This window comes from Pantherophis guttatus, chromosome 8 (genome assembly GCF_059756535.1).
Source record: "Pantherophis guttatus breed Tessera chromosome 8, ASM5975653v1, whole genome shotgun sequence".
In the NCBI taxonomy this organism is placed as follows: domain Eukaryota; kingdom Metazoa; phylum Chordata; class Lepidosauria; order Squamata; family Colubridae; genus Pantherophis; species Pantherophis guttatus.
This window is the reverse complement of record NC_142070.1, coordinates 37,464,421-37,608,599: the sequence shown is the minus strand read 5'-3', so window position 1 is coordinate 37,608,599 and position 144,179 is coordinate 37,464,421. Positions and strand designations below refer to the sequence as shown.

The following is a 144,179-nucleotide window of genomic DNA, read 5'->3' as shown; positions in this document are numbered from 1 at the left end:
CTATATTGCAACTGAAAAGTGTTGAATCAACCCTTTTTGTATAATATTGAAAAATAAATTACTGAGGAGTTTAAAATTGTAACTTAAAATAAATAGATAGGAATATTGGATTTAACAATAGATGGAAGATTATTTAAAAATAATAGTAGGACATACTATGGGAAGGAAGTTAACCACCAGATTGTAAGATCAGAAGCGAATAGTCAAACAAGGAGATCCGAACTTATCAGTAGCCTCAAATTGCAATGAACAAGGACATACATTCAATTTTACAGCTATCAAGATTGTTGGATGAGCAGGTACAAATAAAGCCAGGGTGTTCAGTTCCCCTTCCCCACACAGGCAAACACACAACCAGGCATGCCTGCTAAGATTTTATTAAGCAATCAGACCAGAAATCCTTGCAGATAAGAATTTTGGCAGTAAATTGCGAAATGCCTGCCAAGTCAGTTTTCACTCACAGTAAGCAAGAGAGAGTTTATCCTCAGTCCGATTCAGTAGCAAAAAGTAATCCATGAAGCAAGAGTTAGCCAAGGTCCAATCCAAATATGCACAAGCCAGATTTCAGGTAACGCGATGTGACTCTCAGGTTTTTAACTTTCACTGTCAGAAAGCCTGAAGAGCAATCACACCCACTGTTATTCTTTGTGGGGTGTGGCTCAGTGACTCAGCTCAATCTCTGGCCCTCCCATGCCTCTTTCATTGCTGTGCACGCTTCTCCCTCCGACGCTGCCTGGGATCAAGCCAGCATTCATCATCCTCGCTCCCTCTCTGTTGTTGTTCTGATATGCTTTTTTCCTGGCATATCTCAGGCTGTTCCTCTTGGCCTTTGGATGGAATCTGAGGCATTACCAGAGAGGAGGGTCCTGGAGAGGGAGGCCTTATCAGTTCCTCGCCATCACCTTCTGAGTCCTCTTCCTCTGTTAGGACAGAGAGTCGGGGTCACAACACAGGGAATGATTGAAGCCTGGGAAAAGGGCACCTGGTCAGTCAACAGGAGTGCTGATTTACCACCAGATTATCTGGTATTTAGGAGCCGACTTGGCAGCACAAAGAAACAACAGCCAATGACTTAATAGCCAGCCATCAACACCTCAATCAGCCAATACGAAGCCACACTCAACCAGGCACTATGTACAGAAATGTGACACATAGAACAGCCCGAAGCATACATTCTGGTAGAGAGAAATTCCCCTGAAGATGAAGATGAATGAAGCACAAGTCCAAAAACTGCAACATTATCCTAAAACGTGTATATTTGCTTTCATTAATGGGTTGTTATTTCTGATGCTGTTCAATGGATGACTGGGTGCAATGGTTTAGTCTGCAATATATAGATTATTACCTTTAGTATATATCTATGAGTTATTACAATAAAATTATTAAATTTCTGATCATGTTTAATGGTTATTTTGACCAGATAATTTTCACTTTGGAAATATTTAATTAGTTTGAAATATATATCTTAATATTTTGTTATATAAATAAGGGTTTATTGTTTTGGGTAATGTTTAATAATGCTTCCTATACAGTATACATTCAATGTATTTTTCTATTGGGATAGGTGTATCAGTTTTTCTGTTTAATATAATCCTTAATAAAAAAAAAATAGTGATGGCAACAAGTGGATCAGAATAGAATAGCAACAAATCCACATTGCAACAAGATTCACTGTATCAGTGAGATGAATGGAATAAAAATGTAATAAATAAAATAAATAAATAATGGAAGCTCAAAACACAAAATACAATTCTAATACTTTCTGAGAATAGAATATATTAATACTATTATGATAATTATGCTCTCTCCACATTTTCCAATCTTGTTCAGCTTCTTTGACTAGTTTTATTCTCTGGCTGGTGTTGACTTTGATGATGTCTAGCCACTAGGCATTTTGGCTACCTCATTTCCTTTTAACATTAACCATTCCAAGCATACCTACCTTTTCCAGTGAGTTTGATTACATGACATGGCCAAAATAAGTAAGTTATAATTTTATGGAGGTTTTGTAATTTTTAACACTTATTTTACAATATGTAAATATTCCTATAAGAAATAGTAGGAAAATTGAAAGAGTTTCAATGATAAAATGATAATACTTTTTCTGCACTTTCTAAACACTATGCATAATTTGTATTTTTGTATCATTCTTATCTTCACTGTTTTCCTACATTAAAACACTGGCATAAGCTTACCTTACAGAGAAGTTACTGCACCCTCTTGATCATTTTTGGTGAACATTTTTTGTACCTTTCTCATTTTACAATATTATTTTTTTAAAATGAGGTGTTCAGGGATGTGCAGGATATTCCAAATAGGGTTACATCATAATTTTACTTTAACATTGCCTATGCTTAGGTTCCCATTTTATTTTAATGGAGCAAGTCACTAGGTTACAGGAACAATTTGTATTGAGAAGAAAAAATGTCTACAATGAGGCCTGATTGCATAGTTGACATGGTTGCTACCTGCAAGTACTGTAGGATGCAAGGATGTATTCAGACATCTCTATTGCCAGCTCAACTTTGGAACTGAACAAAACGCCTGTATTATTACAATGAGAAAGAAATTAATGAAGTGATCACAGTGCTGCAGCTGACAAGAGAGTAGTCACCACAGGAAATTAAATTAAATTGAATTAAATCTATGCAGATACTGTGGGGCTTTCTGGCTTCATCAAATTGTATTTGTGACTATAAAATGTAATTTTAAATCAGGCTCTGTGCTAAAGCTCATTAATGATGAAACTGTGATATTCTTCAGTTTAACAGTTTATATTATTAATAATTATCTTTTCAAGACTCTATTTTCCATAATTAATTTAATTAAGTTATGATTTCATTATCAGTTAAGATAATAATCAGTGATTATCCATGTATATCCATGAAATATCAAGGTATTTAGAACTATGTTTGTTCTTTATTAGAAGAAGCAATTTGATAACTATGCCTATACGCTTTTCTTATTGCTATTCCAAGACAATGTACTCTCACTGTCCAACAATGGAGTGGAATAAAAATAAGAAAAAATAAATATTCACAATCTATCTGCTTGTATATATGTGCTTGAGCGCTGGCTACACTCCCTATGGCGTTTAGTTTATATGTTACATGCTTTTATCATAACATATGTTATTTTAAATTTTATTTATGCAAATATTAGCCTTTAATTATTGCCTTATCATTTAAAAAACAAAATCTATTTCATTATCTACATTTCAGAAATGAGATGAGAGGAACTGAATTTATTATAGAATCTGCTAGATGTGATATGTCATAAGGTCAATGACTCCCACCCTGTATGCTATTAGTAACTGCAGTTCATATTCATTTTAAAGAAAACCACAAATAAAACATAAAAATTTATGTTTTATCTACGTAGATAAAAAAATTTATCTACGAATCGGTAATGCTATGTTCAAAGCCTGAGAGAAATTTCATCTCGACCATCTCGACACGCCTTGTTTATCAATGAAGAGAAGAGCCTCTTTACCAATTGATACAAAGATCATGAATAAAAGTCTGAAAAAGAATCTGCTTAACAATCTGAAACACCTGGGCTTCTAAAATGATTCAATTATTTCTGTAACTTTTTCTTTTTTCTATAAACTTGTTAAATAAAAACTTTAAGTAAATCTTGCTTTCTAGTGATGTAGGTTGCCAAGAGTCTAACAGAATCTTTCATAGTATTAAAATCTGTTAGTTGAGAATGCTTTAACTGTCTAGTTATTGTCAAGAATTCAACAAGCTTTCTAGAACCATAGGTTGCCCAATCATTTCGTTTTTTTACAAATGTCCACCATTTAAAGCACTTACTTGAAATGTTAATATTAAACTATTGGTTCAACAATTCTATTCTGTGTCCATCTTCCATAGTTAATTACTTGGCTCATCTCTCCACTCATATTTCTCATATGGTTACCGATCCAGACTGAATACATATCCTGGTTTCAAATCTTCTTTCCTAATCCTGGAATACATTCATCTGTTTTCATACACCTGTCCTGCCACTACCTCCCACCTCAGATGAGAGATACAGTATGTAGAAATTGAGGTGGAATGCACTTGAACTTTCAGTGCCGAAGGAACAATCTTTCTCAATCTTCACCCAAAAGCTGGATGGAAATTACTTATACAAGCTTACAAGAAATTCAAACATAGAAATCCATAACCTAAGAATTTAAGCAACCAGCAGATTCAAGAACAAGTCCTATGCATAGAAGCAATATCCAACCATTTTTTGCATTTATTTCTTCTTCTAGTTCCACATAACATATTGCTTGATCTCTTTATTTAAATGTTCTGGCTGGTTGCCGTCTGCCCTTTGTTTTTGCAATGATCATATTTGTTATTATAATTTTTTTGCTGACTGCATGAGAACTAACTTGTTCATTATTCATCTTTCAAAATAATTCCTCTGCCTTCCCCCATCCTAGCAAAACTCTACTATTGTTCCTTCCCACTCTCTGTGGAAATTTATGATAATCAATGTGCACTCCACCTTCCTTTGCTAAAGAGCCAGTGGAGAGAGAAAAAATTAAGCTTCACCAGAGAGAAAAGTGCAGGCAGAAGGAATTTACAACATGCCAATGAAACCTTTGCAGGGTCCACTTGTTTCTTGGGAAATCAGTGGACAGCCTGAAATTCCGGTAGAAAATGTAAGGTTTCAGGTAACCAGGTAGGGTTTGCGAGAATTCAAGTATGTAGAGTGGTGAAATTCAGCTGGCTCTATCCAGATCACGCGATCTGATAGTGCCGGCGGCAGGATGCTCCATCCACCCGCCCGAATGTCATCATGTCCCATTTTTGATCCTCTGCACATGTGCAGAAGGCTCAGCGCATGCATGGAAGAGGCGTGCGAACTGGTAGCAAAGGTAAGTGAATACCAGTCCTGGCAGTGGTCATAACTTAAAAGGTCAGATGCAGACGAATGAATGGAGTTAAAAGCAGTGATAGATACATTTTACAGCTGACACTAACTGAATTACATAGTAACAGACTAGGGTTTATTAAACTTCATATTAAAAAAATTATGTACAGTGAGAGAGAGAAAGAAAGCGATTTCTGCTTTTATACCCAGAGACATTTGAGTGTACATATAAATAATTTGACAGTTGTCTCATATTTCTATGGTCACAAATTAGACAGTTTTCTTCTTACATTGCAATACTTGTTAAAGTATATTCTAAAAGCTGCAATCTTCCTGTTTTTATATTGGCAAAATTCCAGCTAAAATGCTGTTACCATAAAGAAACATATGTTGATTCAATAAACCTAACCTCTTCTTTGTTTGTGTGAAGAAAACTTGATATCTACAAATGTCAGCTTCAGAAATTTTGGAAGACATGTATTCTTCAGATTGAAAAACTGTCTTGGAGATGGCCAGAAAGATACTACCAAAATGACTCATTGGCAAAGCATAAGCTATAATGTGTTAGATAAAACCAAAATCCTGGATGACTTTTCAGGTCAAATAAATGTACCCACACTTAAATAAAAAGCCTTAGTTTTGTTCTGCTTTAGAGGGAAACAGGATTCCCCGTTCCAAAAATTGTTACCCTATGACTATATAACATTGCTGCATTCAGTCACCAATAGGTTTAAGCCTCAAATCCTCAACATTATTTTTGTATCACCTTAAATGCAGGGGTAAAATCCAGCAGGTTCTAACAGGTTCTGGAGAACCAGTAGCAGAAATTTTGAGTAGTTCGGAGAACCAGCAAATACCACTTCTGGCTGTCCCCAGAGTGGGGTGGGAATGGAGTTTTTGCAATATCCTTCCCCCAAGAATGGGGAGGGAATGGGCATCAACCTTAGTTGGCAATGGAAAAGTAAAAAGAGGATGAGGATAAAGTGAGTGCGCCCACAAAGGGCAATAACTCACTACACTGTTTTATAGTTTGTGCTGCTTACTGTAAATGTTCTTGTAACATTTCTTCCTGTTACTGGGACCTGAAGCTAATAGAACTCCATGATATCACTGGGGATATGGCTAGGTACTGGTTCCAAATATGGATTGTCCAAAACACTCCATGTGAGGGAGCCTTTTGTGAATTTAGGGCTGACCAAAATGATATCAATGATAGTGAAATTTTGTAGACAGCTTTGTTTAGGATAACAACCTACCTTAGGATAACAACAATTTTGGAGAGGTGTTATTATAGAGATCTGTCTGTCTGCTGTGATAAATTTGTACAGGGTTTTGGCAGCTCAATAACTTAGATTTTCTAAAATCTTGAGTTCTCATTAGTAAATGGTGACTAAGGTGCTATTTGTGATATTAATTGGATTCCTTTTGATTTGTGATCTATGAGGAATATATAGTTTGGATCCCTTTTCATCCTGGCTGTTGCAAATGGAATAAGGGGCCACCTAGATGTAAATTGTTAATCTCTCCTATATGAGAAGATTTGCGAAAACTGTAAAGGAGGTAGTAATGTGCTCCTTTGAATGAGATTCTTTACATCATTTGGTCCTAACAATTAGTACAAATTAACTATACAGCACTCTAAAAGGAACAGATTATTTTGCTTATTATCAGCTTCAGGCCTGTATATGAGATTAAGGCAGCTTTGGTTATTGTTGTAGATTATTTCTATCCAGCCTGGATGGAAGTAGTGAACCTCTGCTAGTGCTTATAAAGCTCATGTTACCTGTTGACACTATTGACCATGATATCTTACAGTACTATGGGAGTTGGTGATAGGAGGTACTGTCTTACAATGATTTTATTCCTTCTTCAGTGAATAGTTCTAATCTATTGCAGAATGAGAAGTTGGCCTAAGTGTCCCCTGATTTACATCATGTTATAGGAGTTGGTTCTCTTTCCTTCTGTTTTTTAATACATATATGAAACTTTTGGGGGAATGTCATATGCCATTTGATATGTAGTTTCATTAATATTCTGATGATAGCCAATGATATAGAGTAGCAGCAATCTCCTCTTCATGGATTACTGCCTTGTTGTGGCGAAGGGGCTTGCGTAGTTCAATGAAGCTATGAGCTATGCCGTGCAGGCCACCCAAGACGAACAGGTCATAGCAGAGAGTTCTGACAAAACATCAATGCCTTTTAGATTACAAACCATTTTGTATGCAGGAAGATTCTTGTTATATTAATTGTATGCAATTAGATATACTGGGAATACTTTTCAATTGAATATCAGATAAACACGAAGAAATAAGTCAATAAATAATAAAGTAGCCTAGATTTTTTTCTCAGAGTTACCAAGTCTGGATTACAAATTCAAGACGATTATTATTTATTTATTTATTTATTTATTTTATTTTATGCAATTTATATGCCGCCCTATCTCCGAGGACTCAGGGCGACTCACAACAGTGAAATGCATAATTCTTATTAAAATGATATAGAGTTAAAACCCAGTTTAAAACAGTTTAAAATTCATTTAAACCCCCCCCCATCAGCCCAGGCTACGGAACAACCAGGTCTTCAACTCACGGCGGAACGAGTGAAGGTCAGGGGCCATCCGGAGCTCCAACGGAAGTTGGTTCCAGAGAGTGGGTGCGCCCACAGAGAAAGCTCTCCCCTGGGGTTGCCAGCTGACACTGTCTGGCCGACGGCACCCTGAGGAGGCCCTGTCTGTGGGAACGCACCGGGCGATTGGGGATTGTTGCTGGCTGCAGGGGGTCCGACAGGTATCCCGGGCCTAGGCCATGAAGGGCTTTATAGGTGATAAACAGCACCTTGAACCTTACCCGAAGGGCAACAGGTAACCAATGCAAGCCACGCAGGAGGGGTGTAACATGGGAGTGTTGGGACGCGCGGACGCATTTTGCACCAGCTGAAGCCTTTGAGTGGTCTTCAAGGGCAGCCCTAGGTAGACAGCGTTGCAGTAGTCAGGACGGGAGGTGACCAGCACATGAGTAACAGTGCGCAGGGCATCTTGGTCCAAGTAAGGGTGCAACTGTCGCATAAGGCGAACCTGGGCAAATGTCCCCCTGGTCACGGTTGTCACATGGTCTATATATTAGATAGCACCAAAGAACGAATCAGAGTAAAATTTGCCATTAACAATTTGTTCCCACTATTCAACGTTTTTATATATTTTTCCCATATTTGTTTGGCATGGAAAAAGATAATTTCTTTTTTTTTTAATTTTGCTCATCATTGTCAATTGTTTTGACAAGTTTCTGTCCACTATCTGAGACTCAGTGTTTATACTAGATGCTCCACATAGATTAAAGTGTTTTTATTAGATGCAGCCTTAATCTTTTGTAAACAAGTTTATCAATGGAGTAAGGGCTGCTTGCGGTCAAGTAGGAGCAGACAATCGTTTGATTATTGTCTAATACATCACACAACTTTTACTCACCCCAGATTAGGAGAGAGTTTAAATATATTTGCAGAATGGAAATTTGAAACAATGGCAGCAGTTTTCATTAGGGTACTGTATATACTGTATAAGCTGAAAAATCTGGCCAACACAAGATCAAAATTCTTTGAGCCCAGTTCTTGAAATCTTAATTTCAAAGTGTTCCCAGAAATGTTCTGGGTGTGATGTAAAACAGTTTCACACACACATTCACACATATATATTTGTGTGTATATATATTTGAATCTATCTATCTATCTATCTATCTATCTATCTATCTATCTATCTATCTATCTATCTATCATCTACAGTATTGTAGAGAAAGTATCAGAATATAAGGATAAATATATGAATATTAAACATAGCTTAATGATTCTGATTATAATAGTAATGATATATAGCTACATCTTTAGATCAAACAATACAATGCTTGCCAGTAGAGCTACTATTTAAAAATTAAATGGCATGAGCGCCCTCTACTGTTACATTACTTACTTAACATGCTCAAGAAAGCCAGGAATGACAATAAAAAAAACAGTTAAAAGGCTTCGTGTTTCTGCATGAATATATTGATGAGTACAGTGTTGTGCTTATTTCAGATACTCATGTAATTTAATATGGACAAATCAAAGGTTCTTTAAAAAGAATCAATGTGACCTTTATAGAAATTGTAAAAAAGGAGAAGACAGAGAAAGAGACAGAGAGAGCAATTATATTTTAGCAGAATTGTACCCTTAAGCTGTCATTCACGCATAATTTTAGCAGTAAGGTCTCATTTCAAGGCCAAGATGAGAGTAGCCTCACAGCATGGAAGAATCTATATTAAAACCATATATTATTAATAGCAACTCATCCAATATTTCATTTTTTAAATAAATTAGAACAAAATATAGATTTCTACTTCATTAACTGAGTAACATATGTTTTATTCATTTCCCATAAAGCCAGACTTCACCAAATAAAATAATTAAAATACAGCAATGAATTATTACTAGTAAATTAGGGTAAATTTCTTTTAGGTTACCGTACATTCAATGTACAAGAGTTGATTTTATTATCTGTCCACTTTCTTGCAACTGGGTCTGTTTTATCTAATCTGAATATTGTTCTTACGTGTATTTAGGTTGGAAAGTACTTCACCTCAGAAATATGCTATTTAGTTTTTGATTTTTAAAGAAATTGAAAGCACAAATGATAGTATTAATTGAATTCAAAGCTCCACATACTTAACAATATTTTTTTTTTAAAAAAAAAAAACCAAATAGGATAAGAAGGTCAGCAAAAGTTGAAGCACTTCTGTTGAAAAATGCAACTCTACAAATAACAGCTTCCACATGGTTCCAGGTTTCTTTCTGCTCTTGGAAGGGCTTTTTCCCCAGAACATTTCTAGCTCACAAGTATTTTTAAGTCTCCTTGCAATCACTTGTAATTTTTAGACCTTGCCCAGATTTTAATAATATTCAGTAAAGTCCATATATTCCCAAACCATTATTTTTCCATCATTGTCTCCAAAAGCTGATCTGACTGCTAACAATTCCTTCTTTAAAATGTTATAGTTTCATTCCAGACCAGTCAAAACCCTTGAGAAAAATGTACAACGCTAAAATCAGTATATCCCCTCCTTCCCACTCCGCCTCTTGTAAGAGAACGGCCCTGATAGCCATATTCGAAGCATCAGTCTGGACAATATATCTTTTGAACATTGAAGGAGAGTTTAACATGCAAAACATTGTTCCAACTCATCAAATGCTTTATGCTGCCTATCTGTCAAAGCAAATTTGTCTCCTTTTTTGAAGGAGTTAGGGCTGTTAGGGTTCAGCCTCATCCATGAAGTTTGGGATAAATGTTCTGTAAAAGTTAGCTAGCTTAAGAAAAGCTGTGTGAGACTTCTGCCATTCAAGTGCTGCTTGCACTTTATGGGATCCATTTGGTCACCATCTGTGGAAATACAGTAATCCAAGAAAGCTGGCTATTTCAGGTCGAAAGCACACTTTTCCAATTTCACAAAAAGGTGATTTTTCTCTTAGTATATGGAAGACCTTCACACATAATGGTCATGTAGTGTTTCATCTTTAGTGTACATCAGGTAATGTATCACTAATTTGTCGATTACATCAGAAAAAATCTGGTTCATAAACCTAGAAAACATCTCCACAATTAAGCAATCTAAATGGCATGACAATATATTCAAACTTGCTATACCAGATGTCAAAGACAGTTAAACATTCATGACCCTCTTTGACCCTAATGAGATTGTAAGCATTGCAAAAGTGCAACTTGGGAAAAATGTGCATATTTTGCAATCTAGGCAAAAAAAAACCGATATAAGGGGCAGTGGATATTGGTTTCTCACTGAGATAGCATTAACGTCTTTGTAGTCATGGACTGTCCTCAAGGGAAACTTCTTTTTAGGGTTTGTAAAGGTAGATGCTGAAGCTGTTGATTTTGATGATCTAATAAAGCCTTTTTGCAGGTTAGAATACAAATACGGTTTCAAAGTTGATAGCGCCTTAACTAACATGGAATATTGTCTCTTAGCATGTATTTTAGGCCCTGGGACCTAAAGTGAATTGACAAGATTAATGTAGGCACAGTCACAGTCTCCTTTCTCCAAATCTGTTATAAAATTGTGAAGTTTCAGCCACTCCAATCCCAAGACCATGTGAAAGTGAAGATGCTTGTGATATACAGGATTACAATGGGCTGCTGTTATTCACATGAGGTCATGGCATGCGTAATTGGGCCTATTATCAAAGTTTTCCCATCTATTGTTTCTACTTGCGTTGGGGTGGTCAGGATGACTGTGAGGGTCTGTAGGGCTTTGACTATTGCAAAGTTATAAAATTAGCTGTTGCCCCAGAATGCATTAACACTACAAATCTTCTTCCTGACTCTGGGGTAGGGTCAAGGCAACAGAAATTTTCAACAATGTACCTTGATTAAGATGGTGTGGGGCCCTCTTTAATGTTTGAATAGCTCCTCCTGTGAGCTCTTGTGAGAGGGGCTGGTGTCATTTCCTGATTCTGAACTCTACATTCTCTCTCACTCCCTGCCTGGGGGTTCTTTTTCCTCTTCTGGGGGATCAGGTTGGGCTGGTTTTCACCATATGCCCAGATTCTCCACTCCAACAGAGTGCCAAGTCTCCACCTCTGTCTTTCTTCTAGGGTGGTGATTTCCTTGTCACCCCTATTTGTTTGGGTTCTTCTCTCTCTGCTTGGTACCTGTCATCAGGTACCTGTCTTGGGCATCCAAGTGGTTGCGAATCTCTTCTAAACATGAGTCAATGATAATACAAAGTTGGTAAGTTTGGTCCAAAGCCTATGAAACTCCTTGCCTCCTTGGTCATTCATATGTGGTTAGTTTGAATTCTACTATATACAGTCAGACCTGAGCTGATGGATCCAGTGAGTCACTGTAACCTTTCTTATTGGATCTCTGAAGTTACCTCTGAAATTGACCATGAAGTTCTGATAGTTATCCATAATCAGTTCATTGTTTTTAATTATCAGAATTGATCACTGAATTGCTGCAGCTGTCAGTACCTTCAGTACAAAGGAAATCCATGATCGGTTGGTTGAGAATTCTGCTGCTTGAGTTCTCATAAACAACTTAAATTGTGTTATGAAGGCTTTCATCCTTTCTGATTCTCTTCCAAATTTTTCTTATGAATTGCCATGAATTCTCTGTAACATGGGTTGTACTACTGAAGCTGCTGTGGGTGCCAGGGCCAAGGGGATTGCTGGCTGCACCAAATTCTGCAACTGTTGTACAGTTAATGCATTCTTTCTGTTAAATTGTGTACTTCATGTCAGCATCCACTATTGCTTGGTCAGCCATTGTTCCTGCTTGTGTGTTAGATCCTATGGCAGTTCTTTCCATTGCACTCTGGTTAAAATTTTGGTGACTTGAGAAGATTAATATCAGGTATTTAAAAAACCAGGTATACACATGAATGTTCAGATTAACAGATGTATTGATAAAAGCCAATTCACTAACTTCTCAACTAATGATCAGCACATAGTTAGAGTTAGATAAGAGGCAATTACATTCAAGATTGGTTGGACTTCATTCTTTTGTAGCTATGTAAGAATTCTAAACTGAGACTTCAATTCCTGATTCTGGCAGGACTGACTCTTTCTCCTACAGTATTGCATATTTTTTTAAAACAAAACAAGACAAAAATGATTCAAGAATGGAATGAGTGATATTTGAGAAACAGTATGTTTGATCATACTTGGAAGTTAGCCTTATACAGCATAAACTCTTATTTGCATACCATCTTTGCTGAGGCACAATCATTATGTTGCAAAATGGGTTGGAACAATGCTATTTATCATTTAATAATTAAGCATACAAGCCTAATTACTTCAGAACAGAGGCATACATTTCCTGTAGCCAGTGTTTGTTACTTAAATGCTACATGCATTTAAGTGCAGCAGTAAAAATATAAAGTAGAGTTTGTCAGAGTATGAATGTTCGTAGACTGGAATTAGTCGTTCGTAGATTGGCAACAAGTCAGCCAATGGGGACTGTTTGGAAACTGAAACGTAGTATTTGTTTATATGGGGCCATAAGAGACAGTTTAGAGTCTGGGAGTGGCTTAGACTTGCTGAATTATTTGGCCTCTGTAAATTTGCAGCCTATGTATCTCTCTATTCTGTAATGACTTGCTTCTATGAATATTGCTTCTGTGTTCCTGATTTTGTATGCTGATTTCTGCTGTATGGTATTGTATATAAAGAAGTTTCTTATATGTAAACTGAATCCTGCTGAATTGTCTGACTGTGTGTGCTGCAACAAACTCTGACAGAGTTGGCCCACATAATTTGTTGCGCCCATGGTATGGGATCAGCAATTGATGAATGCAGAGGTGAAATACAGCAGGTTCTGACAGGTTCTGGAGAACCGGTAGCGGAAATTTTGAGTAGTTTGGAGAACCAGAAAATGCCACCTCTGGCTGGCCCAAGAGTGGGGTGGGAATGGAGATTTTGCAGTATCCTTCCCCTGCCACACCACCAAGCCACACCATGCCCACCCAGCCACGCCCACAGAACCGGTAGTAAAAAAATTTGGATTTCACCACTGGATGAATGCTAGTATTAGTAGTAAATAGAAATATTTAGCTACCCAAAGTACTTATTGAAATCAGCTCACATAAATTTTTGTACCATTAATTTTTATAATAAAAAAGATAAAGTGCTGCACTGGTTTTACTAAGTTTTAACTAAATAGCACTTGAATACAAACTTATTGCAACCTATCAAACATGCAGTCTCTTATTCATCACATGACAAGCCAATGCCTGACTCAGAAGATAGTTTAATGCCCATCACTTTTCTGGGAAATAAAAAACATGGCTTGAGAGAGGTGCAAGATATATAATATTCTATAGATAAGGAAAAGAAAAGTTAGCAATCACCAATATATGTTCTGTCATTTGAACAGTATCAGACCCAGCCAGCATGGCCAATGGTGACTGATAAAATATCTTTAAGTTCAGCAAAATCTAGATACATTGCTATGTGATAATAGCCCAGTTTTAACACCTGCAGTAAGGTCATAGATCCGTGATGGCGAACCTATGGCATGCATGCCAGAGGCGGCACGCAGAGCCCTCTCTGGGGACACCTGTGCCGTCAACAGCTGCTCTTCTGGTTTCCAGCATGCATGTGGTTTCTGGCACTCATTTCCGGTCAGCTGGTCTTCGGAAAACAGCCTGAAAACGGCACGAAACACGCCCAAAAAACAGGCCATTTTTAAGGCCAAAAACTGCCCTAAAAACATCCTGAAAACTTCCCCCAAAATGGCCAAAAAACAGGCATGTGCACGCTGTCCAGCTGGACTTTGGGTTTCCGGCACTCTGGTGCACACACATGCACGTGCGTTCCAGTTTGGGCACTTGTTGCCGAAAAGGTTCACCATCACAGCCATAGATACTCAAAAAAGTAAAACACCTATTGATTGTTACTTTTCCTAGCCCTTTATATTGTTACCCCTTTCTCTTTCTCTTTCTATTTCTCTAACTCTCTTTCTCTTTTCCCTATCTTTGGATTTATTCCTCCTGATGTAGATTCAAACCAATAGACCTTTTTCATCAGCATGTGTTAATCAACCAACCACCAGGGGGAAGTAGACAATGGATAGAAGGCTTAAACTTCATGCATCTACCTAATACTCTGCCTGTTCTTTGTTTAAAATGTTGCTAAATTTAGGTCACTTTCTTCTGCATTCTTCCCAGGCACACTTGCATGCAAGACATGATGGTTGACTGTTCTCTGGAGATACTTTTTTTGCCCATTCTTATATTTCATGAAAATAAATCTCTTTTCTGTTATAGTAATAAAACTTGCTTCATTAATCCTTAGCTAACATAGATTTCCAGTCCCAGGAACACACATATACAGAACACATAAATGTCTAACAGGGTTGTAGGTTTTGAAATGAAGTGCAAAGAAGAGAAAAGGCAAGTCTCATCAACAACTAAAAGAAAGATTTAAAAAGAAAGTGGGACGCATTCAGGGTGGGATTCAGTCTATTCGGACCGGTTTGGGCGAACTAGTAGGTCCAATGATCAGCTGATAGCAAACCGGTTTGCTCTGACGATCAGGTGGGCTCGCCCACGCGTCCCTGCGCTATACTGACCTATATTTCCTTTGTTGGAAGCCCAGCTGATAGGCATGGCAGAGTGGATTGCCGCGCCTCAGCTGTTTTACTCACCGGGGCTGCAGCAGAAGCTAAGGTTTAGAGCTGTGCGCTCAGCGAACCAGTTGTTACACCGGTTGAATCCCACCACTGGAAGCTTTCAATATGAAGTCTAAAATTTCACCCAGTAGAAAAGCTAGAAAGACTATAATTCTCCCTCTGGTCATTCATGATAAAAACAAAGAAAGAATCATCTTTATGCTGTACAAAGGGAGTCCAATAGAAACATAGCAAGACAGGAGAACTTGGGATATTGCAAGGGAGAGAAAACAGCTGGGATTAGCTGCCTGGTGAAAGCGAGTCTGTTACTGTATTCCCATTATTCTCAACTTAAATTCCCACACTTAGGAATGTTCAAGGAACACTTCACCAACACCTATTTGGATGAGTCTTCTCTCTTTGGTCTCCTTCCTGCCACTGGCCCTTCATCAGTCTTAATGAGCCAACAACTGTTGATGAGTATTCACAAGTCTAACACAGCTGTTTTCAGCCTAATTGGCTCCATATGTCTTTGGCAGTTTTTCCTTCTGTTCTACCTGTTGTCTGAACTTTAAAAATATTTCATTTGTCCACTGAAGGCTAAATTCTCCCTCTCTGCAATATACATACCTGCAGGCCAAGTTTCAGAAGGCCAAGACTGCAAATTCTTTCAGTGCCTCAGGGAAGATGAGCTATCTTTGTTGGCTCAATGTTTGACATTTTTGTCCACCCCAAGTATTATATTTTTGAAGAACTAGGTGCTAGACATACAGCTGTGATAAAGAAAGTATACGTTGTTCAAAATCATAAAGCACTTTATTCACTATCTTCTCGTTTCTCTAGAATATTTTATTTTTATAAGACTGAATACTTTCTTTGATCTGCTTCCTTCCCAAGCTCCTCCTCCTTATGTAAGCTAATTTTTTTCTAATCTATCCTATTTAGTTGCCACCCAACAATTTATGATAGCTGGTGAAATTCAGAAGCATTAAATGTGGTAGTTTGGACATATCAGTCACATGGCACCATGCCAATTTCCTTATTGATAGCTCTGGAAATCACATCCTGTGGATTGGAAAGTGTACGAATCAGCTCCACTTGGCTGAAGAACATGGGAAATTATCTAGTTAAATTGACTCAACCATATATAAGAGAAACAACAGGGTCTTCTGTCAATCCACTAACCACCTCCAGAGTGATAGATACTCCCTGTTGGGACCACAGGCCCACTGTAGAACCAGGTCTTTAGGCCTTACAGAAGGTCAGAATGGTCAGAGCAGATCTCACCTCAGGGGCTATGATGTTCCACAGGACAGGAGCCATGGCAGAGAAGTTTCTTCTCTTGGTCCTGCCCACTGGAATTCCTTGGCTGATGGAGTCCATAGCATGCCCTCCATGCTGGCACAAGTAGGTGGATCAACACCATTGGGGTGAGATGTTTATGCTTCAACAGTGTATTTTCAGGGAAAGGAGGGCCTTAATTTTTTTCTGATACAACAAATATCTTGTCTATTTTGATCTCCCTCAGGACCCCATTGATATTAATCAAAGCTTTACACAATAAAGTGGGAATATGGTTAAGTCTTAAGAAACCAGAATCAGTCACAGAAGTGTCAACACAGTGCAAACATAATGAGAATCTAAACCAGTGTTGGTCTAAATTCAAATACCAGGGATCTAGGATAGTGGCTAGGTCAGTCCAAGTCCAGGTCAAGACCCCAGTTACAAGTAATTCAAGCCATCTGGAAATAATTCCTTCTGAAGAATATGACCTCAAACCAGAGTAGTTTTTAGCATGGGACACGTATATTCACCTTATCCTGGGATTTGCCTTCATTCAGACTAGTTTTTACCCCCCCAAAAATACCCTATTTCTTAGTCAAATATTTATTTAGTGGGCTGATTTTTCTCTCAGTTGGTGTGGCCCTAGGGTGCAGAATAATATAAAAGGTAGCTAAGGACTTTTAATTGGCTTTATTTCTTGAATTAAGTTGTTCTGAGATATCTAATTATGTGATGTTGTAGAGGAAAACATATATGAAGTTGATCAAAGGTAAAATAGACAAAATAAGCAGAAATAAATAAAATGACATTTCAACTTTGAGCAAGGGAAGAATGAAAAAAATCAATATAGACATGCCTTTATTTTATATTGTACAAGGCAGAGCATAAGAAACTCTGGCTAGTTTGCAAGATTCTGTTATTACACCCTAAAACAATAAAGTGGGATTCTAGTAATCCTTGTGATTGTTTCTTGCTTCATGTCATGTAACCAAAGAAGGATAGTACATGCACTTTTTAAGACAATAAATATTTATTTGCTTGTTTATTCCGGGTTGGTGGTGAGTGAAATTCTATTAATCTACTGAGAACATAATAATTACCTTATCAAGAATGACTAATTTGGTTGTCCTTGAGAAGAATGCTTTGGCTTTGTTTGCAGATAGTGAGGATTCTCAAAAATGGTTGCCATCATGTAGACATAGCCAGTTACAAAAAACTTCCTAACCTAAAATGTAATTGGTGAGCTTTATTCATTCAATAATTCTAGTCATTTCTGATTTCCCTCCTCTCCCCCTTTTTCTCAGGATGGCTTCCATTGTCCATCCATCTTATCTCTGCCACCATTTCCAATGTGCAAATAGATATCAATCCAAAATTCTGGGTTTCATCTACCCAATATTTTTACTGTTTGAGAATGCCAATGGGTGTCTATGAGTGTACCGCAGATATAATGCTAGATATATTTTGGGGCCTGAGGCAGAGCTACTCATGGTACATGTCAGATCAAGGTGAATAAAGTTCAAAGGCAATCAAGTTATTCTGCCATATATAGTAAAATATACCATCTCTTATATTTCTTCCAATAAATATGATGGATAAATATACCAAATATTGAGTACAGTTAATATTCTCCCATATTTTTATTTGCTGTTATCTGCTTCATTTTTCTCCTAGTAGGTTTTCAGAAACATTCCTATATATAAGTATGAAAGTAGCGTCTGGTGCCTTGGTGATTAAAATCCAGGTATCTGTAGCACTTGAACATTTTCTTGAAGAACAGCTAGATATTTCCCAATCTGTACCTAAAAATACTGTCATCTGATTTATTTATTTTTTTTAGTAAGTTGAAATGACTTTCTTTGTGGGATATGCCAGGCAATAGAACTGAGTTTGCAGGTGATAACAGTCCAAAACATCTTTTCCTGCATGACCATCCTCTTTGAATATATATTTTTCTTTCTTCTACTAAAGAAATATTGTTTTGCTTATGAAAAGACAAGGATGATAAAAGTGTGAGTTATTTCTATGAAGGACATTAGATCCAAGAAGAGCAAAGGAAACAGTAATAGTCATTCTGTAGGAGATGAGGTGGTAACATAATCAAATTGACTTCAAAGTGTTTTCTCTTTTACAGTAAGTATTTCTTTCATTCAGATTCTGAAAGAGTCTAATCTTTAAAGTTCTGCTGCAGTCTTATATTTATGCCAGATGCCAAATAAAAGAAAAGAGACTTGCAAGAATTAATGACCTGTGATATCTCTTTGTTTTCCACAGCAAAGTCATCCAAAACATTTTCAGTCAAGGCTCCTTGTAATGATTATATTTGATCTCCTGCTTTCATTGCAGCCTTGGGAAAACACCACAACTAAGAAACAGAGGGAGAAGATTGGGCATTTCATACTGATATGGAAGGAGCAGTCAGTGGTTTTTTTTGGATTTTCTTTTGTATTTTTCTCTTACCATTTTTCAGAAATACTCCTTTATGTTTTGCCTTTGCGGTTGGATGTTGGATCCAAAGAAAAAATAGCAACATGAATTTATTAGTCATTTATTCTCTTGTTCTTAAGGGAAAGGGGCCTGTAGCATAGCTTTAATTCACAAAATTATATTCTGTTTTCCTGTAGTTATATGACCGGATATAGTATTAAGGCAATTTAAGCCATCAATTTTAAAAAAATCTACCCCCATCCACCCATCCATATATGTAATATACTGCTCAAAAAAATAAAGGGAACACAAGCAGAAGACATCCGAGATCTGAATGAATGAAATAGCCTTATTAAATACTGTTAGATTGGTGCAGGGGAAAGAATATGCGAGCAGTGAGTGGTCCGTTCAGCACTTTATTAGAGAGAATCAGAACAGCCGACTGTGCTGCCGGGCTCGCCTTATAAAGGGAGTCGGCAGGCAAGCCGGCCAATGACAGATCTTTAAATCTCCCACCGGTGGGCTAGCCAATCTGGCGGGGATGCCCATATAAGGACATAACACCCCTCCCCTCCTAGTTCTTAGTCTGTCTCTTCATTGGTCACATACGTGACGTAGTCATGCAGGTAGGCGGGGCGCCTCCCCATCCTATCTGACCTGTGCATATCACTTCTTGCCTCGCTGTCGTCCTGTGCAGATGAGGCTCTTGTCTCTTCCGGTTCCCGCCTTGGAACCATCCAGAACTCGGCCGTCGAGCATGCGGGCTACGGCCCAATACCTCCAGCTGGGTTTTTGGGACTCCCCAGCGGCCCCAGGGAACGATGCCTCGGCCGCTGCAATTCGCTGCTGATCAGGACTGGACGCCAGGAACCCGGTAAGTCAATGGTTCTTTTCCCTTCTCTCTGTGGCTGGGTTTCGGCGCTGGAGGCATTTGCTGTCGTCCGGGTCCTTGGTCTTGGTTGTCGCTGCAGCCGTCACGATTTTCGTTGGGGGTCCTCGCGTTCCGGTGGTGGTAGTTGGCCTGCTCCGCCGGTGTGGAGCGGCCCGACCTTGCTGGGGTGTCGGAGGTCTCCTTCATCTGGGTGTTGTAGGCCTACCTTGTCTGGGTGTGGTAGGTCTACCTGGACTATATGTTGTAGGCCCACCTCGTTGGGGTGGCGCAGGCCTACCTCATCTGGTTGTGGTGTAGGCCTACCTCGTCAGACTGGTTTTTGCCGTTTCCACCGCTTTCTCTCCACCTCTTCCGGAGCTGTTCGACATGGCGTTTGACGATCTGCCCGTCTCCCAGCTCCACTTGGTACGACCTCAGGCCCATTGTTCTGCTGATCACTCCCTTCAGAGACTCACGGAAGTTGAGACCGTAGACCGGGTCTCCCTCAGTGAAGGTGCGCGGCGGCCTGGTTGCATTCGCTGGTTCTTGGAGGTTGTACTGGGGTTGTAGCTGGACCAATGGTGTTCTCAGCTTCCTCCCCATGAGTAATTTGGCCGGACTTCTGTGTGTGGTGGCGTGTGGGGTGATATGCTGCGTGAAGAGGAATTTATCGATCCTCTCCTGCCAATCCCCGGTGCCCATCTTGGTGAGGGCTTCCTTGGTGAGCCTCACCATCCTCTCAGCTTGCCCATTTCCCGCCAGCCTGTATGGAGCAATGAGGGCATGGCGGATGCCCAGCTCGGCCAGGAACGATTCATCAGCTTGGCAGTGCGCTGTGGCCCGTTGTCCAACACCAGGACGTCCGGAATGCCGTGGGTGGCAAAGAGTCTGCGCAGGGCCCGGACGGTTGCCCCGGTGGTGATGTTGGGCATTTGGATGACCTCCAGCCATTAAGAGAATGCATCCATCACGATGAGGAGGTATTTGCCTGCCTTAGGCCCCGCAAAGTCGATGTGAACGCGGGACCAGGGGGCACTAGGCATCTCCCATTCTGTGGGTTGGGCTTGTGCTGGTGCTGGTCTGACCTCCTGGCATGGGGCACATCTGGAGACCCATTGTTCAATGTCCTTGTCCAGGGTTGGCCACAGACGTAGCTTCTGGCCAGCACCTTCATCTTCACGATGCCCGGGTGCCCATTGTGAAGGCTCTCCAGGGTCCTCTTCTGCAGGGGTCGTGGTATCACTATTCTGTCGCCCCAGAGTAGGCAGCTCTTCATAGTTGAGAGTTCTTGCTACTTTCTTAGGAAAGGGCTGAACTCTTCGCCCACTTTTTCTGTTGGCCAACCTCTCAGGACCCAGGACATGACTTGCCTGAGGGTCTTTTTCTTCTTCATGTGGGCTGCCACGTCCGTGGAAGATACTGGGCACTGCAGGTCTCTGTCGATGTGGAAAAGGCCGAAGGTGGGTGCAGGGTCTTCCACCGGTTCCTGCGTTGGGCACCACTGAGGGCATCCGCGTTACTGATGGTTTTACTGGGTCTGTGTGTGAGAGTGTACAAGTACCCAGTGAGGAAGATGGCCCAGTGCGTCATCCTGGATGACATGTATGTCGGTTTTTGTTTGTCGTCTGCGAAGAGTCCGAGGAGGGGCTTATGGTCAGTGATGATTTCAAATGCCCTCCCGCAGAGGTATTTGTGGAAGCGCTTGATGCCAGCCATGATGACCAAGGCTTCCTTATCCAGCTGGCTGTAGTTGCGCTCAGCTGCCGCCAGAGTCTTAGAGAAGAAGGCGATGGGGGCTTCCATGTTGTTGGGCAATCTGTGGCTGAAGACAGCCCTGACTCCATATGGAGACGCATCTCAGGTCAATACCAGCGGAAGCCTCTCGTGATACTGTATCAGCACGCTGTCCGAGGATAGGAACCCCTTGATGCTTTTGAACGTGGTTTCCTCAGCTCTACCCCACTTCCAAGGGGCCGCTTTCCCCAGAAGGCGATGGAGTGGCTCAGCAACCGTGGCTTTCTGTTTAAGGAAAACGCTATAGAAATTTAGCAATCCTAAGAAAGCCTGAAGCTCTGGTTTGTTTTTGGGGGCCGGAGCTTCATGAATCGCCTTGACCTTAGATTTGGTAGGGTGTATGCCAATGATATCTATTAAGTAGCCCAGGAACTCAACCTCCTGGATCCCAATGATGTACTTGTCTCTCCTCACATGCAGACCCTTTACTTGGAACCGCTTCAGGGTGAGCCTAAGCCGTTCCAAGAGTTGAGATCTGGAGGTGCCGGAGATTAGTACATCATCAAAGTATGGCACCAACCCTGGAATGCCTTGGAGAAGGCGCTCCATCATTGCTTGAAAAATGCCAGGGGCTGTGCTGACTCCAAATTGGAGGCAGTTGCATTTGAATGCGCCCCGGTGGGTGACAATAATCTGAGCCTCCACAGTCCAGTTTTGCAAATATGGTCCCACTCCCGAGTGAATGCAACAGATGTTGCACCACTGGGACTGGGTATGTGCTCTGCTGTAATGCCCGGTTAATGGCGCATTTATAATCGGCGCAAATGCGCACAGATCCATCATGCTTCATTGGGATCACAATGGAGGTCTCCCATGCAGCATGATCGATTGGTTCCAATATGCCTTGGGCAATCAGTTTATCCAACTGAGCGTCTACCTTAGGCTGAAGTGCAAATGGAACCCTGCGAGGCTTGAGCCGAATTGGGGTGATTGAGGTATCTAAATTGAAAGAGATGGGTTTCCCCAAGAATTTACCTAAGCTGCCATCGAAGACATCCTTGAACTCTTTGAGGAGCTTGTCAAGTTCATCCTGCTGAATCTGATGGATTCCTCTGATTGAGAGCCCTAGAGGCTCGAACCACTCCACTCCAAGCAGGGTCAGGCGGCTGTCCTTGACGATGGTGATGGGCAGGTCGCCCTTGAAGCCATGGTAGCTGACACTCAGTGAAGCTCTCTCCAGGACCCCGATGGGGTTTCCACTGAAATCAACGAGCCTTGCGTGAAGTGGCTGCAGTTGGCTCTTTGAAATTTGCGGTTTCAGCTTTTTGAGATGCTGCCAGCCCATAATGGAGTAGATTGAGCCCGAATCTACTTCCATGGCACATGGAGTCCCTTCCAAGTGCACCGTCACGATAAACTTTGTGGCATTGTGGTCATCGGTGTGGGCAATGGTGGTTTGGTGGACCGCTCTGCTTCACGGGTACCCATCTCCCTCACGCCTTGGTTCATAGGACCATCTGGATGTCCTCTGGTGATCGCGGTTTTCCGGCTTGGCTTTCTCCTGGACTGGTTCTGGAGCTCTGCAGGCTTCAACGATGTGGCCTTTTCGTTGGCAACGGCGGCAGGTCGCATGTCTCCACCGGCATCTGGCTCTCACGTGATCTCCGTTGCAGCTGGCACAGCTCTCCCCTTGGTCGCCATTTTGTGTGGTTTCGCGTCTTGGTGTTCTGGAGACGTTATGGAGCACCATTTCCTCGTCTGACTCGGATCCCGCGGTGGATTCCTCGGATGAGATCTGGGGAGTTTTCTTGATTCTGTGGACTGCCTTGGCTCTCCACATCGCTGCCGCTGCCACCTCTGATGTTACTGCAGCTGTAACCTCTTCAATCACGTCTTTAAGCGAGACCTTTCTCCTGATCAGCAACTTTCTCTGCAGGGAGATGTCCCGCATCCCAAAGACGATGCGATCTCGGATGGCGTTGTCCACGTGATCGAACTCGCAGTTTGCAGCCAACTTCCGCAGTGCTGCCACAACATCCTTTATGGATTTGCCCTCCTGTTGATTCCGTTGGCTGAAGGTGAACCTGTTCGCCATCGGTGTGCCAATTGGGGCATAGTGTTCCTGGAGAACGTCTTGGAGGTCGCTCCACACCATGGTCTCAATGTCCTGGGGTGCCACGAGGTAAATGACCATCTCCAGGACTGCCGATCTGCAATGTGCCAGGAACAAGGTTCGTTTGCGGTTGTCCTCCAGGTCTTCATAGCCATTGCCAGTCAGGAATTGGCGGAACCTAATCATATAAGCTTTCCACTTCTGATCAGGGTTGAATGGTGCCAGTGAGATTTGTGGCGCTGCCATGGTTCTCATGCTATCAGCTCTAAGTGACTCCAGCTCAGTGACTTGCTCTGTTGAGTCAGGCTGGGTGGCGTTGTGCCACGAGGTTCTTCGCTGTGGTTCTTGAAATCCTTCATCGCCAGTGTTAGATTGGCGCAAGGGAAAGAATACACGAGCAGTGAGTGGTCCGTTCAGCACTTTATTAGAGAGAATCAGAACAGCCGACTGTGCTGCCGGGCTCGCCTTATAAAGGGAGTCGGCAGGCAAGCTGGCCAATGACAGATCTTCAAATCTCCCGCCGGTGGGCTAGCCAATCCGGTGGGGATGCCCATATAAGGACATAACAAATACTTGGTTCATTACATACAGTAGTTTTGTGGTCCCTTTAGTTGTTTGAGCAGTGTATAAACTACTGTATATAAAGAACAAAGTATTTTATAAGGCTATTTCATTCATTCAGATCTCGGATGTCTTCTGCTTGTGTTCGCTTTATTTTTTTTGAGCAGTATATATAGAGTAGAGTATATAGAGTAAACTTGATTTCGTTGATGGCCGCATCAGGGTTATGTTTGACCTCGGGGGGCTGAGGTCGGTGTGGCCAGAGAGAGTATGGCCAGCTCCTCTATCAGCAAAAACAGACTCCTGAGTTCCATTTTTGGCTGCGTGCGGCCCTCCTGAGCTCTGTTTTTGCTGGCAGAGGCACTGCGGGCCAGTCCTTCACTGTTTCCTGGGCAGCCCCAGATCTAAGCACCCCATAGGCCGATCTGGCCCACGGGCCTTGAGTTTGATATCCCTAGTATAGAGGGACTTCCAACAAGTGCTGGAAATGCAATCAAATTCCAGGTGTATTTTATCATATGGCTTATAAGTATTTTAAACTATATTAGATAAATATAATGATGATAACATGGAAAATATTTAAAATACAATATTAAGGAAATCTGAAGCCTTTATTCTAGATATTATAGACAAATTTATTGAAAAACAGTTTGGGATGTTGTTTCTCTACATGGTAACTCTAAAGTGTGAAGATTGTTTATGCTAAGGATTGGAAGGAAAAGGGGATGCCGATGGATGAAGAGTGGACTTTAAAATGATTGAATTGGCAGAGATGGCGAAATTAACTACATTGATTAGGGACAATAGATTAGACAAGTTTATAAAAGACCGGAAGCTATGTGTGGACTTTCTGTATGTTAAATACAACACAATACAAATACAACAAATGGTTAAATGGTTAATAGAGAGATTTGAAGATTAGTTTTATCATTGGGTTAATATAGTAGTTATATCATATTAGATAAATATAATAATGACAATGCAGAAAATATTTAAAATACAATATTAAGGTAACCTAAAGCGTGCCCAATGGTAAAACTAATTACACAGCTTCAGGTTTCCTTAATATTGTATTTTTGATATTTTCTGCATTGCCACTGTTATATTTATCTAATATAATTTAGCATACTTACAAGACATAAAATACATCTGGAATTTGATTGCATTTCCAGCATTTGTTGGAAGTCCCTCTATACAATCCAGAATCAAATACATCATTTTATAAAGATTTTCTTTCAAACTGTAATTCAAAATAAATTTTAAACCATTGGTCCATATGTTCTCCCTTTGTTCTAACATTATAACCTTTTTTGCCCATTTTACCATACAGTGTTTAACATATTCATCCTCCAGATTTATGTTAAGTAACATTTTATAAAGTTTAGCAATCAGGTGGTCATCTCCAGAACATAAATTCATATTCAGTTCAGATTTGTCTCCTGCAAAAACAAATAGTGGTGTTTTTATAAAGTTTAAATCTTTTAAGAATTCTCTAATAATAAATGGACCATCAATTTAGAGGCAACCGTTTTTGATAACTTAAACAACAGGGGTTCTTTTAACATAAGATATTCTTTGCTGTTCCACATATTTCATTGGCAGAAAGAATTTTCTTTCACTAACAAGATTTATAGACCTACTCAGTGAAAGATATAAAAAAAATAACTTTAATTCTTGAACCAGTTATAAATTTATTATTGCATGCTAGCTAAATAATAGAAGATAGTGGTGATGGGAGGGAAGTTCCATAAATGTTTTTGCTTCTAAAACCTCGTTGAAAACTCTTTGACCGGAACTTGCTACATCAGTTCTTAGGATGTACAGTATTGACTCCATATTTTCTTACTTAGTGGTAGTTTCCTTTTATCACTTCCCTGTGGATAGAAAATCTTACTTCAAGAGCCTTTTCAACTGCCACTCTTGGGAGATCCATCACTTGTAAGAGCCGCAGTGGTGCAGTGGTTAGAGTGCAGTACTACAGGCTACTTCTGCTGATCACCCGCTGCCAGCAGTCAAATCTCACCAGGCTCAAGGTTGACTCGCTTTCCATCCTTCTGAGGTGGGTAAAATGAGGACCCAGATTGTTGGGGGCAATATGCTGACCCTATAAACTGCTTAAAGAGGGCTGTAAAAGCACTGTAAAGAGATATATAAGTCTAAGTGCTATTGCTATTGTAACTTTTTGCTTTCATGAACAAAGTTTGGGTCTTTACTAGATCAGAACCCTCCTTGCTTAAAACAGTAGAATCTTTCTGCTTCTAAAGGCTGATGGAACATTATCACCTCTTAAGGAACACCATATATGCTTGTAAAGGTAGAATACCGCAATGAAATAAATTTCTTAATTTTGCTGTACAATCTGTAAGAAAGAATAATAAATTATAAAATTTGCTGATTCATATTTGTTCAACAATTTTACAAGAAAATAAAACGGAAGCTATGAACTAGAAGTCAATGGAAACCTCCCCACTATTTTAACAACACTGTCCTGTGATATTGAATTGTGTGGTCATTGTCCCATGAAAACAGTGCTTATCAGGTGTGCCATATTTTAATTTTGTTCCAGAATGTATTTTTATAAATGCCCATGTTCTTTTGACTTATATATAAATAATCGGAAAGCTAACAGGAAGATAACAGAAAAGGGCAAAACTCTCTTTTTAATATTAAAAGAATAAAAAAATAAAATAAAATAAAACTGTGCTCTAATTATGGAAGGGAGTTATACGTATTGATTAAATATTTAGACAATTCTGCCTTACAGAACTTCAGAATATGAAACTATTTTTAAAATGTTTAAATATTTAATTATTACTTATATTCCCCCAGCCCAAATAAATCCTACTATTAAAGAAGTATCACTTTATATTTAGAATTTTCTGAGATCAATTCTATACAGGAGTCTAAGGAGGAATGTTATGCTCCAAACTGGAATGTTATTTTTAAGTTTCTTTGGACAATGAAAGGCAGGAAATGCTTATCACATTCACAGATAACAAAATCCTGAACAGGATAGCTAAGATTAAAGGAAACAGTAAATGACATAAATTTTAACAAAAATAAAATTTAACAAAATATCAAAATAACAAAAACATTGGGCCAACACAGATAAGAGGATTAGGTTGTCATCTCTGTTATCCAGTTTTCAGAGGTGGAATCCTCAATACCCAAACAGAAGCCATATGTAAGTCTAAGTGCTATTGCTATTATAAAAAGAGGAGCTTGATAAGTATAACTACTTATGTGGTGGCAGAGTTGCTGAATACATTTAAGTAGACGTTTAGCCATTTAAGTAAACTATTAATTTCATGTGCATTCCTGTTTGTATAGCCCTGTGGTGGAATTCAATTTTTTTTACTACTGGTTCTGTGAGCGTAGTTTGGTGGACATGGTGTCGCTTGGTGGGTGTGACAGGGGAAGGATACAGCAAAATCTCCATTCCCATCCCAGAATGCAAAATTCCCATTCCCTTTCCACTCCAGGGCGAAGGATATTACAAAATCTCCATTCTCATCCCACTCTCAGCCAGCCAAAGGTGGTATTTGCCGGTTCACCAAACTACTCAAAATTTCCATTACTGGTTCTCCAGAACCTGTCAGAACCTGCTGAATAGCACCCTGGTATAGCCCCTTCCAAATACAGTATGAGAAGATGGATGAAGAATTATATTGAAGTTAATGCTATTTATTCTTATTGATATGGAATTGACTAAGTTAAAGATATAACTCGGGTTAATTTGGCTGAAGCTTTTTTTCCTCAGTTCCTAAATAAAAATCTAGACTTTACAATCTTGCATCTTTATTATTATACATGTGAAAAAGCCAAATGCTTCACAAATATTTCTTTTACTAGTATTTGCATTTATTTAGATATTTAATTTGCTGATGTTTCCTGATTTTATTTATTTATTTAGAATAGAATAGAATTTTTTATTGGCCAAGTGTAATTGGACACACAAGGAATTTGTCTTGCTGCATATGCTCTCCGTGTACATAAAAGAAAAGATACGTTCATCAAGAATCATAAGGTACAACACTTAATGATAAGTCATAGGGTACAAATAAGCAATCAGAAAACAATAGTTGAAGTTGAAAGAGATGGGTGATGGGAACGATAGGAAGATTAATAGTAGTGCGGCAGTGATGGGTTGCCCTCGGTTCGCACCGGTTCTATAAAACCGGTAGTAAAACCAGCGGGAGGCTCCTCTAACTGACCCCAATGTCATCAAAACGCTTCTGCGCGAGTGAAGCAAGTGCGCGTGGTCCCGCTGCAAACCGGTAGTAAAGGTAAGTAGAACCCACCCCTGTAGTGCAGATTTAGTAAATAGATTGACAGTGTTGAGGGGATTATTTGTTCAGCAGAGTGATGGTGTTCGGAAAAAAACTATTCTTGTGTCTAGTTGGTCTGGAGTGCAGTGCTCTATAGTGTCATTGTGAGGGTAAGAATTGAAACAGTCTATGTCCAGGATGTGAGGGGTCTGTAAATATTTTCATAGCCCTCTTTTTGACTCTTTCAGTATATGGGTCCTCAATGGAAGGCAGGTTGGTATCAATTGTTTTTTCTGCAGTTCTAATTACCTTCTGAAGTCTATGTCTGTTTTGTTGGGTTGCAGAACCAAACCAGACAGTTATAGAGGTGCAGATGACAGACTCAATAATTCCTCTGTAGAACTGTATCAGCAGCTCCTTGGGCAGTTTGAGCTTTCAATTTAGCTTGCACTTTTAAAGTTGGAAGTTTCTTCAGGAACTAGGAGCTGCAAGTGTCAACTACATTGACAAGAAAATGATGAACCTGGTGTCACACTAGTAGAGGTCTTGACCTTTCATACTTTTGTCATGATATGCAAGTCACAAAATTTGGGTCATGATGTTACTATACTTTGGTCAATTGTTCCATGGATGCCTATGCCACTGATTGAATACAATTTGAAGTTTTTCTACAAAAGATACCTTGTCCAAATTATATTTTCTTCCAACTAATTTTGTCCCAAGGCAACTACAAAATATGTCATTAATAATTCACAAACACACAGACAACAAATGACAAGTTGAAAAAGTGAAATCCTAGGCTTTAATGGTATAAAAGAACACCAGAGGGAGCTCTTTGCCTGCTGTTGAGTTGCCGAGCATGAAACCCTGTGCATAAATATCTGCAAAGAAGTTGAAAACCAACTAAACATTATTTCTATCTAGCTTACAATTGCTGATTTGACTGTGCTTTTCTAAATAAAAAGGCTCCTTCCAGACAAAAGCAACCAGAGAATTTTGCAGGAGTAGAATAATTGTTCTCATTCTATTGCTGTTCTACTTGTTTAAAAAAAGTCCCAATAAACTGGAAGGAAGAAGGAAACTGCAATGGAAAGAAACAACAATTTTCAAGTGGGGAATTATAACGGTGAATCATTTCACCGTTCAACTGGCCCACCATTCAACTGGCCCAGAAGATACTGGGCCAGTTCTGCCTGTTATCACCTCCTGTGGTGTATGTTGTGGCTGCTGACTGTAGTCCTAACATTTATTTGTTAGACTATGATGCCAATTCTCTCTCCCCTTCAATTCAAGTTAGGGTTCCTTTGAAAATTTATTCTGCAGCAGCGTTTTTTATTTCATAAGGTTATTATTCTTATTCTTGTAAAGATAAACCAATCCAGTATATTTTCCATTTTTTGTTTTTGTTCTTATATGCCGTCTAAACTTTATACACACACACACCAATTATAATTGTAAAAATACTTGTAGTTCCTAAAATGATGGGGATGTGTGTACACCCACACAATAATATTGTTCACTGACTTCAATACACAATGATCAACAACCCATCTGGAAATTTCTACATGATTTCCTGATACTCTTCCGTATCTATGTTTGGTTAAAGTTCAGTCTTTTAACTCATTTGTAGTCTCTGCTTTCAGTTGAGCTCAACTTCATAAATCATAAAGTAGTAAGACAGACAATATATGAACCAGCCCAAGGAGAATTTTTAGTCAGATTAATTTGATGGAGAGTTCACATATCCTTAAATCTTTCTCCTTGAAATAAACATACAGCTTTCTTACCAGCTGCTTTGGAGCAGTAGTAGCCACACCAGAGTTGGGGGGAACAACATTACTGACCTCATGCCTTCCCTTCCCTACTAAAGGAGCAATCAAGACTGCTCTTTACCTGCTATCTCCCCATGGAGCATGGTGGAAATTCCCGCCATTCATTAAAGCTAGCTCTGTCCTTTGCGGTCAAGTGACAATCAAAAGAGCAGGTGCATTCTTAAAACATTTATTTATTCCACTCTCCCACTGAGTGGCACTGTGGGAAAGAGGGAGTGCTCAAATGCCACCAGCAGCTGTTCTTTGGCATCACACCTGCTGTTGGGCCACCCACTTGAAGGCACAGCAGCCAAAGCACCATCCATCGTCTCTCTCATGCAGATCCTAGTCCTTGCAGTGGCCTCCCAACACTCATTTCACCTTCTGAGGAGAAGAGTGTGGGAGAATATGCTATGAAGCCACCGAAGAAGCTTTTGAAGACTGCCTGGTGTCTTCTTCTCTATTGCCCTTATCTGGAGAAACCAAACTGCAGCACCTCATAAGAAAGAAGACAGTCTTTACTACGAAAGGTTCTTTCCCCAGATTTTAGAGGCAACTACAGCCATCGCCTTCTGATTTTTTCTTTTTTTTTTAAATAAATGAGGCTGGGAGCTGTGAATAACTGGAGACCCCTCCACCAAAGACAGAATGCATCACTTTCACTCCCTCCCTTAAGCACTGATCCTGGTCTGCAGGGAAAAAAAATTGACCCACAGAAGAGTGTACAGTATGCACGGAATGGATGATGGGAACTGAAATCCTACACATCTGGAAGCAGCAGTTTAGGTAAAACTTGTAGTGTTGTTCGAGAAAGCAACTTCGGCCAAACTTTTTATTCTCGAGCGGGTCCTGTGAGATTATTTAAAGCCATCCACCCCTTTCCAACGGAGAGGAAATAGTTAAAATTAAATCCGCGTCGCCCCTTCCCAGACATGCTTGCCTAATAATCCCTTTCGGATTTATTGTTGATTGCGGCCATTCAATGTGGATTTACCCCCCCCCCCCATCCTTTCTTTTTCTCTCTGCGCAAAGCTGACATCTAAGCAGGGACGCGGACAGACTCCCCAGCTTCCCGGCCCCGCTTCTGCCAAAAAACAAAACAAAACAAAAAAAAATCCCTAGCAGACCAGATTTCCCCGTCTCCTCCTCGTGCCCCCCTCCCCCCCACGACTGCCAATTTAACTGATTGACACCCTGTAGAGCCATTGGGGCTCAGGTCAAAAAAAGGGGAGAGCTTCTCGAAGGCAGGAGATGAAGAGGCGGAGACTCCATTTACTCCGACTCAATGAAAAGAAAGGTGGGCGGGGTGGGAGATGACAGACCAATTGGAGGCGGAGATGCAGATAGCGCGGACCCGCAGGGGGAGGGGGGGGAGTCGCCTCTGAAAGTAAAGAGGGAAGAGCTCAATGAGTACCGTACAAAGTTTCTGCCTGGCTCACTGCTGTGCGGTGTGTGCGGGCAGGAGGCTTCCCCCCCCCCAGCGCGCCTCCTTTCTTTTCTTCCCGCGGAATCAAGCAGCTCATCTGAGGGTCCGAGGGGGCTCGCAACGCCGAAGCGGGAGGCTGCATTTAATGCCCTCCAAGGCAAACCTTCGGGATTACAAAAGTGGGCAACTGATTTTAACAGAGTGAAGGACCGGTTGCTTTCCTTCCCTCCCCGCTTCAGGCTTCCTTTCTGTCTGGCTCTCTCGCCATCCTCGTTGGGATCCCTGCCCTGCCCGTCACTTTCTTTCATTCTTGTTCCTTTTCTTTTCTTTTTTTATACTCTTCCCTTTCCTCCCCCCCTCCCGGAGAGAAAACGCTGAGCTCAGCGAATTTGCAAAAGCGGCTCTCGCTTGTCAAGAGCCCAGCCTGGACCCGAGCTGGAGCTGCCGAAGGACGTACTGAGGAGCGGCTCGCTTTAGCTGAGGCGAGAACTTTTGTTTTTAACAATGCCCGGCAGCAGCCTGGACTTGCGCGTACGTCCCCAAAGTCTTCGACCGGCGGCGGCAACTCAAGCTTCGGCCGGACGGAGAAAGAGAAAAGTAAGCTACGGAGCAGCAGCAGCAGCAGCAGCCCGTAAGTGAAGGAGGGACTGCTGGCACTTCTCTCCTTTGGAAAGCGGATTCAGTTGCCCGCCAGCAAAGCCGGGAGACAGGAGGGAACTCGGCTCAAATAGTCTCCCACTCACCGGGCGTTTTGTGGAAGGGGAACCGGCTACCCGGTCCTTTGCGCCGACCTCTGGAGGGAGGGAGGGGGGGCTGCGGAGTGTTGTCGGGCATGCAAACGCTCCCCGCCCGCACAAGTAGCTTGAGGAGGGGACCCGGGATCAGCCTGCCTCTCCTTAGGAGGCAGCGGTGGCGACTCCTGGACCCTCCACCGACCCTCCGCATTGTGCTGGCCTTCGTACGCAGCGGAGAGAGAGAGAGAGAGGGCGAGAGATGCCCGCGGTGGCTGAGGCGTTGACAGCCCTTCACTTCCACCTGAGCGCTCCTGGTAATGTGGATTGACGCTGCTGGCCCGACGCTCGCTGGACTTTCCGCCTTGCTGGGTTGGTTTGTCTTGGTTTGCGGGCCGACCTGGATTGTGGCTGTTAGACGGATTTGCTTCACTTTCCCACCTTGTCCCTCGTCTGCATCATGGGCTGCTGGGAGGTGGGCAGCGCCTCTTCTACTTTGCTTCCCTGCCTTGTGGTCTTCCTGATGCTGCCGCTTCGTGCCTCTACTGAGCCCAGGCAGCTTTTCAAGGTGTTGGAAGAGCAGCCGCCGGGCACCTGGATAGGTACCATTGCCACCCGTCCAGGCTTCACCTATCGCTTAAGTGAGCACCATGCTCTTTTCTCCATCAATGCTACATCCGGAGATCTGCACACACTTGCCACTATTGACCGGGAGAGCCTAACTAATGATGTGATGGATCTTGTGGTGCTTTCCAGCCAGCCGACATACCCGAGTGAAGTGCGCATCATGGTGCTTGACCTCAACGACAATGCACCTGTCTTCCCAGATCCTTCTATTGTGGTGACTTTCAAGGAGGACACAGGTAGCGGCCGACAGCTTATCTTGGACACGGCTACTGATGCAGACAGTGGGACCAATGGGGTGGACCACAGCTCTTACCGCATTGTGGATGGCAATGAAGAGGGCCGATTCCGACTTAATATCACTCTTAATCCTAGTGGAGAAGGGGCCTTCCTGCACTTGGTCTCTCGTGGTGGGCTGGATAGGGAAGCTACTTCTGCCTATCAGCTGCTGGTGCAGGTAGATGACAAAGGGGAACCTCAGAGACATGGATTCCTACAAGTCAATGTCACTGTTCAGGATATCAATGACAACCCACCTGTTTTTAGCCAGACTCTCTACCAAGCTCGAGTGCCTGAGGATGCACCAGTTGGGGCCAGTGTTCTTCAGGTGACGGCAGCAGATGCTGATGAGGGCACCAATGCTGACATCCAGTATCGTCTGGAAAGGGCAGAGAGTACTGGAGGAGATGGAAGTGGGATGCTTCCTTTTGAGGTGGACCCTGAAAGTGGGGTCATCCGTATCCGGGAGGTTCTGGACTATGAATCTCAACGGCAATACTCACTAACAGTTCAGGCTATTGACCGTGGAGTACCAGCTTTGAATGGCCGTGCTGAAGCATTAATCCACCTGCTTGATGTGAATGATAATGAGCCAAGGGTCAAATTTCGCTACTTCCCAGCCACCTCCCGTTTTGCCTCTGTAGATGAGAATGCAGCACCTGGCACAGTTGTGGCATTGCTGACCGTGAGTGATGCTGATTCACCAGCAGCCAATGGGAATATTTCTGTATCCATCTTGGGTGGGAATGAACAGCGCCATTTCGAGGTCCAGAGCAGCAAAGTACCCAATCTCAGTCTTATCAAAGTGGCAGCTGCTCTTGACCGAGAACGCATTCCTACCTATAATCTCACCGTGGCTGTGACTGACAACTTTGGGAGTTCTCCTCCATCACCTGATTCAATCCCTTCTTCTCTGAGTCCAGATGGGGCCTCTCCTGCCCCAGTGAGCCGCTCTTCTGTGGCCAGCCTTGTCATCTTTGTGAATGATATCAATGATCACCCACCTGTTTTTGGGCAGTCAGTATATCAAGTCAATATTAGTGAGGAAGTACCACCAGGCAGCTATGTACAGGGCTTAAGTGCTACAGATCATGATTCTGGTCTTAATGCCAACCTGAAGTACAGCATAGTTTCTGGAAATGAGTTGGGTTGGTTTTGTATTAGTGAACACAGTGGCCTAGTTACTACTAAGAGCGCTGATACTGTCATGGCTACATCTCTGCTGGGTATTGCTGGTCAAGGCATGGCAGCATCTGGTGGGCTGGACCGGGAAATAGCTTCACAAGTGGTGCTGAACATTAGTGCCCGTGATCAGGGTGTGCAACCTAAAATTTCCTTTGCAAAACTGGTAGTGAATATCCTGGATGTTAATGATGAAAAGCCCCAATTTAGTAAGCCAGATGGGTATCATGTTTCAATAGCAGAGAATACACCTCCAGGAACTGAGTTGCTAGTCCTCACTGCTGTGGATGGTGACTTGGGTGACAATGGGACTGTGAAATTCATCTTGCAAGAGAGCGAAATTGGCGGAAATTCAGGTGGTTTTCCAATAATTAGTTGGGGAGCCTTTCGCTTGGATCCTGTTACAGGTAGACTTAGCACAATCTCACAATTAGACAGGGAAGAACAAGAACACTACTCACTGCATGTCCTGGCCACTGATCTGGGCAATCCTGCTCTTTCTTCAGTGGCTCTGGTCAATGTGAGCTTGCTTGATGTGAATGATAACAGCCCCTTATTCTACCCTATCCAGTATTTTGCTCATATCCAAGAAAACGAACCTGCAGGCAGCTACGTTGTCACTGTGTCTGCTAGTGATCCAGATCTTGGACTCAATGGCAGAGTTAGGTATAGTATCTCAGCAGGAGATACTTCCAGGTTTCAAATTCATAGTCAGACAGGGGTCATCACCACGAAAACCACCCTAGACAGAGAGGAAAAAACTGCTTACCAATTACAAGTCGTAGCCAGTGATGGTGGCAATTTGCAATCACAGAATCAGGCCATAGTAACAGTCACTGTTTTGGACACTCAGGATAATCCCCCAGTATTCACCCAGGAAATCTACAGCTTTGTGGTGTTTGAAAATGTTGCCCTAGGTTATCATGTTGGCAGTGTTTCTGCCCACACTATGGATCTCAACATCAATATCACATATCTGATCACTACAGGTGACCAAAAGGGTATGTTTGAAATTAACAAAATGACTGGCTTGATCACCACTGCTAGTATTATTGACAGGGAAGAGCAAACATTTTACCAGCTGAAAGTAGTAGCCAGTGGTGGAACAATAACTGGAGATGCTCTGGTCAATATAACTGTTAGAGATTTAAATGACAATTCACCCCACTTTCTTCATGCAGTGGAAAGTGTGAACGTGGTTGAAAATTGGAATACGGGGCATACCATTTTCCAAGCCAAAGCTGTTGACCCTGATGAAGGTGCAAATGGCATGGTTGCTTACAGCCTAAAGCAAAATCCTAAAAATCTGTTTAGTATTGATGAACAAAGTGGTGCTATCAGTTTGATAGGGCTTCTTGATGTAAATGATGGGTCTTATCAAGTGGAGATAATGGCCTCTGACTTGGGAGTTCCAGAACGTTCCTCCAGTTTCATTTTAACTGTCTCTGTTCATGATGTAAATGATAACCCACCAGTATTTGACCAACTTTCTTATGAAGTCGTTATTTCGGAAACGGAGCCTGTGAATTCCAGATTTTTTAGCGTGCATGCTTCTGACAAGGATTCAGGTACAAATGGTGAAATAGCTTATAACATAATTGAAGGAAATACAGGAGATGCCTTTGGCGTATTTCCAGATGGCCAGCTGTACATAAAAAGTGAACTAGACCGTGAAGTTCAGGACAGATATACACTACTGGTTGAGGCTTCTGACAGAGCAGTAGAACCACTCAGTGCCACGGTAAATGTTACTGTTATTCTGCAAGATGTAAATGACAATAGACCACTGTTTAACAGCACCAATTATGTTTTTTATTATGAAGAGGAACAGAAAGGTGAATCCTTTGTAGGTAAAATAAGTGCTGTTGACAAAGATTGTGGATCTAATGGGGAAGTCAGATATTTGTTTGCACACATGCAGCCTGATTTTGAACTGAATGCTCTAAGTGGGGAAATAACAAGTACTCATCAGTTGGACAGAGAATCTCTGATGAGACAAAGGGGAGCTGCTGTATTTACACTTACAGTTATTGCAGTAGATCAAGGGTTGCCAAAGCCTTTAAAAGATCAGGCAATAGTGCAGGTGTACTTGAAGGATATAAATGATAATGCGCCAAAGTTTTTGAAAGAACTGTACCAAGCAACAATATCAGAATTAGCCCCAAACCTAACACAAGTTTTAAGAGTTTCTGCTTCAGATGTCGATGAAGGTAATAATGGACTAATTCACTATTCTATAATTGAAGGAAATGAAGAAAACCAGTTTGTGATAGACACTGGCACTGGCCAGGTGACTTTAATTGGGAAATTGGACCACGAAGCTACTGCATTTTACTCACTTACTATCCAAGCAGTGGATTCTGGGACAGATCCCCTTAGCTCCCTTTCTATGCTGAACATCAATGTGTTGGATGAAAATGACAATAGTCCTTCATTCCCTAAAACTATTTTATTTGTTGATATCTTGGAAAACATGAGAATTGGTGAACTTGTAACTTCAGCCACTGCTACAGACTCAGATTCAGGTGACAATGCTGACCTTAATTATAGTATTACAGGAACAAATAATCATGGAACATTTAGCATCAGTCCTAATACTGCCAGTATTTTCCTTTCTAAAAAGTTGGATTTTGAAACACAGTCATTGTATAAACTAAACATAACAGCAAAAGACAAAGGGAGGCCTCCTCGGTCTTCTACCATGTCAGTTGTAATATATGTCAGGGATTATAATGACAACCCCCCCGTGTTTCCAGCTGGAGACATATTTAAGTCTATTGTTGAAAACATTCCTGTTGGGACCTCGGTCATTTCTGTAGTGGCTCACGATCCGGATGCAGATATTAATGGGCAGTTGGCATATACAATCATCCAGCAGATGCCAAGGGGAAACCATTTCCATATAGATGAAGTCAAAGGAACAATATATACAAGTGCTGAAATAGACCGTGAATTTGCTAATCTCTTTGAATTAACAGTCAAAGCCATGGATCAGGCTGTGCCTATTGAATCTAGAAGGTTTGCTTTGAAGAATGTGACAGTTCTTATAACTGACCAAAATGACAATGTTCCAACTTTTGTATCCCCAAATGCTCTGGCTGTAGAACCTTCTGTTGTAATAGGTACAGTCCTAACTACAATTGTGGCTGCCGATCCTGACGAAGGAGCAAATGGAGAGGTTGAGTATGAAATAATTAATGGGGTCACAGACATATTTATTCTGGATCGCTACAGCGGAGAACTGAGAGTGTCATCAGCTTTAGTGCCATCCCAGCTTATGTACAGCTTTATCATTTCAGCCACAGACCTTGGCCCTGAGAGAAGAAAATCAACCACTGAGATGACTGTAATTCTACAAGGACTTGATGGCCCTATTTTCACTCAACCAAAATATATTACTATTTTAAAAGAAGGTGAACCTATTGGGACAAATGTGATATCCATTGAAGCAGCTAGTCCTGGAGGCCCAGAAACTCTAGTGGAATATTTCATTGTATCAGTGCATTGTGAGGACAAAAAGTTTGGCCGCCTCTTTACTATTGGCCGCCACACTGGAGTGATTCAGACTGCTGCTGTTTTGGACAGGGAGCAAGGAGCACGCCTGTATCTGGTGGATGTTTATGCCATTGAAAGATCTGCAGCTTCGCCTCGGACCCAGAAAGCTGAGGTAAAGTTTTTTTTGCTTATTTCATTATTTTTCTTTCCTGTCCTTGTCCTCTCTCTCTCTCCATATAGCTTTTAATCTCTAAAATACAACACTGATGTTTGTTTTTTCTTATCATCTTAAACTGTCACTGTGTGCAGTATTTATTAGTACTAATTCTCTCTGAATTCATTGTGACTTCTGAATAAACACTTTCAATCTTGGAAGTGTTACTTTCTTTAGAATTAACAAGGTATTGTCACACTTTAGAAATAATTTGTGTGATGGCATATGAACAAAGATTTTTCTGCATAATTAGTACTTGGCCTAAATATTTTGCTAGATTTGAACTGAAGAGTAGGGTTTGAATATTTTTGTATTTGACTGATTAATTAAAGTAATTTTTTTAATTCTCTCTCTATTGGCCTGTAATATGCATTACCTGTTTTATACCTGATATTTCTAAGTGTAGGCAGAGTGCAATTAGAGGAAAGAAATTTTGTTTTAGGGTTGATTTCAGCTTAAATTGTTATATTTTTCTTGCTGTATCACATTGTGACTTTTTCTTCTTAATCATTATACAATAATACAGTGTTGGATGATACCCAGGGAAACTTAGCTGGTTCTTCCAAATGAGTTTCCCTTCACCATTCTTTCCAGTTTCTATTTCTCTAGCCTTGCCAATATTCAGCTTTATAAAAACATACAAAGAGGATGAGAGTTACAGAAGCCAAATGGTGAATATCAGAATGATTTTTTTTATTACAGTGGTTCAGGCTACATGGATTCCAAAACATTACAAGGACATTAATATTATTGTTGTTGTTTCAAAATGTTGTATTAAGTTCCTAATGGGCAATTTGTATCATGGATATATTTGTTTACATAACTTTCCTAAGCTAGAGCCTGTTTTGTCTGTTGGGGACATAAAGAAAATACAATGCCAGCTAAGGTGGGGACTTTCTTTTTCCGTTTGACATTGTGTGAGTCCTCGTTCCTGCATAGTATTCTGACTTGTGTTTTTGCTCACAAAAACTTGGAACACTCAGTCAGCAGGGGATGCCGGAAGTGGAGAGTGACTCATTGGCTTATGTTATGGTGTAAGAACTTGAGTTCTGAACTCAAACAGAATCGGACAGTATAAAAATTGCAGCCAAGGAATAATAGCTTAAGCATATAGTCTCACTTAATTAAGCGATCACGTGGAATTCACCTCCTCATAAACATAGTTTATTTTGGATTGTAAAAATGCTGTATTTTAAATTGAAGTAAGCATGGTATATACTTGTTATTATATGCAGTGATTTGATACCAGTTATAACATTATTCTTGATTAAGTATTTGAAGCTGCAGAATTCTGAGATCTTGGTATACGTTGCTTGATGAACCCATATAACAGAATTATTTACTCTTTGGTAGTCCCTGGACTTCATTTTTTCTTTGCCTAGTATGTGCTTGGTTTTTTTTTCTCCAGATGTGTCAATGAAGTCACTAGAAATCAAGTCTGATTCTAAGGAGATTTTACATAGTTCATGCTGAATTAGAGCAACTTAATTTGTCCTTAAAGGTTTATTTATTTATTTATTTTATCAGGACAAAAAATTTGCAAGTCTAACCATATACTTTTGTGCATCATTTTATAAGTTCATTAAAAATCAATGCATTTTTAACTGAATAGTAATTTAACTATTGTTATTGGAAGAAATCTTATCATCTTTTATATATTCAAGGAATACTACTGTATAATATTATAAAAAAGGATGACACCAACTGGTTTCTTTATCCTCAAGTTCAGTCCAAGGCAGCTAAAGCAAAATAAACTTTAAATTTCATAAAACTATATGGAATTATTCATTTGTTTTGCTATTTGAATCCTAATGAAATTATATATGATTGTATAGCAAATAGTTCATTAAGTGAGGCATCAGAATTATTTGAGTAATGAAATTCCTATGAAAACAGCACATTTTATATTATAACAGTAAAAACACAGTTTTATATGAAAAATGAATTTATTGTATATGCCCAAATCTAGTATTTGTTGTTAGTGCTAGACTATGCTTACATTATATTGGCAGTGATGCTTTTTTAGAACAAAGTCCTATTGACTTGCATAAGCTTGCATAGCATAGAATTCCAAACCCTAATAATATATTAAATGGATCAAGGTGCAACTTTAGAACTGACATATAACAAGAGGAAGCTCATGTAAGTTTTTATTTCATTCTTTATTTTCTGACTGTTTCTAATATAGCAATAGCAATTGCACTTAGACTTATATATCCCTTCACAGCTCTCTCTAAGTGGTTTTATAGAGTCAGCATATTGTCTCCAACAATCTGGGACCTCATTTTACCTATTTTGGGAGGATGGAAAGCTTAGCCCAGAATCAAACTCCCGGAATGAGCAGTGACTTAGCCTGTGATCCTGCATTCTAACTACTGTACCACCATGGCTCTTATATTCCTAAATGTGCTGATACTATAAAATTTGGACAAACTATTACAAAGGAATGCCATTTTCCCAATCTCATGTCTAAAGACTTGTCATCTCCCCTATTTCCTGTCTCCATTTGCAGGACTTATATACTTAATAATTGTTTCATTGTCATTGATTTCAATTGATACTCTTTTTAGCAACAAAAGGTCTTTATGGCGCTTGATCTTCTGTCAGTAATAAAACTTGCAGTTCTGAACTCCAAAAGGTAACAGCCTGATCTTTGTTTGATTTTTCATGTTTTGAAATTAGGGTACAATTTAGAAAGATATTTAACTTTCAAAAAACTGGTCCCAGTATTATGATAAAAGAGAAACTGTCTGATACCAATTTTAGGTAAATGGCAGTATCAGCAACTTTATTTAACATCTTTACAGTAAGGTGGTAAAGTATGAAAAAAGAAAAGAAAAGAAAAGACCCACTCATTGTTGCTGCTGGAGCCACTGGTTCCTGGATTACATAAGGAACACTGCTGATGCACCTATACTTAATGAGAAAAGAATGTTTCACAACAGATTATAAACTAGGAAAGAGCTATAAAGACCCATATCGGTCTTTGATTGGGAAATATTTGATCCAGAATTTTTTAAGATGTCCCATGGCAATTTTAGAATCTCTGTTAGGATTAGAGTTTCATGCATGGTTTGGTTCCCAAGAACTATGTGCTTTAGGGTAAAGGGTCAAATAATAATTATTTTAAAAAGATTCTTTTAAGGATTTAGGATTATTTCCTTAAAATTCACTTTTTAAAAGTAGGGCAACCATATGGTAACAGGATTGGCTTGAAAGATTCTGCAACAGAAGAGTTTATGTTTTCTGATCAAACAGGTAGAGTAACATGTATGCAAGATTTTTTCTTGTGCATTTTCCATCCCAAATCCATTTAGAATAATTCTTCTGCAATTTTATCTAGGCAGGCATTTATTAACTGGAATTGATTGCTGTACTTTCTTTATTTTAACAAGATACATTTTTGATGATGTTTTAAACAAACACTTGGCCATAATGTTAAATTGTAGAAACATTTTGGTTAAACTCAACTGAAGAAAACTAATCTCATTTAGGAATTTCAAATGTTATCTTTAGCTGCTTACACAAACTGTTAGGTTTGTTTAGCAGGGTGTATTGGAGCATCCTTTTTTTTCACACAATTGAATGTTTTGTTAATTCCTCACGTATTTTTATTGTAATTATTAGACAAAGATAAATATAGAGCAATTACTTAAGTGATATGTGCTTTCATTGATTTTGAAATATAAGTATCAGCATACATCTGCAACTCTATGCACTAATTGAAAGAAGATGATTCCAAAGAAGAGTCACCGCCTCCCTCCCTCCCTCCCTCCCTTTCTCTCGTTCCCTCTCTCCCCCTTCTCCATCTCCCTCCCTCCATCCCTCCCTCCCTCCCTCCCTCCCCCTCTGCCCAGGTCTTTTCTATTTGGAATAGAAAATGAATACTGCATTTAGAGAGGTCATGGAATCTATTCACGAGCAACTGAATAAAATGTAATTGTGTAAAACTGAATATACTATGTAGAGTCTATGTAGAGTATATCTGTGTATACTATGTATACATATACTATGTAGAGTATATACTATGTAGAATATACTATGTAGAGTATATCTGGGCTGCAAAAATTTGGATGATCACCATACTTATTGTGGTAATTTTTGCATCTTGTCTTTGTGGTAACTTTAGTCTTGAGATATGTCCCTGTAAAGGCATGTGTAACTTAGTTGTATACAACTTATTGGTCTAACTTTACAGTGTGTAAGATTAAAAATTTATTATGATGTTCTAGGAGGTTCGTTAAAATGATTGAATTTTCAAAAGTACTCTGCAATGATTAAGATAGATGTTTTTCTTGGAGTTTTCATATAACAATTTAGATACCCCGTTGATTTGTCTGTTTCTCCATTTTATTTTCTCCACTGGTGTTTCTGTAATCCATCATGAAGCCTCATGCTGTGTGAATGAGAAAAGAAATATTTCCACCACAGGTGGACCAGATTGCCTTCACTTCTCAATTGTTTATTGGCTTCCTCCTTTTGGCTTATATCTGGATTGGTTTCTACTGGGTCCTAGACATAAGTCTTTCCTTGCAAGGTCAACAAAAAGCATTTGATTGCTAGTAGCATTACTTAGTGCCGATACTTTAGAACTTCTTAAAATTAACTTCAATAAGGGGAAAGAAAGTAATATACAAAAGACTGGCATATTTGAGGAATTTTATTAGCAGTGCAATAAGATACAAGCATGATTCCTTTACTTATTTCAATGGGATTTAATCCTACATAATATAGGCTCCGTTCACCTGTAAATTGAAACGTGTTCATTTTTTCATGAAATTGTCAGATTCTCCTTAACTGAATTACAGTTTGAATGTAGCAGGATAAGACTTTTTTCTCAGATTATGAAGCCTTGGGTCTAGGTATCTTCATCAATCCATAGTTCAAAGTGAAAACTTCATATTTCTGATTAGTGAGAAGCAACAAATTAACTCATTTGCATACTTTCTGGGTGACTTAGTTTCTCTCTCAGTTTTTCCTTTTATACTGCTGAGATGCCTGAAATCCAATAATAGCAATATGCTAGTCATAGGAAAGATATTACTAGACATCGTTATTCTGGACTATCATATTTAGAAAACTGGTTTACTTTCTCCAATTATATGATAAAAGCTATGAAAATTAATCCATACAATAAGATAGAGGTCAGGTGAAAGTATTTTTTTTTTAAACTGGAGAGTTTTGATTGAAATTTTTGATAGTTTTATATGGTTCTTAAAGATATTTTGTCAAACATGAGAATGTTTGGTATGTTACTGAGATTTTCAAAACTTCCTTTGTTTGACATTTCCATTATCTTAGTTCAGGGGTGGGCAAATGTGGCCCTTTTACAACCTGTGGACTTCAACTCCCAGAATTCCTGAGACAGGAATTCTGGGAGTTGAAGTCCACAGGTTGTAAAAGGGCCACATTTGCCCATCCCTGAACTAAGACAGCTTGGCTGTCTCAGGAATTCTGGGAGTTGAAGTCCACAGGTTGTAAAAAGGGCCACATTTGCCAGGTACCTAAGGTTTTCTGATCTGGGCTGCAAAATCAAATATTCCACTAGATGGCAGCAAAGTGGTACAGAACCTCCAAAGTCTGCCCCCCATCTAGTTTTGTTTTGTATTTTTAAAAGCATAGATATGTTAGTTCTAGTCCATCTTTCATCCCTAGATGGCAAAAAAAAAGAGGCTAAGGATGATAACATTAATAAAATAGGATCATTTTAAATTAGATTGGAAATCCATATATACTTTCTTTTTCTTTCACCCCGGTCCCGTGTGTGTGTGTGTGTGTGTGTGTTTGTATGTGTAATGTGATTGAAGTCTGCACAAATATGTTAGTGTGTTTAAATAAATTTCTAAGCAGATGAATGGCAGTTTATAGGAGTGAAGAGGCAAGATAATTAAAGGTTGTTACTTATAGCAGGAAAATAGGTTATATCAACTAAAGTTCAACAGAAAAATAATGTAAATTTTCAATAACATGTTTTATGGGGAAAAAAGAGCATTTTGAAATGTCAGACGTCTTTTTTCAATTACAGACTGTTTTCATTTTTGTAAAAAGGTTGGGAAAAATAACTATACAATTGTGTGTGAAATGTAGTTTGGCACAAGTTCCTTTATCTGTCAAAGAAATAAAAGTTTCAGTTACCAACTCATAATGCATAATTAAATATAATTAAACAAGAGTCAATAATACTAAGCTATTTTAATCATATCCTTGACCAGGATAATTATAGTAATAAATTGTCTAATGAATTTATTGTAAAAAATAATGCAAAATGTACAGTTTGTGGAGAAAAGAGAATGAAAGAAATATGTGTGTTTGCCAAAATACTTGGCCTCAAAAAAAAAAAAAAACATGAACAAGGAATAGTAACTGATAAATATGCATTACTATTATTGTTACTGTTACTATTAGTATTATTTTTCTCTGATCAGTTCTTTGCATATGTCTACATAATATGTATGCAGTAGAAAAACTATAGAATAATAAAAAAGCAATTACAAAATAAATAAGGATAAACACATTCCAGAAACCATTGTTCTGCTGTGACTTTAACAAGGGGTACAACAATCCTGCTTTAACAAACAAGGCAGGGCAAACATTGTTTACTTGAAATTAAGACTCCATGAAAAATATATATAATTAAGGTTGAATTTGTAGCAAAGTAATATTAATGTCTCTTGCATTATAATTAAATAAGAGACAATATGATAGAAAACAGATCACCACCTCCAATGCTAAGTCTCGGGAGCTTTTTATGGAAATAAAAATAGTGAATTGCTGCAACCTAACACTTTGCTTGGAAATAAGCTCAACTCTTTAAAATGAAACAAAATGTAATTTGAATTTGGAACCATATAGGAGGACTAGAGAGAACATCTCATCCATTTGTTTACAATTAAATGGATGCAAAATTATGGTCTTTTACATTAATATTCTTAAGATATTTTCAAATTCACTTATTTGTTTGGAAAGATAGTTATCCATTTAGCTTTCCTCTCTTATGTTTATATTTTGTAAAGAGTTCATATAGTGGTGCTACAAATAAAGAGCAACTCGTGAAAACTCAATTCTTTGTTTTCAAACATCTGAGCTAATATGAACCCACTAGATACTATGGTATATTTCTCATAATAGGAATTTCCTCATCAGAAAGAGCTATCACCATTATAAATCCATGTTCAACTTTGGTTTGTATAAGAAATAACTCATAAAGTTTTTTTATATTAATTTTATTTAATAACTAAATGCCATTATTGTACAAACAGCGAACATGTATTGTCTCTACCTTTTAAAGTTTAAGTTTTAAAATTAAATCTTAACCTTGCAATATCTTCATACTAATCTTGAAACTAATCATGAAAATATAAATAAAATGACACTTCAAGTGTCTTATTAAAATCCAATGAAAATAAATACTTTGTCTTGATTACTTATGAACACCCATACTTCAAATCTCATGTACCACATTTCTATATATTATTTGACTTTTAAAATTTTCTTTTCTTTTACTGAAATCTGATATACACAAGAGCATTTTTCTAAAGCATTTCATGGAGATTCCAATATTTGGGTAAGAAAAAAATTGAACTGTTAATTTCTGAGCATGACAAATATTGTTGACTACAGTTCAATTTACCCATGTTTCTTTGAAAATAAAACCCTGTTTTATATTTTTTTGAACACCAAAATAAGCGCTTGGCCTTATTTTCAGGGAGGTCTTATTATTTTGGGGCGCGTGGAGGAAACCAGAAGAAATGGCGGAGACTGGCCTTATTTTCAGGGTGACCTTATTTTAATGCATGCACTCAAAAGCCCAATTGGGCTTATTATCAGGGGATGTCTTATTTTAGGGGAAACAGGGTATATATATTTGTAAAGCTGTTAGAAAATGCATATTACCTATTTTTGTCTTGAAATTGTATATTGCTGATATTACTTCTAGCTTTTATAAAAATATAAGGAATCAGAAAATTGAACTATTTTGGGAGATAGTGAATGCATTCATACTATTGCAATCCATAAGAAAAAGTTAATTGGAGAAGAGTGTATTTGACAGATTGTATTAATTGGAACCCTTCATGTTGATTTTTGTAGATTTGATTTATGTATGAAATATATCAAAAAGCAAATATTTTTCCTTTCTAATTTTTAACATTTTCTTAATTTTTTTTAGTAATCATAGAGCTTTGGGTAAAAATCCTTCATTAAAATATGAGCAAAAGCATGTTGCAATGTGCAATCAATTTGGAAAGAAGGATTTTCGATTGTGGAAGCACCTCCTTCCGTCATCCAAAATTAATTTGTCTTCCTGAAAATACTTGGAAGCTTGTTTTGCCAGTTGAACCACTGGATTTTTCTTACTTCAGTTTAAGGATTACATACCATTTTATCAAAATCAGCAGATAAATTTATGAGAAAACCTTTATCTATCTATAGCATTTGGATTTATCATACATTCATATATATGTACAGGGCTCACAGATTTCTTATATTAAAAATGATCATGTTTTTGGAAATCTAAAACATACTGTATAAGACACACACATACACACACACACTCACACACACACACACACACACACACAGTATATATACTATATACCCAGAATACAGTATATATACTATATCTGGCTATATATACTATATACCCAGAACAATCTTTACTGTGTATATGAACAACACTTGAGAACCTGATCACTCTTAATAGATCTATCATGTAATAATTTCATTTTTATGATCTTTGGCTTAAAATATTCATTATTGAGTCCACCGATTGTTCAGCCAAGTATTAAAAAACTTTGGCTGTTCAGTTCTTTCTTTCCGCTTAAAGAAAGAACTTGGAGAAGATTGACTGATGTTCTGTTTGGTTTGAATGTTGCCACATAGCTCGGGGAATAGTGATGGTTTTAATTTACATTTTTTAGTTGGATCATGAGTGGTTTTACATACTTCAGAGTCATTGTGGGATGCCTTGTATATTACCTATCATTGGTTTCCAGTTGAAGGATCTGATGCTTTATTGAAAAATTAATAACTTTTTTAAAAAAAATAGCATCTAGTAATAGCAAGAACAATAACATAAAACCTTACATTTTCTGTATTCACTGGAGATAAGAAGTGGAGAGAATGTGCAAACTTGTGGCGTGCTACAGATGTTTTAAAACAACATTAACAAATTCCATAATAATATTTCTGCTCCAGTCTCTACTATTGGCATGGACAGTCTTTTGGTGGATGACCAAGAGTGATAGGGATGAGAAACATGCAGCAGATAAATGAATAATACCATTTTGGTGGGGTGATGGGGAAAGGAAGAAAAAAAAAACATTTGTTTTGAAAAACTAAGCTAAATCTACTTTTAGAGTTTATAAGGCTTGGAATTGGTATTACCCACTTTACATTGACAAAGACCATAAGTAGCTCATGGATGTTTTAATAAATAATGTAATTGTACTTGTAAGACTGTACAGTACAATATGCAGTAAATATAAATGAAATGGAACTAGCATTGAATGTTAGCATAAATATATTTTGTTCAGAACCATATGCAATGGGAACTCTGCAGAGCACCAAAATCTCTTGGACATTGGTACAGCTTCTAAGTTGTGCAATCTATTCATCTGCTGTTTCCAAGTCAAAGAGCATCACAGACTGAAAGAGATTCACATGTGTTGCCTGCAATGTAATGCTTTCTATTGGCTGCTCTGAGTGACCTCAAATCATATTGTCTAGGATTTTGATGCAGATTTACAAGGTTAACATAAAATAAGTTTCTACAGAAGACTGTAATCAGTACTAGATCAGTGGTTCTTAACCTTTTTTAAAATATGTGGCACAGAACTGAATATACTTTAGTACTGGTTCAATGACTCACCAGAAAATTATTAACCATATGTGCATATTTTAAATGTGTAAGACATAGTTCAAGGGGAAGCTACACAGTTTTAAGTTATACATTTCAGCCATAGAAAAGAAGATAAAAATCTTGTGGCACATTAGAAACAAGTCCCTGGCACAACTGTATGCTGCAACATGCCTGTTGAGAAGCACTGGATGGATAAGATTCTGACAGTGGAGGTACCTTAAAAGGGCACATCCTGATGATCCAAGGAAATCAAGGCTGTTTATAGCAGGAGAAAACATCCCTCAGATAATCAAACCCAAATTGGAGATGGTCCATTTAGTTAAGAAATATGCATTCATTTACAGTTGAAGCTCAATTTTTTTTTTAGTTTCTAACATTATTTAACAAATTAATTTTTATTATGTCTAATTTAAAGGGAAAACTAAGCAGCTTAGCTTTCCCCTATTAAAATTAGTGGAGCCAAAGAGCACTTCACTTTCATTGCTCTTCTATTGTGTTTTATAGCACTGGAGATCATGAAATGGGTAATTTAGTTAATAGATTGGGTTGTTAAATCTTCATTCTCTCCACCCCTCTTTCATTATCTCCTCCTTCCCCATCGCAGACTATAGAATATTACGAACAAAAAATGATTATAGTTTATTTACATGCATATGATCTAATAGTTGTTAATATCTATAAACAGATGATGTGAATTTGTAACAATATTTAACCTTCTGCAAAATGTATGTAAAGAAATGTTCTTAAAAGGTCATTAGATTTTGGAGTACTATTCTCTTATTTGGCATTAACACTCAAACTCAAGATGCTGATTAGTAATGGTTTAAAATAAAATCGTTTGAAGTTCTGTGGACCGCTTCTTCCATCATTTATAATGTTTCTCTGGTCACAAAGAAGAAACCCTTATTCAAACCTCTTTACAAACTTTTTTTAGGGAAACTTTTGGAAAGTTAAAAGGCTGTTGGGTATAGATGGGTTTCAATTGTCTGAATTTTCAAACTACTACAGAAGTTGATTTCTCTTTCTTTTTAATTGTCTTCTTTTTATCTTTTTCATTTTAAATCAGAAAGCACTTGACTAACATTGCTCTTTTTGGGTAACAAAAGTGTTGGAAAATCTTTAGACATTTTATTGCTGCACTTTTTCACAATAGAAAATAGCAAATAAAGGCCCTTTCCACTTGATTAGATAGTAAGGCGAACATCGTCTGAGTGAAGAAATACCTTAACATTCCCTGATTTTCCTCTCTTTTATATTATTGTCTCTCTCTATTTAATTTGACAAAATAAGAAAACTGTGCCTAATCAGCCACAATGCAGTCATTCAGAAAGAACTTAACTTTGCAGGAATTGATGCATTTTTATATTGCCTAATGACTTGAGGGAATGATTGCAACATGTGAAAAGTAAGGTTGGGGGAGAGAAAAAGAAAAATTATAGCCATCTTTTGGTTCACAGGATCAAGAGATGCAGGTCATTGACTTGATTTTCATGGGAAGACTGACTCTGGCTTGCTCGCAGACTTGGTGACTAAACAACCTGATATTGACAGTCCCGGTTTGGGTGGGTGATGTGCAGCATTATGCAGTGGTTCGTTGAAGCAAAGTAAGGCAAGACTTAAAAGAAAGATTTGAATGGAGAACAATAGTTCTAGTGTCCAAAATTGGACTTCTGTTTTCTTAGTGAAAATGTTATTTAGCATACTGACAAAAGAAATATTAATCATTAAAATGAGATATCCCAGTTAATTAACTGAATTGAAAAAGAGAAATGATGAATAAGCTGAAATCTATCCAATTTTTTAAAAAAGTTGTTTTTTAAAAAAGACATGGAACAACAAATATATATGTGTGTGTGTGTGTATGCTTATGCTTATGCATGTGCATGTGCATATGTTCTTTTATAAAGCAGTTTTTATAAAATATTTCTTGCAGTATTTGTTGGTTACCCAATTTTTTAGTCCAAGATAGTCACATTAATTCATTCATGAACAAATCTGATTTCCTTCACATACATTCCTCACTTTAATGTTTCTAAATATAATTAATTTTCACACTCACAAATATAAACTTTATGAATTAACCTTTATTCTTATTTATAGTTATGAATTCTTATCCATCAGCATTTGGTGTCAGTTTGGACATTCCTTATTTTTGATCAAATAAATCAATCTGCCTACTATATATGAAAAATGACTGTGTCAAAAACACCTCAGTATTTCACTTTTCATACTTCATATCTCAGTATAAAGAACTAAGCCAGTATTTGTATTTCTGTCTATTGTGTTCAAATAGTTATGGAACTTCCCAGGATAAAAGAGACTACTAAATCATTTTCTATCAACAAAAATCAAATCTTATTTTTCTTGTATTTGCTGCCAGAATTAATGTCCTATTCATATATCATTGATAATACCAGACATGCAAATAGTTCTAAGTATATGTTATTTGACTACAGTAGTGTACAGAAGCCAGACACTGTTCTTCTATTCTAAAATAACTGTTGCAAGAAAATATTGAAAAATTAGAATTGGTTTGAGAAGTTGTCTGTTTATTTGATATACACAATAGCATATTACAAAACACCAGTTAAGTAATTCTGATCTTTTTTACTTAATGAATATCTTTTTTTCCCCAGCAGTCAGTTATAACTCAGTGTTCTACAATCTCTATATATACCTATGACAAATGTAAAAGATAAGACTTGGAGATTTTGGTAATTTCTGAAAGGAATCAGTGAACCTTCAAGTGATCTTGCTAATTAAAAAATAATATTGAGAAAATGTAAACAATGCTGTAACCTATAATAATAATAATAATAATAATAATAATTTTATTTCTATACCGCCCTTCTCCCGAAGGACTCAGGGCGGTGTACAGCCTATTTAAAAACACAGACAAAACAATGATATAAAATTTAAAATAATTAAATAAGTGGCTCAAATTTAAAACCCCAATAAATTTAAATACCCCAATTTAAAACTATTGTGTTGATAGTTTGATAGAGTAAGAGATTAACAACTTTATACTTACAATTGCTATAAAAAATTGGAAATCACCTCTTTACAATCCTTTTTCTTTTTCTTTTTTTGATTTCAGCACTGGTATTTGATATTCTCTTCCTTTTCATTCTAAATATTATTTCTTGTTAATTTTTGTTCAAAACTCTTATTAAAAATTATTTATAAAGTGATCCTGATAATCAAACACAGTGATAATGAAGGTTAAGTTACTTTATGTAAAAATTCCTAGATCAAACATATTTCAGAGGAAACATTTATGTAACAGTAGAATGAAACAAAAATGCAGAGCTATTCATTATTTTTGGTACATTCGAAGATATTTGTATTATTACAGTTCTTCATTTGGAGAAACAGAGGTTTGTCTTTACAGAGAAAATACTTCCTGAAAACCTGTTATTATTATTTTTTAAATACTTCTAGCAGAGCATACTTTAGCTAAAGATAAATCTAGCATGGCCTGACGTTCTTAAGTAGTTATATGTGTACAGCTGTGTATCCTGATTGACACAGTAATTCCATAAAATGAGTGTTCCTGCTGATTTAACTGTGTGTATGTGGGTGTCGGCAGTATATCTACAGCACTTTCTTCCAGGGGACACAAAAATGTTGCTGATGAAAGCTGCTTTGTCACTGTAACTCTCTTTGAATTTTTCAAAGGCCAAGGTGACAGCTGCCTTATTGCTTACAGGGACATCAAGGGTGGTCTTATTTTTGCACAAGCTAATAATTTGTCTTAAGAAAAATTTGTCTTAAGCAAAGTGGTGTCTGACATTATTTACTTCAACCACATTCTCCTGCAGATAAAGAATTATTGAATGTGTTAACAATTCCTTATAAACTTTTTAATGATAAATTATTTATATGGGTAAAGGTGACAAATTATTTATATTGTACACCTCTCAGAAACTCTTTCTGAGGGAGACAACTGTTAAGAAATAGGAAATATAAATGAATGTATGAAAAATGAATGAATGAATGAATGAATGAATGAATAAAATTTATTTGGACTTCATGAGTTGAATTATATTTAAATGTCTTAATTGTACTGTCAGATATAATCCTTAATTCACATGAAATTTAGTTACATTGAAATAATAAATTTTAATACATTTTTACAATTGGAATGACTATTTTGGTATAATACAATATCAGTTAAATTATATTTCAAGATAATAATGAAATTATTTCTTAATACGAATTTAAGAGAAAAATTGAATAAAAAGTCATTGTTCTATTGATATTATTTTTTATCTATATCCAATACATCATTAAGATAATATACTCCTGTCATTATTGTTAGAGATTATGAACTATCTTATTGGTGCTATCTTTTCATTTTGGTCATAGAATCCTTCCTGCCTGCTTTAGCCCCTTCCTCTTTTCCTTCTCTAAAAACAAAAACTAAACTTATTTTTCAGTTGATTATATTTCTGTGGTGAACAACTTGCCTTTTTGTGTAATTGTTTTTTATAGTTGTTGCTGCTGTTCACTGATCATTTTTTTATTATATTCTTAATTCATTTGAACTGAGGTATTTTCAAATAATGTGAGTGATATCTCCAGTTGTCAAGTTACATATCCTCTTTTGTCAAATTGTAACAGCCTTGTATGAGTAATGACCTTAGCAAGATTTGAAATATTGACCTCAAGATGAAAAGCCTTAAATCCATTACAAACTTTACAACACTCACATCTTCCTACATTTTTTCTTCAAAAAAGGAAAATGTGCTTAACATTGTAAAAATATGAAATTTTAGTTCTATACATGTCTCCTCAGAATTAAAACACACTTTGTGAAGCTTATTCCCAGAGTATGTACTTATTCCAGTTGGAATTTAGTACAAATAAGTTTAACACATATATGTAAATTAAGCTATATAATATAAATAGTGTCAATATCATGAAGAAATTAATTTATTAAGTTAACAGTAATTAGTAACAGAGTTAATCATTTGGAGATGAAATTTCTATGCACAATGGGATAATTGATCTGGATTATCATTTTAAAATAGGCTGAATAAATAAAACTATGATTTTGAGGATACAATATAAAAGGGAAAAATTAACAATCTGTGACTTTAAAAATATGTAGCCTTTTAGTGGTAGATTCTCCTACACTCTAATGGTAAACTATAATCAGGAAGTTTAGAGACTCCTAGAAAGAGTGGTAGCTTCTTCTCCCACAGCAAGAGCACACAGATCTCTGACCACAAGCATAAAGGCTACTCGGCAATTTCCTATTCCCCCGGGCTATGGATGTTTGTTCAGTGCAGTACTATGTTCTGACAGTGACATTTTTCCAAGTAGCTAATCAGTAGACTGTCAAAATCCATGTCACCATTGTTCCCTTAAGATTTGATTGGCCTCAACCCTGCCAGCCTTTTCGAAAACTCTTAGATACGGTTATGTTCCCAGACATGGAGATTGGAGTGTTAGTGGAACCTATAGTATACAATGTTGTTTAGATTGATTTGGTCTCTTGGCTGTTGCATATGTGTTGCTGTGTTTTATACTATGGTTTGTATTATTTTTTTACTTGCTACAGTATATCACAGAAGTGTAATAAAAGTGTATAACAGTGTAAATGTGCTGTCCCTCAAAATAACACAACACACAGCCATTAAAGTCTAAACTGCTGCCAACAAAAGTGAGTACAAGCTGTATACTGATTACTTTACATTGTAGCAAAGTGTCATTTCTTCAATGTTATCACATGAAAAGATATACTTAAATATTTACAAAATGTTAGGGGGTGAACTCACTTCTGTGATATACTGTAAGCTCCTCAGAGTCACTCTGTGGACTTATACAATATAACTGATAAGTATGCAAAGCATTGCATTAGTGGTTAGCTTAACACCTAAATGTTAATGACAGTGTAAAATCCATGACCATCCTGGCACTATCACAGTGCAAAAGAATGTAAATTAAAAATGGGCCACTTTAAAAAAATATCCTTCAAATCAGGCTCAACTTCTGGTAACTTAGTCAATCTTTCATATAGCTTTCTTAGTTTCCATATAGTTTTTTAGCTTTTCTGTTCAAATACAAATTTTTGTCACAACTCCAGAATGTTTGAAGAAACATTCAGAGATGAAATATTGTTAGTGTAACAAGCACAGTATGAACCTATTCTGTTTTGAAAAGAAAAATAATTACATACAATACATCTCCCAGGCACAGACCTGAATTAATAATGCATAATAATAAGGACAAGGAAGAAGATACTAAAGAATTTCTACTGAATATTATGATATTGGAGGACTGTTGGATTAACAAATGGCTTTTCATGCCTTATTCCCAGATTTTTTTTCTACTTTCCTGTCTATTTTTATATCCTTAAGGTCTATCAGGCCTTCCATCCAGGGATGAAATTCAGCAGGTTCTGGCAGGTTCTGGAGAACCGGTAGCGGAAATTTTGAGTAGTTCAGAGAATCAGCAAATACCACCTCTGGCTGGCCCCAGAGTGGGGTGGGAATGGAGATTTTGCAGTATCCTTCCACTGGAATGGGATGGGAATGGAGATTTTACAGTACCCTTCCACACCCACTAAGCCACGCCCACCAAGCGACACCATGCCCACAGAACTGGTAGTAAAAAAAATTGAATTCCACCACTGTTTCTATCCAAGTGCTAGTCATACCCAAGCCTGCTTGAATTATAATGAAGATCAGTCTGGCGCCTTATATAACACAGATTACAGAGGTAAAGCCATTTTTAAGTGGTTTTATGGAGCTCTATAAGCAAACATTGTTGGTAATATTTGATATTGATAGCAAATCAGTAAAATAAATTATGTCATAACCTCAAAGCACAGAAAATAATTCTGATAGCTGCTGCAGAGTCTTCCAAAAACTGGATTAGAATTATAGCACCATTGGTTATATTGATTAATGTTGATGGACAGAATGAAGTGCAACCATCTGAAGAAAGCTGGTGTTCTGTATGCTACAAATTATACAAAATATATTAAAAAATAATCTAAACTCCAAAACTAATCATTACTCATTCTTCAGTAAGTCGGTACCATTTATGTCTTCATTTTTTGTTTCAGACTAAACTGTTCATTCTGAAAAGCATGAAAATACTTTTACATTTGAATGTTTTATTCATGTTTACTCTTTAAGGGAAACGTAATGATTTGCCATAATAATCTTCATGCTTTTGCTTATGATGCAGGTGTGGCTTGGATTAGAAGAATGACAAAGTAATTTAGGCAATAGGAGAAAAACATGAAAGTAAACATATTAGGAAATTGTATATATCCATCTGTGAAATTTCCTTGAATAGACTTGTGAAAAAAAAAGATATATAACATCCTTGTTTTTAATAGATTTAGTTTTCCTTTAGATTCCTTGTCTTTGCAGTTAAATGTTTTTCATAAATAGCCAGTAAAAATAACAAAAAACTCAAAAAGCAAGGAAAACTATGAAAAATGTTTAATTTCAGTTGTGTAATGCTGAGCTGATGTAAAACTACTTATTGCTTCTTACAGAAATAATTTCTGAAATGGAATCTCCTAAATAGCTTCTGTGAAGAAATCCCACATCCAGGTTTTGTATATGTTGTTTACTATAACAAATGATAGATTTCCTTCCTTCCATTGAGCATTAGATGCTTTATGAGTAAACGTATTACAAAGACAGGGTGTGCATATGCATGAAATTACTATAATATTTTTAAAGGTCAATTAAAATTGGAGACTAAGATTAGCCTTAATCCTGTTTTCTCCTTAGGGAAAAAAATTCTTTCGTTCAGTTGTAAAACAATATCTTGCCTTCCTTAAAATCCCCATCTCTAACCAGAAGTGCTATAACAAATATAGCTTGTAGCTCTTAACAGCAACCCGAATATGCTTTCTCATATTTCTCAATAATAATAAACTAAACTTAATCTTTTGGATACAGATTGTTTTTTTTTAATCTTCTCACAGTTGGAGGAACATCATTGTCAGTAATCTTGAAATAAATCATCATAAATTGGCAACAAAAATACGACCCAGAGGAATCAATACAAGAAACAATCTAGATCTACAGATGATTATAGAACACAACTTTGAGGCTGGGTCTTATACAGGTAACCTTCGAGTTACAAATGGAATGGACCTTGCCCATTCCATTTGTAACACAAGGATTCGTGGCAGTGAATCTCGTACCTTGAACATGATCATTCCCTCCTTTCACCTATGCATTTGCTAATCAAATGCATGGCTCATTAAGTGCACATGAGGTATTTCAGGGTGGAAAAGGCCAGGGTGGGGTGGGGGCTAGTGATGGAACAGGCCACCTGCTTAAGACCACCCAAGGCCTCCCCAATCCACTGAAATATCTCATGCTCCCCACAATTGCTTTCTCCACCACCCAACCTGCCCTGCCAGGTAACTTACCATGTGAAGATCTAGCAAACTGTCTCTTCCCCAGCCTCTTAGCTGCATGCACGTCTCTGATGCTCCATTTAGACTTCCTCAGGCCTTGCCCGGAAGTTTGCCGTCCAAAACAGATCTCCAATTAGGCCTGCATAGGCATCACCCAGCACATTGCAGGTCAAAATGGGGGCAGAGGGACAGGCCTGCCCCTCCAAACCTCAATTTTGGCTGGCAAAGTGCAAGATGAATGTTGCAGAGCCTTTGCGGTTGTTCGTAAGGGCAAACAACTGCCATGGTGTTGCAAGATTCGTAGGTTCAGGACTTGTTCATAAACACTAGGGGGCGCTAATCACGTAACTTCGAATGTTCACAAAGGGAACACTCATAAATTGGGGATTACCTGTACTGCATTATGTATATGTGTGTATATATGTGTGTGTATATATACTTTTATTCAATTGTTGTACACCACCCAAAGTTACTTTTTGTGAAATAGGCAGGCATACAGATTTGATAAATAAATAAATAGTTAATTGACTGATGATGTCATGCTTCTAGGAATTCCCTATTATTTTGTATTTAACTTGGTCTGGGATGCTGTTTCCAAGTTGAAACTATACAGTGGTTAAGTATGTGTTGTTCAATTAAGACGTTTCGTGACTGAGCATGTCTTCTCACTACTACTTGGTGTTCATGATGTCCTCTGCTAGTTTTCTCCTTTTTGGAAGATGTTATATAAGCAGTCTGTTTCCTATTTCTGGTGTTCTGGGCTGCTGCAGTGTGTTTGTTTTTAATGAGTACATTTGTACATAGAAATAAACCACACATTCATTTGTGATCATTTAAATAAGGTATTTAGAAGCTCCTCTTGTTGGATCTAGAGCTAGGGTTATTATTTGGGTGGTGGAACAATTGGTTGATCTGAATGGTTTTACAATAGACTTGTGTTTCTACTTTGCCATTATTGTGATAAGGATATCCAGGATAGGCAGTGTGTTGTTTTTTCTTCCTGTCCTTGTGGATATTGTTAGTTGTGTTATGTGTTTTTCTCTAGTAGTTCCTTTTTTATTTATATGCTTCTGGGCTTTAGCCTGAGCAGTTTGGTTTGAAGTTTAGTTTCCTTTTTTCCAGGTTGTCTTAGGGATGTAGTCTTGATGGTGGTTGTCAGCATAGATGAACATTAGCTGAATCAAATTTCACCAGTTATTATTTTATTGTAGATTTAATGCCAAAACTGCACTTTTATGTATTCTACCATCAACTTGAACTCAAGCAGATTACAATAAGATCTAATTAGAAGTTGCTACATTGCTAAAGGCAGGAATCAAGGAATCCAGACCCAATTCAACTATTGATTATAATCTTTTATGTCTGTATAGCATAGCACTGAGATATATCAGACAATACTTACCAGAATCAAATTTACACATAGTGTGAGAATGGGTCTATTGCAGGTCTATCATCTTCATAAGATAGAAGGGCTGTGAACCAGGCAATTGGCCTTCTTGTGAACAGCTCAGTTTTTATGGAATTTGCTGTTCTAGAGGTATAGATAAGACCAATGATCTTGCCTGCCAGCAAGAAGTGGTGGGACTCAAAGCAATGCACACAATTTGGATAGGAGGTTACTTGTTTTTCTTACATTAATTTAGTGACATCTATGAAGATTTTGTATTCCAGTAGAGACAGCCAGTATTGAGCTGTGCTATAAATACAAGAAAAAAGTTAGCATTTTTCTGTTTGGTTTGATGATCACAGACTTTCAGAATTTTCACATTGTGCAAATTATATAGTTTAAACAGTAGAAATCCAGAACAGTGAGTGCTGAAGAATTGTTTGCTTTATAGCAGACTGGTGTCTGAAAGAACTGAAAGTTGCTTATCCAAACTCCAAAATATTTGGGATTTTAGAATAAAAGAAATTTAAATCTCATATAGTAAACAACTTCTTATGTCTTTGCTTCATCTTTAATTTTGATGGCTAGGTCATAATACTGTTTAATGGTATGCATTGTGTGATCGGGTTGTCAACTTCACAGTTTCTTATATTGTTTTTTCTAATTTGATCCACAAATGTTACTAGTATTCAGACTACAGATTCTAGATTCAGACATTGGGATTTAGGGAATAGTGTCTTTATGAAATCAGAAACACTGTGCCTTAAATCACATTAAATGATGAATGGAGAGAGAAAAGTATATTGGCAAAAATTGGTTTCTTGCTGTTTAATAAATGAATCGAGATAGTTATCTATTCAGTGACTGAACAGAAAACAGAAAATTTAAACTGTTTTAAAACAAAATGCATTAAACATTAATCCAAAGAAATCAATTTGATTGCTTTTCATTTGTTATTCATTTTTGGATTATGTATTATGACACCTCTTTTTGAATGTTTTAATTATTGTGCAACGGTTACAACTGTATTTTCAAAAATAATAAATAATTTAACTATACCTTAAACTTTTTTTAAGGCTGAAACAGAAAGTTATAATAGCAATTGACATTCATACTAGAAATGCAAAACAAATCCGTCTGGTTCTTCTTTTCAAGCCAAAAAATTTGGATGCCAAAAGTAGAACATGTTACGATATAAGTGGATGTGCTATTTAGAGTTAGCTAGAGAGTCTAACAAAACGACTGGAATCTTAATTAAATTCAAACAAAGTTGCAGAGTGAATAAGTATTTCATAAAGTTATATTGAAGTGTGCATTGTGGGGTGTGTTATATGCACATTTTATATACTAAGAAAAAATAGTACAGAATATATGGTAGGGAGAATTGAAATCGATAATAATTATAGAAATATTTTTATTTGTTTCATTTGTCTATTTGCCTAATTTGCAGGAAAATGGTCTGATTAATGTTACTGACTGATTTGCATATTCCTAATTTGGACAGTTCCTGATTTTTGTAAGAAAGGCTAGCATCCTCTTTATCAAATTATAATTATAATAGGATTTCTAATTAGGTATTCATAGAATTACATTGTGATTTTTTAAAAAAACATTTAAAAAATAGTGTGAAATTCTTACAATAAAATTTACTCTGCGTTTAGTACTCTGCTTTTTTGCCATCCCATCCTAGAATGACATGCATTTGTGATGAATGTAAATACGTAATAAGGATAAAACTACAATAATACAAATGTATAATTGTTATTTGGTTTGTTTGGCTGTTAATCTTGGGTCATTGTTTATTTTCATAGTTTTTTTCCAATGTTCTAGGATTAGTTTATGGTCTCCATAGCATAGGCCAAATAGATTACAGATGTGTTTGCAGAAGGCCGATCATATGCCAAAAGGAAAACTTTAGGAATGTTGAGCAGGCACTATATGAATAAAAAGTTATTTGAACTCGCAGAGTTCTATTTCTCTAAGCCAGATAGCCATACATAGAAGGGGTTTTTTTTAGTGTTAAAATAATACTTTATATGTTGAACTGCTTTTCAAATAGAACAATATCTTACAACTTAAGTTTATGGCTAAGTTCCTTTCTACCTTTCAATTTCTAGATAATAGTTTTTATGTTGTCTTAGCCTCTTCATAATATTTCAAATGTGATTACAGAAGATGACTGAATTAGTATAAGGGATTTGTTTTATAATTAAAATGATAATTCTCTCCTTTATAACTAGTCTTCATTCTAGTAGTTACAACTAAAACTTTCAGCTCTCCAGGTAACGCCCTGCATTTGGTAGCTAACTAGAGAAATTGACTTGTCACTGCATAACTTCATGAACTTATTCTATAGTCCAAAATAAAGAAGTCATATACATTGAAAAGATCTGTCACTCCAGGACACAAATGTATATAAGTATTTGAATATATGTGTGTATTGATATTACCCCAGTTTAAATCCTAAGCATCTTCCTCCTGTCCTTTTGAGTCAACAGTCTTTTAAACATTAAATGTTTAGCTTTGACATTTGTGGGGATCTGTTCAGTGTTTAAACAACACTTCTTTCTGGCATTTGGTTCCTATGTCAGCCATTTCAAGCCTTACATTTATTTACATTTTTAATTTTTAAATGCATGTAGCTGTAATAAGCAACTTGGTGTCTTTTGGTTATTTTGGATTCAATAGCTCTAGGAACTACAGGAAGGCCTTGCTTGTCAGTAATACGTGGGACCCAGAATTCTGTTGCTAAAATAAGATAAGCTAAGGAGGACATCAAATGACTGCACCAATCTATGAAGGCAGCCCCAGCAGTCCCAATTGCCACTGTTTGGCAGATCTTGCATGGTTGCAGCATCCCATGGGCACCGGATTGCCATTTCAACGTTCTGTCCCCATTAATTTTGCTTGTTGGAAACCAGCAGTGAATGTCATAAATATTGATCATGTGACTGCAGAATGCTGCAACTTTGTAATTATGAGCCAGTTGCCAAGCACCTGAATATCAGTCATAACTGTGGGGATGCTGTGTTGACCATAAATACAAGTATTCATCAAAGCCACATCTGTGCCACACCATCATAATTTCAAATATTTGCTGAACAAGCTAATATTAAGAGAGTTCTACCTACATTAATAATGGGAGATGTTTCTATGAATCATATATCAAAAGATATAGATAGCACATATCTTTGATGTACAATATTTGTGTACAGTTTTATATTATTTATGTTATTACAGTATTTATTTATTGATAACTTGCTGATATATATATCACCAAACGATCAATAAATAAATACAGTAAAAACAAAATAGATCTAGTCTAAACAAATTAATGTCAGTGATATTGCTGGTTTATCTTCTGCTCTAAAGAAAATATCCAGAGCTCTTTTGTTACACAGATTAAATGTAAATGATTAAATAATACTGTTTTGAAATTAACCACTAAGTGAGAAATTGACTCACTAGGAAGCCTCTTCAGTCTGAATATTATTTATTGTGATATACATCTGAAATCAGTTATAAACATTGCTGCTCTCATGCATTTCTTCCTTTGTGCTAAGAACTGTATGTAGAATATTGCTAATCAATATGGTGAAAAGGAATAAAATATTTTAATAGAAGAGGCTATACTGTATGTAGCTCGAGGTTGAATTATGAAGTCCTCGGTGCTCTCTAAGTGCTCTTTGCTTGCAAATGAAAGTGTTTTTATTCTTTCATTAGAATAGTGTGTAAATGTGTTTGATCTCTATTTGTCTGTTAATGACTGATTTGTCTAAATGTCGAACTTTTAGAGATGCACTCTGCTGGTCTTCTGACTGTCCCAAATAGTGCCTGTTACAGTTCTTAGACTAAATGTTGTAGATGACTCCTGTTTTTTTTCCCCTTGGACTTGTGGATCTTTTTGTATCCTTAAGATATTTTGTAGCCGTTTACTTGGTTTGTGTGCTACAGCAATGTCATAGCATTGTAGATGTAGACTAGTGTTACTTTTTTCATACTTGTAGCAGTTGTACTAGTTATCAGGCACTTTTTTTTTTTATTGAAAAAGTTTTTCAAATACAGATTTTTCCCCATTTTTTCCCCCTCCACCCTAATCCCCCCTCCCCTCCCCTCCCCCCATGGCTTCTCCAAAATAAATTCCAAATTAACATCAAATTATATAATACTTTACCATCCTTTTACACCACCCCCCACATGCTAACCATTTCTTTCTAACATTATTATTATATCCCCCCTATACTATACTATACATTTCAAAGCAACCTTCAGCTATAAAACTATATAATAAATCCTAATTTGGTATTTATTCAACTCATAATCTACCCATTTCCTCCACCCCCAAACATATACCTCTTAATTCAAATCTTTTGCATATATTTATATCTAAACATAACATCCCTTTTCCTAAACTGAACAATCAATAACCTATCTCCACCCATTTTCCTACAGGTCTAACATACATAATATTTTTAATATCTTTGTTCTTCTGCCCACACCACACCACTAAAAGATATTTCCATATATAAATAAAATCCTCAAATGACTTTAAATTTGTAATCCATATAATATCTTCTGTAATGTCTTTCAACTGGATTATTAATTCCATCACCCATGTTAGGGTAATATCAAGTTCAGCTTCCAACAGTATATTCAGTATCTTCAATTACCATCTGCCCCCATCAATAATAAATATTTTCATATATAAAAAACCACCCGAGTGACTTTATATTTATATTCCATGTAGTATCTTCTGTAGTGTCTTTTATCTAGATTGTTAATTCCAACCACCACATTGGGGTAACAACCAGATCTTCTGCATGCCCCAATCCTATAGATCTCTTGCCACATAACTCAACATATACGTAATCCATTTTTCAAAGAGTCCAAAATAGAAAGTTCCAATCCACTCAATCAGAGGCCATCTTCCACATCCCAAAAGCACCAGCATTGCAGAGTTCTGTTATTCTTCTCAAAATAGTATAAGTCAATAATTTGCCTCAGTTATATTTTCATGTATCAGCCTTCTATAAATCCTGCTTATTATATTTAGTCGTCTCTTAAGTAACTGGCATTAGACTGTTGTTTAGTTTAAATTTTTTTAGTTTTATAGGACCTGCTTCTTTTCTTGGCTTTTTGTGGTTTAGATCTCCATCCTAGTTGCCTTTCTAGAACTTGCATATCAGCTGATTGATTTCCATGCTGGTCTATAACTTGATAAGACATCACATTAAAATCCAAAGCCACTCTGCTGGTCTTCTGACTGTCCCAAATAGTGCCTGTTACAGTTCTTAGACTAAATGTTGTAGATGACTCCTGTTTTTTCCCCCTTGGACTTGTGGATCTTTTGGTATCCTTATGATATTTTGTAGGCATTTACTTGGTTTGTGTGCTACAGCAATGTCATAGCGTTGTAGATGTAGACCAGTGTTACTTTTTTCATACTTGTAGCAGTTGTACTAGTCATCAGGCACTTTTTGATAAATTGTGTGGGTATCCATTTTGCTGGAAGATGTTGTGTAGGCAGACTTTTTCCTTTTTTTGGTGTCCTGGGTTGCTGCAGTGTGTTTGTACATATAGAGATAAACGACATTTACATACTATTCGAAAAAGACAATTAAAAAGCTAAGAAGGAAACAAAAAGAACAGGACATATTTTGGCCAGCAACCAATACCCAGATAAGTAGGAATTAATATATTAAGTAGAAAACAATACCTTAATGAAGAAACAATCAAGTAGAAAACCACACTCTCACCAACACTGATAGGGCAAGCTACTATATATAAAGCTACTGTATATAAAACTACTGTATATAAACCCTAAAGTCACTGATGATATTACTTAGTTGGATGATATTACTTAGTTGGCAGCAAGCAACAAGCAAATTCACCAAGGACTCCACTGAAAATGTATGTCTTGTCCAAAAATATGTCCTATGTCAACTATTGAAAATTAAGCAATCTATTACATAGTATTAAGTGTGTGTGTATGATTATTCTAAAACAAATATTATATAACCAAATATTAATCTAATTACTAAAACATGCTATTTCTAATCACATTTTTTTGCAGAGCTGAACTGAATTACGAATTCTAAAACTGTATTGATTACAGCAAGATGCACAGTAGTGTAGAAAAGCAACCTACGTCTTAATATACCTTATATAAAAGCTACTAAATACAGATCAGGTACCAAGCTAGCAAAGGCTGCTAAAATATTCATGTAACACATAATGTATTCTACAGGGAGGCAGGTGTATCGTTTGCAACTATTGAGTAAACAAATAATGTTGATAGCTTCTGGATATATATTGAGAATCAGATTACTGAGCTTTAAGTACATGGGTCCATTTTTAGGCTTCAAGTACAACCTATCATTCAATGGTACTTAGTTAAATGTGATACGTAAGGCTGCTTTTTCCATCTCAGTCTGACCCCAGACTCATGTTGAATTTCAAATTTAGAACATTGTGACTGGAAAGATGTCATCATTTAACCATTTGTATAATTCTTGATTAGATATTGAAATTATAGACATAACATTTTATTTTATCGTAATTACATGGAAATTTTATAAAATTGATTATGTGCCATGAAATTGGGGTCAAATCTTAGCATAATTTATAAAATATGAATATTGCAAATGTTGCTTTTAAAAATGTCCTAATTCTGACAAACAACTCTTTTAAACCGTATTTAAAAGAGGATTTTAAAGTATTTTACTTTAAAATACTTTACTATTTTAGGATACTAAAGTATTTTAGTATCCACATGTAGGTTATTCCTCGACTTACACCCACAGTTTAGCCCTAATTTCTGTTGCTAAGCAAGACAGTTGCACCCCACTTTATGACTTTTATTGCCACAGTTGTTACGTAAATCACTGCAGTTGTGAAGTAAATCATGCAGTTGTTATGTACATCTGGTTTTCCCCAGGGATTTTACTTATTGGAAGGATCTGTGAAGAATTATAAATGGTGATCGCATGTTGCCAGCACCTAAATTTTGATCATGTGACCATGGCAATGCTGCATGGTCAAAAGTAGGAAAACCAGTCATAAGTCACTTTTTTCAGTGGTGTGTATGTAACTTTGAAAAGTCAGTAAACAAATGGTTGTAAGTCAAGGATGACCTGTACAAAGTCCACCATTTATTATCTATGATTTATAATTAGACAATCTTAGGTGAAAAGAGAATATAAATCTCAGACAAAAAAAAGAGAATTCTGTGCAAAGCAATATGAGAACAGATTAAAGAAAAGAATATTTTAAAGAAAAATATCAATTCTTTGTTTAATTATTTTGATTCCAAATTGTGATTAAGAAAATCATTGTTAGCCAGGTTTAAATAAAAAAAAAACATATGTATGATGCCTGTTTGCCTAAAAAACATATTCTGCCATACAATAATGAAACTTGAACTCATAGTGACTGATCAGAACATGGTTCTGTGAATCTCAGTAGACAGTTCTAATAGAACGGTCAAACCTAATGTATTATTGTGGGTTAAAAAAAAAGCAAATTCTGTAATTAAAAGAATCATTAACAGATTTAAAAATAAAACTACTACTAATAATACATATAATAACCTAATCATCAATAACGTGGTAAGACCATATTTGAAATGTTCTGTATAGCTTTAGTCATTACATCTTAAAAACAATACTAGCTCTAGAAGAGGAGTAAAAAAAGGCGGTGGGGGGTAGGTTACTAGATAATTCCCTAGGGCATCTTGATAGATTAAATCATGAATATATGTAAAATAGCATATTCAGGGATTCTTAACATCCAGTGCAAGAGTCAGGTGAGCGCACAAACGCACAAGGCTACTTTTATGTGCAAAACTATCTCCTCTCTCCCTGCTGTCAGTGCCACTGATCCGGAAAGATTGGGGACCGCTGGCATGTGTAACATGAACAAAGATAAGTTGTCTTATCTCACTATATCCAATTTCAAAATTTCACTAAAACCAAGTTCAGGGAGATTCAAGGTGATGGAAGACAATAGTTCTTTATATGCAGTGCACAGCTATAGTGCATTAATCTATTAATTTGTTCCAGTAATTGTAACAGCAGCCAGGTTGGGTGTTTTGAAAAGGAGATTATACAGTTTCATGGACGATCAGGTTATCTGTGGTTCTCCATTCTAATGGATCTTTACTTCCTTCTTATTTGCATGCTTTTAATGTGTTTGCTGGGAAATGACCATATTGCCTTCCAAATCAAATTTGTGGACTTCCCAAATACATCCAGTGGCTCCTGAATTAGATAGGTTTATTGATTGATCTAACACGACTCATATTTTTAGCATAAATGAACCTAAATCTCATTTACAATGAAGTTATAATTAAACTGTAATAATTTGGGCAATTCATCTCCAGTTTAGTAAGTTTTATTTTATTTGCTTTATTATTTACCATTTCCTTTGTACTCAATTTTAGCCATCCAAAGTCACCTTGCAAGTAGACAATCATATAAATGATCAAATAAATAACTGAAGAACTAAATAGGAGCTGTGTTGGAACAGTGATTGGAATGCAGTATTGCAGGGTAACTCTTCCCATGATCCTGACCAGTTCAAGGTTGACTCAGCCTTCTATCTGTCCAAGCTCGGTAAAATGCCCCAGATTGTTGGGGCAATATGTTCACATTGTAAACTACTCAGAGAATGTTATAAAGCACTATGAAACGGTATATAAGTCTAAGTGCTATTGCTGTTGTACTTAGAGCAACCAATCACAGTTTATATTTTATCATGCATGAATCAGTACTCTCTAACTAATCAATTACAATTTGCACACTTTACTGTTTCAGCTACTAACCTATCCTATCCTAACATATTACTATAATTACATTGTGTGCCAATATTCACTTTTGAATGTCTTTTCCAGGCATGCTATGGTCCATGGGTTATCAATCTGTTTATCACCATAATTCTGCCTTTAGTGCAACTTGATTATAACTATGACTATCACTAAGTGTTGAATCTTATGATTACTGATCTCCTCCCACTCATGACTATAACCATGTTGCTTGTATTCTTACTATTTATATTGTTCTGTTTGTTTCCTAGATTACTTATTAGTAACCTATGACTATCACTGTGTTGTATATTTTGATTCTTGTATTCCCTTTTATGTACACTGAGAGCATATGCACCAAAGACAAATTCCTTGTGTGTCCAATCATACTTGGCCAATAAAGAATTCTATTCTATTCTATTCAGTATTAGGTACTTTAAATACTTAATGAAATTTGTACTTGGGAAGTAGTATGAAAAAAATCATGTGACTACAAGAAACAAAATATTATTAACAGAAAAATGTATTTCCTCTCTTGCCTATCCATTTGAAAATGGTGTTAGGTTGTTAAGGTTTCCATTTGGAATGGGATTTAGCATAAAGTGAGTTGCATTCTTTCTTCCCTGCTGTGGAAATTTTCCATATGTAGAATAAAGTTTGAATGATTTTAGTCTTAGGGATGAAAAGTCTGCTGAATGTTCATCTTTTTTGATAGGCTTTGTTTAAGCCTACTGCCTGCTTCTAACTGCTGTACTTACTTTTAATCTACCACAATAGCGACTAATACCCCAATATCCCGGAAATGGGATTAAAATGGGTTTGAACTAAAAACAAAATTGTATTTTTCTGGGAAACTTTTGTTATTACTTGTAAGAAATTAGATATAATAATTTGTGTTTTTCTCCCTATATTTCTTTTTTTCTGTATCTCTTTTGGTATTACCTGGTTTATATAATTATATAAAGTGAATTATATAACTATAGATTTTTATATAATAGTTGAATTATAATTATATATTTTTAATTAATGATTGTCTTATTTTTCTTACTGGATTGCTGTATGCTGTGAGACTCACTCTTTGTGAGCTGGGCGGCTAGGTACATTTGATTAATAAATAACTATTCTAAATTCTGAGGCAATATACCAACAGATTATTGGTTAGTTACAAAAATCCTACGTAGTTCTTTAAAAAGATGTTTGATATTCTAATATATGGAAACAAAAATTAATGACCACAAATGTCTAATTTGCATTTACACAGATTACTGCAAATTACACTTTTTGAAATCAAACTACCATGTTTTTCCAAAAAGACGACCCACCTTGAAAAGAAGCCCTATCACGTTTTTGAGCACATGCAATCAAATTAAGCCCCACCCACAAAATTAGCCCTAATTAAGACCTCAGGGGTGCAGAGGGTGGGACGAGGCACACAGGTAAAAAATGAGCTAGGGTGGGGATGGGGGTGGTGGAGCGGCCCTACTTACCAGGTCTCGCTCACCCCGACACCTGCCTTGCCTTCTTTTGTGGCCTCTTCTTCTGCGGCCGCTTGCTGTCACTCGCACGCATCACCCGGATCCAGAGCTCTTATCGGCTACAGATGCCAGGCATCTGAAGGCGAAACAGAGGCCGGGGCGATGAGTGCAAGTGGCGGCAAGTGGCCGCAGAAGAAGTGAGCCAGCAGCAGGCTTCTGCTGGGCAGGGCCGTCGGTGCCACCACTGCGAGATGAGTCAATAATTAGAACCCTCTGAAAAGAAGGCCTAGCCTTTTTTGGGGGGTCAAAAGAAAATAAGACCCGGCCTTCTTTTTGGAGAAACACGGTAAAAAAAATATTAGTTCAGGAGTCCCATGTTAGCACCAGTCAAATGCATTCTTTAATTGTTTTAAGTAACTTATTGTTGAAGGTTCAGATTTGAAATGATAATATTAAATAAGAAATATCTATCTCCAGATGGAAGGGCTTTGGTAAAGAGTTGAGATATGGAAATTTTATACTTAATTAAATAGTATTATTTAGAGTTCTGTTTGGACAATTTTTTTATACCTGGCTTGGAAAAGATTTTGCGTATGCTTATAGTAAAGAGTTATGGAATGAAGAATTTTATGTCTGTTAATTAAGAGGAAGTAAAAAGCCAGTAAAACTGTCTGTACTTGTGATACGTCTGATAAGTTTTTTCTTTTTTTCTTCCCTCTTTTTTCTTTCTTTCTAACATATCCTTTCTGTTTTTCTTTTTAGTTTGTATTATATTTTACTGTTGTAGTTAAAACTGAAATAAAATTACTTTAAAAAAAAGAGAATATGGAAAAATATTCGTAAGTAATAAGATAAAAGATATTCATAGATAAGGTGGTTCTTACAGCTGTAAATAAAATTAGTCCAGATAAATTAAATGAAGGAAAATGATTATTCATGCCTGTAGTTGTGGACTGAGGGGAGAAGTCCACAATGAATAGTGGTATATATTCAATTTTTTTTCAGTTTAATACAATTATATAGATTTTACTGTTAAAAAGGTTAGGAAACAGAAACTTCCCATTTAGTTTGCAAGTTATAAGACATATATTTTAACAGCCTGGAGAAGTGAGAGATTGAACTGGCCATGATGAATAATATGCAGTCTGTTGTTACAGGCATCTATAACCAGGTAAATCCTTAGAGGGTCACGATGAATCAGAAGATGTACAGAAGTGACTGTAACCCAATAACTTTATTTGTAATAAAACTCAGGAGGAACATTTGGCAGAATTCCTGCGTAAACACAATTCCTCTCATCTTGATGTTAAATAGCTATGGAGCTTTTTGTCTGAGGCTTTGTCTTGGAGTGTGTTTTCCAGCAAAGAACAATGTGGCCACTAGGGAGAAAAAAAAGAACCCACTCCAGAACGGAGTGAAGTCTAACATTAAGAAAGGAAGAAAGAATCAATCACAAGCAGGCCTGTAGGTGCAAATGTAAACCAGATTGAGTGGTGATGTTATAATGATTAAATTTTAGATGCACTCAAAGCTTTCCTCAGTTCCTTTTCACAACTGTTTTTCCATAAAGCTCAATCTCTATTTTGGATTAGTTTACCTATGGTTAGTTTGTTTATACATGGTCTTTTACATGTATAAACATCTCTTTTTTCCTTCCAAGTCCAATAGCCATGCAGGTTCCCCGTTGCTGCTAGGTGCTTGCAAATGAAGTAAATACTTTTGACGAAAGTTTGTATCTTCGGGGTTTAGTCTGTTAACATATTGCAGATGGGCTAAGTGTTTTCAATTTGAATGCAAACTGTGCTTAAGCTGACCTTGTGTTGTTTTCTTCTTTTTTTCCCCCTCATAAAGATTTGTTAAACAAATCAGATTTCATTTCTTGCAGCTCATATAAAGTATTCATGAATTTATAAAACAAGCAAATTTAAATTTTTTGAAAGACATCTTGGTTAGATTTAAATTCTATCAATCAAATATTTATTACTGCTATAGAGCAGCATGTAAGTCCTACAATGCTAAAGGGGAAACTATATATATAAACAGGGGTTACAGCTATCCTGATATTAGAGAGAGTCTTCCGATTCTCCTTTTAGCAGATTCAAGATATTCCAAGAAGAGGAAAAAACTGGCAAAATATTTAGTAAACATACCTCCTAACTAATATGAATGGTATTGTGGCCTAGTGGTGAAGACTCTCATGGCTAATCGGAAAATTGAGAGTTCAAACCTAGGTAATGGTAAATGTTTTTCTCCTACGGTGCAAAGAAAAAACATCAGCTGTGAACACTGTTTGGCATCAGGAAGAGCATCTGGCCAGTAAACTTTCAGTTCCATCCAGTCGCCATGACTCTAGCCCGTATTAAGGGATTACAGAGTCATAAAAAGGGAGTTTTTTACTTCCTAATTAATATGCTGTGGACAACAATACATGGTCCTGAAAAGTCATGGCTATATTGCAGAGCCATAAGTGCATAGAAAGTAAGAACATGTTTGGCATAACACTTGAGGAGAAGTTTCTGAGAGGAGACAAAGAGAAAATGATAATGATTTAGTGAAAATGATTAGCAAGAACCTTGGTGGCGCAGCAGACTAAAGTGCTGTTAAGTAGCACCAGTTGCCTGCAATTACTGCAAGTTCAAATCTCACCAGGCTCAAGGTTGACTCAGCCTTCCATCCTTTCAAGGTAGGTAAAATGAGGACCCGGATTGTGGGGGCAATAAGCTGACTTTGTATAAAAAAGAACACCGCTTAGGGGGCTGAAAGCCCTACTTAGCAGGTATATACAAAAGTATGAAGGCTATTGCTTAACGCATTGTAAGCCGCCCTGAGTCTCCGGAGAAGGGCGGCATATAAATCGAACCAATAAATAAATAAATAAACAATAAATAAGAAATTAATGTGTGGGATACAAGGAATTAAAGTTTAAGATTTTCAATATGTTGCTATTGCTGGTAGATATTAATGGATTTTTTTTTACTAAATTCAAATGATGAAACTTTAAAGATGTGTTTATTGATAAGAGATAAGATATGGGAAGAATTTTTATAAGTCAAATATCTTCTCTATAGTTGAGTCCAGGAGAGAGAAAGTTAGATTAGTATTCCCAAATGGGTTTAGAATAAAAATATTTTTTTTTCCAGTTTATCTTCTTTGACTGTTGATGTTTAAATTGTGTGATTTCACACATCCAAACACGTTATAAAATATTTTAAAAATATTTATAAGATACAGTGTCCTAAGAGTGAATGAGAGACACATTCAAGATTGTACAGCTTAACATAATGTTCCAGCTGTATTAAAAAGAATAAATTGGAAAACATAAGTACTACAAGCAGAAGAACAAATTGTATAGCATAGAGTTTTCTTCTGTTCAACTATTTCTTGCTCTCAAATTGCAATCCATAAATAATTATGAAACATTCTGAGTGAGATATTTTATAAGCTTCTTTATTTTTTCCTGGTAAAAGGTTAAAGTAATGGAGGAGAGACAATGAGAATACCCTTGACTGTTTTAATTGCCTTAGAACATCTGTACTTGTAAGTCTTGTTGTTCATAATTAAATGTTTATATATTAAATTGCCTGCCAAAATATAAAAGTAGAAAAAAATCTACAGAAGAAAAAGCAAGGATATATTTTATTTGTATTAATCTTTGCTATAATTATTATGAAAAATGAAAGTAATCACAGGCAATATTCAGTTCTCTAGCAGTTTGAAATATAGGATTGTCAACATGATTGCCAATGTCCGATGACAGATATGGCACAAGAAGAAGAGTCGCTGTAATGAAACTACTTCTTGTCTTTTCTAGAGACTAGAAGACTATTGAAAAGTATTCTGTGGTGTATAAAATATACAGTATATGTCTGTGCAGGTGTGCATGTATACTTGTGTCTGTGATACATATAAATATATTCAAGGTGAAGGTTTAAGGTGCTGGTGTTAGCCTATAAAGCCCTTCATGGCTTAGGCCCAGGTTATTTGTCGGACCACCTGCAACCAGCGTCAACTTCCCATCGCCCGGTGTGCTCTCACAGAGAGGGCCTACTCAGGGTGCTGTCGGCTAGACAATGTCGGCTGGCGACTCCCAGGGGTAGAGCCTTCTCTGTGAGCGCCCCCAGCCTTTGGAATCAACTTCCCTTGGGGCTCTGGTTGGCCCCTGACCTTCGCACCTTCCACCATGAATTGAAAACCTGGCTATGTCCCCCGACCTGGACTGATGGGGTAGTATATTTTAATTTTTTTTTTAAAAAACTTTCTTGATTTTTATGTATATTCATTTTTTTTTAACAGTCGCTTGGTCGACTGTCTTTGTGAGCCGCCCTGAGTCCTTGGAGATAGGGCGGCATACAAATTTTATTAAATAAATAAATAAATAAATAAATAAATAAATAAATAAATAAATAAATAAATAAATAAAGATTATATAGAGATAAATAGAAATATAGACATACAATAGATATAGTATATCTTATTCCTTTTAACCTATGTCATTGAAAGCATCTAATGTTACTTTCTTCCATCCGCCTACCTCCACGAATTCTCAAATGATTTATTAGAAGAGCCTCTACTATTACTAAGACTAATGGAACCACAAATAGTTTCCTGCTTATTTTAGGTGCACACAAATATTCATAAATTTGAACTGATTTTTTTAAAATATTTGCATTTGATCACTGTTAAAAATATATTGGCTTACTGTCAGATTACTATTATTTTAATATTGTATTGTAGTATGATGCAGTTTAGAAGAAAGAATATATGAATCTAAAGGTAGAGCAGTTCACATTTTCCAGCTGACCTTAGAAACAGTGGGATGAAGTTGAAGGAGGAGCATGGAAATTTCAACCCTGGAAGTTACTTCTGTAGCTTTGGACCGGATACTAACTCTCAACCCAATCTACCTTACAGGACTGTTGCTGTGAAGAAAAATGAAAGAAAATAAAACAAATACATGCTACTGTGATTCCTAAGAGAAAAATATGATATATATTTAACAAAAAGTTAAGGGTTTTTAAAAAGAAAATATCAGCAAATGAACTATTAATTTTCTCTTCATTGTTTGAAGATAGAAAACGTTGAATTCATTTTTAAATTATATTTTTATTCTCAGTTTGACTGATTTTAATGTAAAGGAGGAATCTTAATCTACATTTATATAATAAATTCAAATAAAAAAACATTTCTTAGCACTAAAGTGGTAAAATTAATTTGTGCATATATGTGATATTTTTTCTGCTGAGTTATATTTATATTACATAATCCATTTAAGTTTTGTAGGAATAGTTAAAAGAAAATGTTATCAGTTCTAAATCATATATTTTTGAAAAGCAGTCATCTTCAAGACAGCTGAAACAGTAGAAATCAGTTTCCTCACTAGAAAAAATATTTCACTATAATTTAGGTTTTAGACAAACTACAATTGTTTTGCTGAGACAAATAGTTTTCTGAAAAAAGTTTCCTAAATTATATAAACCAGAAAAGTAAGTATTTTGATTACATATCACTTTTAATTTATTAAAAAGTTTGAACATATTTATATGTTAAATATGCACTTTAAAATGGTTCCATATAGTTTCAATATCATGATAAGTACATTAAAAACATGTATCGGTTTACATTTATGGATGTGTGCTACATCTAGGCTTGTTCCTGAAAAGCAAAACTTCTGCAGAATGCATCCATGGTATAAATTCAATAAAGATTTTCTAATGACTTTTTTTTATATCATTCTTTGAAATGGTTGTAGAACTGAGATATGGTTTGTAATTTGCAGTTTATTCTTCCAAATACAAAATTACTCATGACTCTTTCTCATTGTTTTCCTCTATTTAGAAAATGTATAGCCCAGCTGGGTAGAATTAGTTTTCAAACTTTCTTACCATTACTATGTGTACTATTAATAATTTATCACTTTATATAGTAACTTGAAAACAGAAATACCTGAAAGGGCAGGAATTATGCCAAACATGTCCTTCACTCACATAATTAATTTCTCAGCATTTTTATTCAACAATAATCTTGGTTTTCTTTCAAAGGTTGACACTGATAAAATTTGTTACTGATCTACTAAGATCTTTGGAAAAATCATTAGTGCCTATTACATTTCACTGCTAGGATGTCTATTTTATAAAATAAATTTGCTCTGAGAATGAATGGTATGGAAAGCAAAAGAAGAACTAAGCAGGTTCATTGTTATACTACGTCTCTAGGATGATTAAGTAATGATTAAGATTGAAGAATTGGGTGAGAATCTTTTTAAAAAATGTTTAAGTTAATACAAATATTTCTTTATGTAAGATTAATTGTTCTATTACTCCATTTTTCCCACCTTAATTAAAGATTTATTAGTACTGTTTTGGATTGCTCTACTTTATCTGTTTTTATATAATCTCCTGTCATGATATTTTTGGTAAAGCCTATAAATTATGAATATATCAATATTTTTTTTAAAAAGCCACCCTTTTTTGAAATAAGAAACTTATGTTTTTTAAAAATATCAAAGATTTAAATAGACTATTTGGTTTCAAAAGCCTATTGTGAAGAATTAAAATGGAAATAGACTTTAGGACTATAAATGGACATATTTCAGAAATAATGTGAAAATTACAAATTAAATGAGTACTTTCTTGAAACTAAATTTCTTGTGTACCTCATCTACATCATTAATACAAATTATGTGATGTATTTGCTCAAATGCAAAAAAATATATTTTGAAAACATTGAAGTCTGGGAGCTGAAAGTCATCTAGAATTAGAGTTTCTACAGACAGGGAAACAAATTGCACAATCTGCTCAGAAATGCAGCATATTAAGAAAAGAGAAATTAGTATTAGTGGGTATTTAAATAATACCACAGATAAATTGCATTAACTTTTTCTATGTTGTTAGAAGTTACAGTGTTAATTTAATACAGTATGCTAAATATTAATTAGCCATTGATTCAGCAGTGTGAGAAATCAATGCTTAAATCATGCTTAAACATCTGGCGTACATGCATATTAGGTGTGCAGAAGTATGGTAAAGGTAAAGTTAAGTGATTTTTACTAAGCATTCTGATAGGAAAGAACCAAGATATGTGTAGAAGCGAAAAAATAAATTGAAAAGAAGAAGAAGAAAATAAATTTCAGATAAATAAGATAGATTCAGTAGAATAAATTTTATTCGTTATATTTATTTTGATATTTTATATTTATATTTATATTTTATTGAATTTCTATACCGCCCTACTCCCGAAGGACTCAGGGCGGTGAACAGCCATGAAATAAAACACATACATATACAAAATTTAAAATCGAATAAAATGAATTAAATAAATTTGGCTGAATTGATACCCATAATTTAAAATACCCATATTTTAAAATACAGTAAAAATTTAAAATTTACACTTAAAAGGGAGAAGATTTAGGCGAGGCCAGCTTGATGAAATAAAAGAGTCTTCAGCTCGCGGCGGAAGGTGCGCAGATCCGGAATCCTCCGTATCTCTGGGGGGAGCTCATTCCAGATTGTTGGTGCCCCCACAGAGAAGGCTCTCCCCCTAGGAGCCGACAGCCGACATTGTTTGGCCGACGGCACCTGGAGGAGCCCCTCTCTGTGGGAGCGTACTGGTCAGTGGGAGGCTATTGATGGTAGTAGGCGGTCCCGTAAGTAACCAGGTCCTAAGCCATGGAGCACTTTAAAGGTGGTAACCAGAACCTTGAAGCGCACCCGGAAGACCACCGGGAGCCAGTGCAGCTCGTGCAGGAGAGGTGTTACATGGGAGCTCCACGCTGCTCCCATAACCACCCGCGCGGCCGCACTCTGCACCAGTTGGAGCCGCCGGGTGCACCTCAAGGGGAGCCCCATGTAGAGAGCGTTACAATAGTCCAGACGAGAGGTGACGAGGGCATGAGTGACTGTGCATAACGAGTCCCGATCTAGAAAGGGACGCAACTGGCGAATCAGGCGAACCTGATGAAAAATCCTCCCGGTCACGGCCGTCAAGTGCTCTTCTAAAGACAGCCATGAATCCAGGAGGACGCCCAAGTTACGAGCCCTTTCCGTGGGGGCCAATGATTCGCCCCCAATAGCCAGGGATGGCGCCAGCTGACTATATCAGGACGTCGGAAACCACAGCCACTCGGTCTTGGATGGGTTGAGCCTGAGCCCGTTTCTCCCCATCCAGATCCGTACGGCCTCCAGGCACTGGGACATCACTTTAAGGGCATCGTTGGGGTGGTCTGGGGTGGACATGTACAGCTGGGTGTCGTCAGTGTACAGATGGTACTTCACCCCAAAACCACGGATGATCTCGCCCAGCGGCTTTACATAAATGTTGAACAAAAGGGGCGAGAGAACCGATCCCTGCGGCACCCCACATATAAGGGGCCTCGGGGTCGATCTCTGCCCCCCTGTCAACACAGACTGTGACCGGTCAGAGAGGAAGGAGGAGAACCACCATAAAACTGTGCCTCCCACCCCCAACCCTTCCAGCCGGTGCAGCATGATACCATGGTCGATGGTATCAAAAGCCGCTGAGAGGTCTAACAGGACCAGGACAGAGGAACAACCCCTGTCCCGAGCCCTCCAGAGATCATCAACCAACGCGACCAATGCCGTTTCCGTGCTGTACCCAGGCCTGAAGCCCGACTGGAACGGATCTAGATATTATGGACCTTTTGGGGAGAAATTCAGCTAAAACCAAATGCCAATTAAATTAACATAGTAAGAGTCATTGTGTCAGTTTGCCTCTTTGTTATAACAATGTAGTTTATACTTTTGTGCCATTTATGCAAACTTGGTTCATTTATTTAATGATGTCATTGGTATTTTTAAAAAAGTTAGATTAATTTATATCAGCTGCACAACTACACAAGAAATAAGCATTCACACAATTATGTAAAATGCAAATGGTCAAATATCAATAATTGGGCATAGAGTTTAAGATTAAAATTTGAGGAATGAGATTCCTAAGAGGAATGAGAGTCTTTATCAACCCCCATTCCTAGGAAATGGTTGTGAAATAGCTTAATAGAATTATTATATAACAGTCAGCCATGTTCAGATATGAGTGAAAGGAAGGAAGGAAGGAAGGAAACCTGTATTGCTTTTGCGTTCACTGATTGGACAGAAACTATTCCGAGTTTTAATTTTAGTCAATATTGTCCCAATCTAACCAGCATCTCTTCTCAAAATTGAACTGGGAAAATCTTGGATTATGGCTCTATTATCTTTGTTGCTCCTTCCACTATACCGTTTTAGACATGTCCATTCCCCCAGTGTTTTCCCCCATGGTCTAATCTTTATAATCCTATATATTTTTACTATTCAATACCACATTCAGCAAGAGTTCCATTGTTTTCATCTGTGCTCTTAATTTTTTAAAAAAGGCCTTCGAGAATCTCTATGCTGCAGAAAAGGCAGCAGGTTGTCTGGAAAGGTTGGCAAATAATTCAAACAATTATGAAGGCATATTAATTTCAAGGGGAGCTAAACATAGCCGTATGAGGGGCTGTCACTTTGGGAAGGAAAAAGAACTTATTCAGTTCCTGCTTTTCAAGCCACATGAGAAACACACAACTCTACTCTTTGTTATATCACTACACACTCAGTGGGCTTTCAAAGGCATTTCACTGTCAAGAGTATTGCTAACTACTTATCCACACTTGTGGCTGTTCTTGCGGTTCTTGGCCGATTGCCCAGTTTGCCTGTCATTCAGAGGGCTTCCCCACTCATCCCCCTCTGCACTGCTCCATTCTTCTTGATAACAGATATGCTCAAGCTGCAGGAACACATGCTTCTGGCTGCTTGTGATGCATAGTGATTCATAGAAGGAATCGTCTTAGTTTCTGAAATAAAAGGGATGCCTGGCCCATGCCTGAGACTTAGACAAGGGAAACTTGTCTTTATTGCTGCCTCATGTTAAACTGACATGGTGCTTAAGTTTACTATTGGTTTTGCGTTTTCCTCCTCTGCTTGCCATGTAAACCCTTGTACAAACTGATTTGGCAGAATACTTTACACTTATTAAAGAGTTCGCTTCATCATGGAAGTCCAACTTTGGGCATTCAAATCAGGAATTATACACTGGGGTAGAAAGATTTGGCTCACTTTTTGGATCTAATTTTTGTTCCATTAGAAATAAAATAATTCATTACAAACAAAATTCTATCCGACCATATACCCAAACTGAAAAGTATGGTAGGAATAAGTGATGCAAATAGTAGTATGATCATCTTTTTATGCAGATTTGCAAAAGAAAATATTGTTGTCCTACTAATAAATTGGTTTCCCTTGCCACAAACAAATGCTTTTTCTGTATAACTTATTTTTTAATTCACGGAGATACAAAGCTCTATGGCTTTTCTTAAAAACAGCACTTACATTTTCTCACCCTGAATAGTTTAGTGCTTCTTCCACAAATGTAATTAACTCTTTTCAATAATTTTTATCACTATTTTTTTTAACAACTATACTGGATTGAAAAACTTGGTCTTGCCTTAAAATAAAGGTTGCATTGCCCATATTTGACATTTTGGTGTGAGAATATTTTTATAACTTTATACATTATATACATTAATCATTTTAAATCAGAGTAGACTTTACCCACAGATGCATGATGAAATATTCAGGAAACAGTGAAAAAAATAATCCAGATCCAAGGCCATTGAATTCTAAATATTATCTTTGAAAATAAGGTGCTATATTTTTAAAAATAAAAGAATAGATTTCTTGTACTTTTAACTTCATTGAGATTGAGTGATTTCAAAGAATACATAAAGAATGAGTTTAATAATCCATGCCTTACAGGTAGTCTTTAACTAATGATCACAATTGAGGCCAAAATTTCTGTTGTTAAGTGAGACATTTCTTAACTAAGTTTTGCCCCATTTTATGACTTTTCTTTTCACTTAACATCTTAAGAGTTGTTAAATGAATCATTGCAGTTGATAAATTCGTAACCTGGTTGATAAGTGAATCTGGTTTCCCCATTAACTTTGCTTGTCAGGAGTTTGTTAAAGGGATCACATGACCTTGGGACACAGCAACTGTCATAAGTATGGACCCGTTGCCAACCATCTGAATATTGATCACGACAATGGGAGTGCTTCAAAGCTCACAACTGTGAAAAATGCTCATAAATCACTTTTTTCAGTGCCATTGTCATTTTGAACGGTCACTAAATGAACTGTTGTAAATTGAGGACTACCTGTAGATTTGAGTCAATGTAGGTAAGCCTCAATTTATCACCACAATCAGCACCAACGGGCCACACTCTTTAGGGATTGCAAATATCATATAGTCAGACCATGTATAATTGACACTGGAATTTATCATAGATTTTAGTTGTTATTTATTATTTTATAGTAGAATTTTTAAGTGTATATATACTGAATGCTTTTATTTGTTCTGGTCTAAGACTGTAATAATAAATTGTATTGTATTGCATTGGCTGAATGAGACTTTGGGCATTTTTTTTTTATCTTAGCCCAGCATATTCTATACTGGTATCTGAAATTGTCTTCTGTTCCTCCCTAGGCATACTCTTAGTTTCTTGAAGGCCTCTTGTCATTCTGTGCAAAGGACCTTTGCTAGAAACTGTCAGACTGCCATGGAGGGTTAGGCCTTCAAGTGGAAGACAAAATTTGCCCCCATTTAACTAGACAGCTGTCTTTTTTTTCTCCCAACAGAATACCAGTAGTATGCAAATAAACAAACAAATAAATGTAAGACATCTGGTGACCTCTTTCTACTTAAGTCACAACCCATCTGTAAGTCTCTGATGAGGCACATGCATAAGACCGCTGTGGTTAGAAGAAAGAATTATCAAATAGAGTTTTGCCTTGTGAGTGCAAACTATATTTACCACATTTAAGCTAGTTCAGCATATTTGTGGCTTTTTTCCTTGGTTTCACAAGACAGTTGAAAATATTGTTGAGAAGGAGTATTGTTTCTATTTCATAAGTGGAGGATGTCATTGTTTTGCTTAGCACATAGCAAACTATGGAACTGTTGACATTAAAAGATGGAAAAGAAGGACCAAATTTGGGTTTGATTGATTGAGAGAGAGAGAGAGAGGAGAGAATTTTTCAGGACTGAATTTTAAAACACTGGTAAACAAAAGGAATCTCATTTTAGTTATTTGTTTTTCCTGTGGTGCTGGGCAGATGGTGAAGTGAAATAACAATTGGGATACGTCTTCTTAGCAGATCAAGCCAGAACCTTTCTCAGGTTTTTCAATTCCTGAAGGTTTTTTGGGGGGAGGGGTGGGATTAAGAGGATGTGGGAGGAGTAAAAGAAAAACTCTGATATATGAATGGTTTCATTTTCTCTGAATCCAACCCCTTTGTGTGCATTAATCAATACTTATGATTAGTAATTTATTGCACTATCAGTGCCTTATTTATCCCATTGTTGTAGGATAGTAGGAAATTAATCTTCTATGTTATGAAAAAAGCTGAAATTTTATGGCTATATAAATAAAAATATACCATATGTTTGTGTTTTGTGACGGACCACTAAGTAAGTAACTTTGTAGACTAGAACTTAGCTTGACTATTAAGCACTGTCCTAATATAGCTTTGGTTGGCTTAGTTACATTGCTGCACACAAGATTCTTCAAGGATAATGAACAATTTGGGAAGAACAAAGGGTCAACACATTTGGATTAGGTAATTAGAAAGTCTGTAAGGAGTAGATTTTCTTCCATTGGAATAAATTATCAGCTTGACAGTTTGAAAGTGCTAGTTTATAAGTGACAGATCAGATGATAAACGATGGGCCCTTTGGCTTTCTAGCTGAAGAAGCAGAGGTCAGAGCTGTAAAACGATCAAGTGGTACTTTAACTAGACAACTGATCTAATAATAAAAGGCTGCAGAAAACGATTGACAAGAGAAAAGTTAAGCTAAAGCCCTAGTGCTTAAATTTCATGAAAAAGCATAAGAAGGCTGAAAGCAAAAAAAAAAAAAAAAAAAGGCTTGTGCAGCATCTGATCTTGTGAATATGAATTCATAATGTCAAGTTCAGGAAAATCTGAAGAAAAACCATTCCTGGTATTACTCACTGGACAAGAACAAAGAAACTCCTTTAAATTAACAGGAAAGTTGTCTAAGCATATATGATATTGAAGCTTTGGCAAAGGTCTGTTTCAAGTTAATGCTTATTTCATAATTTTTCATAATGATGCCATCTTTTTACTTACCAAGCTTTTTTTCCTTCTTCCAAGCTACATTGTTGAGCAATGGTTGTTATTGACTGACACCAGGACACCTAGGTTCAAGTTTGCTTTCAACCATGGAAGCAGTGAGTTTGGGCCAGTTTTTTAAATCTATCTATCTATCTATCTATCTATCTATCTATCTATCTATCTATCTATCTATCTATCTATCATCTTACATACATACATACCTACAGTACAGTGGTGGGATGCAGCCAGTTCGCATCACTTCGGGAGAACCGGTTATTAACTTTCTGACCAGTTTGGCAAACTGGTTGTTGGAAGAAATCATTAGGGAAGAGAACCGGTTGTTAAATTACTTGAATCCCATCACTGCTATAGTACCTACCTACCTACCCACCTACCTATATCTATTATCTATAAAATTTGTATGCCATATGGGTCCCAATGACTCTGTCGCTCACTGCAACTAAAACAAGAAGAATACAATTTATAATAAATGAAAAATAAAGTTATTGTGAATGACACACTAGGCAGGAACAAAGTTAAGAAGTTACACTTTCTTTGACAAAGACCTGAGTGAACAATTAGGTCTTCAAATCTCTGTTAGATCTTCAAATCTCTACTAAACAACAGCAAGATGAGGGCCATCTGGACATCACAGGAAACTTTTTTTCAGAGGGCCTCTACAGAGAGACTATATGTCTGGCATTCGGATAGATGGTTGAAGGAACCCGAACACACCAACACTACAAAATTGAATCAATTGGCCAGATATATGAGAGACAATCCATCAGGTAACAAGGCCCTGTGATATAGTTTTGTTTTTGTGGTGATCATCTGAAGAATTGTTATGTCAGTTTTATTTTCTGAAATAGAGATTTAGTTTAATTAAAGCTTTACATTTTGATAGAAAATAAAATATCAAATAAACTAACCTTTGCCCATCTGTCCATCCATCCATCCATCTTTTAACTTAATCATGCTACCCAGGAATTATTAAGTTAAATGCCTAATGAAAAAATGTTTTTAAAAAACATAATTACCCAAGATGTTTTTTTGTTTCCCTTTCAAATGAATTGTTAGGCCTCTGTGTGTAAATGAGATTTCCAGTGCTACTACATATTACAAAGTTCACTGTATTTTCAAGTTATATAACATTGTCATCAGTTACAGTATTTATGTTTATCCTTTTGAAATCATTCTCAGTTGTAATTATCCAGGCTTTATTTCAGTTAATTCTTGGCATACTTATGAATTTTTGCGTAAAATAACTCCTATGCGTTGGCTACAAATGTTTTAGACTAAAAGGGATATAGTGAAATTGGATCTGGTTAAAATATCAGTGACTACCTGAAATATCAGTTATGCATGATAGTATAGTATGAATAAATAAATTGGAGAGTACTACCTTAAGACACAATTTGTTGTAATTTAATAGGCTTTTTTACTCTTTGTTATTTTAAAGGACAAAACTTGATTGATAATAAAGACTTTGCTTTATGGCCTGCTGCGTATTATCTGTATCTATAATTGGGAACTTGGGACAATCAACAATTATAACCTAACATATCCATGCCTTGTTAATATTAGACTAAAATATAGAAAGGAATGTCTATGGAGATTTTCAATCATCCAGGTCATGGTTGTCCCAAAGGTGCTTTTTCAAGAGGCAACTGGACTTTCTGGTTTTTCTTTGAAGACGTTTCGCTTCTCATCCAAGAAACACTGAAGAAGCTTCTTCAGAGCTGAAGCTTCTTGGATGAAAAACAAAACATCTTCAAAGAAAAACCAGAAATCCAGTTATTCTTTGAAAAAGCACCTTTAGGACTATAGAAAGGAACGTATGTTACTTTGAATTCCCTGGAGCAAAGGTGAAATCAAAATTAGTAATAAATAAAAACATTGCACATTTAGGAATGTATGGTATATTTCCTCTTGGATTTACTAATTCATATTAACTGAATTAACTATTCAGGTTTGATTTAATTTGAAATAAAATATATATTTATAGGACAATTTGCTGATCAATGGCCTTGTAGATCATATCCAAGCCTCTCATACCAAAAGTATATAAATTAGTTTGAAGGCTAAATATATATAAGAGCATAAGTTCACAAGATAATGAGTGCTGGTGTATGTCTGTGTGTAAGTGATTCTAACTCATGTCTTTTAAATCAAGTTGAGGGAAATCTCAAGTGAATAGAGGTAGAACAGTGCTGAAATACAATTACTTTTCAATCTGTCTACGTCTTTGACTATTGAGTTGTTCCTTACTTTTTCTTTTTTCTTGATTTCTTTTTTCATTTACTAATGTATTTGCTTTCTGTCTTTACTGAAGGGAACGCTATCAGAACTGTGACATTATCTCCTTGGTGGTCTTCAGGTTTTGGTAAAGTTATTGCTTAGGGCCCTCTTACTTTCACTATAGATATAAACCAGCTGTTGTCTGTCTCTTCTTTATTGGGAGATAATTAGTATGTGTCTACCTAAGAATGGATAAGCCTTTTAAATGCTACATCAGCAATCCTGTGAGAACTAAACAAACTTGCTTACATAGAAAAAAGAGTAAACAACTTCAGCAGATATTTCAGATGCTACCATTAAAGTCTCCAAAGAATATAAACAGAACTTGTGAAAAATAAAATATGTTTGGGTTAAAGGTGAAGAAAGAGAGAGTAATTCCAAAAGAATGTTCAAATGACATGCTTCTAATATTAATTTTTAAGTTTTTAAGATTCCATTTTTACAGAAGAGTCTTATCGTGTTCCATTTTTATGTGAAAAGTTGCATTCCTTGTTTTAGTTGTGATACTTGCCAATATATAAATAGTCAGGGAGAATTTTACACCACCTTGTCTTTATGTCAGGCAGCATTTAATGGTTGAGTGATCTTGTGCCCTGGGTCTTGGCAGCTGTCCTCTAGAGGCCAACTTTTGGGGATTACATTGACAGTCAATCAGTGGACCATGTCCAATGTAAACTAGACTAGGACCATTTAAATTCAGTTACTATCAACAAGTCAAATTAGCTTGATGGAAGCTAGAAGCTTTTCTTGGAAGATTTAATAACGATGTGGAATTTTAACAGACACTGTCTTATTTCTTGTTTTTGTTTGGGAGACTTCTTAAAGGATTAAATGATGCGCTATTTATCTGAATTGATACAAACATAAATAATTTGCAAGAGATACTTTTATTCAATTAATTCTATTTTTTCCTTACTTTCACTGTAGGTGGAAATAACTCTGCAGGATGTCAATGATAATCCACCAGTGTTTCCTACAGATATGCTTGATCTGACTGTAGAAGAGAATTTAGGAGATGGATCTAAAATAATGCAACTAACAGCTACAGATGCTGATGAGGTAGGAAGTGGCTACTTTTCTGAATAGTGTTACAGTGTTGGTGTTACAGTGATTTGAATACCCAGATTGATTTTCTATAATATAACTGAAATGTTAAGAGTTGTTAGGGAGTAGGACATGGAATGTAATTACTTACTAATTAAAATGGAGACTGATATAATTTACCACAAATATGTTAAGCTGAAGACTCCCAAACACTTGAGCTAGGCAGGGAAGCTTAAGGACTTGTCTCTTTGCTTACATTATTTGTCTTTTCTTATGCCAACCTTCCTGATCATGATTTCTGTGTAGCTTCTTTGCCCATTAACAAAGAAGCTATGCAGTCTCGAGAAGGCAATTTCAAAGAAGTGTTATGAATTTCTGAATAAAAAGTTATTTCTTGATATTTATACTGACCTCTGCCTTTCTGACGTGTGGTATGATTAGCAAGACTAATTAAAGGTATCACTAAGTGTTGACATCAGGTTAATGGTACTAATTCAATCAATCAATTATTATTCAATCAGGGACCAAAGGGAACTCGGCAAGATTCTCTAACTGTATCTCAGGTCATAGCACAATAGGAGAACTGGCCTCATCTCTAAAATAAGGAGTGGTAAAGAATTGTGGGTTTTCAGAACCTGTGTTAGAGTTGCTCAGTTTCAGTGCAAAATAATTACTTTTAGGACAGGTTTAGAAGACAAAGCAATGAGTTTAAATTACTGTTGATATAAGTAAGAACTTGACCCTCATGTTGGCCATCATCTATTTCATTTGGCTTAATTCTTGCCTGCAGTAAACTTTTTTTTTTATTTAGCTAAGTCTTGAAAGTCCTGCCAAGTCCTAGCATGAAATCTTAAGATCCATATAAAATCAGGAGCTTGTAATTTATTGTCATTTTGGGCAGCCTTACACTTGAAGGTTTTAATGAAACAATGCCACCTTAGGGATGAAAATATTATCCTTTATACTGGTATTCTTGATGTTATCATTATCTGTTGCTGTCACGGATTCGTTATAAGATGAGAACAGCCTTGTGAAATTAAGAGAAAAGATTCCAGTAGTCAGGTATGATTATATCATGATAAACTATGATTAAGCACAGCATATGAGTTTTTCCTTTATATTGTGAAATAAATTCTTGGATACAAAGAAAAGCAGAGCAGCACCAAACTTTTGTTCCTAAACATATGGAACATTTTCAGTTGCATACAAATCTCAAGTGGTAAATATTACACTTAAAAATTCTTAATGTTTTTGCATGTAGTTCCAAGAAGTTTTCCAATTATTGTACATACTTTTTGACACACAGTGCAGTACTTTGCAAATACTCGGGAGTTTTCCTGAGTAAATTCAAGGCATCCAAGAATCAAATAGACCATGGGCTGGATCTAGGCTTAGTTACACAAAATTCTTGCACTAATTTAGATCCCCAATAGTATTTTATCACAGGATAAAATACTGCTTCACTACAAAACAGCACCTCTTCACAGTGCCTTCTATCCATTTTGTTGCCAGGGAAGGGATGCAATATCTACTAATATGATCCAGAAGTATCCTTGATGTTTCAGGTTATGGTTCTTTATCAAGAAACACTTTAATGATTCACGGGCTAGAAAGCCTTGTTTTGAATTTTTAAATATGTCTGTTTTAATGCAAAATTTGTAACTTCATTGTTTATTGAAGGTTTAGATGAAATATATCTCATCTTAGGGTTTTTTTTCCCCAGGGTGCAAATGCTTTGGTAACTTACACCATCATTAGTGGTGCAGAAGATAGTTTTCATATTGATCCAGAATCAGGTGAATTGATAGCTACCAAGCGGTTGGATCGAGAACGCCGTTCCAAATATTCTTTGCTTGTACGTGCTGATGATGGTCTGCAATCTTCAGATATGAGAATCAACATTACTGTTAGTGATATTAATGATCATACACCTAAGTTTTCCAAACTATGGTATTCTTTTGATATAGCAGAAGATACCACTCCAGGTAAACTGAATACTTAATATGAAATTAATACAACTATTTTGATTAGTTGATGAATCATTTTTTGAATGTTAAAATGAGATTAGATAGATAGATAGATAGATAGATAGATAGATAGAGAGGGAGAGAGAGAGAGATACCCTGTTTTCCCCAAAATAAGACATCCCCTGATAATAAGCCCAACAGAGCTTTTGAGCACATGTTAATAAGGCCAAGCGCTTATTTCAGGGTTCAAAAAAATATAAGACAGGATCTAATTTTTGGGGAAACACGGTAGATAGATAGATAGATAGATAGATAGATAGATAGATGATAGATAGATAGATAGATAGACGGATAGATGTTATAAATATAGATGATATAAATATAGTTAATTGTATTCTTGAATATCTTGAATATCTAAGGTAATGTATCTCTATTACCGGAGCTTTATGAGGGAACAGGAAGTCTAAATCTTCCCCCTGGCCTAAATCTTCCCCCTTTTTAAATGTGGAAATTTTAAATTTTAAATTCGTCTTATTATAGGGTCATGGGTAAGGCGTTTTAAATTGGGGAGCCATTTTGGATTTAATTCTGTTTTAAACGTATTTTAATGTTTATATTGTATGTTTTTTAATTTTGGCTGTTCACCGCCCCGAGTCCTTCGGGAGAGGGGGCGGTATAAAAATCTAATAAATAAATAAATAAAATAAATAAGTAAATTTAACCTAATTTATCCTATTATTTTTTACTACAATAAAAACATACTAAAGAGACCTGTATTTTGTTTGCAGTACAGTTTAATCCTTAACTTCAAGAAAAGAAAGACATTCAAAGGCGGGAAGCACAGTGGCAGCCACTGATATTTTATAACCTCTCATTATATAAGAAGGCTACAATAAAAAAACCAGTATGTTCTATTTTAAAGAAACTGTGTAAATTCCAAAAAAAAGGGGGGGCATTTTGCCAATAAGGTTGTAGCCAATTTTGAAGTATATTTTTCAAAAGACTATTATTCGACTTCAGGAAATACAGCTGTCAGAGTCGAATATATATTCTCCTTCATCTCATTTCCCCACATAGATCTTGTTTTCTCTCTCTTTCCATTTCTCTTTATGTATCTTTCCTATATTAAAAAAAACAGTTGTTTCCCCAGGTTGGGTTATCTCAAAAATACAAAAAAATGTTCCTTTATATAAATTTGTCTTCTGCACCTCAGAGATGTTGCATATTAGCGGTCAAGAGATCTTGAAATAAACCCTGGAACCAGTGGTGGGATTCAAGTAATTTAACAACCAGTTCTCTGCCCTAATGATTTCTTCCAAAAACCAGTTTGCCAAACTGCTCAGAAAATTAACAACCGGTTCTCCCGAAGTGATGCGAACTGGCTGAATCCCACCTCTGCCTGGAACCCTTTGGTCACTTCTGTCCATAAATCTGATGCAATGTATTATATACATAATCATTGGTCATCTGTATATGTTTTTGGCTTTGTAGTTACAAAATATTTCCATTTACAAAAACCATTCTTTTTTGAGGAAGAGGCATATGTGAGAAAATAAAACCAAAGCATTTTTGCCAATTCCTTTCTGCTCCAATCAGTTCCCTTACCACCAGTTTTTCTTCCTACTGATTTTAAGCCATTGCTTCAAACATCATGAGATGTAGCACAAGAAACGAAGCTGTAGGAGAATAGCAACTTTTTGTCATTCCCATTCACTTGACATGTTGTTGATTTAAGACGCTCTGATCCCATTTTTTTTCTATTGTTTTTTTCTCCCTCTTCCCCTATTTAGGTTCTTTAGTAGCAGCTATATTAGCTACTGATGAAGATTCAGGTGTAAATGGAGAAATCACATACATTGTGAGTGAAGATGATGGCGATGGGACATTTTTTTTGAATCCAGTTACTGGTGTTTTTAACTTAACCTGCACATTGGACTATGAAGTGCAGCAGTATTATGTCCTTACCGTTTGTGCACAAGATGGAGGTGGGCAATCCACCATTAACAGAGTTTATTTTAATATACTAGATGTAAATGATAATTCACCAATATTCAGCATGGTGTCCTATAGCACTTCTTTGATGGAAAACTTACCTCCAGGCTCTACTATCCTTATTTTCAATGTTACAGATGCAGATGATGGTATGTATCCTTCCATATTTTAACAGTCTATATTGTGGAGTATATTTACACATGTATGTTATAGCACAAATATAGTATTCAGATGGCATACCAAATATAATAATAATCTCTCCTGTAATTATACTAAATGTTCTGTGCCCATAGTATACAAGGTCATTGCTAGTTTAATATTGTTCACTCTTTATAACAATAGCTTTGCAGGATCACAGAAAGAAGTTTCCATTCCAGGTTGCAACGTTTTTTTGAAAAAATCTTAGTAGCTAGTCTAGATATACATTCTCTATATGAAACTATAAAATTGTCATGCTAGTTCCAGTAATGCCATTGCCAAAAAGTACAATATAAGTACAGTTTGAGTGAATGTGTTATTGACATTCTATTGATACTCAATTCACTGACCCGCGGTGGCACAGTGGTTAGAATGCTGTACTGCAGGCTACTTCTACTGACTGCTGGTTGCTTGCAATTTGGCAGATCGAATCCCACCAGGCTCAAGATTGACTCAGCCTTCCATCCTTCCAAGGTGGGTAAAATGAGAACCCAGATTGTTGGGGGAATAGGCTGACTCTGTAAACCACTTAGAGTGATCTGTAAAAGCACTGTGAAGCAGTATATAGATCTAAGTGTTATTGCTATTTCCATATATTTGTAGGCATATACACATAAGCACACATAGGTGGCTCTCACTTACTGACTTTTATTTGGACTGGAAATTCTGTTGCTAAGCTTCACAGTTGTAAGGCACATTGTCACATGACCACACAATCTTACAACAGCCATTCTGGTAGTTCCAATTGCTATCATTAGGCAAATGCCACATGGTTACAGGGCCCCCCAGTCATGTGATCATTATATGCAACTACATACCATCTTATTATTATTATTGGTTCGATTTATATGCCGCCTTTCTCCGGAGACTCAGGGCGGCTTACAATGCGTTAAGCAATAGCCTTCATACTTTTGTATATACGTGCTTAGTAGGGCTTTTGCCCCCCCCTCCCAGAGGTGTTCTTTTTATACAAAGACAGCTTACTGCCCCCACAATCCGGGTCCTCATTTTACCTACCTCGGAACGATGGAAGGCTGAGTCAACCTTATTAACTTTGTTGGAAGCTGACAGTGAAGGTTACAAATGGCAGTCAAATGACCATGGGGATGGTTACAACTACAAAGACCCATTATAAATTGTCCTCATTTAGCACTTCATAAATTCAGTCTCTGAATGAGTGGATGTTAATCAGGACTATCTGTATTTATTTTATAATATTTATAAGCTTTCTAGTGCTTTCTGCATAGGATACAAGTAAATCAAGTCCAAAATACAAAAGGCAACGTTAAATTTTCAAAGCAGCACTTTAAAGTAGTACAAATAAAAAGCCAGTGATTATGATCCTAAGTATCTTTACAACTAACCTAATTCAAGGGGAAAGCATATTTCAAGGAAACTGCTTTGAACAAATGTTCAGCCTGATTTCAATGTCATCAGTACTTACAATCTATAATACATCGTGCAATTTTTATTTGCAGAGAATTATGCTAAATAGAGAATATTGAACAATATATATGTGTGTGTATTTAGCATAAAATGTATTCAGAACATTTTTATAATTTATATACGTATATAAAAATAATAAAGCATCTGTAAAGTTTAAAATAATAAATAGCAATGATTAATAATTGAATGTTAAAGTCTGAATTCATATTTCATATTCCTTCTTCTGAGAAACCATTGATTCTTTTAATATCTGATATTTATTACAATGTGAAAAAAAGGAAAATGATTAAAAAAGACAAGCTAGAAAATAAAAATGCATTAAAAATAAACTTGAGCTTTTTTATATTAAATTAGGTAGATAATATTTCCACATTATTTATTTAATCCTATGAATGCTTTCTTTTAGCATGAGGATGCAATAGGTAATGGATATTGGTTTCAATTCAATATATTATACCTTGTAAAAATATAAGATGACATTTGGACTCAGAGTTATTGCTGTCTGTATTATTCATTATGAGTTCAAATGTCATCTCCTATGCTTTACAATGTGCAATACATTCACCAGCTTTTACTGCAGTGTTGTGCAGAGGACATTATAATCTTACTGAAATTAGTATACACAGCTTTTCTTTCTTTTATTTATAAATAACAGTTTATTTATTCATTTAAATAATTTATATAGCTGGCTACAGAAATAACTCTGGGTGGCTAATAAAATATGAAAATAATCAAGTCAAAAGTAACCCCTCCTCACCTCTGTGTATCCAAGGATAAACTGTCAACCCCAGTCACCACCAGTAGTAACTTTTGGCTATGGCACACTCATATAAACAAATACATATTTTCCACATTTAATTGCTAGTAATCAAACTGCTGACTTAATAATAAAATTTGTTAAAATTAGACATTAATTTTCTTTAAGGAACCGTGTAAACCTAACTTTGGGTATTTATTTCAAACAATAATCCGAAACAGAATTATTCAGGATGCAGTAGTTCACTCATGAATAATTGCCTTGGACCTCAACCAGCTAAGGTCATGTCCCGATTTACTTCTACCCCATAAAATTCCCTTTTGTCAGTGGAAAGATCAACTGTCAGAGCAGAGGGTATTTTGTTAGCGAAGTGAAACAATTGATTGGAAAATATGTGGAACAAGGAAGAAACTGAATTACCCATGCCCAAATTCTAGTCATACCAGCAAGATTTCTGTCAGCACAAAATTAGGCTGAACTGAATCTGGTAGGAGTTCTGAAGTGCTAATTTCCATATGGTTTGGATTCAACTTAGATTCAGGCAAAAATTCAGCTCTAACGTGATTGTTTTTGCTACACACAGCCTAAACATAGCCAACTGTATTGATAAATGTCTTGGATATATTTTCTAAGCAGATTTGTACTGGAGAGCTAACTGAAAGGCCTGTCTCTCTGATTATCAATTATACCTATACAAAATCAGTGTTATATCAATATATTTATGATTGTTAATCTGAATTATGCAGTAGGCAACTCATCTTAACTTTAAGTAAATACTAAATATTTACTAACCCATTCCATTAAAAAGTTTTCGGTTGTAGACAGATAAAGAAACAAATTGAATCAATACAATATTAGCCATTTCATCTGATAAATTTGTTACAACCTCGAACTCTTACGGTAAAACTGGATATTGGCTTAAAATACACTAATTCAGATCATTTGCTTAATCAGGACCAAAATACCGTCAATAAGATCCAAATAAAAAAAAAAACGATTGACAGATTAATCTTTCATTTTTTATTTATTTGTCAAATTTATATAGCCAACCTTCTTGCAGAAAAGTCACTCTAGGCACTGTAAAACAAAGGTAAAACAATAAATACCAAGCTAATTATTAGTATTAAAAAACATCTTCATGATTCACTAGTCCCTGGGTTCTCCAGGCATGACTGTTCACCCATGTTCCGACTGACTACACGGATTCACTCGGATTCTGACCTTCGTTCCCGGTTCGCAAATGTGAGCAGAGCCTTCCACGCATGTGCAGAGCATAAAAAATGGGACGTGATGACATCGGATGGGTGGGTGAAGCTTCCCACAGCTGTCGCTACCGGTTCACCCGAACCGGATAGAACTGGCTGAATACCACCACTGGTTCTGACAGATTGTTCACCCAGGTTTCTCCAGGCCTGATTTTTCAATGTTCCGCAGGCCTGATTTTTCAATCCAGTTTTGAGGAACCTGTGATAAAACTAGTCTCCCTTCAGGGGTTGAGGGAGATATTTCATACTGCCACAGCAGAAAAGGCCTGGATCCACTAAATGTAGCTATGTATAAATTATATAAATGTAGTCACATATAAGTTTGTATTATGTTCATAATGATTGGAATTATGAAATCTTTCTTTTTAACTTCTCTTCTTTAGGTTCTAACTCACAGTTGTCCTATAGTATTACTTCTGGAGATAGCCTAGGACAATTTAGTATTGACAAAAATGGTGTTCTAAGCATCAAGCAAACATTGGATCGTGAAAGCCAATCTTTCTATAGCCTGATTGTTCAAGTTAATGATATGGCTTCTACTCCAGCCTTCAGATATACAAGCACGACACAAGTATCTATTATTCTGCTTGATGTCAATGACAATCCTCCCAGTTTTATCTCTCCAAGACTGACATACATTCCAGAGAATACGCCCATTGACACCATTATATTCAAAGCCCAAGCAACTGATCCAGATAGTGGGCCAAACAGCTATATTGAATATAATTTATTAAATCCTTCAGGAAACAAATTCAGTATTGGAACTATAGATGGAGAAGTAAAGTTGATTGGAGAACTTGACAGAGAAGCAGTTTCTAATTACACCTTGACTATAATTGCCACAGACAAAGGACAACCATTTCTCTCTTCAGCTACAGATATAGTTGCGATAATCCTTGATATCAATGATAATAATCCTTCTTTTGCTCAAAAACTGTACAAAGTTGAGATTGCAGAAAACACTCTGACGGGAACAGATGTAGTCCAAGTATTTGCTACAGATAACGATGAAGGTTCCAATGGGCAAGTTCGCTATACTATAATCAATGGAAATACAAATAGTGATTTTCGGATTGACTCTGTCACAGGAGTAATAACAATAGCAAAGCCTTTGGACCGAGAAAAAATAGCATCCTATTCATTAACAATCCAATCAGCTGATCGTGGAAGTAGTCCCCGGATTGATACCACTGTCGTCAGCATTTTTTTGTTGGATATTAATGATTACATTCCTACATTTGAGCTGTCTCCCTATACTGTAAATGTCCCAGAAAATCTAGAAACATTACCAAAGATCATTCTTCAGGTTAGTATATTTTAGCAAGGAATAATAATAAGATCTACTAAGATCAGAATGTATATGTTATTGTACACACACACACAGATCTGCACACACACACACACACACAAACACAAAACAGCATATATCAGTGTCTAACTGACTTTGAGTTAACTTGAAAAAGTCAAGCAAGTCCAGGTAGCTGGACTTTGCATCCATTTAACAAGGTGTTTTGTGCCATCTTCATACTGTGTGTGTGTGTGTGTGCGCGTATGTATAAATTCTTGTTCAACATTTTATATATATGTTATTCTTGTTCAGCAGCAAGTTCAGAAAAGTTTTAAGTAGCAAAAATAATATTTAAATATGTATTGCACATATAATAAGTTTTGTTTTAAATCAATGTAAATAAGTTTTTAATGGATAGATTTTTGTCAAATAAAAAAACCACAAACATGAAAAATGTTTGAATGAAGAGAACATAAACAAAGTCATTATATTCTAAGTAACATGCTTCATTGCTCCTATAGGTTGTGGCAAGAGATGATGATCAAGGACTAAATAGCAAACTAACCTATTTTCTTATTTATGGAAATGAAGATGGTGCCTTTACTCTCTCAGCAAATGGAGAGCTCCACCTTGTACAGAGCTTAGACAGGGAAAAAAAGAAGGAATATATCATGTTGGTCACAGCCGTTGATTCAGGTAAGCAACTTATAAGCTTTTAACATTTTAATGGCATGAAAAAGTTCAGTGAGCAAAGGATTATTCGCTTGGTTTTTTTAATCTGCTACATTGTAGTATATATAAGAATGGATATATAATTTATTTTGTTTTATTTTCAAAGCTCAATTTCTTTACTCAAGCATAAATGCAATGTGGGCCTAGCTCTGTCAAAAATAATTAAATGTATAGTGTTATAGTTATATTAACACTGTAAATATTGTTCCATACTTCAAAGTTTCCAGTACAGATGATGATCTACATAATATATGCAACAATGACATATGTAATATTTCATTTAAATATTCATCTAAGCATGTACATTTGGTAGCTTTTTGTTTTGTTGATAAGATTCACAGGAAATTTTACTGGTATAAACTTGTCATCGTCTTGCTTTACGAAGGTATAAGCAAGGTAAGACTTAGATGCAGATCTGTCTTAAGTAGTCCAACATTGGTTTGCAAAACTGTCTTCAGATAATTATTGCTTACCTCCTTGTGCTCAGAGACTGCTGTGGAAAACTTAGAAAGCAAACATGCAGGAATTTCTAAGTGATTGGAACTATGGGATAATCTGTTTTCTCAATAAAGAGAATTGCCATTTCTTAAAAAAAAAAAACCTGCAGAGTTCTTGTCCTTATACTGGTCTTTATTATATTTTTGCTCTCTATATAAATGCATGGCCACGTGCACATGCCTTTACGGTGTGTACATATGTGTCTGTACATTTCCTTTGTGATTTCAACTCATTTCAAGTTTGAAAAAGTTAACATGAATTGCTCCAGAGAATGAAGAGCTTAATCTGCAGTTAGTTTTCACTAAACATTAATGTCATAAAAAGCTGAATCTCAGATGTGAGTGGTTTCTTAAGTCTGCCTCTAAAATTTATGTGGCTGAAATCAGCATGAGATGACTTTTCCCCATGGCTGTTAGTGGCTATGATTCATATAAGCCAGGAATGGGAAATGGGCAGGTTTCCAAATGTTACTGAATTGCAGATGAGGCAGGGATGTTGGGCATTGTTGTTAATTTGGATGATCACAAATTTGCTCATCATTGACATAAACCCTTAATCTGAAGTCTGGAAACTGATTAGCAAGGCCAAAAGCTTGGTATATGTCCATTTTATTCACAATTAAAACACCACTTGTACTCTTTCATTTAGTTTTTAACTTTTGTATGTCTCTGTATTTTATTTTGGCTGTTCACCGCCCTGAGTCCTTCGGGAGTAGGGCAGTATACAAATATGATAAATAAATAAATAAAAAATAAATAGTTTATGTAAGCCACAAAGGAGAAATGTAATTTATAAAAAAGCACCAGGCACAAGTTCTTTTGAAGTACTGTTACAGCAATTAGAATGCAATTCCCAGTTGCATTTTAGAAATTAATGAGTTCTGATACACATGACACTGTTTAAAGTAGTACTTCTTCTGTTCTCCTGTTGGAGGATGGGGAAGAATAAGAAAAGTGAAGCTTATCACAATCTATACATTGAAATTTAAAATACGGGAAAATACATAATGATTGTTAAGAAAGGATAAACTTTGATCTTGACTTAAAATGTTGACATTTTATTTTATTTTATTAATAAATTGCTGCTGCCCAACTCCCAGTGATTCTGAACAGTTTATAATTCATTTAAAACAACAACAAATTAGAATGGTAGAATGACAAAACTAGATGGGAACAAATGAAAATGAATTATTCAAAAATGAGGCTTCAAAGGGCTGGTTGAATAGTCAAATCTTCAAGGAGCTTTGAAACAGCAGCAGGTTGGGGGCCTTCAGATCTTGGGGGGGGAGGGACTTCATTCCAGAGGACAGGTTCTGATACACAGAAAGTGGACTTACGGGTCCCGATAATTTAATTTTGTTTAATTGAAGAATCTGGAGTGCACTCCATCTGCCAGGTCAAATAAATCAGGCAGATGCTGGGTAAATTATGTGCTCCTTCAGGTAACCAGGCTATGTAGGTAATGACCAACACCTTGAATCATGTCTGAAAGCAAACTGGCAACCGAGGCACATTAGAATGCATGGGTGTTACATGGGTATACCAGGGTAAGCCTATCCCTTCCCTGCGCCACTGCATTCTGGACCAGTGAAGACCTCTCTGACTTCAAGGCCAGAGAGCCAGGTGTGAAATGACAAAGAAATGAATGACTATAAGAAGGAATCCCTGAGCTAAGAAAGGACATAAGTGGTACATCAGGTAAAACTGCAAAGGCTTTCCTGGGCATAGCTACTCCCTGCTCATTAAACAGAGCTGGGATTCTAGGAAGACCCTTGCCCCCCTCCCCAAGTTCTGTACCACCCTTGAAATAAAAAGTGCCACCCCACCTAGGGTCAGAAATAAAATATAGGTTCCTTCTCTCTTTCTATCTCCATTTATGACTGTGAAGGTTATCTGAAACACATTTAATGAATTGTTTCTTAATTTTTGGCTGGTTTTTTTTTTTTTTTTGGAACTATGTTGCTAACCAGATTATATGGTTTCTAGGATGACCTCAGTAACTTTTTCACTTATTCTTTGGTCTTTCTGTTTGCAATGCCTTTCACACAAAACCATATTGTGCTTCTTTTGTCCTTCTATGTATAAGGAAGGGTTACATTTATAGTCAGCATGCTTTCCTGGTATACTTTTGTAGGCTTAAAATAAACCCAAACCATACTGCTTCACGATCTTGATTTGTTACAGCTTACTTGGTTCCATTAAGTGGTTTGGCAAATTACACATTTCCAAAAAAACTTGTTCTAATTTTCCCCCTTGTGCATTCCATGCTGTGGTCTTCAAATAACTATTCCTTTTAAAGGAATTCTGTTGAAATTAAAATGTTTGCATATTTCTACTATGTGCTTTCCCTTGCATCATATGGGGCTTTCTATTTTGTAAGTCTTACAATGAATAGCATTATTTGACTTAGTATCCATAATTCTTAAACTATGTCAGATTGTAAATTATTATATTTGAGTTCTTGTTATATATATTGTAGAGTAACATATAATATCCTTTTCATAGCTTTCTCTAGAAGTAGTTCCTTTATCCAAAATTTGGAACAATCAAAAAAGATATTAAAACCATTGAAATTAATTAGACTGTTAAATTGTGTTTTTCAATATGGTTTGTTATATATATTTTATTATGTAATTATTGAGATTTCTTTAAAAAGAAACTATCATCTGTTAACTACTCCATTTAATTTTTGACTCAATATTCAATAATCCATATTCAACAGCTAAATATAATTTACTAGCAAAAATAAAAAGTTAACTATAAAGTTCTCAGGATTCATTGAGGTAAAAAATTGAAACTATCAGGGTATCTGTTTCATTGTATTTTAATGCACGTATTGTACTATGAATTCAAAGCCTACATTACTTGACATGAGATTTTGAAGGAAAGACGATATTAAAAATAAAACCATCTGACTCCAGTCAAATACTGTGCTTATGGATTATATCACTATATGGATAATCACAGGTGATGTCATCATCACTTCAGAGTTAGGAGTTTTTCAAAACATTACTCTTAAAGAGAAGATGAATGTTACAATTCCAGGCTTATTTGGGCCTAGCCCTTCAGTTTCACATTCTAGAAAAAGGGGTTCAAGCAACTAACAGAGAATCTTACCTTAATGGATTCACTCATCAATGAGAAAGGGAGCTTATACTCATTTTGTAAGATTGTATATCCTAATTCTCTTATTTCCTGATATTAGTATGTTGAAATGCTGGGTGAACCTTGTTTCAGTGATCATGTTCTTACAGTCTTTGGCTTGGCAGATTGCCTTTGTGGCATTTATGACCATTTCCAGGATCAAAGGCAAATGATGAAACTGTTGAATTCTATGGATATTTCTGCTTGTGGCTTCCTAATAATGCTGAACCAAAATTCCAAAGATCATTACTATTCTGATGACTAGCCTTTCTCTGTGAACTCTGGCAGACCACAGTTTCTTACACAAAACACATTAAAACTAAGAAAACAGAACCTGGCATCTGTTGCTAGAAGTCCAAATGACAGTCCTGCTTAACTAGCAGAATTAAAGTCTATTTAGAATTGGTGCTATTTATTTTGCATTCAGAATCCAGGACTCTGTATTGACCATAGACCAGTTGTAGTCCATAGCATATTTATGAAGCAGTTGTTGGCATTTACCATGATGTCACAAAAGAAAGTTATATCAGTCAGTGTATTTTATTAAAGTGATAGATAGTTTTCAGGAAGGACATGCCTCCTAGATAATTTTATTAATAATCCTTCCAAATAGACAAATTATATCAAGGAAGGGCTCCATTATAAGACAATTTTTCGGGGCCTTCCTTATATATACAACTAGACTTTCTCTGCATTTGTTGTTATTATTCACAATTCTAAATGATTTAATGAAAACAAAAGAAATGCTGCCTGGATGTTAAAAATATATGATTTAAGAACTTTCTTTGAATTTTATTGCATTTTAGCCATTATCTAAAACTCTTTTAACAAATATCACTTGCAGCCATCTGCAAAACGTACTCAACTTCAGGAGTAAAATATGTGCTTACTTTACTTATGTTTAAATAGTTCACTAAATCATGATTGACTATATATGTTCAAGAGTGAAGAGAGGCATGGAAAATGTAGCGTAGGACAAAACTTGAAAACAAACACGTTCAATAGATTTTGAATGTTCAAGTAATTGTTTGGGCAGCAGGTCATTCCTTTGGAATGTTGTGTTTTGTTTATGATTTGTTTTACAGCACAACTAAACACACACTGTCTATATATCTATAGACGTGTGAGTATACACATACACACACAAATAATATTGCCGGAGAGGACAAATTCAGCAAAGATTTGGGAAAGGAAAAAGAGAAAGTTTTATTGTTTCCTGTATTCTTACTTCTATCAAGCCACATACTGAACTTTCTAATCCATTCGCTATGCCTAAGGATAGAGAAATGACTTTAGTAACATATTTTCTGCAATTTCTGAGCATAACTTTCCTTTCTCTGCCTTTCTCCATTCTGGGGTCATTAAATTCTAGCTTGGTTTTTACCGGCCAAATTGTACAAGCGGTGCATGCAGCATTATGATGTGAACAGTCTCAGCCAGCCAGTATCTATTGATTCAGTGATCATTTTAAATTTCAGTGGCAAACATTTCACTTCATAATAAGGGTTTCAAAAGGTTTCAAATGTGTGGTTTTCCTGTCAGAAAAGGATCTTATTTTTTGAATTATTTTGGATTTCTAACATGGTAAATTGTGAAGTATTAAATCTGATATAATAAATAAAGATTGGGGTAGCCAGTAATAATATTGTCCCCTACATAACTTCCAGCATTTCAAAACCTTTTTATTTTTCTAGGAATTCCCAGCCTTACTGGTACAGGAACCATTTCTGTCAAAGTAGATGATGTCAACGACAACGTGCCCAAGTTTGCCTTTAATATGTATTCTAAAACCATTCCAGAGGATGCACCTACTGGCACAGATGTTTTGCTTGTAAATGCCTCAGATTCTGATGGCTCTGTGAACGCTGTCATCAGGTATGAATACTTATTTTGGTGCCTCTCAGTGAGTTCCTTTAGAGTTTGCATGTCCTATTCTGGAACTGATTTAATAGAGGGGTCCTTGGTGCTGTTTGAGCTTGCTTGTTTTCTTGCAGATGTTTCATTACCCTAACTAGGTAACATCATCAGTGCTACCGCTAGCACTGATGATGTTACCTAATTAGAATAATGAAACATCTACAAGAAAACAAGCAACCTCAAACAGCACCAAGGACCCCTCATTTCAATCCTGAGCTACAAATATTCTCCTTCATTGATTTAATGGAGCCTGAAGATTTTATATTTCACTGAACAGTTTCCCTATACTTTACTTTAATCTGAAATAGATTGTTAAAAATATGCAAAATGTATATTTCTAAATTTTAATACATTTATAGTTCACGGCAATATACCAACATTACAAAATGTTGTGAGATATCAGCATGCCATGTTAGTGTCATCTGTAGAGTTATGGAATTTACTCTGTTTGGAGGTACTTAGGTGTATCTACTAAGATCTACTAGTATAATTGCTGTGCTAAGATAACATCCTTTGTAAGATGAACATAAATTTTATTTTTGGAATGAAGTGGACAAAGCTTTTGCAAAGAGTGTTCTTTTCTGCATTAAAAACTACATTGGCTTTTAATAAGAATGTAGTAATTTTATGGAAAAAATTAGAAACAAAAGTTCCAAATGCTTGCAAAAAAATATTAAATTAGGTTCATACTTTTTGAATTTGTTTACAACAAATTAGGAAATATTTTTCCCCATTCAGAAAGCTTATTAGTAGCTAGTATTAATGGGGCACTATTATGGCCTAATGTTTTTTCAATTTTTTTCACAGTGATATTCTTTTTTCTTTTGGAAATTAGAAAATCGCTATAATTTATTATTACCAGGAAACGAGAGAGGGTTACATAAAATTTAAGTGGCAGTAGCAGATTTAACATTTTCTCAGTGGGGTTATGTGTTTTTAATAGAATGCAGAGAAGCTTCATGTTTGTTTCTAATAACTTTTGTCATTCAATAAAACCAGAATAAGCTCTTTTCCATTTCGGTTTAATGTGAACATCAGCTTGTTGTTTTCTAAAAAACATGAAAATAGAATTTAAGATGCTTGCCTCATTTTTTGAAAAAAATGTTAATCTTTTCAAAGAAGCAAATTCAATATAGTAATCAGTTTAACCCTTACTCTAGTTCATTCTTAAAATACAAAATGAATAAAGCATGCTTAATTTAAAATATGAAATTGTCTTCCAAAATTGTCTTTCAAGAAAATTGTCTTCCAAAACTGACACATATATTTTTATTTGATTGAGCTGAAAACATATTTGATTGAGCTTAAAACAAGCTTAAAACTGTAGTACTGCTGCCATTGCTATCATTTGTCTAAAATGTGTTGTAATGAAATTACACATCATTTTATTCTACAGGATTACACATCATTTACACTGTATAGGAAATTATTTGTAGAAAGCCTTGCATGCAGAAATAATAGTAGAAAATAGAGTTTTGCTATCTTAATTTCCTGTATTTTTTTAGTAAGAAATATTTGCACAAGCCTATTTTACTAATTTTTGCTGTGATCTTCAAAAATTCATAAAGATAAAAGTCCAGTCCCTGCCAGTCATGTGCAACTCTAGGGGGCGATATTCATTTCTGCTTCTTAACTGAGATTATATTTTGACTCAGAGGTCCACTCTTATAGAATAACCATAGTAATTCTTATTAGTATAGTTTGACCCAACTTTCCCTAAATTTGTGTCTTTCAAATGTATTTCTGGTATTCCCATTCATTCCTAGTTATTCCAATATATTGTGAATTGCACTTTAATATATCTGGAGGGCATCTGCTTGTGAAAAGATGTTTTATAGTTTATTGGATTAGTTCTTGAGATGGACATTTCTCAACATTACAATTACAAGGGGTGTGCAACATATTTAAAAATAATATGCCAATTTTCTATAGTTGCTGGACAATCTGCAGAAGATAGAATATTTGTTTGCTTACTTTGGTAGAAAGACACTCAAGGAAGTCATGCTTTAACATTTGGTCTGATCTAATAGTATTCTTCTATTTCTGTACACCTGAAAAACTCAAAACAGTCTTGAACAATAAATTTTGCACTACAATATATTCTGCAGCTGAATCAAACCCATCAGTCTGGGTTTTTTTTAGCCATTCTGGATACAAAAGAGATTAGATCAAGATCAACGTAAAGAATGATATTGTGAAATATTTAGGGAAAGAAGTATTGCTACTGACCATTCACCTAATCAAATATTTCTTCTCTACAGTCTACCAACCAGGCAGTCCTTCTTGGTAGCATAGAAAATGGTATGCATGATTACTGTTAGATTTTATGGAAAATGGTTGCGTTGGATTATGGTTAAAATGAATTCAGTTCTCAGTTATGTAAGAATTCACTTTGTAGTTTTCTACCAACTAAAAATGACATCATGTGCAATTGTTAAATGAAAAGAAATTCGCAAGAGTAACAGTCTGGGCCACATGAAAATATAAGGGATTATATTCAGCATAGCCACTGGGCAAAGTTCTAATAATTTTGGTTGCTGATGCAGGCTCAGTGGATAATGCAATAGAAAGTGAGTGGTGTTACCTTCATTGTTAAAAGATTTGTGTATTAAAATACAGGAACTTTGCTTTTCTTCACAATTTTAGGTTAATAGTGTTTCGGTAAATTATAAAAATTATAAACTCATACATTCCTATGAATAATAAATGATACATTTTTGAAGGCATGCTTGTTACCATTTGTATTATCCATACACTATTTTAGTGATTTTCTATTCTTTTCATATCCTATTTTGAGCTAAAATTAATACTAAATATAATAATAATAATTATTGGTAAGTTTTACATAATTTTTTTTCTTTGATTCTGTTTTCCGAATTGTAAGAGCTGCTCATGCTCATCAGTGAAACAGATTCTATGAGTTTTCAGTGGACTCTCTTTTACTAGAAATGTTTAATTGGGTGGTCATCTGCCAAGGATGCTATCATAGTGGATTTATATAGTGAACAAGGATGCTTAGACTATAAGACTTCAAAAATCCCTATCATTCCTTACCTACTATGATTCTTTGATTTATAACTGTGCTGAATTCTATATATATATACATATACTGTACATGTACATGTACATATGCAATATAACATATTGTTATACTTGTATACACAATATCTAGGTTGTATAGCATCTAGATTATAAGATATTAATTAATTTAAAGAATTAAATATTTGCTATCTTCATAGAACAGTAAAAGGGTGGAATACTATCAATTAAAAAGAATAGGTGATACATCAGAATCTAAAAAAATGGAAACATAAACAAAGAACATGTAAACAAATATATGAATTAAAACAGAAAGTGTATATATAACAAGAATCTAAAAGACTCTAAAAGAGGAATTAGATAAGTATAGGAGAGCATAAATATTAGTATGTGGAAGACTATATCTGTAATATTATAAAGCACTCTATTATGAAAAATTAGACACTCATTAAGTTTATGGCACAGGTCCAACAAATTTTAAGCACTGTTGTATAGAATCTGGTAACACTATATTGTCACAGGATTGGTATGTGAAAGCAGCAGAGAGGTATAGAATTTTTCTGTATTTCATTGATATATTGGTGAGATAAGGCTAGTACAAATGTCTCTGTTATATAGGCAATGGAGAAGACAGGCAGATCATACAATTTATTCAAATATGAATTATAAATCCATATATTTCACAACCCAGTAACTATGGAAAATGTTTCCTTTTTGAATTTATGCAGCTATAGTCTCAGTGGTGGAAATTCACAATTCACAATCAACCCTTCCACTGGACAGATCATTACAAGTGCTCTGTTGGACAGAGAGGCTAAAGAGAATTACACTTTGATTGTTGTAGCCAAGGATGGTGGCATTCCAACTCCTCTTTCCAGTTCAGCCAGTGTTCTTGTCACAATTGCAGATGTCAATGACAATCCCCCTAAATTTCAGCATCATCCTTACGTCACTCATATACCCTCACCAACAAGTACAGGTAAGAGAATAATACAAGCATGATATTAAAACATCTACTCCTAAGAGATAACAAGGAAAAAAAAGTTAATTTGATTAAGCCAGTCCTTGAGTATTTCACATACAATAATTTAATATTTAAAAGATTGGTAAGCATAAAAGATTTATGTTGGTATCTGTGAACATATAAAGGAATGCCTTAAGTTCACTACAAACTTAATTTCTGTAGTCTACCAAATTCAAGAAGAGACTGTAAACAATTTAGATTACTAAAAACACTTTTTAAAATATATCATATATTGTAAGTTACATGGGCAAAAATAATGAAGTTGTTGTTGCCTAGAAATTATTAATTTGAAATCAGTGATGATAACTAGAGGAATAGAATATTTTCTTCCTTTATTGAAATATTTTTTCAATTTTTTTTATTAATGTTTATTAATACCCTTCATATTTACATGTAATTAAGATGCCATGTCTGATTTATGTACACTACAGTAAATTCTAAATAGATCTTACTCAATGTAATTATAATTACTTTTTATTTCATATGAACGGGATCAGAATTCACTTGTAATAACCATGTCACAATGTGCTACAATATATAAAATTTAAAATTGTTTCATAGTTCTGATTTTCAAAATACATTTTTAGTGAATAAGTTTAATTTTCATGAAAAATCCTGACCAAAAATGGTTAAAAGTAATGTTGTCAAAGGCATTTCAGTTTGTTTTGAAGGGGGAAAAAAGTTATATTCTTCATAAAGCAATCTGTGGTTGAAATAAAATAACTTAAGAGACAGTTAAGCTAGTACAAAAGTTTTTGAAATACCGCAAAATATCTGCATCTGCTTATAACTGGCAGCTGAATATAAAAGATTACTCAGAATTCAGTGCCATTGTGTTTGCTGCCATGAATGTTGGGGATTTTTTTTTTAAACAAAAACATTCACCAACTCCTGCCTATAACTTTTTTTTCACTCAAGTTTGTTTCTGGAAATAAGAGATGATTCAATGTTATTCAAAGCATAGCAGTTCTAGACTGAATAAATTCCTGAAGTTCATTGTTACAGCACTGATATGAACTTTTTAATTGTTCTTTGTAGGTACTTTTGTATTTGCAGTGACAGTGACAGATGCTGATGCAGGCCCTAATGCTAAACTTCACTATTCCCTTTCGGGGAAAAATTCAGAAAAATTCCACATTGATCCATCAAGAGGAGCAATTATGGTGGCTGACAGACTTTCTGGAACATCTGAAATTACCTTTACTGTGAATGTCAATGATTGTGGCTTGCTTCCAAAGGCTGATTCCACAACTGTGACTGTAAGATTTGTGAACAGAGCTGATTTTCCTCAAGTGCATACTAAACAGCACAAATTCATGTTTCCTGAAAACCAAGCAGTTGGCACTTTCATCACTTCTGTTTCTGGGGTGTCATCGAGAGGCGATTCTTTGTCCTACTATATCGCTAGTGGCAATCTTGGAAGTACCTTTCAGATTGACCAATTAACAGGGCAATTGTCAATCAGCCAGCCTTTAGATTATGAAGCTGTACAGAAATACATTGTTTGGATTGAGGCTAGGGATATGGGCTTCCCACCATTCTCTTCTTATTTAAAACTGGAAATAGCAGTGATAGATATAAATGATAATGCACCATTATTTGAACAGGATCCATTCTTTGTTGAAGTAATGGAAAACCTTTCACCTTCTAAAATAATTACTGTAGCTGCAGTGGACAAGGATAATGGGCCAAATGGACAGTTGAATTATGAAATAATTAATGGTAATATAGAGAACAGCTTCACTATTCATCATACCACTGGTGAAATTAGAAGTGTCAGGCCTTTAGACAGGGAAAGAGTAACCCAATATACTCTAACTGTAAAAGCTTCAGATAGAGGTACTCCTACACAAAGTGCAGTTGTCCAAGTACTTATCAATGTATTAGATGAAAATGACAATGCACCCAAATTTTCTCAGATATTTAGTGCTCTTGTGCCTGAAAATGCACCGTTGGGTTACACTGTTACACGAGTCACAACATCAGATGAAGATACTGGAATAAATGCAATCAGCAGATATTCAATAAGGAATACAAATATACCATTTGTTATAAATCCTAACACAGGAGATATAACAATTAGCAGGGTTCTAAACAGAGAAGATACAGATCGCTACAGGATTCGAGTTTCAGCACATGACTCTGGATGGACTGTTAGCACAGATGTGACCATATTTGTGACAGACATCAATGACAATTCTCCACGATTTACAAAACCATCTTACTACTTGGATTATCCTGAAAGTAATGAAGTTGGATCCAGAGTGACCCAAATATCTGCCACAGATCCAGATGAAGGAGCTAATGGACAAGTCTTCTATTTCATAAAATCTCAGTCAGAATTTTTCAGAATTAATACATCTACAGGAGAGATTTTCAGTAAGCAGCCTTTAAAGTTCCAAAACTCCAGTGCTTCTAACCATGCCAATCTTAACAGACACAGCTTTATAGTTATCTCCTCAGATCGAGGCAGCCCCGGATTGATGAGTGAGACTACAGTCACAATAAATATTGTGGATAGCAATGACAATGCACCCCAGTTTGTCTCCAATCAATATTTTACACCTGTTACTAAAAATGTGGCCATTGGGACCCAACTAATTAAAGTAACCGCAGTTGATTCTAAAGACTTTGGTCTGAATGCAGAAATTGAATACAGTATTTCAAATAAAAACCCTACAGATAAATTTATTTTAGATAGTAAGACTGGATGGATTTCAGTAGCATCTTCATTGGAGAATGAGATGAATAAAAGCTTTCTAATAAAAATAAAAGCTAAAGACAAAGGTAATCCCCCTCTCTCATCAGAAGTGCCTGTACAAATAGCAGTAACAGAGGAAAATTACTATACACCGGAGTTTTCTGAAAGATATTTAAGTATTACTGTTCCTGAAAGTCATGCTGTTGGAGCGATTCTTAGGACCATGTCAGCAGGGGACAAAGATGCTGCTATGAATGGAGTAATCCAATATAATATTTCTTCTGGAAATGAGGCTGGATGCTTTGCAATTAATTCATCTACTGGTGCATTATATCTTACAAAATCCCTTGATTATGAGTTATGCCAAAAACATGAGATTACTATAAGTGCTATAGATGGAGGGTGGGTTGCTAGAACTGGATACTGTAGCATCATTGTGAATGTTATTGATGTGAATGATAATTCTCCAACTTTTAGCCCAGAAGAGTATTTTCCCAGTGTTTTAGAAAATGCTCCTAGTGGAACAACTGTTATTCATCTCAATGCAACTGATATTGATTCTGGACATAATGCTGTGATTGCCTATGCAGTTCAGTCTTCAGACAGTGACTTGTTTGTTATTGATCCTAACACTGGAATTATAACCACTCAAGGCTTCCTGGATTACGAGACCAAGCAGAACTATCATTTAACTATAAAAGCCTTTAATGTTCCTGATGAGGACAAATGCAGCTTTGCTAATGTCAACATACATTTAAGAGGAACAAATGAATATGTGCCACGATTTGTATCTAAGCTTTACTATTTTGAGATTTCTGAAGCTGCTTCTAAAGGAACTGTTGTGGGAGAAATTTTTGCAAGTGATCGTGATTCAGGAATTGATGGAGATGTCCACTACTTAATATTTGGTAGTAGTAGAAAAAAAGGTTTTCGTATTGATGACAGTAGTGGGCAGATTTATGTCACAGGTCCTCTTGATAGAGAAAAGGAAGAACGGATCTCTCTGAAAGTGCTTGCAAAAAATGCTGGGAGCATCCGTGGTGCAGATATAGATGAAGTGATTGTGAATATCACAATATTAGATGCCAATGATCCCCCCATCTTCAATTTGGAGTCCTACAATGTCCGAATCAGTGAAGGTGTTCCTGTGGGGACCCATGTCACATTTGTAAGTGCCTTTGACTCCGATTCTCTCCCTAGCTGGAACAGGTTCTCCTATTTTATTGGTAATGGAAACAACAATGGTGCCTTTTCTATTAACCCACAGACAGGGCAAGTTACAGTGATTGCAGAGCTTGATCGAGAAGCATTGCCAGTTTACAATCTCTCTATATTAGCAATCGATTCAGGAAGTCCATCAGCAACTGGCAGTGCCTCTTTATTAGTAACTTTGGAAGATATCAATGACAATGGCCCCATTCTTTCTACCACTGAAGGACAAATAATGGAAAACAATCGGGCAGGGACATTTGTGATGACGCTCCAGTCCTCTGACCCTGATCTTGCTCCAAATCAAGGTCCCTTTTCTTATTATTTGCTTAGCAGTGGTACAGCGACCAATTATTTTAGTCTCAGTACTGCTGGAGTTTTAACCACAACTAGAGAAATTGATAGAGAACAAATCAGTGACTTCTATTTGTCAGTAATTACAAGAGACTCAGGCATTCCTCAGATGTCTTCCACAGGAACCGTTCATATAAAGGTAATTGACAAAAATGACAACCCGTCACAACCTAGAACAGTAGAAATCTTTGTTCACTATTATGGAAATCTATTTCCTGGGGGAACATTAGGCAGTGTAAAACCTCAGGATCCTGATATTTTAGATACCTTTCAATGTTCCCTTACAACAGGAGTTACAAGCCTCTTCAATATTCCACCAAGTACTTGTGACTTGAATTCCCTGGCAAGATCAACAGATGGAACATTTGACCTGACAGTTTTAAGCAATGATGGCTTGCACAACTCTGTTACTAATGTCATTAGAGTTTTCTTTTCAGGATTCAATAATGCCACACTTGATAACAGCATTCTTCTTCATCTTAGTGTGCCATCCTTGAAAGAATTTTTGACTAATTATTATCTTCATTTTCTACGGATTGCCAACTCCCAGTTAACTGGACTAGGAACTACAGTACAACTCTATGGGATATTTGAGGACAACAATCAAACTTTTTTGATGGTAGCAGTGAAGCGGAACAACTACCAGTATGTGAATCCTGGTAGTGTGACTACTTTCTTTGAAAGTATCAAGGAAATTATCTTTCGCCAAAGTGGTGTGCAAATACAATCTGTGGATCATGATTCTTGTTTACAAAACCCTTGTCAAAATGGAGGCAGCTGCTTGAAGAAACTGGCTGTGAATCCTAAATTAAGAAGCTATGACAGTGTGCCAGTCATTATCATGGCAAATGAACCTCTTCAGCCTTTTACCTGCAGATGCATGCCAGGATATGATGGAACACTGTGCGAAACTGACATTGATGAATGCTTCCCATCTCCTTGCCATAATGGTGGAACTTGCCATAATCTGGTAGGAAGATTCTCTTGCAGTTGTCCCAATGGCTTTACTGGAATAGCCTGTGAGAGAGATGTAAATGAATGCCTGTCCAACCCTTGTAAAAATGGTGCCCTCTGCCAGAACTTCCCAGGAAACTTCAACTGTATTTGCAAACCTGGTTATACAGGTAAGATATTGTTTCTGCATGTGTAGTTCCTATTAACTGAAAATAGAAATATGGTATCTATGGGCTTAATTTTTTGTTGTAACTTTTCGTTCTGATTCTGTTGAAGATAGTTGGGCTATAGACCCAATGTTATTATCAGTCAAGAAATCAGCATTAAATGCTGTCAACATTAATAATATGAATTTTATTCTTTCCTGACTAGTCTCTCATTTGCATAGATAAAAGTATGCAAATAAAAAGAAACAAATCTGTTTCTTGAGTGTTTCATAATAAGCAAACAAATCTTTCTTCTTAAACGTATAATTTAAAGGAAACTACATAAGTAGTTTGTACCTATGAGAAGGAGTTTGTACCCGGAGAAGGATAGCTTTGTCTAAGCCTTTCTCTTATATTTAGCTTTCCATAGGCATGACATCTTATATATTACTATACTAAGAACAATTTCATAAAATGTGTCCCCACATGAAATTTAGATGCAGTTTTATAACATCATTTGCATATTTGAAAAATAAACTGTAGGCCTTGGAGACTTCCCTTAGAGACTGGAGTTCTGAGATGTGCCAGAAAACAGCTTCAACCCTGGCAAAGTTCCACTCTGTCCATCTGATAACTTTGTTGAATAATCAGGATATTGAGCCACTGTGTGAAATCTATTAATTCATAGACATCATTTCATGTAACATCTCAAAAGTGAAACAGCAAGAGCTGTCAGCTGCATCTCTGTTTAAAAAGCATGCTGCAACTGGCATATGTTGCCTAAATCATTATTGGCATAAGAAGCACCTGTTGCATTTTTCTATGTAAATTCCAGCAGCATTGACTACTGTGCCTGAAGCCGTAGGTAATTATTCATAACTGATCGACTGATTTAATTAATCTAATTATATGATATTGTGTTACACATTGACTGAGCAAATCAGATTATTTGGCCAGCAGTATATAGCAGTTGCACAGCACAACTATGTGACATTAGCTCCAGAGGTTAAATAATCATGTTCGTGCATAGTAGTTAATGAAGGTACTGATTCCCATTCCTGACTATCGGTCTTATTTCTTGGCACAGCTATCTTTCTACATTATATCTCTGTAATTTTCTTCATCTGTATTGAAGATATTGGAATATTTATATATATATGTGGGAAACACATATCATACATTTTTGAAGTATATATTGTAGATCTACATCATATATGCACATACAAATATTCTGAGCATGCTATTTTCTCTTTTCAAATTTCCCAGTTTAAATAATTGTGCATGAAAAACTAAAAGAATAGGAAGCATAAATCTTAAGAGCAGAACTTGTGCTTTTAATTTATATTTTAGGGATAGGATTAAAAAATAGAAAATAGAAATTTGAAAGGACCGTTACTGCAGAGCAGCAAGGGTTTATAATGTGCTAGTTTAATTGTGTTATAAGGGTTATAATGTGCTAGTTTAATTCTAGAAAGGTTCCTGCACCAGCAGCTTTTTTTTTTTCAGGTAAATATACACACCACATACACATAAACACACACCTAAGATATATTAATGTCCCCTTCAAATTTCAATTTGTATTTGAATTTGAATATATGTTCAGCCCATTGATTGAAATCTATCCAAATCTATTTTCTTATGAGATTGCAGCCTTAACCATTAACTTTTTCCATTCCTCTTGTATCATACTAACTACTGGGTGTAATGTCATTCCCGTCACATTCCTCACACATGCATTGTGCACGGATGAAGCGATTACTTATGCCATTGAGTTCAGGGCAACTTCTGTTTGAGTCTTAATACTGGGATAACAATCTGATTTCTGATTTCTTCAAAACTATGGCTGTTTCTTCCAATGCGACCATATTTAATAAAAAGGTAATGGTTTCCCTATAAGTAATGTCTGACTCTAGGACATAGTGCTCATCTCCAATTCTTGGCCAAGGGAGAGTTGTCCAAAAACAATTTCAATTGTCAAGTAACTATAAAATAACTGTTAATTAGTCCATCCCATTTTAACTGAAGTGGGCAAAATTAGTAAACAAGCAATATGAACCATTCATAAGTTCATTGAATTGTTCATTTGGTGTTCATTAAACTCAGGCGTAGAAAGAGAGAGAGAGAGAAAGAGAGAGAGTTTTGAATGCAAATATAATTATACATAGAATGAGTTTATAATAATAGATCTCTTGAATATTTCAGGAAAAACCTGTGACTCCAGCATCAACTATTGTGAATGCAATCCCTGTTTCAATAAGGGATCCTGTCAAAATGGAGTGGAAGGATACTATTGTCATTGTCCATTTGGTGAGGAAGAATGTTTCTGTTTTTGCTTCATTCAGATTCACTGAGAGAATTCTACCATTTGTATTCTAGTCCTTAACACAGCATGCCCAAGCATTTTTAAAATTCTAAGTGCAAGGCCAGGTGCTAATAAGCAATACATAACAGGATGTTCCTCTGTTCTACTTCAATAACTAAACAATATTCAGATTCATGCTGCATATTATAAATCTGTAAATAGAGTCAGCCTCATCAATTTGTCTAGCTCTTTCTTTAAGATAATTCCTGGCATTGAATTAAATTATCCTGTGCTAAATTTCTCTCTGTGTCCAATATTAAAAGGAAAATTTATTCACTGTATTATTTTTGTCTGTACTAAACTAAATTTTATACATTATGTTTATCATGTTCAATAAGCTAACATTTTCAAATTTTGTGGAATGTTTCAGTCTAATGGCAGTCAGTAATCAGTTGACTGCTAAAGCAATATAGTAAAAGGAAACATTTATTTTAGGAAGGAATTCACAAACCAGCAAATTTTATAAAAAATCAAAAAGGTTTGTCCTTTCAAGATAAGGAATCCTACTTAAAGAGCAGATATGACTAAGAAATGGTAAACCAAGCAAGTAAGTAAATGAAAGGCGTAATATAAGAGAATGAAGGGAAATATAACTTAATTTGTTTTATATCAGTGGAATCATTTTACAGTTTGCTCTGGCAACATTACTTCCACCTGTAACATTGCCATTTTTCAGCATTCTCACAGCACAGACTAACGTAAACAAATTAACATTAACAAATAGTTTATCTCTGGTCAAATAGTCCAACTTTATGTGACTTCTTTTTGCTGTGTGCAATCTTGACTTTTAAATCTTTCCAAATGCACCACAGGGCTGATTTTTCATCATTCTTTGGGATTTAAAGGAATGCAACTCCTGCTACAAGATTTATGTTTAAAAAAATAATATTTATAATTTCATAGTTGTACAAATTTCTCCTAACAGGCTTAAGATATAGCACCATCAAACTATATAATCACTACAAGAGTTGCATCCATTTATAAGTATTGCCAGACAATACTCTTTTAAAAAATGTACACATAAAGCCAGAAAGACATTTTGCAGGACAAATGCTGAACCTGGTAGTAATTATAGAAGAAGTCAGAAATTACTAGCTTAGACTGTGAGGCTACTATGTATAGAAAATGTAAAAGAAGATACAACATCTGGTTATAATCATATGCAAGTCTTGCATGAACTTAAAATCTATGTTAAATTACCACTGTTCATATAAAATAGAATTGTTGGATTTAGATATATTCCTAGGTTTCCCTTCATTCCCAAAATTATTGTTACAGAGTGAGGGAAGAGTTGGGCTCATTCCTATTGTCTCAAATGATATTTGAGAAACAATCCTTTATAAAATGTCCTGCCTTTGCTAATCGGAGGAGAAATAATGAAGGGGCTTAATTTTCTTCTTATTAGTCTTCTAATGTTATCTGACTTTCTATTTTCAATTTTTATCCTTTCTCTTTTCTCAAATCCATCAAATTCAGTATTCCGCAACCCCTTCATTTTACTCTTAAACCAATTCTCTCTTGCCCCAATATTACTTATACTCTTTTCTTATCCTATAAGTCGCTATCTAAAGAATGCTATATCATTCCTATTGGGAATGCAAGCTACTTCATTTAATACCAATTGAAGCCGTTAAAGCTTGTTTACATGCATACCCATGTAAAATCCATTACAATAGTCTAATTGGAATGTTATCAAAGGATGAATAATTATAGCAATTTTACTTTGTTTGGAGATGTATTTTTAGCAACTTAGGCTTCCACAGACATCATTCCCGTAAGATCATTCTCCCAGGGCTGTAATCACAACTAGTATAAATTTCCTTGTTTATCCAAATCAGAAAATATTCACTGCACACAGAAAAAAAGTAACTCAAATAAAAAAACTAAATAACTAAATAAATGAATCAAATAATTCAAAACTCAATTTATTCAATTTTTTAAAAAAAAGTTTACTGCACTCAAATAAAAAGACCAAAGTTTCCACAAAAGTAATATATCTTTATTTTAAACTATTAATTTTATAATTAGCTTTGTACCTCTATTTCAGAGATCTATTTTTGTTTAAGTAGTATCGTTACTCTAGTGAAGACTAAGTAAAGTTATAAAAAATTAAATACGATAAAACAATACTAACATCCTGCAAAAGAAACCACATGAATAAGCATATATTTAATTCAACCAACAACAATCTTACTTGAACTGCAGGACTTTTTAAAATGGATGTTGGAATATGCGTAACAAGTTACGGTAAATAATTTTTAAATTATTGCTCTGGATGTATATTTTAAACTATACCAAGTTGTTAACTGGATATTTTTCACTTATAATTAAGGGAAAAAACAAGCTTATTAAAATCACAATAGAGAGATCTACATCATTGTTTTTTTACATATTAAAGAAATATTACTTGTTTTTATTTTATTAATACTTAATATTAATAAGGAAGAAATATGACTGGAACATTCCAAATATTTTAGTTTTCAATAGGAAACACCAACCCATGGCATTTAATTAGTTCTGGAATGTTGTACAACAATACTGATGCTGATTGTGTTATTTTTACAGGTGTTTTTGGAAAACATTGTGAAGTAAATAGCTATGGATTTGAAGAATTATCGTACATGGAATTCCCCAGTATGGATCCAAACAACAATTATATTTACATAAAATTTTCAACTATCAAAAGTAATGCTCTTATGTTATATAATTATGACAACCAGACTGGTGATCGGGCAGAATTCTTGGCCCTTGAGATAACAGAAGAAAGGTTGAGATTTTCATACAATCTTGGCAGTGGGACATATAAACTTACCACAGCAAAGAAGGTGTCTGATGGACAATTTCACACTGTTATTGCTCGGAGGGCAGGAATGGTAAGCATTGTTTTAATGGAAATTTAAGCTCCAATTTATTTCAGGGTATTAAGTACAAATAGAGGGTTTTTTTTAAACCAGAATTATAGCTGAAACTGGACAAGCTTCTTTTTTTAAAAAGAATGTTCTCAAGCATATAAATGGCTGCTTCAAAATAAAAAAAAATCTAAAATGAAAATAATTAATGAAGGGGATTAATGACTATCCTACTCTAATTAATTAGTACACTTGGGTGGAATAATTACTGAAGTCTAATTAAGAGATAATTTTAATTCTTTGGATAATGCAAGGACATAAACCATTGTATCTGAAGACTATATAATTAGCATTTATCTATTTTTTTTAAAAAAAGAAATCAATAATAAATTGGAACAAATTGTAAAATAAACTATTTTTTCATGGATCATATTTCCAAGCACTTCAACTTGACAAAATTTGTTTCGTTAGGGAAACTTTTAAATTTACGGTGTGCTTTAAATTAACCATCACCAACAAATTAAAAAAAAAAAATTCACCACCAGCAAGAATAGGATCATTAGGTTTTAAATGGAATATCAAGTAAAGTTTTTTTTACATATCATGAAACAGCACATCTTATTATTTTAAAAGAGAATAATATCCCTACTAATTAATAATGATTGTTAAAAATAAATGTAAACTATAGGAATCTGCATAACTTTAAAGCATGGTATATTCAAGGCAAGCTATACCAAGACAAGTTCTGGCTTTTTCCATTAACTAAAGCAAGTAGGAAATCCAAGATCCACAGATATAGTATAACAAATCATAACATATTCAATAATGAAAAAAAAAAGAATATTCGTGCAGTTGTGGACCCAATAGTATATTAAAGAGAAAAATAATAGTTTGCCAATATTTTATTATGCAGCATCATATCTTTGTATCCTAGAACCAAGTTGGATAGATATAATTTTCTAAAATAAATAATTTTTACATCTTAGTGTAAAATCAAGGCATGTTTAGCTGAACCAAATTTAGCATATTGAGGATATGTGAAATTGACACACACATACACATCTGAACTTGTAGGTGTGAATAGAACACCATATAATTTTCGTCTGTTTCTAGGCAAAAGCTGTTATTTTTTCAGTTATATCAGGGTATGGAGTCTCATAGTTTATAGTTTACTTTATTGTCATTGCACGTGGTACAACGAAATTAAATTCCATCTTCAGTGTACATTATAACTATAAAAATAAAAACACAAACATACATTCTTTACATTCTATATAATATAATTATATATGTAATTAGGAACATGAACAATTTCAACATGAAATGTAAATCTCAATAAAATAAATTTCCCATGAATCTGACATCTTGCAATGTATGATTGGGAAGTGAAAAAATGATATTTCAAATCGCATAATAAATGTGGTGGTTTTTAAAGATCTTGCTCTTACATTATAGAATGTTGTGTAGCATAATAATATTGTTGATATTTTCTAAAATACTCAAGACTAAAATTCCTAAAATTTTAGGACGAGTACAAACAAACCATATAACAGAGATTATTCTTTTCACAAAAACATGTAATTGAATATAATCAAGGAAGCATTTTAGAAAATGAAATTTCACAAGTCAAAATAGATATGCTATATTTAAATCAGAAAATTGAATTATACTAATGTATTTATTGTTTATTGTTTATTTATAAAAAAATATAGGCTGCCCCATCTTACTGCAAGGTAACTCTGGGTGGCTTATAATCATAAAGTGCCAAAATTTAAGTGTCATATCAATTAAAAATGTTTAGGATTTTTTTTTTTTTGGTGTAGATCACAATGACTTTCCATCTTTATTCTACTGAAAGAGTAACCTTTACAAAAGTTTTTATAACTGTTGAAAGGTTGTAACCTTTTTGTAAACCTTTAGAAAACTGGTCTCTTACAAAGGTGGATCTATAATTAATTGTAATGCAGTTCCATGAACGTATTATTACATCTTCTAAATGAGAATAGTAGTACCAATTTTTGAGAAGCCTTATGCACATCTGTATAGAATATAAATTTGCCTTTGACTTTAAGAAACACTTTGGAAGAAAAAAGAGATCTTTGCAATAATCTACAACTGTTGCAACATGCACAGATTATGCAAAGATAACTATGAAACTGTATACCGATAGCCCTCAATTTACAACTGGTCCCTTAGCAATCATTCAAAATTATGATTGACCCGCCAAAAAGGTACTTACAACTCCAATTTGAAGTTCTGATAGTTGCCTCCCCCCACAATTAAGTATTTGCATTTTAAATACTAGGCAACCAGCCTGCATTTATGGCTGTTTGCAGCATTCCATGGTCACATGATCACAATGCTCACTGTAGTAGACAATGATTCACTTAACAAACATGGTATTATCTCCATACAACTTTGTATCCTTCATAAATCTATAAGCTGGAAACATGGTTTAATTTAACAAAGAAATATTAAAAAGTAATAATAACTCACTGTTTGTTTGTCTTCTGGGCTAACTTAATTTCAGAGCTAGATCTTTTCTCCTTCCCTATGTTTTCAAGTGCAAAATACAAGGAAACTGTCATTTTTATCATTTTCATCTGTGGCTACAAAGTATTTTGCTGCATGAAAAATACTTTCATCACCAGATGATAAAAATTTGTGACACAACTTTTCAATATACACTTGCCATTTTCTACAAAAGCAGGGGTAAAATCCAGCAGGTTCTAACAGGTTCTGGAGAACCGGTAGTGGAAATTTTGACTAGTTCAGAGAACCAGCAAATACCACCTCTGGCTGGCCCCCAGATTGGGGTGGGAATGGAGATTTTGCAATATCTTTCCCTCCAGGAGGGGAAGAAATAGAGATTTTGCAGTAACCTTCCCCTGCCATACCCACCAAGCCACGCCCACAGAACCAATAGGGAAAAAAATTGGATTTCACCCCTGTACAAAATCTTTAGAATTGTAGGAGAAATTGATAAAATTATTAACTTGTTAGGTTTATTTATTTATTTTCAAATTTATTTGCTGTCCATCTTGAAGTCCAACCTGACCATGACTGGACATTCATTGAGGTTTGAGATACATAGTACAAAATGAACAGCTAACACCACTAAATTAACTACAAAAGTAAACAGTAAGAACATTTAACTATCATTAGACATTTGAATTTTATGAAATCAGATTTAAGTAAACTATGGTTTCAAATAATTCTATCTTCAGGTACATTTTATTCATTTTACAGAATATTTAGCTATGAATATAAAAATTCATAGGCAACACTATTGTATCTGAAAAAAGACTTTCCAGACATTTATCAGTCTTGTAAGGTAGATCAGGCAGGAAATATGGCTAGGTGAGTTAATTCTACTTTTTTTGTAAAGTTACATTAATAAAGTCTTGCATTCTACCCCGTCCCCTTTTTAAACCAAGAAACAAGGTGTTTTGAGGCTCTTGCCCCATCCAGTTTTCTATTCAAAAGACAACTTAAGGCTAAGTTAACAGTAATAGAATTGGAAGGGACCCTGGAGGTCATCTAGTCCAACTCCTGCTCATGCAGGAAATCTGTACTAGGGATTCGAACCGCCGAACTGCCAACCTTTCTGATCAACAAGCTCAGTGTCTTAGACACTGAGCCACCTAGTCAGGCTAGGTGTCTTTTTTCTGGCCATTCCCTTGGCTATGTCTCATTGCCCTGCCTCCCATGGTCATTTCCACATACCATTATAAATTGATAATCCAACTGAAATGCAAAATGTGCTGTTTGAGAAATCTTATTAATTTGTATAGACATTCAGATACTTTGAATAGTGAGATAAGTAGCATATAAATTTAATAATAAATAAATAAATACTAATTATTTAATTGTAGTGATAGTCCCACTTTGCATCTAATATTCTGTTTTGTTTTATTATCTATATATTGTATTTTTCCATGTATAAAACACTACTTTTTCTTAAAAATATTTACTTGAAAATTGAGGTGCGTCTTATACACAGGAGGCCGAGGAAAAGGCTGTACATGCCAGATGAGCCTCTATTTTATATGCAGCTCTATCATTCCTCTCTATTGTAGTTGTTTCCTGTATCACATTGCCACTCTAGGTTTCATCTCTATTGTTCCTGTGATGCATTTTCTGTTCTTGTTGTATTACTCGCTCTAACAAGATGGCTTCTGCACAGTGATGGCTTATAGTGTGCTTACTACAAGAAACTACATGAAACATGGGGGTGTCTTATACATGGAAAAATATGGTATTTACATGCATTCAGTTCAGTTCTTTGTAACAATAATTGAACATTATATAGATAACATGCAGTACAGAGGTGGGTTTCAGCAGGTTCTAACCAGTTCTGGAAAACCAGTAGTAAAAATTCTGACTGGCCCCGCCCCCATCTATTTTCTGCCTCCCAATTCCCAACTGATTGGGAGGAAATGGGGATTTTGCAGTAATCTTCCCCTGGAGTGGGGTGGGAATGGAGATTTTACAGTATCCTTCCCATGCCACGCCCACCAAGCCACACTCACCAAGCCATGCCACACCCACCAAGCCACAGTCACGGAACCGGTAGTAATAATTTTTGAAACCCATCACTGAGCAAAGAATCATCTTGTGTTTGTCTCTGACTATGAAGGTAGCCTACTTAAAATGCAAGAGGAATAAGGGACTGCAGTGTTCCATTAAGCAGATCAAGGTGTGAACGTATTTAAGGCTATTCATCAGAATTCTTAATTCAACTTTAGTAGTGTATTGTACTGTATAGAATCTGAATCTTTTTCATGAGCTCTGATACAGCATGTTTGTAGCCCAAGGCCAACAGCAAATTGGAAGGACATCCATACTGTAGCAATTTCCTCTTATTCTTTTCATCCAAAAGAACTGATAAAAACAGCTTTAATATAATTAAAGAAGTTGGTCCATTTGAGTCAGCTTTGGCAATCCTGTTTCAGTGTGGAACATGTAAGTGATAGCTTGCCATCTGAAATAGTTTCCTGTATGATTTAGACTGAATAACATAAAACTTTCTGGGAAGTGCAAGATATATGGTCATTATATTTTACTGCAACTTTTTTAAAAACTCAGCATAGATATTTACAGCTTGATTATGTGCCCACTGTCATTCCAGATTAGGATTCTTGGCTTGTTTGCACCTTTTCTTAAAATAAATCTGTGGCAAACCACTCTACTAAAAAGATAATCAGGATCCTAATCAGCCTCTTAATCCTAATTGGGTCCATGATAAAATAACTGTACCATTTTTGAATAACAAGATTGCATGATTTTTATTTGTAGTTTAGGGGGATGTTTCACTTTATCTAAACAGCTTCATATAGACTGATATGAAAATTAAATAGCCATGGAACATTAACTTAACATCAGTTTTTTTTCTTTGTCATGTAAGTGTTACAGACTGCTACAATATGAGAATGTTGTTTGTTTCTAAAAAAAAACCGGAAAGTTTGCTCCCTTCGTTTTATGTTTTTATCCTTGCATTGATGCAAAATCAGTTCAATTTGTGTTTAAATCATCATGTGTGATATAAGAAATCCTTGATACAAACTATATACTTCCAGCACTCTGCTTCACAGAGAGAAAAATATATATCCATACTTTTTTTATGAAGGTACTATGATTTTGTTTCTGGAAGAGGAACATAGTCTTCTGCCTATTGAATCATTAAGATTAATAAGTGTCTATGCACTAGGCATGCCGAATTATGCCATTGTATCTTTCCATTTCTGCCTATAACTTCAAAATACACATTTACCTAATATTAATAATAGCAACAGAACTTAATGGGATTTACTTTGAATGGACATGCATAGGAGTGGCCAGAGGTCATATAACATTCTCTGAGAGGCTGACGGCCAAAGACAACAAAACAATAATTTAACATGCGTAAAGTTATTTTTGAGCTAATGCCTGAGTTTTTAAATATGTTCAGCATATTGTACAATTTCTACTACAGTTTTCACATTTTTTTTCTTTCTAAAAATGTTCCATCAATTTTCATCAATAACATTCAGAGAGAGCTTGTACGTAGCCCGAGGACGTCGTACAATTGTGGAATAGTTGTTATCCAGCATTAACATATAGGATATAGAGTAAATTTTCTAAGAATAAAGGAATACATACGTTTTGTCAGGTGAACATTGCATTTATTGTTGGCAGCTGATAATATATATACATTAATATATAATATTTATTTTTATAATGTATAAAGAACTGCATTCTGGAAATAGACTATCCAAAATCCAATTGCATTCCTTAAATAGTGAAATATTTATTATTAAAATAATTTAATAATTATATGTAATGATTGTTACATATAAAGCAAAATACTATTCTTGATTTCAATTTTGTAGGCAGCATCCTTGACTGTGGACTCTTGCTCTGATGAACAGGAACCAGGCTATTGCACTGTTAGCAATGTGGCTGTGTCTAGTGATTGGTAAAGATAATTTCCTTTCATTTTTCAGTATTAGGAACTTTGATCTTATATACTCTGATCCGCAAGAGATTAAAGACTGTTTTGAATAAGGAGAAGATACAAATCCGAACTCATATGAATTATTAATTCAGTTATTGGAGAAAACAAAATGCCATCTTTTCTCCATTACTTTCTTTTAGAAATGACTCGAGTTAATATCTGTCATGAAAATGTCAGAAGTACAGGTAGTCGTCAATGTATGACCATTTGTTTAGCAAAGTCTCTGAAATTATGACCATGGCTTCAATTTAAAGCACTTGGCATGTATTTATGAATGTTGCAGTGTCCGAGGGTCATTTGATCTCCGTTCGTGATCATCCCAGCTGGCTTCTGACAAAGTCAGTGCAGGAAACTGGATTTACTTAATGATTAAGTGATTCACTTAATAATTGCAGGAAAAAAAGTTTGTAAAACCAGGTGCAGTCACATGATGGCTCGATGACTGCATTACTTAACAACAGAAGTTTATAATTTGTGATCATAATTGAGAACTTTACATATTGTCAAGCTCTATGATGAAATTGTTTTATAACAACTACTTACATATATTAAATGTATATACAGTATAATTAACCAAATTCTGCATTACTAGTTTGAATTAGCAACATTACTGTTATGCATGAGCTATCTCAGGAGTACTCAATGATAGCTATTCATTAAATGTTACTACAAATCAGTTATGACCCTTAGGTACTTGATAGATGCTAATCAAACATAATTAAAAATAATGAACAAATATAGATAATTTTATTCATAAGAAAAAGTGAATTTGTAAAGCAACAGACAAGGATATTTTTTAAAACTCTGCTTAAAGATAAAACATGAATAGGTCAATAGCCATTTAGAGGCAGAAGTTCACATTAGAGTGAATAAAGGTCAGAAGGAAGACAGGCTACACTTTTACTGTAGTGTCCTAAGGCATCAAAAATGACAAGTTGACAGAAACGTGAACAAATCTCCACTCTTATTTATTGTATATGTAAAAAGAAGTGGGGTTTTGCTTTGTTTGAGCTCTCATCTTACATTGCAACAACATAATTGTGTGAATCTTTTGAGTTCAATGTTTTTCTTCTAGGCAACATATTGGTATTTGATTTTAAAAACAGTATATATGGATTAAATTCAGAAGAAAAGATATTTATGACAATGTACCCAAAAATGGCTTGAAGTCATTGTCATTAATGGCTTGAATTAAATTTAATATAGCTAAACCAATTAAAATTAAACCTGTTAAAATATTATTTACTTGCATTCCTCTTTCAAAACTATTTTCATAGTTGACTTGTAGCATAGTTGACTCACCAAGAATCAAGATTTGGAAAGAAGAGAGGTATTCTTTACTAAGATTTGTTGTAATTACTATTTGGTGTCCAAATTCAATCAAAATTAAAAATGAAATGTACATATATAAAATGTAATGTTTATGTTGACTGAAAAAATAGTCCAGTACAGCTTTCTCTCTATGTAAATATACAGAAAAAAATTTGTGTTTGATTTAAATAGTTTTTTGTAAATGATATTTTTGTCACAAAAATTATGAATTTACTTATGTATAATGGTTAATTACTCTGTTTTCACTCATTCTCCCCACTCATAGGACTTTAGATGTGCAGCCAAACAGAGTAACCATTGGAGGTATCAAATCGCTAGACCAAATCCTTCAAAGAAAAGGACAGGTAGAAAGCTATGATTTTGTGGGTTGCATAATGGAATTTGCAGTCAATGGACGTCCCTTGGAACCAAGCCAAGCATTGTCAGCTGAACACATCTTAGATCAGTATGTCATTCTTTGATAAGTATAAAAAACCCAGATTTTTAGTTATGCTTTTTATAGTTGTTATAATTTTATTGTTCTATAAATCAGAGATGAGTAATATGGGACTTCATACTGTATGTAGTTTCCCTCCTTTTTTGCATTTACTTCCACAGGTGAAATTCAGCTGGTTCTCACCGGTTCGTCCAAACCATTAGTAAATTGCTTAGGCAGTTCGGAGAACCGCAAGAGAGGTTCTCTCTCTCTCTCTCTCTCTCTCTCTCTCCCTCCCTCCCTCCCTTTCTCCTCCCTCCCTCCCTCCCTTCAGTTAATAGCTCCACTTAACACTTGCAACTGGAATGCAGCTGATACACGCTGAATCAAGTCAATAAACAACAGAAATTAACAGGATTAGGGCAGAGAAACCCATCAATCACCCATCTAGGGATGGGATTAACCTCTTCCCTTCAGGAAGAATGACAAGATTACAAACATTTTCATTATAAACAGTATTAAGTAGCCCTTCTGTGATCAGCTGATACTCCCTGGCATTTCCCAAGATCTTTTATAGCTGAGGCAGTGTTGGCTACTTCTTGTTTCTTCCTAGGGAAAAAGATACAGGAGGGGACAAAGATGCATCTTGATCATACAGGCTGTGAATTTAATGCATGTGTAGTCCAGCCAACTGTATTGCTTCTGCTGTGAAGCACCCAATCTAGAACATAGAGAACATAGAATAATAGAGTTGGAAAGGTTAATGGCTTTTGGCAGCACCACCAGGCTTTCAATTAGCCTGAGCAGCTGCTCTTAGTTTCCCTCTCAGCTGTTGTGTTTGCTTTGGGGTTGATTTTTTTTAAAAAGGAGAATGGCTGTTTTAAGTTTTCTGCATTGTTTTAGTGGTTTCTGGCACTGTCCTTTTTGGGTGTACTTCCCTCACTCATTTTGAAAGCCTCTAGTGATGGAGTACCCACAACTTCTGAAGGCAAGCTATTCCATTCGTTGATTGGTCTCACTCTTAGGAAATTTCTCCTTAGTCCTAGGTTGCTTCTCTCTTTGGTTAGTTTCTATCCATTGTTATGCCTTTTGGTGCTTTGAAAAATAGATTGACTCCCTCATTTTTCTAATAGCCCCTCAAATTTCCTGACAGAACAATTAATCAGTGGAACAACTTGCCTCCAGAAGTTGTAAATGTTCCAACACTGGAAGTTTTTAAGAAGAGATTGGATAATCATTTGTCTGAAATGGTGTAGGATTTCCTGCCTAAGCAGGGGATTGGACTAGAAGACCTCCAAGGTCCTTTTCAACTGGTTATTCTATTCTATTCTATTCTATTCTATTCTAAATAGTGGAACACTGATATTTTATTGTGAGTTGAACTAAGGAAAAGTTTCCTAAGGGTGAGACCAATCAAGTTGGCCACATCCACCCAGTCACATGACCCATTCTCCACAGAAAACACCAGGAGCCACAAAACCTAACTGTTGTGACCGGGGGGGGTCATGTGACTGGGAGGGAGTGGCATTGAGTTGGCCACCCCCACCCCTAGTCACAGGCCCATCAAGCCACACCCACCAAGCCATGCCCACAGAATTGGTAGTGAATAATTTTGGATTTCACCACTGTTTACTTCTCTAACTTCACTGTCAGATATCAGACTGGATGCTCTATCTATTGTTCATTATTTTTGTTTCTATTTAATTTTATTCCCATTTTTTTCACCATGTTCCTTGATTTTCAAGGAAGTTTCAAGAGTTTCAAGAACATTTACACTTCAGCTGTTAGAGTAGCATAGCTTATTAATGGTTTTTCCTCCAATTTTTAAACCACACTCATTTTCTTTCTACCCAGCCTCCCTCAATATACATTCAAGATATGGGATGAATAAATAAGTAAAGAATATAAATAATGCATTTGGGGAAATCTTAAATTCAAATTTCTATAGAACATACAAATATCACACAAATATTAGAAAACAGAGAAGAGACCATATGAATAAAAATATGGGATAGGTCAGGGGTCTGCAACCTTAAACACTCAAAGAGCCATTTGGACCCATTTCCCACAGAAAAGAAAACACTGGGAGCCACAAAACCCTTCCCGTGCCTGACTATTTCCTGAGCAGCCTCAGAACTAGCATATGTAGTTGAATTAAACGTTCTGTTTTCTTCTGAAACTTTTTTTCTTGGATTTATCCATAGTTGGCCTACCAGGGGTTGAAAAGCTCAATAAATTGCATGCTGGTGGGTGTCGCACATTGGCGGTTGTAACGCATATTTTGATGACAGGGAGCCACAGCAGAGGGGTGAGAGCCACATCTGGCTCCAGAGCCACAGATTACTGATCGCTGGGATAGGTGGATGTACATATATGTGGCTCAAATGCAATTACTTTGTTTATTTAGGTGTCCTAGACTGGAAGGAACTTGTGCAATTAACCCTTGTCAACATGGTGGCATATGTCTGGATCATTGGTCATGGCAACAGTGTACTTGTAAAGAAGGACTAACAGGAAAACACTGTGAAAAATGTAAATATAATATTTATTTGTTTTTTTCTGATAATTAGTATTTTGATTTTATGTATGGAATGAGTATGTACATAATGATTGGACTCATTCTATCAACATATAGAAAGTTAAATATTATACAAGTAATTCTACAAGAAATCAACAATTAAAAAAAGACTTAATGTATAGTTGCAGATATTTTACCACCTTTATCTAGCTTTTTTATCTAAGTACTTAACCTGATTATACTATATAAAATAAGATGAACTGTTATGCAATAAAACATAATGATATAATCTATTTTTTCTTTATTATTAAAAAGTAAAAATCATGTTTTTCTTTTTTTTGTAACTACATAGAATCATTATTTTCTGTATAGTTGAATTGTCTTTAAAACAATATCTATAATTTTTCATCAGGAAATGGATAGAAAGCAAACAACAGATGACAAGAAATTTATTAATGAAATATTCTTATTTATTTTAGATCTTACAGCTGACACTGCCTTGTCCTTAGAGGGCAAAGGACGCCTTGACTATCATATGAGGCAAAATAGAAAATGGGAATATATGATGAGATATTATATTGGAAACGCTATTATGGAACCTCGAAGTATGGGTAGTCTGGAAGTGAAATTCAGGACAAGGAGTAAAAGTGGAGTATTAATCCATATACAGGAAAGCAGCAACTATACTACTGTGAAGGTAAATGAATTTGATTAGGCAGCTAGCTATGTAATGTTCTTTGTGTATTCTGAATTCATCCTAATTATTTTAGCTTAGAAATACCAGAATGTTGACTAGTGCTGGGCAGAGCTCCAGCTACTAAAACAGCTGAATGATTTGGCTTCTAATCAGTTTTGTCTTGACTCCATGTGCTAGGTATTTGAATGGCAGTTGGAACAATGTTAACCACATATATTCTTAATGAAACGTTGGACGCTACAAGTATTCTTCCTTATTCAGATTCCTCCAAAAACATCATGTTCCAATTTAGAATCTTTTAAGCATACCAACACCTAAGTAAATTTTCATGTCAAACTTTGTCTTCGGAAAAAGCATTTGTATTGGATTCTAGTTAGCCATCTATATCAATACACAGTAAAATGGATTGATAATTGATTAACATGAGAAACCAATGGATTCAGTCTCTACTAATGGCTTCGGTCATATTTGCACCATGCCATTAAATTGCTCCTGCTATGTGTTCAGATGAGAGAGAGAGAGGGAGGAAGGGTGGGCAGGACTGGGGTGGGGGGAGAGAGATTTGGCAATACTTTGCAAGAGAACTAGCATGTCTTCCTATGGAAATCTCTTTGCAATACAAAATTACTTTATATGCCGTTTTAAAAATGCTTTTTGGTTCTCTTTATTAACAAACAATAGAAAAGAACAATGGTAATAACACTTCCCTTGTAAACAGAAGGTTACTGGTTTTAACAAAAGCAGATTTTTAAAGATTATTTAATTTGGCTGAGGTACATATTTTTCCTTGTCCATGTTTCTCTCTGTGTGTGTGTGTGTGTGCTTGTTTTAGTGTTCACTTCACCATTTCATCGTTTTGTTTAATTTTCCAGACATGCAACAAAGAAAAGTTTTACCTCAAATGGCTTAAAAATGATGAAATATTGTTCCAGTCAATTTATTGTTAAAAATAGAAAAGCACAGCATGTCATAAATAGATATGTCAGTAATGTAGATAACTAGACATTTGATAATGAGAATGTACAAAGGGCTTGTGGAACACAAGCCAATGTTTTTAGGGATCTTGATGTTCATGATGATGAGTGCTAAAGACAATTTTAAAAGCTTGTATAATATTCTACATATGGATTCACATTTTTGTGGAAATAATATTTCTTCATAAATCTAAAATCAACACAATTTTGAGTTATGGCTATTACTGTACATATTTGTAGAATGCATAAATACTTGAATTGCATAATGTTTGTGGAAAAATTGGAGTAGTTTTGTCCTGCAGTGACTTATGTGATCACACTAAAAATTGCTGTAGCCCTTAAACCATTGTACACACAATCTATAGGTCTTAAAGTCTACATCATAAACTTCTACTTCTTAAAAATGTCTCTATTTTTTTAACTGCAGATAAAAAATGGCAAAGTGCAGTATGTTTCTGATGCTGGAGTAGGTGGAAAGGTGGAAAGAAGTATTCCTGAAGCTTATGTTTCCGATGGTCACTGGCATCTTCTGTTAATTGAAAAGAATGGGACTTCCACAGTGATCACTGTTGACAAGATGCATAGTCGAGACATTCTACATGTCACACAAGATTTTGGAGGACTAAATGTCTTGACAATTTCTCTTGGTGGGATCCCAGTTAAGCAGCTTTCTAGAAGCAGTGAACCAGGTAAAAAGAAAAATAATAACATGAATGGTCAATCACAGATAAGGGATATATAGTAATAATACAAATGCAGAAGCAGTTAATACAAGGCTGTCTTAATTTAAAATAGCAGAGGGACTGAATGAACATCCAAAGTTCCAAAGTCTATTTATGCATTATATAAGACTCCTATCTTCCCAAAATTTCTGTGGAAATTGAAGTCTTGAAAAGTACTGGCTCTGAATTGCATCATAATAGTGTAACAAAAATATTTTTTAAACTTAGTCTGTATCCAAAGAAGGGGCAAAATTTATCTATTACTTTTTTTTAAATTTGATGATATTTTGGAATATTCAATAGTGCACAGTCTTTTCAGCAACCAATTTCTAATAACTCATTTAACCAGAAACATACATTGTAATTTTTAATCACTGTATGATATTAGTATGGTTCAGTGATGGCTAACCTTTTTGCCATCACGTGCCAAAAGCGGGGGGAGTGCAGGAGGTTGCGCGTGCGTGTGCCCACACCCATAATTCAATGCGCCCCTCCCCCCATGCATGCACCTGCGCCCCCCCCGCGTTGCCCCTGCTTTCGGCACGCAATGCCACAGTGGGCCCGGTAGGCACATTTTTCGCCCTCCCCAGGCTCCAGAGGCTTTCTTGGAGCCTGGGGAGGGTGAAAACAGCCTTACCCACTCCCCTGGAGGCCAGAAACAGCCCGTTTCCCGACTTCCGGTGGGCCTGGAAGGCTAGAAAATCAGCTGGCTGGCACGCGCATGTGTCCTGGAGCTGATCTAGGGCACTGCTCGTGTGCCCACAGATATGGCTCCACATGCCACCTGTGGCACGCGTGCCATAGGTTCGCCAGCACAGGTATAGTTATTTAATCTTCTATACTGTGCTAAAACAGCTTATTTGTTATTATATTTTTCCTGGTTTATTTTTAAATATATCAAATTAATTAATATTCAGATACTAAGGACTAACAAAAGCATAATAAATGATGTTTTAGATTTATTTAAAATTGTCTATTTTAAGGATTTTTACCATACAAGGAATTTGTTGAAATTTTATTCTTCTTTTTCACTGGGTACAATATGAATAATTAAATCAATAATAATCTCAATTCTTATAAGGTGTGATGTGAATAAAATCAACTTTTCCTCCAACACTGGAGATTTTTAAGATTATACAACCATTTGTCTGAAATGGTATAGAGCAGGGGTGTCAAACTGGCAGCCCCTAGGGCCGGATGCGTCAAATGCAGGCCATGCCCACCCCAGCTCTGTGAATGGGAAAAATGTCATGAAACACGGCAAATTTGACACCCGTGGTATAGAGATTCCTGCTTGAGCAGGGGGTTGGACTAGAAGTCCTCCAAGGTCCCTTCCTTGGAAGACTTCCTTATTCTATTATTCCTTATTCTATTAACATATATTGATTAGTCAAATATACTTCCTACTTTACCATGCAATAAGCCTATGGGATATTTTTCCCCCAGTGTATGGATGCTCCATGTTAAAAAGCTACAAGAATCTGCCATGTAGAAATGTAAATTCCATTTTTATACCATGTTGTCTTAATATTGAATTGCACTTGCCAAAGATTTATAGAAAGTTATAACTGCATGAACTTGTATGTTCATAAATATCAACAGGCAGGTTAAAACCATGTGATTTGGTAAAAGGATCACTAATGGCAAGCCATAAGAAGGTAACTTGAACCATTCCTTTTGCCAGGCATTGTCAGAATTATCCTGGGTAGATGTTAAATGAGTAGCTGTTTTCCATGATGGCCTATGGGATTTCAATCTTGTGCTGGACTGTACAGTATCCTGGTGAATAGGGAGGACCTTATTGTTCAGCATCCTTTGCTATAGCTGGATGAGAGTTTATTGTCTTCTAATGTGGGGCAGCATGAGATTGCTAAGTACTGGTAACCAGTGCACAGGAGTGAGATGCAATGTGCCAGGTATGATATGCATTGTCTGGCAGAGTTGGACATCAACCATGTGAGTGTTGGCCGCTATTAAGACACATATTGGCACAATATTCAGCTGTGGAATAAACCAAAGCCAAGGCTGTTTGCTTGTAGGGTGTTAGCCTCAGCATCCCAAGATATTCCAACCATCATCCATGGTGCTTTCTTACTAAAACAAACAGAACTTTCTGTTTTAACTGAAGCTGCTAGGAATGTGTTCTAGGAAACGTGTGTGCTGTCATTCCTACCAGTATTGACAGGGCAAACCAGTAGTGTATAAAAGAGAGCAAACCCCATTCTCCACTAGCACAGATGATGTTACGTAGTTTGGTAGTGAAATTACAAGAAAATTGCAAGAAAACAGCCATGTTCAGAGAACACTAAGGACCCCATAGTTCATCCCTGAGCTAAATATATTCTCTTCTATCAATTAAAAAACCAAGTGTCAAGAAATAGGCCACAGAGTAGCACTGGGCAGAGAAGCAAAAAAATGGGCTTGGAAAAGAAATCCAGATTTTGTGATTATAACTCCAAAGATCAGTTCATGCAGGCTAGGGTTTCCCTGAGACACTACTGTATATGAAAGTGAATCTAGAGTTCTCACTGCAGAATAAAGACCAGGCGCACATGATCATGCTTTGGACAAACTTAGCTTTGTAGAAATGGCTATAATATTTGGAAAGGAAAGGAAAAAAGGACAGTCAGCAGTAAGATGGGTGAATTCAGTTACAGCAATGATGGATGCATTGCTAGAAGATATGGAGGCCCAGGCTTGAAACACATTATCCTGAGAAAATCTAATTTTGTGGTCACAAATAATGACCACAAAAATGAACCGAAGGCCCATAATTATCATTGCAGGAAAGGGTAAGCACAGAAAGTCAATTTAGAAGAACAAATCTTTAAAAAATCGTGTAACTTTACTATCTTCATCGGTTCACACTTTCACTCCAAATAGTGTTTATTTCCCATGGTCGTTGGCCTCACATGATTTACAACTTGTGGAACATACTGCTTCACAGCCCTCCCTTAGCAATTTACAGAGTCAGTATATTGCCCCTAACAATCAGGATCCTCATTTTACCAACCTCAATAAGATAATAATAATAATAATAATAATAATAATAATAATAATAATAATAATAATAATAATAATTTTATTTCTATACCGCTCTTCTCCCGAAGGACTCAGGGCGGTGTACAGCCTATTTAAAAACACAGACAAAACAACAATATAAAATTTAAAATAATTAAATAAATTGGCTCAGATTTAAAACCCCCAAAAATTTAAATACCCCAATTTAAAACTATTGTGTTGATAGTCCGGCCTGGCGGAACAACAGGGTCTTCAATGCGCAGCGAAACACCCGGAGGTCGGAGATCTTACGAATTTCCGGGGGCAGTTCGTTCCACAGGGCTGGGGCTCCCACAGAGAAGGCCCTCCCCCTGGGTGTCGCCAGCCGACATAACTTGGCTGATGGCACCCTGAGGAGACGGATGGAAGGCTGAGTCAACCTTGAGCCGGTGAGGATTGAACCCCTGGCAGTCAATAGAATTAGCCTGCAATACTGCATTCTAACTACTGCACCATGATGGCTCCTGGCCCATTTAAATGGAAAAAACAGCTGATTGAAGGGAGATCAACAGCTGACCTGAAGAACTGAATTATGGGCTCTTTCCCTCTCTTGTTGTATACTTTTCAGCAGGATTCTGACCAGCATTTTTCAAATTTCAAATATGGACTTTATTACAAATTTACTGTCTTTTTGGAAGAAAACTGTTTTTCTTTTCTGTTCTCAGATTCCATTTTTTCACAAAGTGTCCATCCATCAGAAAGGACACCTACAAAATAATGTTTACTTTTCAGTCCTAACAAGAGTTTAATTACTCAGTGACATTGTTTTCACATACAATGTATGTAAGTTGTTACTGTTGTTCCTTCAAGTCAGTCTTGACTCCTGATGAATGCCTGGACAAGTCCCTGCAGTTATCCTGCCAACACTTTTGCAAACAGTTTGCCATTAACATTTTCCTAAAGTTGGCAGAAAATGAGTGATGAAAAGTCATGCAACCATCTTCTGTGCCTAAGTTACCCATTGTCTTTAATCATTACAGAACACCAATGTGACCTACTACATTACAAGAGCTTTAAATGAATTTGCATTCTTTTGTTGCTTCTATATACAATTGGATACATAGGCTATTCAGTGTTCATTTAAGACAGTTCAAAAACATTATCAAAAACTAAGGATCAATATGACTGGTACTTAGTAAATAATAATTATTACATTGTTGTTTGTCTCAAACTGGTTTTTGTCCCAAAAATGAGCTTGTGAACAAAATTGCTTGTCTAATTTCAAGCTACAAACCAGAGAATTAATAAATAGGAAGACAGTGCTTGGATTACTTTTTTCATTTTGACTGTAGCTAAATTAAAACCAAAAGAAAAAAACAACATTGTAGGAAAAATAATGCATATGATTTGAAGAAACAGGAAATCAACCTAAGGTGATTTTTTTTATTTCAAAACCTGATAGAATTGCTTTGATACAATGATGGAGCATGATGGCTCACATGGTTAGGACACTGGGTGGGAGGTTAGCAAGTCTATATTTGAGATACAAATGCTTCTGCATGGTGGGGCGAGGTCTCATCATCCATTCAAGCTTCTTAATAGCGACATGAAAGGAGCTCTCATGTGTGTCCCTGGGGCAACGGTGATATTTCCAGCTAATCCTTTCAAGCCATGAAACCAGCTAGGTGATTTTGGGCCTGTCTCTCTTTCTCAGTCCAACTTGCCTTACAGAGTTGTTGTGAGGAACATAGGAGGACATCCAAAGTGTGTTGGATATGTTCACCACCACTAGGGCTGAAATTCAGCAGGTTCTGACAGGTTCTGGAAAACAGGAAGCGGAAATTTTGAGTAGTTTGGAGAACTGGCAAATACCACCTCTGGCTGGCCCCAGAGCGGGGTGGGAATGGAGATTTTGCAATATCTTTCCCCCAGGAGTGGGGAGGGAATGGGGATTTGCAGTATCCTTCCCCTGGAATGGGGTGGGAATGGAGATTTTGCAGTATCCTTCCCCTGCCATGCCCACCAAGCACGCCAAGCCACGCCCACAGAACCGGTAGTAAAAAAAAATGAATTTCACCACTGACCACCACCTATTATTTGCAAAATAATAAATAAAGAAATAAATAAATAAATAAATAAACAAACAAACAAACAAACAAACAAACAAACAAACAAACAAACAATAAAAAGAGCTTCCACATTTTAATGAGATTCTGTTCATTTTATTCTGTTTATAAATGTAAACCAGGCAACCTATGCCCTGTTAGGTCATAATTTCAGAAATATTTCTTTACTAAGTTTCTCAATGCCTTCATAAGAGCTTCTAATGTAACTGCCTTCATGGAAAACTTGGGATATATTCAGAGAAGTATCTGCCTTGAAAATAACCAATGTTGAACTGTATTGTACAGGTAGTCCTTGACTTATGACCACAATTGAGCCCAACATTTATGTTGCTAAGTGAGAAATTTGTTAAATGAGTTTTGCCCCATTTTATGGCTTTTCTTGCCACATTTGTTAAGTGAATCACTGCAGTTGTTAAATTAATAACACAGTTGTTAAATGAATGTGGTTTCTCCATTGACTTTGCTTGTCAGATGGTCGCAAAGGGTGATCACGCAACCCTGGGACACTGCAGCCGTCATAAATATGAATCAGTTGCCAAGCATCTGAATGTAGATCAGGTGAACATGAGGATGCTGCAATGGTCATAGGTGTGAAAAATGGTCGTAAGTCACCTTTTTCAATGCCGTTGTAAATTTGAACAGTCACTAAATGAACTGTTGTAAGTGAAGGACTACCTGTACAGGACCTCAGTAAAAGGAAGGGTTTTATGACCTTTTATATTATGTCATGAACTAATTTCTGATAATGTTTATGCCATAAAATGTTTTATAGAATTTGTCAAATTTTAATTCTATAGGAGTTATGGGTTTTGGATTTTGAATGCATTCTATAACATAACCCACTTGAGCTACCTTTGCTTCAAAACTGTTTTGGCCATTAAAGGTTACAGGAATCAGAGTTTGAGTTGTATATAGATTTAAAATAGTTTTTGAGAGAGTGTACATGGTTTTTTGATGGTACCAGATGCCGAGGGATTTATATTTATTTATTTGTTTGTTTCTTTATTTATTTTTTATATCCTGTCTTTATGTTTTGTATAAATAACTCAAAGTGGCAAACATACCTAATCTTCTTTCTGCCTCCTATTTTGGGGTTGAGCTGAGAGAGAGTGACTGGCCCAATGCCACTTAGCTGGTTTTCATGGTTAAGGAAGGACTAGAACTCACAGTCTCCTGGTTTCTAGCCTGGTACTTCACCCCAAACTGATTATGCTATGATACTGACTTTCTGTAAGTACTAAACGTTCAAATTTAGGGTTGATTAAAGTTGTTCCGATCCCTACCTAATTGACATAAATATAGAGCCAGTTTGTTTTAGTAGTTACAGTATCATGAAAGCCATCAAAATATCTTTGGCCCAATCTCTTTCTCAGCCCAACTCACCTCACAAGGTTTTTGTTGTGGGGAAAACAGGAGAACAAATGTGTCTTGGATATTGTATTTATCACCTTGAGTTATGTGAAAAAAAATAAAAAGGTAGGAAATAAAGTTTATATGAGAGGTATATTTAGTAGGTTTATTTTGTTTTAGGATCTGACATATAAATCCCATTGATGATTATTGCTTTATAAGATTATTTTTATCCATTAGATTGTCAATTAAAATGGTTAAATTAGTTAAACTGCAACTTTCAAATTCATTTTTTCCCTATTTTCTTAGATTTTGATGGATGCATTGCCTACCTGAAATATGGTGAAGAAAGCCTTCCCTTCACAGGACAACATAGCCTTGCTACTATATCTAAATCAGATTCCTCTGTGAAGATTGGATGTCGTGGTCCCAACATCTGTGCCAGCAATCCTTGTAGAGGAGAGCTAATGTGCATTAATCAGTGGTATACATATGAATGTGTTCATCCTGGAGCCTGTGCATCTAACCCCTGTCAAAATGGAGGTACTTGTGAACCTGATGAAAGAGCTGGATTTATTTGCAGTTGTCCAGAATCACACACTGGAACAACATGTGAAATATTAGTTGTGTGCCTTGGTGTCATATGTGCCCAGGGACATGTATGCAAGGCAGGAATAAATGGTGTCTATGTATGTATCCCTCAGTTCTATCCAGCTGAACTTTCTTTACCACTGTGGGCTGTTCCAGCCATTGTGTGCAGCTGTGCTACTTTGTTGGCATTGCTTGTGCTTAGCTTGATCCTCTGCAATCAGTGCAAAGGAAAGAAGGCAAAAGTTCCAAAAGAAGAGAAGAAAACAAAGGAAAAGAAAAAGAAGGGCAGTGAGAATGATGCGTTTGATGATCCTGACAATATACCGCCCTATGGTGATGATATGACCATCCGGAAGCAACCTGAAGGAAACCCAAAACCTGACATAATCGAAAGAGAAAATCCTTATCTCATATTTGATGAAACAGATATATCACACAACACAGAGACTATACCCAGTGCTCCTCTAGCTTCCCCAGAAGCAGAGATAGAACACTATGACATTGATAACGCAAGCAGTATAGCTCCTTCAGATGCAGACATCATTCAGCATTATAAGCAGTTCAGAAGTCATACTCCTAAATTTTCCATTCAAAGGCACAGCCCATTAGGATTTGCAAGACAGTCGCCTATGCCCCTGGGAGCAAGTAGCTTGACCTACCAGCCTTCATATAGTCAAGGTCTAAGGACGACTTCACTAAATCATTCTGCTTGTCCTACACCAAACCATCTTTCTCGTCATAGTCCTGCTCCATTCTCCAAAGCATCCACTTTCTACAGAAATAGTCCAGCAAGGGAAATGCATCTTTCTATAAGAGAAGGGAGCCCTTTAGAAATGCACAATGAAGTCTGCCAAACTGCTATCTTTAATTATCCCAGTAGACTAGGGAGAAGAAGCAAGAGTCCTCAAATGATGACAGGTCATAGTTCCAGGCCTGGAAGTCGCTTAAAGCAACCAATAGGACAAATTTCCCTCGAAAGTGGTCCACCTGTAGGACTTTCTATTGAAGAGGTGGAAAGGCTTAACACTCCACGCCCTCGAAATCCAAGCATCTGCAGTGCTGATCATGGAAGATCTTCTTCTGAGGAAGACTGTAGAAGGCCTCTGTCAAGAACAAGAAATCCAGCTGATGGTATTCCAGCTCCAGAATCATCATCTGACAGTGATTCCCATGACTCTTTTACATGTTCTGAGATGGAGTATGATCGCGAAAAACCCATGGTGTATTCTTCAAGAATGCCCAAACTATCTCAAGTTAATGAATCAGATGCTGATGATGAAGACAATTATGGTGCTAGACTTAAGCCTAGGAGATATCCAGGCCGCAGAGGAGAGGGTGGTGGTCCTGTGGGGGCACAAGCACCTGCACCTGCATCCAGCATTAATGATACTTCCCCTTTGAAACTTGGACCACAAGGAGGGAACTTCAACTGGGACAACCTTTTGAACTGGGGCCCCGGATTTGGGCATTATGTGGATGTTTTTAAAGATTTAGCATCTCTTCCAGAAAAGACAGCAACAAATGTAAGTGAAGAGTGCAGAAATGGTACAACGCAACCAAAAGATGGAGAAGCTGAACAGTATGTATAGAACTTCATACTGACATTATCAAAATACAAATACATAAAATACTCAAGCCATTTTATCAGTGTAGATAAAAAAGGACACATTTTGTTTAAGCCAGGGCCAGTGGTTAGACACATTTAAAATAATTGGAACTATGCTGCTGAAAAGGACAAATACTTTTTTTGTTTTATTTAATTACAATTGGTTAAATTTGTTTCTACTGCATGCATTATATTTTCAAGCAAAATATCTTATATGTGGCATCTGGATCTTTATCCTTTATTTCTTGTTTGGTTTGTGATTTTTAAATTAAGAATGATTAGCTCTAAAAATGGCTGCAAAATGTTTTGTTGTGAAGGGCGTGTTTGTACACAAGTTGAATATGTTGTTTTGAAATGTAAAAATATCAACTATGTTGATTTGTTGAGAGAAGCAATTTTGCAGATGCTGAATGAAGGAATGAAATTATTGTATTCTTCCTGAAACTATATTTCCTATCCCCTCAGTTGCTCAAATCTGAATATTTCAAAGAATGATAAGCTAAAACTTATTATTGTTTCATGTTCAAGGGGTTAAGCAGTTAACCAGTTAACTGTTAACCAGTTCAAGCTCATGAGCACTTTAGGATTGCATTATTTTTGACAAGGATGTGTGAGAACTTCTGACTGATTTTTTTTCCTTGTTTCCCCAAATTGCAGTATTTTTAGCTTGTATGGAAACTGATATACATTATAAAATTGAAGAAACAACAGAGTTTATAGAACAGATAATGTGGTTGAATGCAAAGTGAGAATAGAAAACTGAATTCTTTGGGTTCCAAATTAATGCCAACTTGAATAATAACTTTGGAATGACAAACCACCCTATTGTTATTTCAGTTCTGTCATCTGGAGAAATTAGAAGATGCTATAAGTAATAAAAATGATGACTCTAATTCACAGGGGGCTTAGTGGGGATTGTTTGCCTAAGTATTAAAAAGGCATATAGCACAATACTAAGTATTATTATGGTTATTATTCTAAGCACTGCCTTCCTGCAGGATTTTTGAGTGATCTTTTTACACTGCAGAGTATTCTGTGATAGAATAATTTGAAATAAACATATTTATTAAAAATATAAGTTGTTGCACTCTTGGAACAGGAGACCAGTTTTAAAAATGTACTCATAGTGCAGTCATAGAAGAGTCTACTCAAGATCAAGTTCCATCAAATTCAGCATGTACAAAGTTGAAGCCTGGGTTGTAATTTCACTTCCTATCCCAGGGGGTAAAATCATCTAAACTTAGTGAGAATTGCTTTTGAGTAGCTGCATATGATTGCTCTATTAGTAATGCAATACAGATACTCTAGTATGAAAGATATACATATGGAATCAGCTATGAACAGCAGAAATAACTTTTATCTTTAAAATGCATTGTGAAAATATGGGAGCAGTCTGTTTCTGATGCTACTTTTATGTATTTTAAAGACAAAAGCAGAAAGTTATGAGTATTTGCATGCAGCATTCTTTATTTGTATGATACATATATGTATTTTGCTCAGGTATTCATAACTGAGTATAACATTTATCCTAAGAAGTTTATCCTAAGAATTGATCCTGTAATAAGGGGAATCCTAAATGTCACTTATAAAAGGTAATATTTTTAAACATCTCTGTTTTAAATTTGGGAGATTATACAATGCCCTTATGTTTCCATGAAGCTTCTATTATACTGTGTTAAAAATGGGGGGGGGTTGGGACTGGGTTGTTTCTTGTTAATATTTTGTCTTCCTTTCTTTCTGCCTGTTTCTTAATCTAAATTCTGTTTTTGGTATCAATGTTTTCCTATACAGAATAGTTTTCTTACTTTCAGGAAAAGTAAGAAAAATACTCTTTTTTTACATTTGTTACTTCTGTAACATTCATTTTTTCACATTTTGATAAAATTGTAACAGACCATATGCTTTCTAAGTGTACAATGCCAATAATAGAATTAAAATATTTATTTAAAATATATTGTGTGCAGTAATGGAAACAAGTGCTAATGCAATTTTACAATGCAAATATGACACCTCTAGTATATTTAAAGAGCACTAAGTTATCATTTTGGCTAGAGACCCAGAGACTTCTAGTTCTAATACCATGAGCTTTGGCCAATCACTCTCAGTCCTACAAAGAAGAAAATGGCAAACCGTTGGGAAATCATGCCAAGAAAACTGGAAGGACTAGCCCAAGCAGTCACCAGCATTGAAAGGCACAGCCCCCCCCCAAAGAATTCCTGACCGTAGGCAGTTATCCACTCATTAGTGCAAAATTCACATGCAAAGAATATTGGTTAAATAGAAAGCAAGTTTATATATATCACATTCTGGACCAATATCATGAACTATAATGAGTCACCTGAAGGTACAAGAAATATATAAACTTTGAGCTGGGCAGGACAATATCATTTAAGTCAGCATTTCCAGTGGAAAGTATCTACCATCTACTAGTAATTGAAATAATCTATCAATAATCTTAATGCATCAGTTAAGCTAATAGCAATTTTCTATAGTATTTCTTAGCTGTATCATCTGATGTGAAAAAGAAAGTACACCCTCTTTTAGTTATATGGTTTTACAGAACATAATAAAAATCATGAGAATCATTAACAGGTAAATCATTAAAAGGTAAATAAAATCTCAGATGAACAACAACATATGACATATTAAATCATGTCACCATTTATTTTACGAAAAGAAAACCTGTTAAAGATCACATGATTTTTACTATGTCCTGATACATTAAACCCTAGAACTCGAAGAGTGTACTTTCTTTCTCATGTGACTATATATGGTATATTATAGTATACATTTAGCACCATGAATGTAACTTTTAAGTCCTGTTCAAATGCTTGACAAACAATGTGGCATCAGACAATTAATCTAAAACCCGTACTGTGATGTGTCATTTAATATGCCTCCTGTTATTATGGTTGACCAGATGCTAGGTACCTGGTAGAACTGCTGCTGATGGTACCTATAATTTTTATTTATTGATTCCTACTCAACTTTACTGGACCTAAAATTTAGTATTTACAGTATCTAAAACAAAACTTGACTACATTTCTCATGAAAGACTGTGTCTGCATAGAGTTTATATCACTAGTTGTAACAAATATTTGGCTAGCCAAGGAATCTGCACCTGGTTTTTGAAAAGTTCAGGCAGTTAGTGATTGTCAACAGTGCTTATCTCTGACAGTATATAATAGTGGATAAACTAAAGAGCAGGATATTTTATACTCTAATATAAATTTATAAAGAAAAATATCAGGATGTTGTTGAACATTACTATGTCATTGAAAGCTGGTGAGATAAAACAGTGTGCAGCAGAGGTGGGATTCACTTACCTTCCCTACCAGTTCGCAAATGTGAGCTAGTGTGCGCATGTACAGTAGTCATGCATTACGTCTGGGTGGGTGGGCGGAGCCACCTGCAGTCGTCTCTACCGGTTCGCGATCTGGACAGAACTGTCTGAATCCCACCACTGGTGTGCAGTTACTGTATTTCTATGTTTCTATGAAATGGTGGATAGATCAACTGATCTATTTATCCAGGACTTGTCACTGGAAGTTTTCAAGAAAAAACTAGACAGTCATTTACCAAGGATGGAATAAGGTTTCCTACCTTGAGGTATTAAATATCTGTTTTAAAAAGTTGCTGTTTGGATCAAGTATGGTCCTCATAAAACGGATTGTGCATTGAACAAATGTTTTTGAAATTAATCCTAGGCATCGTAAAACTTACAGTGTTCTGGAGAAAATGTCTATATCAATTTACTTTGTTACAAGAAAAATATTCATGTTAGTATTGACCATATGAAATGTGTTTCTGTTTTTACATTCACAATACATCTATGTTTTTTTATCTTGACTTCATATGTGAGCCAAATGCATTTTTGCATTGAACTGCCCAATGAAGGCGCAAATGAAAATTCTAATAGTACTTGAAGAATGTATTTTTTTAAGGAGAGACAGGGTCAGAATTTCCTTTAGAAAAATTTCTAGATCTGTATATAATAGCACTAACTTCAAAGATGAAGAGTAGACATGTATGTGACTGCTAATTCCATCTGTTGCAGCGGTGAAATCTCCCCGGGTTCTATCTGGCTCACCGAACCAGTAGCGCCAGCGATGGGAGGCTCCGTCCACCCTCCGGGACGTCATCACATCCCGGTTTTTTACCATCTGCGCATGCACAGAAGGTTCTGCGCATGCGCAGAAGAGGCATGTGTATGTGTAGCATGCGCGCGTTCCCATGCGTTCCCGTTCCCGAACTGGTAGAGAAGGTAAGTGGATTTCACCACTGATCTGTTGTGAAAGTTTTCATCTGTTGCATTCAGTGCTCTCTAGTCTCAGATGTGCCTCTCAACGAGGGACATTTTACCCTAGAATACATGTTTTATTTAGTCTTCCTAACTCAAACTAGAGGTTAAGTAGAGTTTTATAGGGTCAATTCCAATATTACATCTTTTCAATACGAAGGATTATACAATTTCCTCTTCTTGCATAACCTTTGCTTATGTTCATAATTTTGTTTTGTCAGACTATAAAGATGACTGAAAATACAAAATAGTCAAGATCACTCTAAAAATGTCTAAAAGTACAGCTTCCTAAAGTAATATATATTACTGTATAAAATTAAGTATAGTAAATATTAAATATCATGGCAGTAGGTTCATAATACATCATATGCATTAATAGTATTTTACAATTTGTGCAAATAAGGTTAAAAACATTACAACGAAACATGACCATAGAACAAACATTAGAAGACAGCCAAAGAAGAATTGACTTAAGTTAAAAAAAATAATGTTAAAAGATGAGAATATGAGAGACTCATTCCTGATTTGCAGCCTACATTTTGGTTTCATCATAGCTTTTTTTTTTTTTTAAAGAGAAAAATCCACCATTACATTGAATGGCCTTGACAAATCGGTTTTACATCCAAATTATACAATGGTCATTTAAGAATAAAGGAGCCAGTAAGTTCCACAATGAAAAAAATATAGACATACTACAATGTATCTATTCTCATCTAGCATAACTCCAACATAAGCTCCCAAGTCCAGAATAGATTCCAAAATATATGTGGGAATATGTATTAATGCCCCCTTTCTTAAAAAAACAGATGGACATTTTTCTCAATATTGCATTACACAGGCAGCAGATGGCAGCATTTGGCCAGCATTGTTTGAGCTTGAAAGCTAAGCTGGGTGAAGCAGGTTAGAAGTTGGATGGGAGGCAAATTGAGAATATTAGGCTGTAAACTAGAGTGTGAAGGGGAAAAAAAAAATTCCTGAACACATCTAGGACTACATCATAGAAAGTGGCAAACAACTTCCATATTATTGCCTGGAAAACTACAGTACGAGTTCATTAAATCAGAATAGTTGAATTTTATTGGAAGAAAACTAACTTTATTATTTCTAATATGTTTTTTTCAAGAAGTCTCCCTGGTATATAGTTCTATGAGAACTATGAGTTCTATGAGAAAATATAAGAAAGTTAGTTAAGAAAATCAGGGAAAACGTGGGTTTCAAAGGAAAAGTTAGTTTTTGATTGTTTATATATTCAGGTAGCGATAGTTTTCACTTCTCCTCCATGTTTTGTTTCTTATGGCTTCTTCCGTTGGACATCAAGATTTGTAAGAGAAAACTAGAACCAATGCCAAATACCTAGAAGACAGCTTATTTAATTAAGTATCCCATACAAAGTGAATCAGCTTAGCCATGAAGATGCATTTTATCACCAAAGAGATACATTCCCATCATTGAGGTAAAGAAAGCAAAATGATTCTCAGGTGCCATCCACTACTTTCTGTCTGGAAGCTGACTAGAATTGGAAAAGACCTTTGTGTATGTCAAAGTCTCCTCTGATCACTTTTTTCAAAATCAAACACCCCTTTGAAGATTAGCATAATGCTATTATACTGTGGTTCTTTTGTTTCTTTTATCCATTTTGTGTACTATTTTGAACATCCAGGAGATCAATATTAAGCATCAAATATACTTTTTTCTCTATTATTTTATGCAGCTTGGTATTTAATATTCACTCTTCTAAATACAAACTTGGCACGACTGGGAAGTATTCCTGTAACCCCAAGGGTAACAATAGAGGGAAGAATGTTTTAATCATAACACTATATCTTCTTTGTTAGTTCCTTGCTCCAAAATATTTTTATACCTTGGGTTATCTTCTACCGTTTAGATCTATACTTTTTAAAATACATGTGCAAAGGATTACAAAGGATTTATGTGCATGCATGTTGTATTCTTTGTGTAGTAAAACTTTTAAATATTTTTTTTTCTGCCCTCTTTGGAAAAAACCCTCACTTTTCATCCTTATTTTCTCCTGTTCAATAAAAAAAAAATCTAGCGGAGCACAAGTTTCCAAGGCCCTAAATAATTGAGACTGACAAGGGTTGTTGTTTTTTTTTCCAGTGTAACTGAAGTTTCCTTTGCCTCATGATTTTAGCTGCTTCTGTTTTGACTTTATGATTTCCCATGATAGCTGTAATTGGATACACACTAGGCAATTTGTTGTGTTTCAGATGACATTTAATACTAAAAAGAAGCCAGCAACAAAGGACAGCAAGTGCATCAGAAAACAAGATCCTTTTCATTCCAACTATGACGTAATTGAATCTGCAGTTATCTAAGTGATATAATGCAATGTATTCTATGTTACTCTCTGACTCCAATTTCAATGGTCAGTAGCTATCATTAGCTAAAGCAGTTTAATAGGATTTTTTAAATTAAATAATAAATTTTATTCACAGAAGATATTTGATACCCTGAGATCGATATCATGTAATCACTGGTTCAAGTAAAAAAAATCATGCAACTGATCCAGGAATTAAAGGCAAAACCACTGTAATAATGTTCTCTGGTATGTTCTGCCTTCATAACAGCAGAGAGGAAGGCAAGGACATTTTGTGAATTCATTAAACATTTAGCTCTTCAGATATTTCACAAGTTTAAGTAACTGTTTCAAATGGTTTCAGAACAACAATTTTCTGAAAGATAAATATACATCAGATATAATTAATGCCATCAAAGTAGACTTAATCTCTGATAACTGCATGGACAAATACTTTCTCAACTTGCCTTTGGTTAAAAATATTGTAGATCTTCCAGGAGCAGCTCAATAAATACTTTGACCCGACTCATATACTTTACCTTATTATTTCACTTTTTCAATTTCCCAGGGACATTTGCAGCACTAGTCTCTCACTTCAAAGGAGATATGAGTGTGATTAGGGAAAAGCTCCATTCCTTTTCAGCAGTAATTGCCTGCACATTGACAGGAGTGATGGCTCAATTACTCAGTTATGTCTACCATTCTGAAAACAATACAACTCTCCTATTTCCCTCAAGTTTGTCAAACTTGTCTGCCCATATTTTTGGTCCAAAGATTTTATATTTCTGCATTGCTAATCATAATCTCAATAGAGTAGTCAGTCTTTACTTGATCTATGATTGATTGATTAGTTGATTGTTTTTTTCTTATAGTCCATGGTATCGTCTACCTCCATATCCGTGATTCAAAAATATGTTTCTTCCGCTGCTTTCTAAGAGTCTACTCTCACAACAATGAATTATTGTTATTTCTCTAATTATTCTATGCTGTGATAAAAATAGTTCTATTTTCTATCATCCTGCATACATTTTCAGTTAATATTAATTCATTAATATTCAATTTACTTTTCTATCCTAGGGTCTATATTTATGTATTCTGGAGACAAAAGAAACTATTCTTAATTCTTTCTTCTTAAGTTTTATTGACATATCTTTGTTTTTTTAACATTTAACAGTAACCTATTTTTATTTTCATAATTATATTTTATAACATGTTTTAACTTTCAACTAATGCTGTCATCTGCATGGATTGTTTTGTTAACATGTAGGTTTCCAGTTTTGAATAGAATTCTGTCTTTTAATATGTTTGCTGGATAAATTAATTAGGTGTGGAAACAACATGTATCCTTATTTTATGCCTTTTGGTGTTTATCCATGTTCAATTTTTGTATTAGATTCTGGTACAATATAAGGACTTCAAAAACATAATTAAATTTT

General features: G+C 36.0%; 1 protein-coding gene across 1 annotated transcript; it reads left to right on the top strand.

The window, feature by feature from the left end:
* Positions 1 to 31,473: 31,473 nt before the first annotated feature.
* FAT4 (FAT atypical cadherin 4) lies at positions 31,474 to 138,076 on the top strand. The gene is made up of 17 exons (XM_034442893.2): positions 31,474 to 37,993; positions 84,342 to 84,473; positions 86,182 to 86,443; positions 88,216 to 88,566; positions 92,467 to 93,389; positions 93,893 to 94,067; positions 99,439 to 99,619; positions 103,429 to 103,679; positions 104,763 to 109,112; positions 111,291 to 111,395; positions 114,016 to 114,323; positions 120,671 to 120,756; positions 122,393 to 122,572; positions 124,950 to 125,074; positions 125,540 to 125,757; positions 127,159 to 127,420; positions 134,239 to 138,076. The coding sequence occupies exons 1-17, from the start codon at positions 32,702 to 32,704 to the stop codon at positions 136,107 to 136,109; spliced, it is 15,072 nt and encodes a 5,023-aa protein (XP_034298784.2). The 5' UTR covers positions 31,474 to 32,701; the 3' UTR covers positions 136,110 to 138,076.
* The last annotated feature ends 6,103 nt before the right edge of the window (positions 138,077 to 144,179 follow it).

What these genes read in the sequence shown, in the direction of transcription:
- FAT4 (XM_034442893.2), top strand. Translation starts at nt 32,702, where the DNA reads ATGGGCTGCTGGGAGGTGGGCAGCGCCTCTTCTACTTTGCTTCCCTGC. An exon ending in GTGGCTGTGTCTAGTGATTG is followed by an intron (nt 120,757 to 122,392) that starts GTAAAGATAATT and finishes CCCCACTCATAG; the next exon opens with GACTTTAGATGTGCAGCCAA. An exon ending in GCTGAACACATCTTAGATCA is followed by an intron (nt 122,573 to 124,949) that starts GTATGTCATTCT and finishes TTGTTTATTTAG; the next exon opens with GTGTCCTAGACTGGAAGGAA.